Source organism: Eschrichtius robustus, chromosome 12 (assembly GCF_028021215.1).
Source record: "Eschrichtius robustus isolate mEscRob2 chromosome 12, mEscRob2.pri, whole genome shotgun sequence".
NCBI classification, from domain to species: Eukaryota; Metazoa; Chordata; class Mammalia; order Artiodactyla; family Eschrichtiidae; genus Eschrichtius; species Eschrichtius robustus.
Genome location: NC_090835.1, coordinates 19,000,838 through 19,145,016, shown reverse-complemented (window position 1 = coordinate 19,145,016; position 144,179 = coordinate 19,000,838). Strand labels below are relative to the sequence as shown.

Genomic DNA, 144,179 nt, shown 5'->3' with positions numbered 1-144,179 from the left:
GACTTTGGGGACCAAGCATGTATCAACTTGCTACTTCATTTTAGCCTTGAGTGGACCAGGAGGGATACAGAAGTCCACTGTGATGTAACGTTGGCTGCCTTCCCTACGCTCACATCCTCCCTTCGCACCTCCTTCACCATGTTTCAACGACACCCACAGATTGGAGGTTCTCCCAACACATCACATGTTGTTCTGCTCTGTGCCTTTGCTCACTCTGTGCCTTCTACCTAGATCGCCCTCCTCCTACTTTTTCGCTCAGCTCATTACAACTCACCTTACAACTTTCAGCGAAGGCATCACCTCTCTGCCTCGCATTCCGTCCAACCTCTACACCTGGGCTGTGTTGACGGCGCCTCGTGTTGATTTAGATCATAACAATCTGCTCAAGGTTCTGTTTTCCTTAAGAAACCACGGGCTCCTTGAGGGCAAGGACTGAACTGTATTCATCGCCATCTTCCCAGCACTTGACACAATTCAAGGCACATAGTCTGGGGGCTCTCAATCTGAATTACCTACTAGAATCACTGGGTAGTTTCTTAAAAATAAGTCTCCCAGGGCCATACCTCCTCGGGAGATGGTTTGGGGTACAGCCCCATAATCTGTATTTTTTTAGCAGCACCTCAAGTGGTGCTCACATCCAGCCAAGGTTGAGAACCATAAAAGTCATCACTCAACAAGAGTTTGTGAAATTGTGCTCCTCCAAGCTGGGAAAGAAAAGAGATTTCTGGATTTTCTACAATAGGTTTTTATCGGTCATTCCTGACTCTGAGAAATCTAGACATATGAATATATGAGGAGTAATTTAGTTTCCCATGTTGCTTAATTATTCTCTAAAAATAAAAGGGAAGAAATAGAAATGACAACAAAATGGCAGAAGGTTTGTTAAACCTAAACATCCACTGACAGAGGACGGATTAAAGATTTCGGTGTATCCACACACTGTAATCTTACACAGCCACCAAAAGGGCAATGCTCTAGCTACAGACATGGACCAATACCCAAGACATATTAAGTGAAAAAAGTAAGACACAAAGCAAAGTTTGGTGGCTGTTGTGGGTTGAACTGTGTTCCCCCCAAAGATATACTGAAGTCTTTATCTCTGGTACCTTGGAATGTGACCTTATTCGCAGAAGATGAGGTCCTGGGAGATTTTGATTGACATATATACACTAATATGTATAAAATAGATAACTAATAAGAACCTGCTGTATAAAAAATACATAAAATAAAATTCAAAAATAAAAAAAAGATGAGGTCCTACTGGATTAGGGTGGGCTCAAATCCAATGACTGGTGTCCTTATAAGAAGAGAGAAATTTGGGTACAGACACAGAAGGCCACACAAAGATGGAAGCAAAGATTGGAGTGATGCAGCCACGGAAGCTAGAAGAGAGGCATGGAATAGATTCTCCCTCCAACCTCCAGAAAGAACATATCCTACCAACAACTGGATTTTGGATTTCCAGTCTCTAGACTATGAGAGAATAAATTCTGTTGTTTCAAGCCAGCCAGTTTGCAGTGATTTGTTATGGCAGCCGTAGAAAACTAATACAGTAGCCTATCATTTTGTGGAAATTATCTATCTGTCTGTCTATCTGTCTTTTAATACAGACACTCTATCTGAAGGAATACCCAAGAAACTGAGAACAAACGTGGCCTCTGGGAAAGAGAAGGGATGGCTACAAGCAAGGTGAGGAAAAAAGATTTATTTTTCATTGCATGCTCTTTTGTGCTTTTTGACTTTTGTACTACATTCACGTACTATTTATTTGAAAATCAATGATTTTACATTTATTGTGATTTTTTTTTTTTTAACAGCTTGGTTCAGCTGCAGAAATGACCCAAGAAAGCTGCTGAACCTCTCGGAGCCTCAGACTTCGCATCCAGAAAATGGGGATAACAATAATAACTACAGTTGACCCTTGAACAATGCGGGGGAATAGAGGTGCCAGCCCACCCAGCAGTTGAAGGTCCATGTATAACTTTACAGTTGACCCTCTGTATCTGCAGTTCCCCATCTCGGGATTCAGCCAACTTGGATCGTGTAGTGCTGTAGTACATCTTTACTGAAAAAGATCTGCATACAAGTGGACCCATGCAGCTCAAACCCCTGTTGTTCAAGGGTCAACTGTACCTTACCCTCAGTGCACGATGTGCCTGGAACAGCACTTGGCAGAGAAAAGGTCTCAAGGCGTGATTGCCTTGGCTATTGTTTATTTGGCTAGTATGTGATTAAAGTGCTTCAACAATAGTTAAAATCAAAATAAGGAATCATGAGTGGGACCCTGGGGGGACTAGACTAGACTGTGGAGGCAGAACATAAAGCCTGCACCTAATCAAGTCCAGCATGTGCTACACAGACGAGACACTCCTCAGCAGGCTTCCTCAATGGCAGTCATGCTGCGTTCAGGGCTGGATAACTCTGTGTGTTGGGGCTATGCTGCACACAGTAGGATCTTTAACAGCACTGTTGGTCCCCACCTACTAGGTGCCAGTAGTATGCCTCCCTCAGTTGTGGTCATCAAAAAAGCCTCCAACCCAGAAAAAAACCATAACTCAAAAAGATACATGCACCTCAATGTTCATTGCAGCACTATTTGCAATAGCCAGGGCATGGAAGCAACCTAAATGTCCACTGACAGAGGAATGGAAAAAGAAAATGCGGTACATATATACGATGGAGTATTACTCAGCCATGAAGAAGAACGAAACGATGCCATTTGCAGCAACATGGATGGACCTAGAGATTGTCATACAGAGTGAAGTAAGTCAGACACAGAAAGACAAATATCATATATCACTTATATGTGGAATCTAAAAAAAGGGTACAAATGAATTTATTTACAAAACAGAAGTAAAGTCACGGATGTAGAAAACAAACTTACAGTTACCAGGGGATAAGGGGGGGGAGGGATAATTTGGGAGATTGGGATGGACATATCCACATTACTATATATAAAATAGATAACTAATAAGGACCTGCTGTAGAGCACAGGGAACTCTACTCAATACTCTGTAATGGCTTATATGAGAAAAGAAACTGAAAAAAGAAAAAACAGTGGATATATGTATCTGTATAACTGGTTCAGTTTGCTCTACACCTGAAACTAACACAACATTGTAAATCAACTGTACTCCAATAAAATTTTTTTTAAAAAAAGCCTCCAGGGCTTCCCTGGTGGCGCAGTGGTTGGGAGTCTGCCTCCCAATGCAGGGGACACGGGTTCGAGCCCTGGTCTGGGAAGATCCCACATGCCACGGAGCGGCTAGCCCTGTGAGCCACAATTACTGAGCCTGCGCGTCTGGAGCCTGTGCTCCGCAACGGGACAGGCCGCGATAGTGAGAGGCCCACGCACCACGATGAAGAGTGGCCCCCGCTTGCCGCAACTAGAGAAAAGCCCTCGCACAGAAACGAAGACCCAACACAGCCATAAATAAAAATAAATAAATAAATAGAATTTAAAAAAAAAAAAAAAAAAGCCTCCAGACATTGCCTAATGTCCTCTGGTGTATAAAACTGACTCAAGTTGAGGACCACCGGCCTGCAGATCAGTGGTTCCTAGTGTGTCCCCCCCAGACCAGCAGCATCAACATCACCCCGGAGCCTGTTAGAAACGCAGAATCTGGGCCCCATCTCAGACTTACCGGAGCCTCTTAAAAACGCAGAATCTGGCCCCATCTCAGACTTACCGGAGCCTCTTAAAAACGCAGAATCTGGCCCCATCTCAGACTTACCGCATCTGAACCTGTATTTTAACAAGATCCCCATGTCATTCTTATGCACGTTAATATCTGATCAGTGTCTATCTACACCAGTGGCTCTCCCCTCCTAAACATAGGAATCCTTGCGCCTTTGGTTAAAAACACACATTATTGGCTCCTACCAGAACTGCTGCATCGACTCTCCAGGAGAAAGGGCTAGGAATGGATAGTAAAGTGATTCTTAGGATCAAGAAGATTGGGGAAACTACAGCGCTTCTACGGAGAAACAAAATTTAGCAGTTACCTTCTAGAACTGTCTGGGGAGAAAGTGTCTTGGCTCAAGAACTTGTTCTCTGGATATTCAACAAATCCTCACTGAGCACTGGCCAAGGGACAAGGCATTAGAAGAGACACATCTCCTTACCAGCAGAGAGCTGACGGCCCAACCGTGCACTAAATGGCAGAGAAGCAGAGTCTAGATGACCTTGTTTGAACCCCTGGATCCAACCGTGTCAGAACCCTTTCACTTCCTCATCCCATGAACAAATAAGATCCGCCTCTGCCTAAGCCAACTGAAGTCTGATTTCTAATCATTTGTCTCTAAGATGGTCTCAACGCACTATCCTCTAAAGTCACAAGACTAATTTTCCTTCCTATGACCATGCTTCATGAAGCAACCTTCTAATCCTAACATGGCTTTCCATGAAGCTCTGCCCCCGGGGAGACAATACAGAGCTCAGTGAGCATAAGAATGTGATGCTTTCTGTAGCTACAGAGAGTATTAAAAATGAATTGTATTCTGGTTTTATACATCAGTCTATCGTGAGTTTGGTTCCCGTGAGTCAGTGTCCAGGTTTTAACACATCTGGGTATACTTAGCAAAATGAATATTCCAACCAGTCCCTGGAATGAAGTCATGCCACACCTACACCGCACTGTTTTAAGGCAGGACTTCTTTAAATAGCAAAAAGTGGTTAAACCCAGCTGGTCTGTAGATCTCCTTCCAATGTGTGCGATAGAAAGGTGGATCTTTCCTTCCCTTATTTGCAACTTCATTTTTTTCTCCATCTTCTCCTATACAATATCTACAGTTAGTGTTCCTTTTTCATGTTCCCTTCCATAAGCCCATATTTCTTTTTAAGATTTTGCTTTGGGTTTCTCCCACTGGTCCCAAGTGCTCACACAAAATGGTACTTGGAGCTCCTTTATCTGCTGCTCTATGCATTTCTCTCTACACACAACTTTCTAAACTGATACCATTTCTTTTTAAAGTTCTCTGTTTTGCCAAATTAATTGCTGCCATAACACCAAAGGTCTGAACAACACACTTACCTAGCTGTTTATTGCTGAATCCATACGTTCAATGACCTACCTACTTCCCTCCATCACTGCATTACATGTAACAGCAACAGGAGTGGCCCTCACACTCCTTGTTGGTTGGAATTTAAGCAGGTTCAAACTTTTGGGAGGGCAAACACAAAGTATATAAAGAGACTTCACCCAGTGGTCACCCATCCAGGGACTCATCCAGGGATGGATCCTAAAAGAGCAGTAAGATAAGTCGGCAAAGTTGTCCATTCAGAGATGTTTGCAGTGTTGATAACATTGGCAAATTGTAAATAAACTCAAGGTCTAACGATAGAGGATCAATTTTTTAAAGAAGTGTATAGTCCAGGAAGTATCTAATGCAACTGGCAAATAAGCTCTGGTCCACGACCCGGCTGTCAGAGGTGAGCAGAAGTTCTTCCCTTGTGTATAGGGTGGGGTGGGGGGAAGGGAGGTCAGGGGGCAGAATGTCAAACAATCCTGTTTGGGGAAGGAGGGAGATGGGTGGTGGGTCCCCACATCATCAGAGCTCTCCTGGCCTAATCTTCCCAGACGGGCTAACGAAATGGATGCCAGCTAGTTGGAAGCTTTTTGGAATTGCCATCACTGAAGTCCTGGCAAGACAAAGGACCCAAATTCGCCCCCATTGATGCGTGGGCTGTAGTGGTCAATCTCCATCGAGAGGTACCAAACAGGAAGTGGGGCTGGCAAGGAGTGGGGTCTCCCTCACGGACTCCCAGAAGTCCTGTCCCACGCTCTGGTGTGAACTTGGCTAATAAATCCTTTCATCTCGTTGTACCCCTACTTCCTCACCTGTAAAGTGGTAACAGTACTCACCTCACAGGGTTAATACATAACATACAATTGGCCCTTGGGTAGCATCTCTAAACATTTGCTATTATTATTATTGGTACTAAAAGTTATCTACCAGCTTTTTTCCCGTCTTCTTACTATGCAAAGTTGGGATTCCGAAGTGAACAGCTGCACGGTGTTATCATCTTTCTACACATTCACACATAGCAATCTTAATGATACATCACGATGAATAATTTGGTGTTGTTTAACTCTCTGTACTCTAAGCCATGGACTGCATCAAACCCAGCTCAGACAGCGATCTTGCTCTTCAAATTTCGGTGGTGAAGTCATTCATAAATAAAAAAACGGCTTCTTGTTTTGTATGAATCAATTCACAAGATAAATATTTAAATAAAATGTGGCTTCAATTGTGCTCTCTGATGGTAATTGCTGGCTCACACTCTGTTTCTATATCAATGTGTTTTCTTTTATTTCCACCCCCCCCCCCAAGCTGACTAATGAACAGAGCTGTCAGAAGCCCATTGCTCATGATCTAGCAAGCAACACATTAGCAGTTTCACATAAATATAAAAGCCCGCAAGGGAAATATACACGTAACACACGAAAACTCCAAATACTCAATTGCTATGAACAGATAAAGAATCCTGGGCCATAAATGTAATTAACCAAGTAGTTGACACGCTCTTAACATAGGAATCAGCCCTGAATCATCTCAACTGTCAATAAAAAATATATAATGCTAAGAACAAAACCCTTTCTGCATAGAACGTATTCTATTTGGAACAGCCCACAAAATTCCGTACCTGAGGTTGCAGGGGGTAAGAAAAAGCTTATTTATATGTAATTTGGGGATATTTACAATCCCTACATTGTACAATATCACATACTCTTGAATTTAAATCCCATTCAAAGCGGGAAGAATCCAGGATTTTTTTACCTTTTAAGACTCAAGATTCTTTTAAATGTCATTTCATTCATATCCTTCGTATCTCCACGGACTGTTCTGTTCCAATTTTACAGTTTATTCACTCCATGAAAACGTATCAAGTCATTACCATGTGCCTGGCACTGCTGGGGAAGATGGATTCCAGGAAGAAAACTTCCAGGCTCTGACACGCATCAAAAGAACCAGAAAGGAGAGGTCACTGTCTCCCAAACCGCTGCGCTCGCTAGGAGCACTGTAAACTCGCAAACCGCAATTCTCCAAGATAAATATTTAAATAAAATGTGTTTTCAATTGTACTCTTTGATGATAATTACTGGCTCACCCCCTGTAATTGCATCAATGTGTCTTTATCTCCTTTCCTCATGCCGATTAATAAACTTAAGATTCAGAAGATGCAGAATTGTGAATGTTAGTGATAAAAGACGAGATACAACTGTTCTAAATAAGTTATTGATTCTCCCTATTTCTCCTGATTCCTTCTCTGTCCACTCTTCAGCCATGTGGAGGGTGAGATTGTAGGCAGAAGTTGCAAGGCCTCTCAAATTACACCCCTGACGCTGGCATAAAAAGACTGGGGTTCAAAGCTAACGTCCCCTGTGAGGTGGGTCTTCCCCTAATTGTCTGAAATCCCTATCTGGATTCTTCTGAGCAGCCAAGCCTTGTAACCAGTTCTGTCTAATCCACTCACACCAGTGACCACAACCAAATCAACAGCACCCTTGCTGGGGCTTGGAAAATTCAAGAGTGAAAGAAAAATCATGCTGCATAGCCCAGGAAAGAAGTTAGATGTGGGCTCCCTTGATTTCTTTTTTTCTCTGACCCCTCTTATGTGGTAGATCAGAGTATCGTTCAGGCATACTCACTTCCTATCCCCATCAGTTCCATGGACAGAGTAGGGACATCTTGATTTTGGGTTTGGCTCCATGACTTGCTTTGGCCAACAGGATATTAACAGGTATGACACGACCAAAGGCTCAAAAAGCACTTGTGAGACTGGACATGTTCTCCTGTGCTTCTGGCACTGCCCAGCCTAGTCGCCCAAGGACCCCAGGAGGAGGAGAGGACCCACCCAGCCAGCTCCAGCCTCGGTCACCTAACCCCCAGCCATTCTGCAGACACGGGAGCTAAACAGATGCCCTTCCTTAAATGCCACCAACATTTTGTTATTACCTGTTGTTTGGCAATAGCTAACAACATAGCTGATCTGTGACGGTACCCATCCTGCATTCCCTGGCTGCTGCCCAATAGGAAGACACATCCCTTCTACTCTTCAAGGCCTGTAACTTTTGAAATGCAACAGAAAATATTTGTTTATTGGCTGAAGAGAAACCTCAGAATGCAAGTTCTTGATTTCAAGGATGGACTTGAGGGACTTGAATCCATCATTTCCCTCCTTTGCTTGTAGCTCCCACATCTGCTTCCTTCACTCTCACCTACATCTTGAATCGCTTCTGCTCAGCCTCTGGGGCAGCTTCTTCCCCCTACCCCTCCTCATCCCTCTTTCCATCCACTCCATAAATATCTGTCAGATGCCAGAAAGGCAGGAGGGAAAGAAGAGCGCAGCAAGGTCGTAAAGGACACACGAAAAGATCACTTCAAGACAAACGAAATGATCAACGACGGCAAATATTGTCACGTGGCTCAGTAAAGGGTCACCTCATCCAACCCCATGGCTTGAGCACGCCCTCACCAGCCAACAACCGGCAAACACTATGTAGCCACAACCTCTCCCTGAGCTTCTGCACCCATGTTTGCAGGTGCCCATTGGCTATCACCTGGATATCCTGTAGGTGATGCCTGCTCAAATTCCCCAAGCCTGACTTATTATCTGCCATCCAGATGTTCCCCTTCTGTGGGCTGGGTCTCGCTGATCAACACGTGCAGGTGGTGTCCAGCTCTTATTTCCTTGTGTCTTATCTGGCGTGGCGCAGCCTACAGGCTTCCCGCGGCCCACGGGCTGGCTGTGGGAGCTGAAGCCCGCCCTACCCCATGGGCCAGAAGTGCCAGAGAATTAACTCCCCACAAGGTACAGCCCTCACCCAAAGGCGGCACCCTCTCCAGGCATCACACAGAGGCACGTGTTGGGCTCTGACTTCTACAGTCCCCCAGCAGAAGCTCCAGTTACCGCAATGGCAACGCCCTTGATAACTGGCTGACAGCCCTAGCCTTACTCACTTTTCCACTACCTCGCCAGTGTTTCTTAGTATCACCTCCCAAGGAAACGACTTGTACAGGAATCCTCGCATTAGGGTCTGTTTATGGGAGTAGCCAGACTGAGGCAAAATGCCTCCCGATCCTAAGCTAGATCTTACGCCCTCTCTTTTACACGTTTAAATGACCCTCCCCGCCCGCGCCCACCCAATACAACCTTATTCATTCATTCAAAAGTATCACCAGGAACCTCATACACCAGGTGCCAGGGATACAGCTGTGAACAAGATAGTCAGGGCCCAGCCTTCAAGAGCTTAAGCTTAAGCTCTAACGGGGAAGAGAGACAAAAAGCGAGACAAATACATCAACATTATCACCTGCAGAGAGGAGTTTTATGAAAGAAAGAAATCGGGATGACGAGATAGAGAAATTGAGGAAAGCCATATTCGTTAAAGTGGGCAGGGAAGGAAGCGACACGGGAGCTGGAACCCAGAGAATAAGCCAAATACGTGAAGATTTGTGGGTGGAGGAAGGTACTGCAGGCAGAGGGGACAGCATAGGCAGTGGCCTGGAGGGAGGGGGGAGCTTGCCCGTCCAAGCACAGGGAAGCAGGTCAGAGGAGGTGAAGGACAAGGGGCAATGAAGAGTATATACAATCAAGGGGGAGAGGTGGGCCAGGGCCAGACCACGGAAGGCCTTTTGTGTGATAATTAGGACTTTGGATTTTATTCTAAGAACCACTGAAAGGATTTCAGTGAGGGTGTTACAAAAAATTCCCTCTGACTGCTGTGTGAGGATTATTTTGGAAGCGTGGAAGCCCAGAGGTTCTTGTAATCTGACCCGTCTTCCACGCAGGGTTCATTCTGAGTCCCATCATGGCTTGTCCATAATATTTTCAGGGTCTCCGACTCTCCCCTTAAAGGTGTGCAAGCTGCAGGCAAGCACAACAAATATGATCTACGCCCTTGCAGAGCTCATAAGCTAATCCAGAGACGGAAAAGTAAGCAGTAATGATAGCACAGGGCCTTGATGGTGGAGGGTACCATTGGTGCAGCGGAGAGATTGGGAACTCAGACCTAGACAGGGTCAGGAAAAAATGCATAGGCTGAGGCCTGAGTGGGGGAGTAGGAATTAACCAGATACAGAAGGCTAAGGAGGAAAGAGCATGGTGTGCTTGGGGAACTGAAAAACTCAGTCTGGTCAAGGCATAGAGTATGAGAACGGACGTGGTGAGAGATGAGGCTTAAGTGGTCAATCAATGCTTAGGGAATGAATGAGTGAATGAATGAATGGGTGATGAGAGACACAAGCCAAAATGAAAAAAATTCTAATCTAACGTTTCTAGCCCTTCAATATTGCCATTCAAGGACTTCCACTATACCGCAGATGACAACTTGACAAATGAGTTAAACTGAACTCAGGAAACATTTATTGAGTATTTACTACAGGCCAAACATGTGTTAATTAAGCGTTCGCAATAGCTCTACAGAGCTGGCTCTCGGCCTGGAGAAAATCACAAAGGCAAGTGACGTTTGTATGACCATCTAAGACTGTGCTTTGACACTTAAATGACTATTATCAAAAGTGAGGCATAAATGAAGTGGATTTGTAATGTGGGTTAGGCACAGAGATCTGTTTTCTAAACATAGTCTTAGTGTCTCTTAAAAAAAATATATATATATATTTTTTTTTAATTTATTTATTTATTTATTTATTTATTTTTGGCTGTGTTGGGTCTTCGTTTCTGTGCGAGGGCTTTCTCTAGTTGCGGCGAGCAGGGGCCACTCTTCATCGTGGTGCGCGGGTCTCTCACTATCGCGGCCTCTCCCGTTGCGGAGCACAGGCTCCAGACGCGCAGGCTCAGTAGTTGTGGCTCACGGGCCCAGTCGCTCCGCGGCATGTGGGACCTTCCCAGACCAGGGCTCGAACCCGTGTCCCCTGCATTGGCAGGCAGATTCTCAACCACTGCGCCACCAGGGAAGCCCTATATTTTAAAGTTCTGGAGTATGGGCCTTATCTTTAGCTTTGGTCAACAGAAAGAGGGAGATCCTATAAACAACAAGGTCCCACTGTACAGCACACGGAACTATATTTAATATCCTGTGATAAACCACAATGGAAAAAGAATATGAAAAAGAATGTATATGTATATATATGTATAACTGAGTCATTTTGCTGTACAGTAGAAATTAGCACACAACATTGTAAAACAGCTATACTTCAATAAACTTTTTTTAAAAAGAGGGAGCTCCCACACCCTACAATGGACTTCCACTTTACACTGCAGATTCTTTTTATTCTCTAGAGCCTTGCTGTCCAATATTTTTATACTCTATACTTTCACCGTCCAATATGGTAGCCACGAGCCACATGTGGTTATGGACCCCTTGAAATGTGACTAGTCTGAATTGAGATGTGCTTGTAAGTGTAAAAGGCAAACACAGTTTCCAAGATTTAGTGTAAAAAAGAATACAATGTATCTCATTACTTTTTTTATATTGATTGCACACTGAAATAACACTATGCTGAGTATACCGGGTTAAATAAAATATCTTATTAAAATTAATTTCAGGGCTTCCCTGGTGGCACAGTGGTTGAGAATCTGCCTGCCAATGCAGGGGACACGGGTTCGAGCCCTGGTCTGGGAGGGTCCCACGTGCCGCGCAGCAACGGGGCCCGTGAGCCACAATTACTGAGCCTGCGCGTCTGGAGCCTGTGCTCCGCAACAAGAGAGGCCGCGATAGTGAGAGGCCCGCGCGCCGCGATGAAGAGTGGTCCCCACCTGCCGCAACTAGAGAAAGCCCTCGCACAGAAACGAAGACCCAACACAGCAAAAATAAATAAATAAACTTGAAAAAAGGCCACAAGCAAAATTATAAAAAAAAAAAAAAAAAATTAACTTCACCTGTTACTTTTTACTTTTTAAAATGTAGCTAAAAGGGAATTTTAAATCATATATGGCTGATATTTGTGTCTCCTATTATACAGTCGGTTCTAGTAGTTATATTGTTATATATACAGTACCTATATTTACATACAATATAAGTATATATTATATGTGTATCGTTCTTTTGTATATAACTTACACAAAGTAAGTTACACTTACTTTGAAAATGTGAATTTGTTCCAACGCGATTGATATGTTGAGAAGTGATTTTTAGCATAACACAAATAAGGTGTCTACTTATGTCTGCAAGGAACACGAGGTGAATCCAGAAAACTGCACCCAGCTGTGGCTTGGGAACACGCAAAACGCTCACACGTGCACAGACCTCAAACATCTACCAGCTACTTCAGTTCACCACATGGATTACGCATCACACGCACCCACATCTGGTGCTACAACTTTCCATTCAATTTCAGATAACCCTCCTTCCACCACTTACCATAACTCACAGGCAGCTACCCACTGCTTGCGGACGCTACTTTCCCGAGCAAATGCCAGGTCTTTTCCAAGGTAAAATGCAATATGTAGTTTAGTACTCATGCAATCTTAATCAGTGAACATATGCAAAACTGGGCTGCTTTTACTACGTTCCTTTTTTTTTTATCTGTCACTGACAAACTTTTTAGTGTTATGCCCCTCACCCCACTTTCCCCACTTTCTAAGTCCTGCAGTTTTTATTGCAAGATTTTACATCTCATGGTATTTTTCAGTAACGTCTATGGCTGTATCTCTATTGGACGGGGCTGTGCTGCAGAACCTCGGTTCCCAAAGCAAACACTAGCCTCTCAGTCCTACCCTTAAGACACCTGCTTAACAGGGTGCCAGATCTTCCTTTAAAGCAATCTTTAAAAAACAACAACGCAATATGATTCTAAGGTACTGTAGGGGCAAATGTCATAGAACCTACACGAACATGGCTAATGATTACTTTCATAACATGATTGCTAACTTTGCTGTAAATGTGAAAACAACCGTTGTGCTTTTCTGAACAGTGCCAGGGGAGTGAAATAAATAAGAAGTCTTGCTGCCTCGGGGAAAACGTTTTTTTTTGTTTTGTCCAGGATAAGATGGGACAGTGTGACTACGTAACAGGGAACTTCCTTAAAATCCCAGGGGCCACGATTACATGACGTCACTGGAAAAGTGCCGTTGACTGGGATTCCTGCTTCTGAGAGATGACGCTTTACTTTTTTCTAAAGCCTGGCTTTATCCCGGCGCTGTCAGGATGGACCCTGGGGGCTTGACTGGAAAACCAGCATAGAATCTGGACTCACTTAAACACAGACACTTCCTTAAAAGCTTTGGTTCGATGTGAATATGAGTCATTTTGATTACTCAATTTCTATATTTATTAGGAATGATAAACCAAAGTACTTGAAAATAATTTCAGTGGTGACGAACTGCGGCAGTCGATCGATGGGGGACACGGCAGTCAATTACCCTCTCACTTTATTTTGGTCCTCGGCAATCAGTTGGGATCAATACTCTCAATCTCCATTGACAGCCAAGAGCAAATCACAAATAATTTTTTTAAGTGGGCTGTCACAGTGTGTGCAAGCAAGTCCAACCGGTCCTGGGCACCTCCACGTGGGCGACTAGGATCCGGTATGCGCTGTGGCGTTCCCAGCCCCGCCAGCTCAGCAGGAGCAGCTACGAAAGGCCAGTTCAGCCCGAGAGGACCCTCAGCCTCACAACTGCGTCTCATTACAGCCCACTCTGGCCTCTTCAAAATGGAGCTGCCTGAAGTAAGCTCGAATCTCAAACTTGGTGAAATCAATGAACTGAGCAAAAAGAATTACCGGGAAGGTAAATCACGCAGCACTCAACAAGGACAAAGAAAGGAAGAACTATAATTCAGCAAGGATACCCATGCCCTCTAAATGTGCTTTTCTTAAAAGGAGGTGGTGGGAAGGAAGCTTTTCCTGAAGATACAGACTCTGGAGAAAGGTTGACTTAACTCAGTCCCTACGTGTGTCATTTGGGGAGGCAGAAAGACCCCTGAACTCGAAGTGAGATTCTCCCAGTTTGGCCATTCAGAAGCTGGCTGACCCTGGGTAAAACACAGCACCACTTGACCACCAGAGAGGTGAGTCCCAATTCATAAAATGAATAGGTTGGCTTAGGTTGATGGTTCCCAAACTGCTCCCTGGGGGAACTTTGCACCCCAGGGAAATGGGGAAAAGGTCTGAGGAGAGGAGGAAGGAAAGGGTTGAGGGGAAGGCCAAGAAGCTCCTCTCCACTCTGCTTGTTCATTTGTCTTGTGCATTTGGCTCTCCGTCAGAGTTTGTTTGAAGGAACAGCCTAATTAGCGTGTGAGAGTCTGAACCCTGGAGCCAGCCGGCCTGGGTGTGTTTCCCAGCTTCCACTTTCTTGCTGGTTGACCTAACCTCTCTGGGCTTCAGTTTCCACAAATGAGATCTGAACAGTACCTACTCTCGTGGACTGGTTATGAAGCCTAAATACATTAATATTTGTAGTGCACGCAGAACAGTGTCTGGCATGTGGCAAACTACAGATGGGTTTAAGTAAAGAAAGTTTTATGCTGCCTTTAAAATTTTTTTTCAACTATAGCCCTAAACTAGGGGTCTCCAGACTTTCTAACCAAACATCCTTATCAGAAAAAAAAAAATTCTGAACATGCAATCCCCATGTTTATATACTTGTATACACACATGTACTATGGTTCTAATGTATTTCGTTTTAAGGTGTGCAAACAATTCTGGGATGAACATAAAGCTGGGATATAAATAGGGAGTGAAGTTAGACCTGTTGCCTTGATTCCCCTCCACTGTCCTGAGCTCAGAATGCTCAGCACCCAATGCTTGTCTCAGACCTCCAGTGAAAGCAGCTGGGCGAGCCCGGTTGAGCGTAAGTAGACGGCTTTGCAAACGCACAGCAAAGGGACCCTTGTCAGTATCCATTTTCATTCAAGATGCGACGCTCTGAGTGTTCTCAAGCATGCAGTGAGCACCTACTGGGTGCCCTAGGGCCAGGAAAAAGAATACAAGATGAGGTCTACGGTCCTAAACACAACTCAGGCCGTGAGAAGCTAAGACTAAAAACCTGGCCGCAAGCCTGCCACTCAAGGATCCGTGACAGAGGGGTAGTGCTGGAGTGCAAATGGTGTCAGGGAAAGAGAGATTCTCAAGAAGACGGGCGTGGTCTTCTTCTACGTTAGCACTCTAAGACTCACAGTAAAAGCTTGCCCTTCTCCCCTGCCCTGCTACCCACTGCGGAAATTCCAGGCCAGGAATCCAGGTCTTCGTGGCTCATGTCCAAGGGCATTTCCTACAAGATCATGGTCAATCATAGTTACAGAGCTACCCGTGTTCACTGACCAACCCCATGACCAGCTTGGGGAGCGTGAACTGTCCAGACTTCATCTGAGATCAGAAAAGCCCTCTGAGAAGGCTGCCACAGCTCCAGAGGAGAGAAGAGACAATCAAGCAATTGTTTAGAACTATCACATAGACATGGAACATTTCATTTATATCAGGATAAATTTCTAAGTCACTCTCCTCTACAGCTATTCTTAAGAGCTCATGTTTCAGGAAGTCGCCTCCAGAGCTGAGCATTTTTACGCTATTCTCGTAGAAATATTCTGGGCTGTGTGCTCAGCTCACAGCAACCGTCCTACCTGCCTTCCTCCTACACAGAGTGACCGTGCGCAGCCACCGTACATTAGATGCCAAAGCTTCTCAAAGCTCAGGGTGCACACCAATGATCTGGGGATCCTGCACACGTGGAGATTTGACAGGTCTGAGGTGGTCCAAGAGTCCACATCACTAACGCGGTGTTGTAATGATACCAAGGTTGCTGATGTAGGGACCACACTTTGAGTGACAGGTTGTATATGACTCCACCCACTGACCATAGCTCATTGGACGTGGAGTAAACACCTCACCAAACTGAGCCAATCAGCTTCCATTCCAGACATTTCGCTTTTGAGATAGAGATTCTCTTCCTTCTGGGATGATCGCTCAAATGTGGACAGATCTGAAAACTCAAAAGCTGTGGGATAGCCGTTTTCTGCTAGGTGGATGGAGAAAAATGAAAGACCAGGAGGCAGAGAAAAATTGAGCAAGTATGCAAGATGAGGGACACAGACAGGACACAGACTGCCTGGGTCCTGCAGCTTTTAATTCCTGGGTCCAGGTCCTATTGATACCTCTAGGAGTTCCCTGATTTGGGTTCCACAAGACACCCCTTCATCATTACAATAATTCTCTCTTTTTCCCTTAAGCTTGTTGTAAGTTGCTTTCTGTTACTTGCAACCCAAGTATTATAGACTGTCAACAGTTACCAAGGGCAAGCACTGGTCATTTTAATCTAAGACTTTACCAAGAGCACATAGGAGGTGCTTGGAAGACAGCTGATGATTGAATGAATGAACACAATGCCCCAGGCATGGTGTTCTCTACAACTTCCCTGTGCCCAGATTTGGAGAAACCCTTTTACTTCCTGTCTCACTGTCAATCCTAGAAATCCAATTGTGAATGCAGCACACTGACTGTCAATTTCTCTATTTATGCCATCTATTCCCTCTGCACTCTGATTTCATTCTTCGTATCTGGCAAGGGAAAAAGGGACTCGGGGAAGGTGTATTTCCCCTTTAAATACCATGAAAGTTATGAATATATCTTTCCCAAACTGCCAAAATAATTGTTTCATTTACAGAACTGAAATTCTCTAGGGAGCGTCCCAGTGATGTTCTAAATTGCTAACATCAGATACGCAGAAAACAAATATGGAGCGATCCATATGCTCCCGATCCTGAATTTAGCATCTCAGCTCAACAAAAACTTGCATTTCAATCACTTTCCGTCGGTTTTGGGTTATGAGTATGTGCAGGGTTAGGGCTGGAAAGAAGCCACCGGCCTGGAACCTTCTGCAGAGAAGGGCTCTGTCTGCACAGCCCGAGGCGCCTGCACAAGTTACCATTTAGAGAGTTCACTTTAAATCAACACTTACAGGCTGCAGATCCCCCAGTCAAAGGGGAAACCGGAGAAGGCAGTGGCTATGTGACTGTGGAAGGAGAATCTGACAAATTTCTCCCTCTTCTTTTTTATGACTACTCAAAAAGTCCTACTGCTTGGGGGGGGGTTGGGGCACGGCCAGGCATTTCGCACTTCTCCAGGCTGCATTATGAAAACGGCATGTAACGAGGGATAGGCAATCAAGAGCTCGGGGTGATCACGACGACGATGGGGTTAACATTTATAGACCACATTTTATGGTCTAGGTGCTACTCTCAGAACCTTACCTATGTTAACCCATTTAATCTTTAAAATAACCCTGTGAGGTGGGTATCATTATTCTACCCATTTTACAGATGAGGAAACAAAGGCTCTGAAAACTGGAGTAATTATACTAATGAGGTGTAGTGGACCCGCTCTTGCTTTTTCCTGCCAACAGCCATTCTGCCTCTTCTGCTCCTAGTTCTCAGTTTCCCTTTGGAGAACCACTATTCCCTTCTGCACATTGTTTTGGTGGGACAAAGGAGACTACCTTAAACTCTAGGACCAAAAGATCCTATCTATTCAGTCATTGTTGGACCATGAACTACACAAGCGCAGGCACTGGTTTTATCCATCTCAAATCCTAGCCCAGGGCACAGGTTAGATGCTCAACAAATAGTTGAAGGACAAACAAAGGAACAAAGCATATGATGTGTAATATATTAATGTGATGTTTTCTACAACAGCTGTGTGGTTAGGAAGTGTCCTGATTAGTCAAGCCTGGCTGTGTGTTTCCTCTAGACCGATCATGCTCTCCCGGGAATATGAATGGAATTATGCAGGAATAGAAGCTTTTGGAGCTGATTCATCCTGACCATGGTGCCTTAGAAGGGCTGCTCTACCTCTATCCTGGACCTGACCCTGTGCTTTTCAGGTTCAGCTTTCCCTTCAGTTCTCTGAGATTACCCCTAACCCACAAATAAATTCCATTTTTGCTTAACTGCACCAGAGTTGGTTTGTATTGCCCACCAAATCACCCTGCATTCTAACTGGCATGTTTGTACCATTCATGACATGGTTAGACCCAGAAGATTTACTTACAGGGACACAGATCAGTGCTGAAAGCTTAGGACCTAAGGTTAGGCAAAGCCACTGACGGAGCATTCATTTATTCCACAAACATCATTCACCGAGTGCCTTTATGAGCTTGGAGCTATAATAAGTCTTTCGCCAGATTTTTCTTTTCAAGATTCACAATACACAACAATTATCAAAGTATCATACCCACTTTGCAGATGAGAAAATTAAGGCTCAAGGAGATTAAGCAACTTGCCCAAGAACATCAATAGAGGGAGTGGCATAGTTAGGACTGAAAATCACGTCTTCCTGAGGTCAAAGCAATTGCTCCCACCATTGTAGCCCACAGTCTCCAATGGACTGGGGGCTTGGCTCACTGGCAGGGCTGAGAAATCCAGTTGCTAGAGCTTGGGCAAAAGGAAATAGAAAAAGTGAATGGAAGCTGAGTGTCATGTGGGTTAAACTAGTTCAAGGGATGGGGACAACCACCAAATACGTTATTATACACTCTGCATTATTCAATAACTTTTTCAGTTAAATAGAAATTTCCTCATTTAAGGAGAAATATTGTTTGAGTCAATACAGGTTCAAAGAATTGGCTGAACTGTCCCAATTCCCCTAGCTTCCGTGCTCAAGTCCCTCATAGGGTGACAGACACATGCGACCACTCCTGTCCTAAGGACAGCCCTCTCATGTTTTACACTCCGTATGAATCCATTCACAATCAACTTAAAACCCACTACCACTTGTGAAGACAAACCGAAAATATTTAAATCAAAGAGCAGTGTATGGGCTTCCCTGGTGGCGCAGTGGTTAAGAATCCGCCTGCCAATGCAGGCAACACGGGTTCGAGCCCTGGTCTGGGAAGATCCCACAGGCCGCGGAGCAACTAAGCCCGTGCGCCACAACTACTGAGCCTGCGCTCTAGAGCCTGCGAGCCACAACTACTGAAGCCTGTGCACCTAGAGCCCGTGCTCCGCAGTAACAGAAGCCACCGCGATGAGAAGCCCGCACACCACAATGAAGAGTAGCCCCCGCTCGCCACAACTAGAGAAAGCCTGCGTGTAGCAACGAAGACCCAATGCAGCCAAAAATAAATAAATTTTAAAATAAATTTTAAAAAAATTGTTAAGAAAGAAAAAGAGCAGTGTATGACATCACAGAGCCAAGTGCAATCTTTTTTCTTCTCTTGATCTAGTGAACAGTGGATGTTTTTGCCCTTATGCACCCATTTCACCTTCTTTTGCTGCCCCTTTGAATAAGCCCTTCCTGGTGCTTGGTCTATGTGGCTGAGTGGGGCTGACCTTAATTCCGCCTCTCTTCTTAGGTGCAAAATGGGCCTGTGATTCAGGTCTGCCAAACGAACGCCTTCCATCTCCCTGGATACAATACGGGTTCAAGGTTGGCCACTGAATGGTCTCATCTGACTGAGTCCTGGGGCTTCTGCTGGACTCACGATATGAAGAAGCCCTCTTTCCCTTGGGAGTACCAGCCACAAGGAAGAAAGAATCCTAGCACTGCCTGAGAATAAAGCCAACGCCAGAGGAGGCAGAGCTGCTGAGAAACAGAAGAACGAAAAGTTCTTTCCAGCACCTGCATGCAGCCGTAGCTGAGGTCTGTGCCTTGGACTTTGAAGTGACAAAGTAAGACAGAAGCTCCCTTTTGTTGAAACATCTCTGAATCTCCTAATCCAAAGAACCGAGAGGAATACCATCGACTCAACCATGTGTTTTGGAATTACATTTATTTGCCCTGAGCTGCTCTTATGTTCTCCCAAATCTTAATCAAATTGCCTAAAATTTACTATTTTTTTTTAATGTTACATTTTAGAAACTTCACGCCCTAAAATTCCTTTGTCCGGAAGTTAAAGGTTTTAACATAGAAAGAGTGAAACAGTAATTCATTCCCAAGCAGGAATTTATTTGATAACTCAATTCTCTGTAATAGCCCAACTAATGTACTAAGAATGACAGGAGAAAATAGTTATGTGCCCTGCAGATTATATAATATTTAGTGAAAAACCACAAGTCCCAGGCTACTGGGAATAAGGCAGTAAACAAAAGGCATCTGTTTGGCAGACCTGAATCACAGGCCCATTTTGCACCTAGGAAGAGAGGAGGAATTAAGGTCAGAAAAAAAATTCCTGCCCTCATGGAACTTATATCCTGGTGGAAGAGGAAAAGGAAATCAACAGAACACATGGATAAACAAAGCAGGGCAAAGTGAGAGAAAATGGTGTAGGAGGTGATGCTATTCTAGACGATGGCCCGGAAGCTCGCCGAGGAGGTGACATTTGAGCTGATACTGGTGCTAGCTGGAGAAGAGTACCGTAGGCAGAGGGAACATCTAGTTAGGGACCCTGAGGCAGGGATGTGCTTGACGTGTTCCAGGAACACCAAGGAGGCCAGTGTGGCTGGAACAAAGTGAGGGCAACAGTGACAGGAGATGAGTTCAGCAAGGTAGCCAGAGTCTAGACCATTTGGGTCCTTCTGGGGCCAAAGACTCTGAGTTTGACTGTGCTATGATGGGAAAGCAATGGTGCGAGTGGGCAGAAGAACAGCATGACTGAACATATATGTGAAAAGAATCACTCTAGTTATGTGTGGAGAATGAACTAAAGAAGGGCAAGAGTGAAAGAGACTAGGTAAGAGGCCACTGAGGTCCAGGCAAAAGATGATGTGGATCAAGCAGTTGAGGTGGGGGTCATGAGAAGTGGATTCTAGATGTATTTTGAAGGTAGAGCCGCCTACCTGGTTTTAAGAATGGAGCCAATGCAGGATTCTAGGTGATTAACATATGGACCACTCCTGAACGAGACTAATTGTGTCTTTTAAATTAACTGTCTTAATCAGTTTATTAGATAATCTCTTAATTTTAAAATAAAACATGCTGCTTATGCAAGAATAAGGCCTTTGATAAACCGCTGAGTGTTTAAAATATCTTTGCATCATAGAACAGAAATATATAAAAATGATATATGTTGACTGTTAACAGGTGTTTTCACAGGTTTGACTTGTTTCTTTTCTTTTTTATTTATTTATTTTTGGCTGTGTTGGGTCTTTGTTGCTGCGCGTGGGCTTTCTCTAGTTGTGGTGAGCAGGGGCTATCCTTCGTTGCGGTGCATGGGCTTCTCACTGTCGTGGCTTTCTCTTGTTGCGGAGCACGGGCTCTAGGGGCGCAGGCTCTTGTTTCTCTTGTTGTGGTGCACGGGCTCAGTAGTTGTGGCTCGCGGGCTCTAGAGGTCAGGCTCAGTAGTTGTGGCGCACGGGCTTAGCCGCTCCGTGGCATGTGGGATCTTCCCGGACCAGGACTTGAACCTGTGTCCCTTGCATTGGTAGGCAGATTCTTAACCACTGTGCCACCAGGGAAGCCCTGACTTGTTTCTTGATAAAGTTATTAAGACATTAGAAAAGGTATACTTAATACAAATGAATGGAATAAACAACTAAATGAGACTTAATAATTGGCATTTGGTTTTAAATATTTAATTTGTTCCTATATACCTTGTCAATAAAAATAATAAATCAACAGCAACAACAAAAGAATGGAGCCAATGTTGGATGTGAGAAAAAGAAAATCAATGGTGATGATACCAAGTTTTTACACCAGCCTAAAAATGAGTAGAGGTGTCATTTTCTGAGATAAAGATGACGGCAGGAAGAACAGGTTTGGGAGTGGAAATTGAGGTTAGTGGTGGATGTGTACTGTTCTTACTGCAGCAAAATACACAAACATAACGTTTACCACTGCACTCATTTTCAAGTGTTCAATTTACTAGTATGAAGTACATTCACAGTGCTGTGGCCATCACCACTGTGCAGTTCCCAAACTTTCCCATCATTCCAAACACAAACTCTGTACCCACTCAACACTAAACCCCCATTTCTCCTCCCCCCAAGGCCCTGGTCATCTCTGTTCTACCTTCTGTCTCTAGTGGACACGTAAGTGCAAGACGCCTACTGGACATCCCCCTGGAGATATTGGAAGGTAGTCAGACACACTGATTCTGGGGTGGAAGGGAGAAATGAGAGCTAGAGTCATAAATTGGGGCGCCATCATCATGTGGAGCCGTCAGCGCACAATTCCCATGTATTGAGCTGAATGTCTGACTTAGTTTCTCTCACTCCTGTGCAGCTCAGCAAATGAATATGGTGCCAGACAGAGTGCCTGGCACAAAGTAACCATTCAGTAAATATTTGCTCACCTGAGCCACTAAACTCTTTGCCCACCAGTTAGTGGGCACAGCGATTCTTTGAACAAGAAATTTTAAAAGTACAAGCCTTTAAAATCAATACTTCTATTTCTTGGGGAAAAAAGAGTCTGAACAAATTTAAAAATACACTGGCACTGCTATTGCAGTTTTCAGAAATAACAGTTGATTTTCTGATCTCTTTGGCTGATGACTGTACCAGAATCCAGTACCACTTGACACCATGCTATGTTACATAAACAGACCGGGAGAGACACAACCAGATGTGGTGTGTCACAGCGAGGATCAATGAGCTTGAAAAGCAGGAGAAGAGGTCCTGTCTAAAACCAGGCATTTGAAGTGTGTTTCAAAATCTCCAACCTCTATCACATTACCCTGGTGATGTTTGAAGAAAAATGTGATCGTGGAAAAAGGTAACATTTTGGCTACCAAGATGGGATTCGGACAGCAATTTATCTTCAGCCAACAAATATTTTCTACAGAGAATAATCTTCAAGTGCCAGATCTTGATGATCTCAGGCACATGCAGGCATTTAAGAGCTGCTGATCCTAAGGGTGCAGCAACCCTTGGGCATGTCAAGGTGTGTCATACATCCTTGGGGTGTGGGAGGTCCTGGGATTTATCTTTATATAATAATGTTGGAATCATCTTCTCCAGCCACACAGTCGTAAGTGCAGAAATTTGAGGATATAAACTTGGTACGGGAAGATTTCAAAAGCCTCAGCTGTTGATTACATTTTCTTGACACTTGCTTCCATCACCTGTATAATTAACCATAGCTTGGTCATCCACTAGTGCCATGGCTACAGCCCTGAAGTTAAATTGAAATGTTAGCATAATCCAGGCTGTGAAACTCAACATAGAGCAGTACGAGCCAGGCAAGCGTTCATAGACCCCAGTGTCAGTGTTTCATTGGGAAGTGAAAACACATTGGTGTTTTCTCTCAGTCTTCATACCTTCTCAATTTACAGTGGTTGTTTTGGTGGATGCTAGAGTATCTGAATACGGCATTAGTAATATTTTAAGAAACCAATTAGCTTCTGGAGGGCATGTGAGAATTTCCAATTCCTTGAGTTGGAATCTGAACTTTGAAAGCTAGGATACGTTTGCCCACTTTGAAAAAAAAGAGAACCTATTCAGTTTAGAAGGCTGGTTGTCCAACTCCAGCTGTATGAGGAAAGATGAATTTACCTCCTCCGCCCAATTTTATCATTGGGTTTGGACCTTCCTGATGAGCTCAGAGGAGAAAGGAAGAAGTATTTCTCCACATCCTCTCTTTGGAGTAGAACAAGATACTCAGGATGGATTCCACAAAAGGCTTTCTTAACCTGGTGCTATGTGGTGTCATTACGCTCCGCCAGACATAAACTTCCTTGGGGTACATGAGCCTTCATCTGTCCTCAGGGATGATAGAAACAAAGCATTTTCATTGCTATTGTATCATGAAGAGATTTAAGAGCCAAATAAATGATTAAATTCCCGTGCCTGAGTGTTGACAAAATAAAGGGACTTGCACTTCTAGTGAGAGCCAATGAAAAAAACTAGCATGTCTCTCGTAATGCACCAAGAGCATTTTCTAACAAATTCCACTGCAAAACCTAGAGCCAGAAATCTTTTCCAAAAGAAATAAGTTCACTCGCCTTGGGGTTTTTGAATGAACCGTATATTTAATGTAAAACCTTATTTCAATAATGTGTCCTATTTTAAACTATTTTTAAGTTATCGTGGCCCTATTAGACGCTGATGATGACCATTATTAGCAGGAAATTTAACCTTGACTTTTCCTGCTGCCATGGCTCAGTGTATGTCATACTCTATTACTAATCTGTTGACTCTCAGCCATACAGGTTATTTTTATTTGGCCAAGTTGCACAGCCATTTAGCACTTGCTCAGGGAATAATCAGTGCAATAAAAAGGGCTTTAAATATATTCAGAGGCCATGAACTCCTCTTCTTCCATTTTACCATTGGGAGTACATATAAGCCATAACATGTTGAAGGAAGTCTCAACGAAGATGGTAAAAAAGTTTACGTTATGTGGCACTATGCATGAATTGGTCAAACTATAGCAACTGCACCTTAGCCTCTGGGCAGCAAGCAAGCCTTCAATTTAGATAAGGAAGAGCACATTTCCTTCCAGAGGAATGAGACAGTTTCAAAAAGTAGTCCAGTTTATCAAATTTATACTGTGTACAAATGGGACTCATGGTCAATCAGACTGAAAATCAGGTAGATTAGGGTTATTGATAGTCTTAACAGCATAGAAATGAGAATCGACTTAATGTGGAGGAGCCATTGGACAATCAGGTGAACAACATGGTGGTTGTTGGGATTTAGGAACCATACTCTCCAATTTCACAGGACGGGCTGGTGGGTTAAGACCCCGAGAGCGGGGACAGTAGTAATAAGAGTAAGAAAGGCTCTGACAGTGAGGATGGAAAAAGAACCACGAGGGAGATGGACCCTACTGGTTTCAGTGACTGTTGGGATGGGAAGTGTGTTAGGTCACAGATGACGGATTTTAATTCAGGAACAGGAGAATGGAGATGAGGAAGAGGATCTGGATTAGAGAGGAATGTGCGAGGTTCCATTTTGGAGAGGTTGAGTGTGAGTAGCCTGTGGAATATCCAACTGGAAGCTGGGGTCCTGTCTCTGAAGAGAGAAGCCACATCTAAAAGTCTAGATTGTGTAATGGCCGAGATGGAGGTCATGTCCAGGTTTTGGCAAAGAATAAAGTGGCTGTGAGTACAGGGAGGAAGGAAGCTGAAGCCAGAACCTGGTAGGACAAAGCTGGAGTATGGTGAGTGAAAAGATGGGGAAAAAAGGAGGAAACCCAAGGCATGTAATGACATAGACAACAGGAAGAGGGACTTTCAAAAGGTGTAAACGATTCAAGTTAGTTCAAGAAAACACAGAAAGAGGTAAGCGGAGGGGGGGAGGGATAAATTGGGAGATTGGGATTGACATACACACACTACTATATATAAAATAGGTAACTAATAAGGACCTACTGTAGAGCACAGGGAACTCTACTCAATACTCTGTAATGGCCTATATAGGAAAAGAATCTAAAAAAGAGTGGGTATATGTAAATGCATAATTGATTCACTTTGCTGTACACCTGAAACTAACACAACATTGTATATCAACTACACATTTTTAAACTGTATCATACAGTTTTTTTTAAACTCAAAAAACAAACAAAGAAAACACAGAAAAAGCCCATAGGATTTGTTAATTAGGGAACTGGTTTATATCTGTTGGGTCAGATTGAAAGTGAATGAGGATTCTGCACAGCAAAGGAAACCACCAACAAAATGAAAAGACAACCTACTGAATGGAGACAATATATGCAAATCATTTACCTGTTAAGGGGCTAATATCCAACACATATAAAGAACTAATACAACTCAATAGCAAAAAAACCAACTCGATTAAAAAAATGGGAAGAAGATATAAGTAGACATTTTCCCAAAGAGGACGTACAGATGGCCAACAGCTTCATGAAACGATCTCAACATCACTAATCATCAGGGAAAAACAAATTAAAACTGCAAGGAGATACCATCTCACACCTGTTAGAATGCCTACTCTCAAAAAGACAAGAGATAACAAGCATTGTCAAGGATGTGGAGAAAAGGGCACCCTTGTGCAGTATTGGTGGAAATGTAAATCGGTGCAGCCACTATGGAAAATAGTAGGGAGTTTCCTCCAAAAATTAAAAATAGAACTACCAAGGGATCCAGCAACTCCACTTCTAGATTCTCATCTGAAGAGAATAAAAACTTTAATTTGAAAAGATTCATGCACCTCAGTGTTTACTGCAGCGTTATTTATGATAGCCAAGAGATGGAAACAGCGTAAGTCTCCATCGACAGATGAATAAAGAAGATGTGGGGGCTTCCCTGGTGGCGCAGTGCTTAAGAATCTGCCTGCCAAAGCAGGGGACACGGGTTCGAGCCCTGGTCTGGGAAGATCCCACACACCACGGAGCAACTAAGCCCGTGAGCCACAACTACTGAGCCTGCGCGTCTGGAGCCTGTGCTCCGCAACGGCAGAGGCCGCGACAGTGAGAGGCCCGCGCACCGCGATGAAGAGTGGCCCCCACTCGCTGCAACTGCAGAAAGCCCTCACACAGAAACGAAGACCCAACACAGCCAAAAATAAATAAATAAATTAATTAATTAATTAAAAAAAAAAAGAAGATGTGGTACATATATACAATGAAATGTTACTCAGCCATAAAAAAGAAAGAAATCTTACCATTTGCAGCAACATGGATGGACTTTGAGGGCATTATGCTAAGTGACATAAGTGAGACAGAGAAAGACAAATACCATATGATCTTACTTATATCTCGAATTAGAAAAAGGAAAAAAAAAAACAAGCTTATAGATACAGAGAACCGATTGGTGGTTGCCAGTAGCAGGGGACCAGGACTGGGCGAGACGGGGAAAGGGCGTCAAAAGGTATAAATTTCCAGTTATAAAATAAATAAATCATGGGGGTGTAATGTACAGCATAGTGACTATAGTTAATAATACCGTATTGCATATTTGAAATGTTAAGAGAGTGTATCTTAAAAGTGATCATAAGAAAAAAATATTTTATAACTATGTATGGTGACAGATGGTAACTAGACTTACTGTAGTGATCATTTTGCAATATGCACAAACATCGAATCGTGTTGTACGCCTAAAACTAATATAATATTACATGTCAATTATACTTCAATTTAAAAAATGTGAATGAGGAGACGGGACAATATGCAGAGGCATAATCTGTGTGGCTCTTTGGAGAGACAGGCAAGTGTAGGAAAGGAGAAAACAGGGGTGCATAAGGGTATCCTAGGACTGAGGCCCTCAACATCTCATTAGTGGGATAACAGGAATAATGCAAGGTCTAGGCTAAAGGGGGTCATTCTATTCTATCCAACGCACAGTTTAAATACATGGCCATGGGTGTCAAGGTTGAGCAGGGAGGCCATCAAAGCCAGAGTGCAAATGACAGCGACCATGAGAAAGCAGGGAGAAACTGCTTGGGGGAAGGTGAGGATGATAAGGTGGGGTGTGTGTGTGTGTGTGTGTCTGTGTGTGTGTGTGTGTGTGTGTCTGTGTGTGTGTGTCTGTGTGTCTGTGTGTGTGTGTATGGGGGTTTTTGGTGTTTTTTTCTTTTTTTGGTATATAAATGGTTTTGAGTGCTAACGAAAACATCACAGGTGATATGTTTTGCATGGAATGTTTAAAAAATTGAATTATTTACTAAGATTTAAAAGTTGAGAGTATTTCAAATAATTTTTTTTTCTGATTTATCTTGATGAGGGCATGACCTGGGATATTCTTCCACGTGGCAGCAGACATCAGGAGCTGCCTGGTTGTGGGCGCCTCCTCTGGACACTGCGGGGCTCTCCTTTGCCCTGGTCCTCACCATTCCCTGTTGTCTACCACCCAGTTCACAGTATCTTTCTGGTCTCCTTAAACACACGAGTTTGCAACCTCGTGGCTGGAGGTTCTAATTAGTCAGTAAGAAATTAAAAAGTAGAAAGTGATGGATATGTAAGAAATTATGATTAGAGGCAACTTCAGAGCCAGACCTCAAAGTCTACCTTTTTACATAATCCACAGATTTTGAATGTAACTTCAACACCGTATTTCGTCTAAAACATAAACACACTTATACAATATAAAAACAGATCCACATTCCCTTATTCATAATTCAGAAATTCAAAGTTTTGTTTATTTTTCTAATTAACTCAGTGTTGGCAAGACCTGACCTGATACTGGATCTTTATAGACGTAACTTAGACCATTAACCCAAACATTCACACATTTCACTGCAGAAATATTAAAGTACCAGTTACAGGGTACATGATGTATGGTCCATGCACCATCATACCTTTATAAAATCCCTCCGATTCTATATTCTGGCACCAAGAGTTTCAGGAAAGGGATTGGGATCCTTAAGTATCAACTTTCACAAACCTATGAATAAAGATACAACTTTGTCCATCTGAGAAAAAAATGTCTCGAGGGGTGTCTAAAACAGTATTTTCAAAATAACATTTATGAAGACAATTAGCAAGAGTTGGGAGGGGTAATTCAGTATTCTTAAGTAAGCAGGTAATCAGAGGAACAAAGCAGGTATGAGATTTCACAACAGATTTTTGCCAACAGAAACAGAGGACACCGGCGTATTAAGAAGCAAGTCTTTTCCCTTTGCTCCATCCCCAGACAAACCTCCACTTAATGTTCTCTGAGAAACAGACATCTTAATACCACAGTGATTTTACAAGGGGAGCTGAGAGGTTGCAATGGTCAAGTCTACTCACTAGAGTGAGATTGGTCATGACTCCATGTGTGTGCCATAGACTCTCTGGCATGGGGCTTACTTGCCAGAGACCAGCCAAGACTGTCTTCCCCCAAATGGAGGCTTAACCCACCAGAGAGAAAACCCATCGGTTTTTGCATCAGCTAGAAGTTGGGCTCTGTGGGCTTCCAAGACCACGTTACCAGGCGTGGGCTTTCTAGACTACAACATCCCCCGTGATGCATCTCTGATTGGTCTTTGACCAGTATTGTCAGTTGCCTGATATTCCCCCTATTTTCTCTACTGGAGTGATGGGGGTTAAAAATCATTAAGAAAAGGAGCTTGATGTTCTACATAAAGCCAGGCTCCCCAATGACCTTCTCTTAGCCAAGCGGAGTCCGCTGTTTGCAGGGATGCTAAGTGCTTCCAAAAGCCATCTCATGGCTCCCGCAGCATTCGGTACCTCTCCAGAGTGTACGGTATTGAACAGGGCCTGGATACCTGCTTGCTAAGCAGAGAAGAGCACGTACCTGCTTTTATGCCAAGCCAAAGAGAGTACCCACTTGGTATCACAATAGCTTAAGATCTCCAAGAAATTGATTTTTTTTTTTTAAGAGCTTTTCTATGAAGCCAGAGAACACACTGGTGAGATTGCTGTTTTCCACTGCACCTGAAGCTATGGAGACCCTACAAAGAAATTTGGACGACGTTTCTGCCCCTTTCCTCTATAATCTCTAAGGGATTGCCACTAAACCAGGGCCACTTTGGCAGAGGCAGCACTGACTGAGCCCCTCTCGAACAGAGCATGGCAAAAACAAACAAAAAAAAAACAACCAACGATGCCTACTGCATCAATATCCCAAAATACTTTTTATTCCCCAATACCTATCTGTAAAGGCAATGCTTGCTTTGTTAAAAAAACAAAACAAAAAAACCCCAAAACAACAACAAAACCGAGGGGATAAATGTGCTGGCACTGACATTCAGACACCACAGCCAGGACCTGTGGGGTTGGCCATTTTTCTAAGATTGCCTCTCTCCCCCCCTCCAGGGATGACAGAGAAGTCAGAAGAATGGGAAAATGGTTCAACAATCTTTTCGTTCTGACCTGTTATTATATTCCTGAGACAGAACCCAGAGTGGAAAACACCTTCCCATTTTTTTGTACCCACAATTGCAGCCTGATTTCTCTTAGTATTTTTGAAATCTTTTCTTTCAGGGTGTATTGGAATTCATTTTCTCTGAAAATGTAAAAGGGCTTGTCTGCATTGAATTCCTGGACAGTGTCTCCCTGATTAAAATCCAGTGTGAGTATAACATGCTTTTAGCACGTTTCCTAGTTGACGCAGCTCTTTGGGAATAATTCCCGTCTGCTCACCTGCAAATCTGGCGCTCGACTTTTCATTCTTTCAGTCCTTACACCATATAGCTGACTCTTCCCATAATTTATGTTACAGTGCCATCTTATGGTAGTTTATGACCACCATTTATGGATGGAAAAACTCTGGACTGCCTCTTCAGCATTTTAAAGAAAGATATGGGGTTAAAAATCATCTTTAACTAATCACACTAGGTAAATGTGTCATCAACGGAGGTCTGTAAATAAAAAGCTGTTTCATTGCGGTCTGCTAATGGCTGAACACTGCAGAGAATAAGTGAGCAGCCATACAAACCTTAGAGCCAACTAATGAATTTTTTTAAAGGCATTTATGTTCTCATTCAGCGACTATTACTGCATAATCTGACATTAGGAAGCAGTATTCTCCGTGAAGGCCATGATGTATTTGGGAAGCATGTCAGAGGAAGAGGCTGGTCTAAGTTAGTGATTTGCTGCCCAGAATTTTCAGCTCTGCGTTCTCATGGTGCCTTATTACTTCGTTCTCGTCTTCAAAAAAAAAAAAAAAAAAACAACCCACAAAAGTCTCTGGGCCCCTATCAGCGAGACACAAGGAAACCCAATCCCACTTTTAAGCCTGATCATTTGCAAATGTGTTTCAGACCCAGGTTTAATTCGAGGAGAAGATTCCTTGGAGGAGCCTCCTTCTGGAAGTCTGCCTGCCAGTTTCTGGAGGCTTTAAGCCGTGTTTCCTCTCTCTTCTCCAGGTTTCTTTCCACCCACAAAGTGAATGTACATCGTGAATGGACCTGAACTGAACGCCTTCATCAAAACTTGGCAGTTCTGTGGCTTCCACTGGCAGTCACCCTCAGGAGGGCACAAGGGAAAAGACGGTTTCAATTCCAGGTTGGTTTGGTGGGAGGAGAGGGGGCTCTCCCATTCCAGGTGGGTTCACGGAATGGGATGGGGATGGGGGAGATCTGGGGTGGTAGTGAGGGTTTTACTAAAGTAATGTCCTATCCTCTTTGATGACAAAAAGTCTAAGACCTAACAGTGACCCACCTCCAACTCTCACATTCCACAATTCTTTGCTCACATCCCATCTCCCTCCCAGACCGCCTCACTTATTTTCTCATCATTCCTATAGGATCCAGAGGAAAAGTCTGAGTTGCTGGTGCCAGGCAGTTTTCCATCTCTGGATGCTTCTTTTCTCTCCATAAAGAAGATACAGAGCACACAGGGATTCATGAGGAAGGAGGCAAAATTAATACGCATTTCACCAGATCTAAAAGGAGAACTTTGTCAAAAAGGCAATTTTTTTTTTCTTTTTTCTTTTTAAAGGCATTCAGATGTCCAATGTGTCTCGGGTTCTTCCTGCCCTGCCACAGTGGAACTGCTTTCCTTTTTAACTGCTCCATCTTCAGTGATTGTAGGGATCACAATTTCAAATCAAACGTCTCCAATATATCATGGTGGGTTTCGTGTGCGGGGTTTCTGCTCCCCTGATTCTCTAACCCCATCCCCCCTTGCACCCCCTCCCCTCCCCAACTCTCTTTGGCTCATAAACTTACCTTTGCTGACCCTTCTGCCCTCTCCTGGTCGGGGGGTGGGGGGCTATTCTTGCTTCACTCCCTGCACTTGAAATGTATGTTCTTCTCTCTTCAACTGTCATCCCCAAATCAGCAGGGACACGCCTGGTGCTCACATTTTCCCCATCTTTTGTTGAGCGTGTGTTTGTGTGTCTGTTATTGTTTCCCCTTCCCGCCCCCCCGCCACCCCTCAATCAGAAGAACATGATCAGAGACTCCAACACGCTGAGCTCAGAGTCTAAACTGCCTGTACCCATTAGGAATTCGTAAAGTGCAGATCACTCTACAAAATGACTCTTTACTGATGCAAAAGCAACATCGTGGGTTGCCTCACCCCAACCCCACCCCACAACATGTATGGTTTTTTCATTGCTGTTCCAATTCAAATGTCTCAGTTTACCAGTCAAAAGAGATGCATTTTCTTATGTCCATCCTGCAAACTCCATCTGGGATCCCCCAAACAAGCTGTGTTCTTCTGCCTCTCTCACATGCAGGAATTAGAAAAAGTCTGCACAGGAGAAGGCACCAGGTCAGGCCTTCTGATCCTGAACCAGGAGTCTCGATGACTGCAAGCACGCAGGACAAGTGAACAGGGAAGATGAAATAAATGCCTTCCTCCGAGTGATTTTTTTCCCCCCATCCAGTCTGCTGATCTTGTGCTAATTACCTTGGGAAAGCCCAAGTTCCAGTCCTCAAAAAATCAGAAGCGAGGAGCATCTACTATCATTGCAATTATCCTACGACGTCCAGGCATTGTGAGATATTATTACCCTTCCAAGTTGTTGGCCTAGTGTCTCATGTGAACAGAGAACCAGATGGGAGTTTGGGGGGCTAAAATGGATACACCAATTATTTATAGATTCGGACTAAAAATCATGTGAACTGCCTTCTGTGGAGTTCCATCTTCTGAGAAAAGACTTGAAATAGACATAGTTGTGGAAAGTCTCAGAATCCTTCAGAATAATCCTAAACATGATATTGCAAGTAGGCAGTGGTGGAGAGAAGCCTAAAGACTTTTAGAAGCCCCTTAATGAAGAAGAACATAGTTTTAGAGCTATCTTTTGGAAAACTCTAGAATGAGACCCAGTGGTTCAACTTTATATCCAGTTGGTTTTAGTAGCATTGCCCCTAGTCACTTTTACCTCCTGGAAAAACCTTTAAAATTTGACTTGACTGCTTGCGTAGCTGGGTTTCACCAGCTTCTGAGTAGAAGGAAATTGTTCCTAGCACCTACACATGACAGGCACTCAATCAACATTTACTAAAGGGATAAAAGAATAAAAACAGACTCTCTTTTATTAATACTAAGTATATGACTATGTCTTATTTGGGGAAGTTTCCTTAAATTCTCAATTTTATTTTTTAACTTTGACATATATTTAAGCAATTGTTTTTTCCTTTTGGGGGAGGGAAGTGGAAGGGCAATATTTCTTGAAGGATTCCTTTGTGTTAGGTACCATACTAAATACTTTAGCTACATTGCTTTATTTCAACCTTATAATGACCAACAATCTTCCGGATCTTACGGTGGAATTAAAACCTGGCTGAGGTTAACCAGCCTGTCTAGGTCACCCAGCCAACCTACTCTGGAGCCCAAGTCCTGACTGCTCCCAAACACAGCCTGCTCTGCTCTGATTCAGAATTGAGAAATGCATCTGAAAATCACGATGGAGGACATTTTTGGAGAATTGCTGAGGACATGAAGATTTTTTAGGGATGCTTCCATTTTCATAGCCAAAAAACCATTTAAGGGAATCAGCAAAAGCTTTTGCTTTTGTTTATTTTTTTAAATGTCTTTAATAAATAGTCTCCTGAAAGACAGGAACAGGCAGCCTAGGCTCAGCTCTCAACTCTCTCCAGGCTCTCCTCTCCATTAGAAGACTCTTTTGGTCCACAAACTAGTGAAAAAGCTTCAAGTAGAGAAATTTAGAAATGAACTTCTCTCTGATGCTATCAATACTTAAGAGTCATGGTGTGCATCTAAATCACCTGTCTGTACTGATTTACCTTTTATTGATAGCCATTGAAACATACAGAGCATCACTAAACACGGGGGAAATAACTTTGATTACCATTTCCTCTTGACTTGGGAAAAAGTCCTCCTGCATCCGAAATGGAAGATTCTGCCACTCTATCAAACTCGCCTGGAACCAAAACAAACTTTTCTATTTTCCAGTCAACTGTCATTCTCAGGGAAAAAAGCAGTCAGTTTCTCCCCTGAAAAGGGAACAACAGTACGCCAGGTCACCTCCCTGACCCCCAGCGCCTAAGTGTTAACTGGTCCATGAATGAGGATCTTGAGCGATGATCTAATTCTGGGCCCTCTTCTCCATGTGGCTTGAATAATGTCAGTTGGAAGAAATATACTTCATAAAAATTACAAGAAAGCAAAAAACAACATCACAAGAAAGCTTTCAATGAGTTCTCAAAACTCACTTTGCGTGGGGGACATTTCCAAGTCAATCACCTAAAATTAAAGAAACCCCTTTAATTTTATTTTAATGATGCTCGGAAAGTTGCAAACGTGGAAACCGACCTTTCCACTTGGTTTTAAATCCCTTCGCTCCACAATTAATTTTCCAACTGTCACAGCATGGAATGTCGTGGGACTGTGTGTGTGTGTGTGCGTTCCCTGTGTATTCTTCGTACTTCCACCAAACGCTACCTTAGATCATCCTCGACAAGAGAGTAAAGGTTATCATTAGCATGTTGAATAATGGATGCGTCCATTGTATGTTCTTGTTTAGGACAATAAATCATCCTGAAAACTTTTATTATGTTCTCTATAAAATGGAAGCACATCAGCACTTGTTATGTTTGCCTCTCCTGAGTTGGTTTGGCAGGGCGCCTTAGGCTGGAAAGAACAGCCAGGGGTTGCCAAGCAAGGGCTGGCTTGATTCTGTGCCCATTCCTCCAGGGGATGTAAACATCCTGCCCTGGAATACTTCACCAACCTGTAGCGAGAAAACTCCCGTGCACAGTGGTGCACCCGGGAGAGCTGGAAACCGTGAGTCACAGCACCGACCAGGCCCTGCTGGGTAACGAAGAGGTCAAAGGTGGAAGCCCCATCTACCGACCCCAGCCAGCCCCAAACAGGAGGACGGCACTGGATTCCATGGAGAACCAGGCTGGAATCAAGTGCAGACAAAGGGCAAGGGACACTAAGATTTACTGAGTACCCACCAACCACATGCCGGAGACTGTAGCAGACACTTTCACGTGCCTTATTTCATGTCCTGTCGAGGAGGGCTGCTCAGTGGGTAAGGCCATGGGAGCCAGAGTGACACTCCCCTGGGCCACCACTCACTGGCTGTGTTGTCTTGGGCAATTTGCCTCATCTAATCCTCAGGATTCTCATTGGCAAAGTGGGGACGGACCAGTTAGATACTAACATCCTTTCATACCAGACCATCCAGAGCAGCGCCTTCAATCCCCAGAGCCCAAACCCTCCCACTGTCCTGGCTGCACCAGCCCCCCACAGGGAACCTCCCCATCCACTGTGGGCCACCCTGCAATCCAGGAACTGAAGAGACATGCGGGCACAGCAGAGCCACTAGGGCCTCTCCAGTGATACAGGCTGGTTTGCTCTCATTGGTGGGTATCCGTGCCCATCAGTCATTAGATAGCTTTCCAGGGCTGTCCTAGGGACAGGGGTGGAGTCTAGAGAACCTATCACATGACAAGCCACCCATCATCGATAACAATAGCTGTGCCTATTATACAGATGCGGAGAGCTAGGCTAAACAAGGTTCAGTAACATGGGGAAAACCAAGGAACCAGGATACGAATCTAGGTGGCTTGAACTCTCAGCTCCACATCTGTTGACCACGAATTATCAACTGAAGAATCCTAAGAGCCCCTTTAAAGATGGTATAAAAGAGCTCCCCTCCTAGAGAAAGCCATTGCTTCAGCTAGATTTCAAATGTCCACGCTAAGTTTGAATGTCATCCTCGAGGATTTGATAAAAGGGAAGCCTGAATCCAGTTGTAATGACAATGTTTTAATTATATTATCAGACTTCTTCCATGGAAATTGCTTTTCTCCAGCCGGAATGGAACAGACTGATCTCAGCTGGGGAACGGAGTGTAACAAGCACACAGCTGGCCTTTTCAACCACAAGTGACGTGATGCTACCCTTGTGTTTGCGTACTCTGAGTGACTGCTGAGTTGTTCTTCTGTGCTTCTCTGCGTTTTTGAGGATGGAGGGAGAAAATGCATTTAAAAGATTAAAATACCTAATTTTATACTGTCAATGAAGTGATTTTTAAAAAAATTCTTATTGAGATAGAATACTGTCAGGATACATTAAAAACAGCAACGGCTCACCAACTGCACATGTGATTCGCATAGAGTCATCACAGCGTAAATCTATACCCTGCTCTCGAAGATACAGGCTTCTGATTCTACATCCTGCTTATCTATCAGCTGTTATCGCTTGAGTATGAAAGAGTCACTTGGGGACCAGAGGCTGCTTCTACAGGAATAGAACTTAAGGCAGTGAAGTTTTATTAAGAGAAAGGAGGAGAGATAGGAACATTACTGGGGGGTGGGGGGAGGCCAGAGTGGAGATTATTCCAGAAGTAATGGAAGACTCTGCTGCTCAACGTGTGACTCATGGACCAACAGCGTGGACATCACCTGGGAGCCCGTCAGAATCTGAGGCCCACCCCCGGTTCACGGATCAGAATCACTATCCTGATCAGATGCCCAGACACTTCGAGAAGCCCTGCTCTAGGGGGTCCAGTCTCTGCTCACACTGGGTGGAGAGGAGTGGGTGCAGGGGCGGCGTGGAGCAGGAAATGGAGTTGTAAGAGATGGGAAAGTACCCAAGTGTTTGCCTACGAGGTTATCTTGTCTGCATCAACTGGAGGGGAGAAACCTCTGCTGTGGGACGCGGAGCAGGCCGTCGCTGCGGCTGCACACAGCATGGTGGCCATCTGTGTATCAAGGGAAGAGGAACACTGTGCAGGAGCGTGGACCTGCACGCAGCCTAAGCACGACCAGGTGTTTGAGTGGGAAAGCCAGTCTCCAAGATCAAAGCCACGTCGACTGTAAAGAGAACATCTTGCCCACCAAACCCAGGCCCTCCGAATGGAGAGAGGGCGACATCTGAACAGACCAGATGTTAGCAGCCAAGGGCTCCGGAGAGCCCAGAATAAACTCGCCACGACAGCTCGGTGGCATCAAAACCTCATTATCTGCCAGGCTTTACCGCTAAAGACAAACACAGGTTCTACCAGCAGGTGGGGAGAAGTCCCAGCGATCCGTGTGGTAAACGGGCAGGAATTAATTAGAGGACAGACGCTGAAGCCCCCAAAAGTAAGTTCTCTTTTGCGGATGACAAGGGAATGTAGTTTTTGAAAAAAGCTGGGTGGGCACTTGGCACTAACCAGTCTGGGGTCACGCAAAGCGCCGTCCCTGCGGGCCTTTGAGATGGGCAGGCAAGTTATTTTTGTACAGAAGCCTGGTGGTTCTGGCTCAGAAGCTTCCACCCCTTGGTGCTGGGACTTTAGATCCAGTGCCACGACCCTGTCACTCCACCAGCGACCCAGCGGCCTCTCAGGGACACAGGCATTTCACCAACTTGTGAATTTTCCACAAGTATAAGCCGGTCTCCTCTTCACTGCCCCCACAGAGATTTCCCTAAATACATTTAAATAGAATAATTATTATTGTTATTTTACTTTCTTCTTCTGGATGGCAACTTTCCTACATGCCGCTCAAAGAACTTCTGAAACGATCCAGTTAATCTTTGCAAAATTCCTGGGAAGAAGGTGGGTGGTAGTTTCTCTACATTTCTGGAGGAGAGGGGAGACATGGAGGGAGGTTGAAGGGGCGGGGGTAAGGGGGACGGGGCAGAAATGGAAACCAGGCTCCCGAACCCCATTCTCCCGGACAGTGCTCTCAAGTTCAACGTTGTCAAAGTCACCACTGCCTAGACCAGGGCCCTCAGCACACAGCTTGTACTCAGATCCCAGTGCCAGCCCTCAGTGAGACACGTGGAAGCGTCTTTGTGCAAGTGAATGAGCCTCCTTGGGCCTCAGCATCCCTCTGTCTGATGCCTCGATGACACACCGTCTGCTTGGGGCAGGGCTCTAAGCTGGGACCCTCTTGCTGTACTGGGTAGCCTCTGGCGTCTACCCCCGCAGTGGGCTCTTCTGATGTTTTACGCGTTGCAGTGTCAATGGTATTTTTTTTTTTTTTTTTTTTTTGGCATGGAATGGAGCAGAGGCTCTGAGATCGGGCTTTGGAGATTAACAGCCTGGCTCAGCTCTTGACTCCAATTCTTCCTAAGTCTCAGGACTTGGGAGGGTCACTTAATCGCCCTGAACCTCTGTTTCGTCATCTATAAAATGGGGGTGGTGATGCCTCAATGAGATAGTGCAAAGGGCCTGGCATTAGTAGGTGCTCAGTACGGGTTATACAGAGACAGGGGTTAAGAGGAAGAGCCTGCTGGGGGACCGCCTGCATTTGAATCCTGGCTCACCACCTCGAGCCAACTGACCTCAGGCAGGCAGGTCACCTGACCTCACCGTATACAGAAGGTTCCTGTGAGGCTCAACCAACTTCACAGATGTAATTTACAACAGATTTGGGCACAGAGCTCGACAAATGTTATTAGTCATACTGTGATTATTGTTTAATTTCTTTAATTTTATCTGGGGAGCCATGAAGACTGGCCTCCACCCCCAAAGAAAGAGATGACTCCACAATTTGAGGGCGATGTGGAGGGGAAAACAGCTCAGGGTCAGGCCACTTTCCCCCAGTAATCGGAGTAAGAGTCTCTCAGCAGGACAGCGCTCCCTCTGGAATCAGAGGGACCGCGGGCTGCCACTCACTGGCAAAGTGATGCTAGGCAAGTCTGTCCATCTTCCTCTCAGTCAACTCATCACCAGAATAATGCTAATACGCTAACCACCTTGATTTGCTACAAAGGTGACCTGAGCTAATGTACACAAATGCCCTTTGTCAACTCTTCTTACATGCTACATACATTTCAACGGTTATGCGTTCAAAACACGTACTTTCAAAGCACACGCGGGTCTGAACTGTCATTTGAACAAGGGGAAACTAAACACTTTTCTATGCGTGCTTTTATTTTTCATTACTTTGAATAAAAAAAAAAAAACAAGTTTTCTTTAAAGCTCCTGTCTCAGGTAGGAGAAGAATGAAGACACTTTAATTTCCGGTGGTGCCAGCGCCCTGGATTTGGGCTTCACCCCCAGCTGCTCTCAAACCAAACCAAAACCAAACAAACAGTATGTCCACCCACCCGGGAGACTCAACGTAACTCTGGGTCTCTCTTTGCCGAGTTTCCTGTGGGTACTTCAAAGCCTGGAGACTTTGCAGATGTCTTGGTGGTGATTTCCCTTTAGCAAACACATGGGAAATACTCCAGTAAGAGAGAGAGACCAACTCCACGAGAGGAAATTTGGCGGCAGAAAGAGAGGGAAGCAGGCGTGCAAGCCGAGCTGACGAGCACAGTTGCCCAGATTCATTTCTAAGACATACGGCATGCATTTGCAGCTGGGGTCTAATCCTTTAGCTCACCTCCAGCATTTACAGCAAGGAAGGATTTCTAGCCTGTGAATAGTCAAAACACAACCTGACTAGGAAGAATTATATTCCCTACTTCACCTTTGGCAAGACCCTCCCTGACAAGTGCCAGCCGCATGGGACGATGACAGTAGGCTCTTGTACTTGACAAGGGGGAGGGGGCAGCCGGCAGAGGGCGGGTCCCACCAACCATCGTGTTATTTCCAAATTTCTGTTTCTTTGACATTTTTGATTCTCCTAGCAAAGCCAAATTCCCTTAACATAGAGTCAGAGACAATTTTTACTTTGAGCAGCTCTAACGCTTTAACACAGAAAGTAAATCCTGACTTTCAGGGAAGTTCTTTTGTGGATTAAAATCTGCTTTTTGCATCAGGCAGCAGCTCCTCCTTTGAAAACGAGAATTTATTACAAAATAACCTGTGGCCTATAGACCTAGACATGGACTGTTAAGAGTCTGTGCAGGCAGGGCCCCGGGGTTTGTTCCAACGGTGGGATGGTACGGGGGTGAGGGCACTCACTCCATGCCCAGCTCACTCTCCTTGGGCATCTGTAGGAGCCCGTGCCAGGCAAGCGGCCTAGATCTGGGGTGATGACCGCAGCTACAGGTCAGCACGAAGCCCCCTCACCCACCGGGCAGCAAACCCTCAGGACCAACCAGGCCTTCACCTGGGAGATGCCCGATCGGCTGGCCTAGTGTTCACCCCTGATTGTTTTACATTCCAAAGATCCTTTGAACACCTGCTAGGAGCCAGTGGCCTCCTGAGTGACAGTCATGGTCTCCATCCTCACCAAGTCTAGTGGGCGGGACAGACAAGGAGGCCATCTCCATTGGGTAGCTATGAGCTCTGTGGGGACAGGTGTGCTGCTCTAAAGAGAAGACGAGGAGGGGAGAGTCACCCACCTCCAGGGAGGGGCAGTGGAGGTGGGGAGAGATAAGAGGAGTGGCTCCAGGAAGGGCTGGAGACTTAGCTCCCCCGTGGGCTGATCAAGGAGTCAGGGCTTTATCCCCATGGCAACTGGGAGCCACTGCATCGCCCAGCCCCAGCCCCCTGGCTTCTCAGCTTATGCTAATTGCTAAAATTTACTGAGCCTGACGCAGCTTAGACTACTACTACACAAAATAAGGGCAGTGCTGTTATCAACCCCATTCTGCAGCTGAAGAAAGGGAGGCTGTGCCGTTAGGAAACACGCCTTAGGTCATGCAGCTACTGGGACTGGAGGCTGTGGCGGAGCTTTCGGGGTTCTGTCACCCAGTATCAATACCCCCTTGTCTGGGGACCACCGCCATGACCTCACTCCTGCATTAGGGATGGGTATGTGACGTAAGCCTGCCCTGTCACCGCATGGCTGTGCCCCGTCCACAGTAACTGGCTCAGGAATAAGAATGAGAACCAGTTAGAGTCAATGGTACACAACCTTGGGATTTACTAGGACTCCGGAGAGAGAAGGAGAGAAAAAGTCTGTATTTTTGCACTTAAAACTGGGAGGATATAGGTTTAGACCTGGAAAATGAAGACAACAGAAAAATAAGAACCAAGACAACAGGTCTCCGGATCAGACTCTGCCTAAAGCCATTCCTCCACAACTTTTCAGTTATGTCATTCATAATTTTTTTTTTTTTCTCTAAGACAGTCTCAGTTGGTTTTTCTGTCACTTGGAATGCAGTAGCCCTAATGCAATGGTGCTTATGGTGACCCTCTCTCATTGTACTCCTAATGTTTTAAACTACTGAAGTTAATTTGGTGTTTTGCTTAATTCTTACTTTTAAAACATGTTTTTTTCCTCAGTGAAAACTTCAGGCTTGGAATAGACAGAATTCAGAAAATAAAGGCAGAATAGAGGACAGGGATGTGTGATTTAAACAACTACAAAATTACAGTAGCCTAGAGAAAAGGAAACTGGATGTGGAATATGGGGAGTGAGGTACAGATCCTGCTGTGAGGCTCACTAGCTCTGTGACCTTGGACAAGGGACCTTTCCGCTCTAAGTTTCAGCACCCTCAGCTGAAATAAGGGAGTGTCACTAGATGGGACCCTGATTCAGGTCAGTGACTGCTCTTGAATCATCAGAGGATGACCAGCATGGATTTAGGAAGCCCATTCATATCCAAAGGTAAATGGCAGTTTATCTTCCTTCCAACAAGGTCCACACCTGTGTCTGGCAGGTGCAGCTGAGAAAGGTTCATCATTGCGCTAGCGCTCACAGAGGTGGGATTATGTAACTGACAACCCCGGAGGACCTAACTTGTATTGGATCTAGGAAATCTGCAATGGCAATGCTGGGAGAGGGTCTCCAACCTGCCTGAGACCTACTGGGCTCAGGAGACCACACCTTACCACCTAACGAACGGAGAGAGAGGACTTTCCTGGGCTCGCCTTCCACCACCGTGGAATCTCTCTAGAACGAACCCTCACCATGAGTTTCCAAGGCACAGCTGGTCTTGGTTGTCTCTTGATGACTCCATCTAGTTAACTGGGAGGAGGCCCGCAAGGGTCTCAAGAAAACCACACTGGGTAGTTTATCAAGGTTGACGCTGGCGGCTTACACATGGGTAGTGAATTTGAAACCATCTGATGAGCTGAGTGCTTTGTTTACCTATTCTGCTAAAAATTAACCTTAGAATTTCTACAGCTTTTAAAAATAGATACTTTTGATCTATTCTGAACTTCATTCAATGAAGAAAGTATCTCTAAGAACTGGAGATAAAGAAGCCAGTCACTGTAACAGACTCTGAATGCAAATTGCTTTCAAAACCTGTGTTCTGTCCCAGGTAAACACATTTTGTCCTCCAACAGCTCAATCTAGGAACTCACTAGGTGTTTCTGTCTGCAAGACAAGATTTAAAATTTTGTAAAAAATGAAATATACAAAATGAAATGGATACGTGAAATGGCAACTGAGCTTTGTTAGAACAAGGGTATGTTATAACCAGGAGTCACTGATGCCTTTCCACAGGCAGAAAGCATCTCCTCAGCTCCCATGGCACAAAGATAAACACACACACGCAGTCCTGGCAAAGTTCTCACACCACTGCAGCCTCTGCCATCTCATTTGAATGACATTCCAGGGCTGCTCTGTCTGGGGGCTTCACGTGGGCAAAGAGACGTAACAACCCGCTGAGGAAAACCAAACAAGGAGAAGACCAAAGTAACTCCCATTTTCATCCTCTTAGAATCCGACACATTCTCCAACTCTAGCCAACCGTCCAGCAGAAACCATTTACGGCACACAACTCATGTCATGGGGACTAGAATTCAGCAACATAAACACAAGAGGCGTAAGCCATTCTTAAAGACGAGATACAACATTGACAAGAAAAAGAATGAAAGGCCACAAACCTCCACTGAAGTTTCTGCAGGGCCAAAAATTTCTGCCTCTTGGTGGCAAGATGATGCGTATTTGTCGATCAGCGTGAGTGACGACTTAATTTCTAATTTGGGGGGCGTTCTAAACCCTTGAAAGTGCAAGGGGGCTCTCGCAGGTTCTCTCTGCCGTCAAACCTCCCCTCCGGAAGCAGAGTTAAGAGGTGGAGCTATGCTTCCTTTAAAGACGTTCTTAAACACGGGGAAGAGACAGGTGTTATTAATAAATTACTTTCTTGTACCACCTGAGGTAAGGCGGCGCCTCTTCGCCAGGCTCACCGCATTCCTTTGGTCCCTCCTTTTTCCTACTCAGTATCCCTCACTTTCTTTACATCTCTGCATTCTCCCCTCGCCCCAACCCTGGCCTGAAGCAGCCCAATTTTCTTGCATATCTTCAGATACTCATAAACACTGTTACTTCCTACTAATGATTTAGGAATAAAAAAGGTGATGGGGAGGCGGCCAGCTACTATTATTACTGTTTGTTTAAATGAGCAGGTACTACTTCTATCCTAAAAAAACAAATTTTCATAAAAATAAAGGGTTTCTGGACTCTACTTTAGAATGTGATTTTAAAACAATTAGCCAAATACCTAAAAACCAAAACAAAATAAAACAAAAAACCCAGGCCTACCTTGACCAAAACACCGCAGTCCCATGAGGCATTAACATCGAAACCTACACAAGAACAACGCTTAACAGTTGGTAATGGGCCTTCACGCGTAATTTTCTCATTTGCTCTTCCCACCCAGTGATGGAGGCGTTCATCCTTCCTGTTACCCAGACGAGCAAATGGAGGCTCAGAAGTCAGGCAGCTCACTCGAAATTGCAAAACGAGCAGGTGGGGGTGTAGGGTGCTCAAAAGGCAGTGCTCTTTCCAGCCACAAAAGCAGTCCCCCAGGAATGGCGCATGGGTTTCTTAAGACAGCATCTCTGACGGGCTGGTGGCAAGGTGGCTTCTCGGCTCAGCCAACTGTAGAGCCCCCGCGTGAAGCGCTCTGGGTGACGTGGAGTGTGACAAGGCCTGGGGACGCCTGACAAATGAACACGCACACCAGGACGAGCCAAGGGCCACGGGGGGCGGGCGGTGGTGGGGTGTGCAGAGTAGAAGAGACTCAAATGTCTCCTAGATCCCGAGAGAGGAGGGCTCCTCCGCTCAAGCTGGAAAGCTCAGAACAGGCTCGATGGGGGAGGGGGCCTGGGCTCGGCCGCAGAGCCCCGGAAAGGGAGGGATGGGGGCGGAGGGTTTGGCAGCTTGGAGCCTGCATGTCAGAGAGCAGGGGTGAGGGCGGCTCCAGCTCACGGGGGCGGGGGGGGGGGGGCGGCAGAACCCTCAGTATAGTTTGCCCGTTGCTGGAATCTAAACGACAGCTTTAAATTATTAAGGGTCCTGGAATGCCACAGACATTCTGAAACCTACCTGTCAGGATCAGAAAGATACTTGGAGGAGGGATCTTCAAACCGAGTGTCAGCCGTGAGAGGTGGACCCCTGTGACCCCACTTCCCTCCACCCACGTTTATCAGCCATCAGTCGTCGGGCGGCGGGAGGGGCTCTGGGCAAGCGGACCCTACAAACTCACAGAAGGGGACCCCGCCGTGTGTAGTTGTGTGTGTTTTGCCTACATTATTAAAGGGGAAGAAAAAAACCTTCCGGGACTTCTTTCCAAAATTGTGATCTCAAGGTATGAACCGTTCCCTTTTGTGAAGGCGTTTTGGGAGAAGCGTAAAGCTCGCCCAGGACAGTTAGGGGACCATATTCTGTGCAACAGCAATTCTTCTAAATTTAGAAGGCAGAGCAATCACAAGAAGGATGCAAACTGTCCTTGGATGCCCCACAGAAGCGGCAGATGACAAAGCTGCTAAGAGGGTTTCGCGTTGCAATCCTGTGCTCCCCGATTTAGCAGAAGGCTTCTCTCACTCTTTCCTTCGAGTGCGCGTCGGCGCAGACCCACAGCAATTGCATTTTGAAGCCCATTCCTTCACCTTGTCCTAGGCCTGCCTTCACAGGTACATAAAGCCCCTGCACTCGGGGAATTCCCTTTTTAGCCAGGTAGAAGTCAATTTCCTTATCCAAACTCAGGGCTATCTCTAACGCTTGCCAGATATCACAGAGCCATTTCTTTCTTTCTTTTTTTCTAACCTCATCTTCACAGCAGAAACATAAAAGGAGAGATCTATAAACATTTCAGATTCATAATATACTACTTCCTCTCAGTCCTTCTAAGCGGAAAGTTTGCTCTTGAGTAAAGGTGAGCATCTACTAAGAAGTCATTTTCTCTGTCAGGAGGGCTCGCCATGCACTCAGTCGCAGCTGAAATGTGTTTTAATAAGGCCTTTCTCCTTTACAAGCCCGGCTTGCTTTCAGCTCCGTCCCACAGCCTCGAGCAGGAGGAAGATGCCTTTCAGATATCCTTTTGTTACTCTAATCAGAGCCAGAAGGGCTATATTGACTTTCGGGCCTTGGGGAGTTGTAGTTCTTTTGTATCCATCTCGTAGGAGAAATCAAGTTTGATTAACTTGTCATCAAGGAAAATGTGTGATCCGCTCAGATCCAGGCCTTTGAAGTGAAAGGATGAACTTGGGCTTGCGAAAGCCCGGGTCAGCGGGCAAAACAGCAGTGGTGCCCAATCGAACACGTTCTTCTCCGCAGAGCTGCCTGTTCTCATTTAAAACACTTAAAACACACACACACACACACACACACACTGCCTTTTCCACGTAAACGTTCAGGGTTGGATTGCTCCCTGGCCAGGGTCTCCTTTTGTTTACTTTAATTTTGAAAATTGAGTTATCAGGGCTACAAAGCAAGACCCAGAGAACATTTAGCCATGCCACAAAGCGTGGGGCTGGAAGGATTTGACCTCCTGCCAATCTTAAAAGACCACTAAGAGTGGGAGAGCCGAGAGGGCTGAACTCGGTGTCAGCACGTGCTTCTGGAATGAATAATCGGAGGGGTCTCCAGCTGGGTCATGGGACAGATGCTCATTTATGATGCTCTGGTCTTGTTAACCTGCACTTAGTGGAGTTCCCAAACTGCTGAAAATGCATAAGGTAGCAGCCCCAAGATATTATTTAATCCTAGACTTAGTGTCATATTTCTTGTTCAGATGCTATATATGCTTTATAAGGAATTACAGGGCTTTTAAAAATGACAGAGTAAGCAATCTTTAGACATTCCACAGTGTAAGAATGCCCATATTTAACATGTTGGTGCACAGGCCGTTTTATGATGGTTACCCCTCAGGTAGAGACAGAAAGACACAGTGAATTACTGAGCAAAAGTCAGGGGCTCGCTTGGCTTTGAAAGATGTCTGAAAAGCACCAACAAATTATAAACAGCCTTTGTGGTTACTGAATTCATTGTGAAAACTATTACCAGAGAATTTTAAAACAATACTGAGATTAGTGAAAACACTCAGCTTTAGAAATCTATGGATATTTTGATTAAAAAAAAAAAAACACCACCTCTGCTTAGGGTAACATGCAAACATTCCTTCATTCAAACCTGCAGTGAGTCTGCAGTATGTGTAGGCATTTGGAATGCAGAGATGTTTAAGATCTACTTCCTGTCTTTCTTACGATGGAGTAGTTCAGAAGTTCCATGATATTTACCAATCCCCTGAATTGTAAGCTACACGAGGAAGGGATGATGTCTTGTTTATATTTGTATCCCCAGTGCCCAGTACATCTTAACTAGGATACAATACTTACTTTAACTAAGATTCAATACATACTTGCTGAATGAGTCAGTATCCCATATAATCCTTATCTCAGCTATATTAATGCCTATCAACGTTCCTTTAAGGTATCCAGGATTCAAAGACTATGCCTGTAACTCAGGGAATTCTTGGGAGCCTGCTACAATCTTCGTCCAGTGTCACGTTTACGTGCCTGCAATCCACGATGGACAACACGGGACTCATGCTTCAATACTAATTTGCTCGGCCTGGAAATATTTTCATCAACCAAACTTCCTTCTTAATACGTATTCCTGAGTAATGATGGCAGTCATGACCTTAAAAAATAATTAACTGGAAGGTTCATTCAGGTTTTAAACTGGTTCATGGCAAATGGACTCAGAAGCCAGGTACACAGAGCACAAGTGAAGCAGGTAGATTTGTTTTGTTTTCCCCAATATGGTGTGATGAGGTGGAAAGACCAGTAAACAAGCAGTTAGGAGACTAGCGGGTTTGGCCAGTGTTGCCAGCAACAACTTGCAGGACTTCAAACAGCTGAAGCTGGGCCAGTCCCTCAAGAGGAAAGTGCCCAAGTTTCACTGGCTCGGCTCATTCTGTTTACCGGACCTACTTCATGGATACAGTCAACCAGCGGAAGTACCATTTACAAACGCTTTGCATGAGCAAAGTACTGAGCTGGCTGCCTAAGTATGCCGTTTGCCTTGAAGAAGCTCCACCTTCTTCCCTTCTAAAGATGAGGAAACCGGGGCTCAGAGAAGATGAGTGATTTGCTCAAGGCACAAGCTAACGGGATTTCAACCCAGTAACACAGATTTCAAACTAAGCTCTGTGCATTATGCCCAGTTTGCCTCTCTTCTGAAGGTTTACACCCAAGGCTACGTCGGGCATCCCAGAGAGGATCCCACAGTCTGCCACCAAAACCTCCAAACCTTTTACCAGGATGCCTAACCTTCTGCTCAAGGAATCAAATTCCATCTTCTCTGCTCTTCTCCTTTGCAATCCTGGTAGAGGCATTTGCAAACACAAATAGTTAAAGGTCACCAGTAAGAAGCAGAAGAGGGATTCTGCACAATCCATCTGTGCTGGGATAATCCAGAATTGGCCGTGAACATGCTGAAGGGCCTACACTATACCAGTAATTCTTTTTCACCTGCCATCCACAACAGTCAAATGTGTTATTCTTGTACATTCTTTGGAGAAGAGAGTGAGGCACGTGCATCCACAGATCGGGCACTCAGTAAGTGCGGCGGGGAAGCAAACTTCAGACACAAATTTTTTAATTCCCAGTTAAAACCTTGAGAAAGTAAGCAAGTGGGTGGTGCGGCCTAGTTATAAACTGGTTTCAAGTCAACTCCGCTCTGTGGAAATGATGCAAAAAAAGCAGATTAGAAAATGTCTTTTTTCCACATAAGGTATGGAATGAAGGAAAGATCATTGATTTTAACAGCTGGAAGGTTTGGGGATCTGTCTGTAATTTTGCCACCAACTGTCTGTGTGACTTTAGACAAATTCTTTATATTCTCTGGGTCATTTTTTCATCTGTAAAAGGAAAAAAGGTGATCTAGGACAGCAATTTTTCCATCTTTTTCTTAAAGCTGTAGATCCTTTCCCTTAGAGGTAAACTCTTATATGGAATCTCAAAATTCTTGTGCGTCGGAATCTTCAACTTCCATCAAGGCAGCACAGCATTGGGAGAACAGGCCGGAGCCATTACCTTGGATATAACTTGGCTCTGAGACAGACTGACTGTGTGACCTCGGACACGTTATTTCACCTCTCTGAACCTCAGTTTCCACACACAGAAAATGGGGACAACAATGAGAGGATCTCCCTCCTAGAGTTTTGGAGAGAAGTACATTGATTATTCCATGTGCTTAGAGGGCGTGGAACTCCATACACATTAGCCATTACTGTTAATAATACAGCTATGACCAGAGCAGCAAACCTCAGCAGAAGCACGTCAGAGTCTGTCCAATTGTTGATTTGCGGGGACAGCAATTGTTTATAGAGGGTCATTCTGTACGTATCATTGAAAGGGCTTATAAATAATTTTTCTGACCTCAACTTTCATTAGTAGAGGAGCTTCTACATAAAAAGATAAAAGTGAGGTCTATCACTCGAGTGATAAAACCAGAAGGAAATGCAAGGAAGTGCTTACTGTTAAGTTAGGATAAAGGTTATTTTAATGGGGAAGGTGGGGCTGTGACCAGGAGGGTACTCATGAACGGAGCTCCTGGGGTAGTGGGCACAGCTCCTGGGGTAGCGGGCACCAGTCCTCGACCTGGGTGCTGAGCTAAGAATCTTCCCCTTATAACAATTCACTAAGCTACACGTTTGTTTTGGGTGGTTTTTCTATATCTTTGTTTTACTTTATAATAAAAAGGTCTTAAAAGTGATGTTTCATAAAACAAAATCAATGAGCACATAAATTATGCTTACTGGCTTCCAAAATGTTAACGTTTTGCCACGCAATGCAGGTCAGTATGGATGTGCTATTGTTTTACTAGACTTTTAAAAATATATTTTACAATAGGAGCTTTGTTTGCAGTATCTACAAGTATTTCTGTAGAACCAGCCACCTGGGGAACACTCTTTGAAAGCCAAGGGACTTCTGTTAAAATTTTATTTCTGAGTCCGTGATTTTTTTTTTTAAAGATACCCTCTGAAAATCAAAGTCTTGTCTTTCAGAACTTGACTATCTTCACGAAACACCAATTACGTTTGCCTTAAAAGGGGGCATTATTGCTTTAGGGTTGAACCTTCATTTCCTTCATTCTTCAGTAAGTCACAAAACCCAAAACTTTCCTAGGACCTGAAACCTCCTCTAGGTCTGTCCTTTCTAGAATTCTATGTGCACAAAAAACAAATGATTTAAGTTCCCCCAGTGAAAGAGGAAATTGGGGAGTAAAAACTTGTCCACATCTCTGAGGCTGGGAGGAGCACACACATTTAACCATACCATCTGTACAAACGGTACCAGAGTTCAGCGTGCTTATGACTGGAAAGGCTTATGATTTATGCTTGCTAGTTAAATATGCTTATGATTTAAACTTATTTTCTCTGGCAAGAAATACACTAGTCCGCACCATGGCTGAGCCAGATGATGGGAAATAGATACATATTTCAATGATACACATTTTAAGGCTTGCTGAGCCTTGTAAATGCTACTGTTTTCTTTTTATAACAAAAGACCTAACTTCCTGTAGAATTCCAGAGAGTTTTAAAAAATACATTCATTAGTGAAAGCAGTTAAAAATTCTGTAACAGCGGTTACTACACTAAAAGAGTCACTAGTTGGCCTCGAAAAAACTGAATTTTAGGTGGGAAGGCAGAGCCTCTGCTTATAAAGCAACCAAGAACACATTCCAAAAGTGCATGGATAACCTCTAGGTGATAAAGTACGCACTGAATACATGGCTGCAGTAATCAGACTCAAATGGGTGGAGGAGATATTAGGAAATCTTAAAGCCTTCACAGTGTTATGCCCTGCTCCTCATTTAATTAATTAATTTCATTTAATTCACTGTGTTAAAATTAATTGAGCATCATACACACAATCTTGAACTGCTTGCTTTTACAGGGAGAGTTAGGAAGAGTCTGCAGATGAATGGGAGAAATAAGAGTGCTGGTGTTTTGCTTGTTTTTAAAGGGATATGTCAGCTAGAAAGCAAGAGTAAATCGACTTTACGTGGCTAAATAAGGGGCAACTGAATCTTACGGGCAAATTGGGGGACAAAAGAGAAACAAGCATGATTGGATTATTCTAAAATGAAACCATTCTTAGTAAAGGGTAAAGAAAAGGAATTAAAATAAATAAAATGTGTTTTCTAAGACACCAACATGAGCCCTATCACCAAATACACTCAAGGAGGGAGGAGAAGAAAACAGGAATAGCTGCTTCCTGCCAGAGGACGCATGGCAACCTACTAGGTGTCAGACAGCATGCTAGGAGCTTCACACGCATCCAAACAGGTGGATAGAAAGTTTCAGTAGGTGCCGGAATAAACAGGGTTTGACAATCACCACACGTATACCTGGAACCTTATCAAGATGAAGCAGTGTGGTTTATAACGTTGCATGAAATTCTAAACCTGAGGGAGTAGAACGACATTTCTATACTATAGAACCCAATTACAGCGTGAGAATCCACAGCAACAGATTAGGAAAGATCTCAACATAAAGCTCTGCAGATTAATGAACACTTAAACAAACCCCACGAAGTTCTAACTTCAAAAAAGGAAAGAGCACCAATTCACAGCAATATAGTCCCAAATTAGAAAACGGCAAGAACTTTTGCATGAAAAGTCCAAGCATGTGCACGAAACACATAAATCACTATGTTTTTTCAAGTAAGAAAAGTACAGTCTAGTCTTACCTGATGGCTGCCAAAGGCTGGAATAAAAATTACTGACTTAGAGAAGCAACTCTCACATGTATCTGAACATCAAACACAACACACAATATAAAATCAAAAATAACTGGAACAGAAAACTTTTCAGTCTGACCTTAAAAATACTGAGCAAATCACTAGATGAAGCCAGATCAAAAGGAAGGGCATTACACCAGCTTGTAGCCATATGTGAAAGGGCCCCAAATGCACAGGGCACAGATGGTATACCACGGGGAGGAGGGGGCACAGGCAGATCCAAAACATCAGGCAAATAAACCTGCTTCAAGTTACACAGGTAACACAGTTCAAAAGAATGAATAATTTTGAATGCAACTGATAAGATTTTAAATTTGGGACAAAGGGTACTGGAGGTGCCAAGGTAAAGTGTGCCCACTAGTTTAAGCTCAGAAATCCTTTTGTGTAACAATCTCAATGAAACTGAAATCTCGGTGAGGGGACATGCAAAGGGATGGTGACTTGTTATTACTCAATTACTGAGAAGATAGTTAAAACTTTTTGAAAAACCATACAGTGGCTGTCAGCCATCTTACCTGATTAAGGGCTCAGAAATTTTTTTTGGGGGGGTGGGATTTAATGTATACTCACAAAGCTAATCGCTCTATTCGAAAATAGAAACCCTGTAACTTAATTTAAGTGCTCGAAGTCCTTTAATATTCCCCATTCATCATTTATGTAAACTGCTAAAATTAAAATTTTCACCTCCTAAACCTTCATTAAAAGTCGCTTCTTTGTATGTAAAAAAAAAAAAAAAAAAAGTTCTATAGAGAACTCAGAAATGCTGATATTTACTTCGTTTGTTTCTCTCATGCAAAGTTGCCAGGTTAATAAATCTCAAACACTTGTTCCAAAACAGAAGTTTCAGAAAAAGTCTCTGACTTCAACATGAGAAGTTGAAACTGTCACAAAGAGATCGTGTATTTCGTTAAATGAGTTGATCACTATTCTCAGGCAGCAACCAAAACAAAAACATTTAAGACAGATTTCTTCAACCTTGTGATTTCTGAAGGACACAAGAGCATAGAATATCCAAAAGGCTGTTGTGTTGGATATTCTAGTAAGGTACATTCAACACACACATATACAATGGGACTCTCAATTTCAGTAGCAACGATGAACAAAATAATACTGACTTCACAATGACTTTTGTTTATCATTCACATGGTTTAGGGAATACTTTGATTTTTTTGGATACTTCCATGTATCAAAGTATCCTTCCAATTTAGTAACAGCTTTGCTAAGCCACATCTAGGAGTGACAATTAATTTGAGTGGAAATTCACTCCCAGACTACTTTGATAGTCATTTGAACAGTTTTGCGTTATTTTACATGCAATTTTATAGCTCTATAACGTTCATTTAATCTCGTTCAATGATGCTGAACCCCAGATGCCGTAAGACATTATGGAAAAGGAGTTACTGCACATACGGGGTACCTACGTTTTCTGAACATTAATTTCTTTTCTCTTAACAGGCTGAAATGGTATCTAGAAAAGAGAAAAACCACCACTGTGTATTAAAGGTTTTATATTATGGACTTCCAGAGGTGGGCTACCTATTACTGCTTGGGGTCCTAGCCATAAAGTTCTTATTTATGAACATCATTTTCTCAAGTCTAAGTAATAATGGCTTTCTCCAGCCTTCAGAAGGTTGTTGGTATCATACACCCAAATCAGGTCACCTGAGAGAGCTTGCGGTGGTGGGGGGGGGGGCAGAGGGGCGGTGGCGGTGAGGCTCTCCCCATTTGAAACATCAGGGGGTTGGATATAATCAGGGGTTTGCAAAGTGGGGGGGTCTGAGGACCATCCACATTAGAACCCCTGGGGCGCTTGCTAAAAAGGCAGGCATCTGAATCAGAAACTCTAGGTTCCGGGTCGAGAAAGGAAGCACCTCAGTAAATTCTTCTGCGTGCTAAGGGATAAGAAGCCCTGGTAGATGATCTCAAAGGTCCCTTCCACTCTAAAATTCTAAGAGTCTGTGAGTTTTAGGAGTAGAGTCGCATCAGCCAGATCTATAAGATAGTGACTCTGAGCCTGAATGGGTTAACCTAAATGAGAAGTGCTGTTAGATTTCGATGCAAATGTAAAAGCAGAAAACAAAAACAGAACTGTATCATCAGATGTGTGAGGCATCTATTTGGGCTTTTTTCCTCACGGGAGATGGAGGAGAAGAGCCCACTCTAACTGCTGCATAGGAGAAGAGACCCCAAGGGGGCTTTCACTGCACTTCCATTCCTATCCTTTTCCTCCTCACCTTCTGACCCCTCTCTGCTGTTGCAGCAGTTAGCTCTCCAGGCATTGACCATCCTGAGTCACCAAACTCTTAAGTAACTTGTCATCGGTCCGAATATCCTCTTTGAAGAAATAACCTGTCTACAGGCAGTCCTCTACTTTCATTGGTAACGAGCGAAACGTGACAGAAACATCAATCTAGGAAAGGTGAACAGCAGACTTACATTTTTAAAGGGGAGTTTCATATTTAGAAAGAATAAAGAAAAGAAAAAAGAATCAAACTCTACTTTTCTCCCTTTGGGCACAAGATTTGCCCACTTTGATGAAATATTTCTGGTATTTCCTATATGTTAGTTTATTTCATTCCTTCTCTTCCTAACTGCTTATAGGCTCAATGAGAGCCTAAGATTTGAGATTTTTTTTTTTTAAAGCACATCCGGAGTGCTCTATCTTTGACACATTTTTATTAGGTGTAGGAGAGCTAAACTTCTACTGGTAGTACCTCATCAAATTTTTATAAAACCACAAGAGCAACAGGCAGTGGAATCTTAAAATGATTATACAAACAGACAGAGCTGGACACATTATGCTGCTGAGGCAGAACCGCTGGCGGGAAAGCAGCGCCACCATGTGATCGCTCCAAACGTTGTCAGCTTTGTGTAAATACAAAAGTTGGGATCCTCTCAGAGTTGGGCATTGTGTAGCACAATGCCCACCTCCTGGAATAATAAGGTTCTTTTCTAACACCACAGTGTGACACTGCTTCGGTCACTGAGTGTGACAGGCAGAGAATGAGAGCTGCTTATAACAAGGGCATCTGATTATGTATCGGTGTATCAATGGCCAGATTGGATCAGATATTTAGTGCGTGATCGGGGTGACATGTTTTGGAGTTAGGGGGACAGACTTTGAGCGTTCCCTGTTTAAGGAAGCCAGGACTGCGGTGTAGCCTGCAGACTTCAATGCCCAGTTCTATCACGCTGGCTAGTCCCCGTCCTTTCACAAAGGACAATCCCTCTGTTGGTAGATTATACACTATGTCTAGTGGGCCCAATTATGTTCAAAATTTCTTTCAAGTACAAAGTCTTGTGACTATATGTATGATGTAGACATCGGCTAAATTCAAGAAAGTGGAGAAGGTCAGAGTCAAGTCAAGTTCAAAGTTTACCAGAATTGTGTTTTCCTTTCCATGTTTTTTCTCCATCAACTGTATCCCTGAATTTAATAGGCACGTTATATTAAATGGACGTGTCCTCTGTAAACTACACCCTCACTTCAGAAATGCAGAAACATTGTGGGTGGGAGGAACATTAAAACGGAGTGAGTCGGCATTCAGAAAGTGCTTACAAAAGAGAACCGAAATACAGACAAGTTACTTTCAATGAGTACCATCTGTCCTTATTTAATAGGAATGACAAAGACCAGAGAGCAAGCTCTCTGGCTTCTGGATGGCTCTATGCAGAGTCCAGGCTACACCTGCAAAGGCTTGGCTGAAAGACACTCGGATTCTACTGCAAGTGCCCCCTTTCCCCAGCAATGGCCGAGGGGGGGACGCCACCCTAACACTAAAGTCACGTGCCCCACAAAACATTTCCTTGTATCTACAGAGAGCATTAGCGTCTTTAATCCAAAAAGGTAATGAGAGGTTTTTAAACTGATTACATCAGCTTAGTTCATACACTGTCTCTTAAGAACTAAATATTCAATTAAAACAATTTCCAAAGCAAAATCTGACAAAATCCTCTCTTAGGGTAATTTAGATGGTAGGTTTTTAACTTGGGCAAATTAAACCCTTCTCACAGTTGGTATTTTCCACAGGGTCAGAAAGAATGGCACAAGTTCTCTGGGACAAAAAAACCTACTTCGTGTGTTAAGCCATGTTTCGTGATCATAAACAATAGAAACTAGAAAACATTAATGGGAGCCTAACATTCCTATTCCTTTTATTTTTTTACTTCAAAAGCTACATACATGCAAAACTTGAACACGTCATCACAATGCTTTAAATAAAGTTCAAAAATAAAAATACTTCAACATCCATTTGCTTCTGGAAATATATATGACAATTATAATGAAGATAAGTCAATTATATCCTTTTTTCTACTCTATCAGAAAAATACTTATATTATAAAAAAGAATTTAAATTCATGCCCAGAATATTTTTTTAAATCCTTGATCAATAATTTAAAAACAAGTTGGATGTTAGTACAATGTTTAAAAAAATAAAAGTTCCAGGCTTGTGAAAAATGGGTCTGATATCCTTATACCTCATTTTGAAATCACTGGAGAAACTCAAGTTTAGAAACAAAGCATTAAAAAAAAAAAAGAAAAGCCATGATCATTGTTATTATGGTTGATGTAGTTACTGATGCAAGTGAAGGGCAGGACTTTTGTAAAAAGATATTGTTTCAAATCCTTTAAAATGTTTGCACGGAGGATTTTATTTACAAACACAGGTTGCGGGCTGGAAGCGGCCCCACCTCTCTCTGCTGGTCAATACTGCAAGAGGAATTAAAACTCCTGGGTGCAATGAAGTTTGGATGCACCGCCCTTCTGTGAAATGTATAAGCATGCCCTAGCTCCCCTGAGTCCAGAAAAAAGCCAGCAGGAGGACGCGTCTCCAAATGGCCCTGCCTTTTTCAGGTAGACGCAGCAGGAGGCTTGGCAGAGTCGAGGGAGGGAAATCAGAACATTCTGAGTGTTCCAGAGGGTGGTCATTTCCTTCTACTAAAACCGGTATTTATTTGGTAACATAATACGATGTATCTCAACAATTCTAAAAATTAATGTGAACAGAATGCATTCAGAGTTCAACTTTGTGAATGTTCACATTCATCCTGGAAATGAGATTTAACTTCTGCTCCTAAATGAAAAAGGCAGGGGAAAGCTGCCCAGACCGGAGAATGATTGATTATTGGAAACGACACACAATACGAACAGTAAAAGGGGATCATTTAACAAAATGTGTCTGAATTGATTTGGAAAGCCCTAAGTGGGTACACACACCCAAAATTTAGAAGCAGCTTAATTCAAACAATTAAAATATCACCTTCTCTTTAGATCAGAAATTATAAGGTTTCCTATTGAGACAAACCCCTTGCTACCACTCTAAGCGCCTCCCTCTGAAAAGGCCAAATTGAAATTCTGGTTGGAAAATATTTCCACAGAGGGTCCAAAGATCTACAGTTTGATTTATATCCTGATACTCAACTGCGATTATAGTTTTCATGTTTGGCAACCCAACTATTATTTTCCTTTCATCTCGGAAAAAAAAAAAATTCTTAAAAAGGAAAAATACAAGATGTGTGTGCTCTCAGCGAAAAATCAGATTAAGTAAGGTTTTTCTTTTCCCTGGGACAGCAAAAACAATGCCCAGTGCACAGTATGTAGGAATGTGTCACAACAAATAATCAAAAGACAGGTTTCACCGAGCTAGTATTCCTCCGAGGACAGTGTGGTTTTCAAAAGCAGTATTGTCACGATTATGCATATTCTCATTAACTAGGTACAGCAGAGCTACTTAAAGGGAAACCAATTTCTTGTGCCTCAATGAAAGGGGAGTATAGAAAACAATAATTAGACTGAATGAGGAGTTTAAAAGGGCAAAAAAAAAAAAAAAAAAAATTGGAGTGAAAAGAACACAGAATTCAGAAAGCAAAAAAAAAAGCAAAAAAAAAAGCAAGTAATGTGACGGTAAAAACCCACACAATCTCCCTCCACCCCACCTGCCACTTTGAATCCTAATTGCTCAATCTGCAAGGGCAGAAACCCACTCTAAATGGACCAGCATCGGGCTTCGGCAAGTCTTCTCTTCACTCTCCCTCCTGTTAAGACCGTTTCCAAAACCAATCAGCAAAGGACAAAGAATTCTTTACAGAGTGCAATTAGTGTTTTCCACGTCCACCTTCAAAAGCATGATGCTCTTCATGGGCTAAAGGACAGAAAAAAAACAAAAAAGAAAAAAAGGAAAGAAAACTTTAAGCAAAGGATGGGGCAACCCTCCTCTAAGGCATCTCATTCAGTTTCCCCAAATGTTGGCAAGAACTCAAATACCTCTGTGTGCCAGTAACTGTTAGCTAAGGCGTGCATTTCCTGAGAAACGTAATAATGAAAATTAAAACAAGGAATAAACAAGCAATGGGCATGCTGCCTGTTCCTTCTTGCTGTGCCGGAGAGGATGAGTAATCCCAACAAGCTGATGAAGAGGATACGCTGGGCTGCCAGCAAATTCTGTAGGGAAACGGGCCCCGCGGAACGCAGTGCTGGGGAGGGGCCTCACAGAACCAAGACAGGGCCATTCACAAGCTTATCTTTAAAAATAAAACAAAACAAAAGTAAAACCAAGCTGAGAACAACACAAGGAGGGTAGCCATTCTCTTAGGTCCTCCCCTACCTTTAAATACCCTCTGTGGGCAATGAAGTTTCATTAAATGGATGGGTCTTTTATTTTTCCCAATCACGTCTTTTTTTTTTTTTCTTTCTTTCTTCTTTTTTTCCAGCCCTACTGTCTGGCTTTCAAAATGACTAATTAAAATTAGGAACTTCAGAATAAAAAATGATGCTATGAAAAATATTTTCCAAAGACTTAAATTTTTATAAAGTGGAGGTGGGAATTGGGAGACCTGTGAAATATAAAATATTTCCTCCAAGGCAATAGGCCAAGTTTGAAAATCCACTTCCTGGACTTGGTTAAATCCATCATCATGAAGCAAGGGCAGATCCTCTTCTCTCAAATGGAAAAGTTACTGACTTGGGGCTGAAAAAGCCAAAGGCCACTCAGGATCCCCCATGCTTTGTCCCCCCCCCGCCCCACCCTAGGAAGGATGTCCTAGGAAGGCAGACATGGGCTGGCCCATCTCACCTCCTAAGCCCCTCCTAAGTCTGTATTTTTAAGATGGACTAAATTCTTCAGACTAGTGTGTGGTAGGGGTGAGGCGGGGAACAGGACCATGTGCCCTTTAGGATCATCACGGTTATTCACCCAAACCTGATCTTTACGTGGATAAAACACTGAGACAAGCACACTTTACAGCTCCCGGGGTTACCTCAGGTTGGCCCAATTCCCAAGGGTGGCCAGGAATCCAAGCTGACTTAATTGAACATTTCTCACATGTAGAACTTTATAAATATTTCACTTTTTATGTTCTTTTTTTTTCTTTTTAAGAAAGATTTTTAGGACAGACATCGAACAAAATGTGGCCTGCTCTTCTATGAAGTATATCATTGCTACTGGGTCAAGTGGGGGGGGGGGCCCACAGACCTCTTAGCGATGCTGGACCCCAAATGATAAAGCAAGAGATAGGAACTGTCCACAGATTTTTATTACTTCTCAGTGTGAGGGACAGTTTGGGGCAGTCATAGTTAAGACAGTGCAATCCTGATGGGTCACGGAGATGGGAACAGAACATTCATAATCGGGAGAGTTCTGGGGAACAGGGAAAAGTTCTGTGGGCCTTAGGTTAGCCTTGGTTGAAAGGGAATATAGAAAAGGTCAAAGCCAGGAGTCAGCAAACTTTTTTCTGGAAAGGGGCAGAGCATAAACAGCTTAGGCTCTGTAGGTCACAGGGTCTCTGTCTCAACTATTAACTCTACCCTTGTAACATTAAAGCAGCCACAGATGATATATACCCAAACAGGCATTGCTAGGTACCAATACGCTTTATATATAAATACTGAAATTTGGATTTCATACAATGTTCATATGTTACAAAACATAGTTCTTCTTTTGATTTTTTCTAACCATTGAAAAATGTGAAAGGGATTCTTAGCTGCAGCCCATACAAAAACAGGTGGGAAGGGGGCAGATTTGGCTTGACAGTGTAGTTTGCCAAACTCTGCTCTAAACAATTCTCACATCAGAAGACATCTGTCATTCAGCTGCTCCGAAGAACCTAACAGAATTTGGCGGGGGGGAGGGGGTCTCCATTCATTTACGTTTCCCAGTCAAGTAACCGAACTGTATCTAACACACAGATAACTTATCAACAGCCTGACCCTCAGCCACCCGACTGGAGGCCCTGCCCAAATTCATTAGGGCTCTTTCTACGCGGGAAAAAATCTCCCCTGTCACGTGGCTCCTGTAACAAGACTGAGGAAAAGCGTGGAGTTGGCCATTTCTGACCTAGTTCACCCTACCACCCTACCTGTTCTTTACCTACCTACCTAACACCCTATCTGTTCTTTATCAAGCTGTGAATAACAATTCTGCCCAAAACCTCATTTTTCCAAATCAATTCTGCAGCGTGTGGTGTATAACCTTACTGAGTAAAGGACTGCCTGCTTTATATAAAATAAAGACAATTGCTTGTTTTTTCCAATTCCAATTTTTGTTTGAATAATCGTTGAATTTTTAAATGTCAATTTATGCCCTTAAAATAGGCGTTTCTACTAAGACCCGCAGCCAGTTCTTGCCTAACTCATGAACGTCACTATGGCCTCTACATAAATGTAGACGCCCTAAAGGGCTCCTGATCTGGGGAGCTGCAGCGTCCCCTCCTTTGTCTGGCTTTTTTCTCCCCCCGCCCTCCCCCAACCCCAGCCATCACAACAATGAAGTGATGACTCGTCCTTGCTTAGTCTTACCTCATTATTGCCACGGCCCTAAAAACTAGCCTCTGTGGCCTAAACACTCCTATCATGTGTTGAGCCTGCTGCTGCCCTGCGTGTTAGAATTCTGAAGCAGAAGGGACCTTGGAGATCATTTAAGACCAACCTTCTCAATAGTTAAGGTGGGAAAGTGAAAGGAGGAGAAACCGTGACTTGCTCGAGGTCACAGTGTTGAAGTGGGACAAAAATCCACAGTGCCTGACTTTACCGCTCCAAATTGCTTTTCTCCCCTTTGGAGTCAAACGTGGAGAAGGTTCTAAGGAGGTAAAGAACGTGTTCGCCCCGTTCATAAATGGCGGCGAAACATACTTCCTTTTGGAGAGTTTCTGCTGGAGTTAGTCTCGTGGAGTACAAAAAACAGACCCTCGGTGAACTTTCATTTAATGCCTGGGCTGAAAATACAATTAATGTTCCCTATGGAGTCAAAACTGCATCTACAAATGTGCGACTTCCACATGGCACAATCAATAAGCGACTTCTGCAGTGCCATCCTCTGTCTCTTTTATTTAAAGTTTCATCTAAAATTCAGATGCTAAGCATCTCCTGAATATCTGCAGCAGCAGGTCTGTCCCACTGCTTAAAATCTAAATCACTGGGCCTGTGATTATATGATTGCTTGGAGGGAGGCCTTACTCTTCATATCATAGTAAGACAATCACAAAGCAAAATTTGACTTTTTTCTTCTCCTTTTTGACAAGGGGTTGGGAAAAGTGAAACGCTAATAGAGTATGTTTCACTAATACTAAGATGCACTCCCCACCCTGCCTCCCCACTGCACATATGAAGACCCCCGGAATCAAGAATGTGCCATAGTTTAATTAGGAGCCTTGTATTTTTCTTTCTTAGTAATACTAAAATAATACTTATCATCAAGGGCATCTTAGATTCAATGAAATACCGTGGTTTAAAAAAATTGGGTTACTGACTCTTGGAATAGTTTGGGGAATAGGAAATTCATCATATACGTGTAGGGCTGTCAATCCTTCTCTCTAACTCACTGTTAAAACTGTAACCCGCAGTTTGATCTACCAAACATTGGTTTAATAGCACTAAGCTGTTTTCCTTATGAAAAAGATGACTTTTTCAAAAGAGCACACAAAAGCAATGAACATGAATCATGATGGAAACAATGGGTCCACACACCTATTCATACTGTTAACATTTCACCACTATGCGTGCATTCTCTTCTGTGTCACAGTCATCCGTAATGAGGACGTATTAGCGTTTCAGTAGAACATTCAATCATGCCTGTGCGCAGAACGAGTTCCTCCACAAATACAGATGTTATACATTATAAATCCCTGTTTATGAAGGGATGATTGAAAATCTACCTGCCAGCTCATATAACAACTTTTTTTGTTATTGTTGCTTCAAATTGAAGGTAATTTTTTCTGAGAGTGACAAGTTTGAGATCAGGTTTGAATTTTTGAAATAACAAAAACAGTAAGTATCTCCTTTTCTGATCCGTGTGTTTAGGCGACAACTGAAATCTCACTTTAATTTCTGAGGCTAAAGTTTTTTTTTAAAACGCCCTTAAAATGTATTTTATTGAATTATTTATTGGATTATAGAATTTCAAGCGATTCTCCCTGCACCTCATTGGCAACACGGTTTCTGGCTTTAAAAGTATGGTAGAATAAGCTAGAAAGTAGTAACTGGAAATGAAGCACTTACGTTTATAAAATACGGCTTTAAAAGATATGTGGGGCAGGAGTTCATAGATCTTTTCTAAAACGGTGGCTTCCCCCACTACAGCGGCATTTACATTCCAGACTTGGACGACGTCTTCGCGGTCCCGGACACTGACACTAACTCCTATTACTTCGTCATCTGAGTGGAAGGAAGGGGGAAGAAAGAAATGAGTGATAATTTCAAGTCCGCTGGAGTCGGTTGTTTAGCACTTATCATTTTATCTGTAAGGTGCAGAGAAGATGATCAAGACAAGGTGGCACGAGAGAACCCGTGATAAATACTGTTTCTAAGGGGAGTCGTTGGACAAAAGCAAGTTAGTGGGCAAAAGCTGTAGCAGTCACATCACATTTATCCGGCGACTTAGATAAACAGAGTGTCCCGGCCAAACAAATTTTCCAGACAAGTAACTTACCCTTCTTAACATGTTACCGAAGCTTTGGACTATTTCTTACTCTGTTTTGATGAGACTTTTTCAAGTTGCATAATGATCGGCCCTCTGAAAGCCAACTGAACTCACATGAACTTTTCCTCGATGCTTGGCTGTCTTTGTTAAGAACAGCAAGTATTTCTCCCGACTTCCTGCCAACCATTCAGAGATCTCGGGTGGTTAGTGCTCTAGGCCCGGACACTAACTGGACCCAGACTGTGTGTTCCGAGTTGCTCATTCTGCTTTCTGTGGTTTTGCTTGACTGCTCCTTTCCTATTAATCATCCCTGCTCTTGCCTGATTCTCCCTAGCCATTCCCCTTCTGGTTTGGGCATTTTAACTGTGGGCTAGAGAATCAATGACCATCTGTTGGCCCTGTGTATAAAGTAAGTATCTTCTAAGTGTGGCCGTGTCATTAGAGCACTTCGGCAAATGGGCAGGAAAGCATTTATCTACTTTGATTAATGTAGGTTGTTTTTTTGTTTTTTTTTTTTTAACTAAATTCTGGATTTGGGGCTGCCCTGTAGGTATTCGAGAATGGTGGCTGCATAAGTAGGATTGTGTACTGTCCTATGGAGCCACTTTGTGTATAGTAATTTGCAGCAAAATGACAGGAGTAAAGACTTGACTCCTGGTATGCATGTTTGCGGCATCTTACTGAACTAGGGTCACCCCTCTGCCCTTGCACACTCAGCATCAACAAGTGAAATGTGAAAGATGAGCATTACCAAAGTTAGGAAATTTTGCTTTAGTTAATATGTTTTGCCTAATTTTCCTTATTTACTATAAATCTGTACATCTCAGTATTTCTGCTATCAGTTTTTCCGTGTGTCTTCTGGAAGTTAAAATGTTCCAGCATTTAGATATAATTTAAATGAGGACCTGTCCAATTACTAAAGGAGTTCATCTTCGGTAAAATAATTCCTCTCTTTCCTCCGTCCTTCCCTTCTCTCCTTCATTCCCTTTTTCCCTCTCTCCCTTCTTTCCTTTGTAAATAAATTTGACTCTGGCTAAATGTGTATGACGTGACACTGAATAATTCCATATATAGAAGTGTTTGAAAGCAGACAAAATCAGTCAAAGGTGTCAGAAGTTGGGCTTGTGGCCACCTTTGGGGGAAGGGAGGGTGTGGAGAGAGATTCTGGAGGCAAGTAACATTCTGTTCCTTGATCTGGGTGCCACTTACAGGGATCTGTTTACTTTGAGAATATGTATCAAGGTATACACATAATAGTTTGTGTCCTTCTCTGTATACATGTCACATTTAAACAAAAATTTCCAAAAGAGTAAACAGTACCTGATCATGGCTATCCACAGACACTGATTATCCCATCAAGAAATGTGTCTTATGTACATGTTTCTTGTTTTCTCGTTTATCTTCAAAGTATATTTGCTACAGCTCAATGTTAAATTCTATGTGAACAAAAAAATCATCAAGTGAAGAGGGAAGCTTTGGCATTTACCACTTTCAAGAATAGTCATGAAGACACTAGCTCAGCCTTTCAGGACAAGAGCAGCCTTTTCCAGTCTTTTTGTTTTGCCCATTTCTACACTATTGGTCAGAGGGTACTGTAGCTTTACGGGTGCTGAAAACGCTGAACTGTCAATATTTCAGTCTGGCCTGGCTTTTGGTACCTACGTGTAACCCCCTAGCACAGCACTTTCAGAAAGGGCATGGTAAAAAGGCTGCAGCCCGTATGCAAAAGGAGATCCACCGGCAAACGTGTAATATTCATAAGCAGAATCAACCAGCAAAAACCCTGATTATTTTAGGGTACTGGCAGCACAAGACGTCAGAGCCAGGAGGAGCCACTGTTTGAAGATGGGGGACGTGAGGACCAGAGAGATGAGCTGACCTGCTGCAGTGGCGGAGCTGGGTTAACTAAGAGCAAACAGTTAATACTTAATGGTGCTCTCGTTCCAAAGTCAACCGCAGAACAATAGGTCTTCTTTGCTCAATCCTGCCTATTCATTATTACTTAGACTATTTTCCCTGGTTCTGGAAACAGGAATAATTCATACAGAAAACTTCCTCTCCCAGGGATTTATTTGTTTATAATTACATCAAAGATGCATTTTTGACTACATATTGTAAAGTTGCTACCTATCCCCTATTTAAACAGAAGGAATCTGTACTTTTAAGACAATTTCATCTTAACCCAGGTTCTGTCTTCAGTGAATAAAAAGAGGTGTAAGAATTAAGGAAAACAAAAGTAGAATGATTGAAACTGTTAGCGAGGTAAATCTGAAACCTGCTTGGCACTGGCTAGGCCTATAAGGGTTCCCAAAGACAGAACCAGTTAAGAAGCCTGAGGGCAACTCAATCAATACCAAATAGTTAAAAAAAAAATTGTAGCTGAAAGCTGAACAGGAAAAATGTCATTCTAAATGTTACCTCAGAAGCATTCAGAAGGAACTACCCAAGAAGAAAACAAAACTTTAAACTAGCAATTCAATTTTCCTCTTTCAGTGGTTTCACGACAAAAACAAAGCAACATAAAAATGGGGTAAGGGATTAACAGGTACAAACTATTAGGTATAAAATAAGCTACGGGGATGTGTTGTGCAGCTTGGGGAATAGAGTCAACATTTTGTAATGACTACAGATGGAGTATAATCTTTGAAAATTGTGACTCTTTATGTTGTGCACCTGTAACTTACGGGTTTTGTACATCAGCTATACTTCAATTAAACAAACAAACAAAAAAAGCAAAATAAAAATGTATTCACAGGGCTCTCAGAAACTCACTCAGTATTTGAGAACAGAGTGAGTCTTCAAGTAAAGTCTTCAAAGTAAAGTCCTGAAGACTTAACATTTTAGCCCCTATTGTCGGATCACAGGCACTAATAGTGATTCATCCCCACCTCCCCTTTATCTCTCACTTTGAGGAGAAGGGACCAAGAGAGGGACAGGACGAAGGGGCGAGGAATTGAGAGGGGCAGAAAGGACTGTGCCGACCTAACTACAAACTTCAGGTGACAACAAAGGCACTGGGCTCTTCTGGAAGAATTGGAACTGATGAAGGAAACCCACCACCAGTGGTGTTAGGAGCCCAATGTCAAATTTCATTTTCTTCTGGAACAAATATAAGGCTGTATGTCAATTATACTTCAATTAAAAAAAAAAAAGTTTTCCTTCTTTTCTGCCTATTTATTTTAGACAGATGGTCATGGATACTATGAAGATGAGCTATAAGTGCAAAAAAACATATAGGCATATACACATATGTATATCCACGTAATATACACTTATGTAAATATACATATGCACATACACATGTAACATGAAAACGCCACGATCACATGGGAAAAAGCTAAGTAACCTCACAGTTACAAAATAAGCAACTCCAAAATATGTAAAAAAGGCAAACACACAGAAACAAAGCTCAGCAAGGAACAAGCACAAGCCAAGCACGCGCGAGCGGGGACGGCCAGAGCTGAGGGTCTCATTACCTGCGACGGCACAGTCTGTGAACTGTTCCCCGATAGTTGCTAACAACAACTCTTTCCAAACTGTGGACTGGTGCGGGAAAAGAATAAAAAGCAAAACAAAAGAAAACCAAAGAAAAGGAACACATACACATTTTTAAACAATTATCTTCAGGAGCTACCCAAGTCACATTTTCTTTAACCTCTCACGCCCTTTCCACGCCCGTATCTGGAGCCCGCAGACATCGCTGAATCACAGGCGTAAACGCCCACGTGGTGGCATATGTTTGTATTGTTTTACACATCGCTTTGCACAGAGAGATACAAGGGATCCCAAGTCACAAACTCTGTGTCCACAAAACTGTGGGGTCCGAAGCCACAAAGCTAATCTCTAGTGCCACCTCTGATGAAGTTGAGAACAACGTGGGAAAAATGCATTCAAATGACCTACACTTTTCCAATTTCTTTGCCTCTCACTGATTCAAAATGTATCAGCTGGTTATAAGTGAATGCTATTAGGACCATCCTTCTCTTCAAAACCCTTTCCTGCTTTTCCTGCAGTTTATAAGGTACTTCCAAGGTTACACAAGTGAAGAACACTTAAAGAAATTTCTGGTTTACTGACTACCAGAGATTTGCAGATTTCCATTCACTTGAAGGTATTTTGTTTCTGCTAAGTGACTGAACTGTGGTGTGTGTGTGTGTGTGTGTGTGTGTGTGCGCGCGCGCGCGCACGTGTGCATTTCCCTGGAAGAATCAGTGCACGCACTACTCCACCTCTTCCCTATGAGAAAACCTTGAGCCTCTTCTACCCAAGATCCCCTAATGCCATCCAATCAACAGCCAGCATCCACGCACAGGTAACTGGAGGCCTCCAAGTTCTTTCTAGTTACTCCTCCTCGAAAAGTTCTTGGTTCCGTATCTCTTCCTTGTCATGGTTCACAGGCCCTGAACTCCACCAGAACCGGGTTTGAATCCTGACAGCCGGCTTAGAGCTGTACCCTGGGCAGGCTATTAGCCTCTCTGAGCATCAGTTTCCTTCAGCGAACAGGGAATAATAATAGGACCGACCTCCCAGGGCTGTTGTGACCATCAAATTAGTCAACAAATGTTGCGTTCGACGGGCTCAGTACTGTGATTGCAACAACAGCACTGGAGATGTAAGATCCATTCCATAAACAGCTGCGTGTTTGCTCTGGACCAGGCGCCCACTATATATTAACTATAATAAGAGTATGTATTATCAAGTTCTAATGAGCTCAAAGCAGCCTCGTTGAATTTTTAACCAAGACCACAGCAGTTAACCAGCATGACTTTTCACTCTCAAGGAGGGTTTTTTCTCTTTCCTAGACCCTCCGTTCTGGTCTACCTGTCTCCCACCTAGAAACCATCCCTTCTGTTTTTTATCTGTCTCGTCTGCAGTCTCTTACGCTATTAGGAACAAAGATGAGTGTTGAGAGGAAGTTAGGGGAAGGGGACGTTCCCTCTCCTGCTGTGAATTCAGAGGAGGTTGACCCACCGGATTCCCACTGGCCAGCAACAAAGAGAGGGCTGAGCCGCTTGGGATGAGGACACTTGTGCAGATGTGAAAGCGTTATTATTTGCGACTGAATGTGGTCAAGTGAGCTGACAAGGAGGGAGGACAAACTTGTCTTTCAGCTACCTTTCAGCCAACGCTGACATCATGATTGTTTCTACCAGAAGTCAATGTCTACTGCAAGTAAATAAAGAACATGGCAAGGGAAACGTGTTCTTATGGAAATTCAAACCAACTTTCTCTCCTTTTAGGGGGGCAGGAAGAGAGAGCTTCACAGGCCTTGCTTGGTTTTCTGTTTGCTCCCCTGACGTTTTAAAAATTATATATGCCAAATACTAGCCAAATCTCGTAGCTACGCATCTTAACGATAGTTTGCACCTTTAACAAACAAACTGGGTCATGTCTTTAGGTTTGTGCTTATCGGGAAATGATGCAAGGTCAAGCCTATGGGTCCCTGGAGATGTTTCAGTCCTTTGAGCTCATCCACATGCAAGAAACCATGAAAAGGTGAGACTGGGCAGCACGTGTCCTTTCATCCATCTTCAAAGGCGGCTTAAGAATAGATCTGAATGCTCTTTTCAGTCAGTACAATGAACTACAGCCCACTCCTGGGAAACCCAGGTTTCTGAGGCTTGACCACTGCCAACCAGCGCCCGAGCAGGCCGTGCCATCAACCAGGGTTTCATCAACCCCAGAGGGAGACTGGACACAGCCTCGCGTGAAACCCCAAAGAGCGGTGAGATGCAAGGCCTCGCACGCATCCCCACTCTCTGTGCCAGGGTCGTTCTCAGAAGTGCTTGTCGCCCCGGTGGGGAAGCCTTTGCTGGGAAGGATCCTGCTTCTCACAACGTAAACCCACTTCCACATGTCGGTTACGGCTGTGGAGGACGTGACAGCCCTAATCAGCTTTTCTGTCAAGTTTATAGGCATGTCGCTGTTCAGAACTATAAGATACAGTCACACTATTACAGCATTTCTACAGAGACTCACAATATATTTTCAAGGTGACAGTGTAAGGCAGAAAACCACCAAGGTCAGAATAGAATTTCTCACCCCCAGTCCCGTTCTGAGTCTACCAGGCGGACTGCCTAAAACGCACAAGAGGTTCATCATAAGCAGTCAACAACCCCGAACTTAGCTTCTAGAAAAGGATGAGAACAAACCTACCGTGCTGTCCTTGGGAACTTTCATCTTCCATACGCCACCCTTTGCATTACTCTCCTCTTCCCTGGATCAAAGACCAATGTTCACAGTTACAATCACGGATTAAGTAGCTCTACATACATCTAGTTTAACAATGGATGACATTAAAAACAAAAAACAATGGAGCATTCTGCAATAAACTCTCCCCGGTTCGTTTTACTGGAAACAGAAGCAGATGAAAGAAAAAGGAAGGGGATGGAGATGGGGAGGGAAGAAAGTGAGATTCAGGGGTCAAAAGGGTAGGGAAGGTGATGGGACACCAGGTTCTCATCCGCAAGGAGGTGGTGATGAGAGGTTCCCTAGACCACCCGGGGGGGACAAACTAATACAAGTGCTTCACATGTGTGAAGGCCTTTACATTTCAATGTCATGCTCCTGACATCGCGTCATCTGATTCACATTTCAATCTTGTGTCATAAGCCTAATGGGGGACTCAGCCCCGGTAGAGGACATCTGCTGTTTCCCTGTGTAGTAACTGCTCCCTCTTCTGGCAAGAGCACCCCAACTTCCCTTTAAGGAGCTACTTGTCCCCTACTCTTATGCCAGACCCTTTCTGATATGGCTGATTCCATATCCTAGCTTTAAAGGTGGGCTTATGACCCAGGTTTGCTTCCTAGTCTTTATGATTGGCCAGGGATGGAAAGGCAACCCACACTGGGCCGATGAGAGCCTGCCCTGGCATTTTATTGGAGCTGGTGAATGCTGACATTGACAAACTTGTAGGGCTTAAGACTGGAGCTTATAAAAGCCATTTTGTCACCACAAACGGGAGAACCTGCCTGAAAATTAAAACAAGGCAGAGAAAAGCAAAGCAAGTCTGACGGAGAGTGTCAGATTCCTAATAAGAATTGAGCACCCAGATCTGCCCAAAATCAGCCCTCCCGGAAGACTGTTTAGTTACAGAGGCCAAAAGATCCCTTTTTTTTTCTTTTTGGCTCAGTTTACGTTTCTGCCATTTGCTACCAAAGAGCTAAGATATATTCCCATTTTATTAATCAGTAAATGGCTTAGATCAGTTGAGGGACATGATGCAAGGATTTACTACTAATTGGGACTCCAGCCTAGGCAAACTGGCTTACTGTCCTCCACCCTCAACACTACTCCAGCTATTAAAGAAGAAAAGACACCTTCCCCTCGACCCTGGGCCATGATCGGTATCATACACTTTCTATGTGGTCCACGTGAGGTATGTCTGAGTTTATATGATCTTTGTTCATAAAATAGATGTGGGTACCACATCTGTTCCCTCATCTCCCCTCCAGCCTATAAGCTTTTTCACTCCACTGTCCAGGTCATTATTGAACAAGTGAAAGAAGAAACCCAAATGATGCCACACCCCCATACAAAGACCTGCGTGGCACCTTCAGCGAGCTAATGAGGACCTATGTATTGTGAGACTGCAATGGGGTCCTCCATGTGCGGAGGCTGAGACACCTGGTCATCACTCTGGAGCACACGGGGAAAGGGGTAGAGGGAAGGGGTCTACTTCAAAATTAAATCATGGCTAAAATGACTCTGCAACACCACCAGGAGAAAATTACTTTGGCGTTCCAATTTGGCATGAAGTTATTTTATTACGTTCACAACCATTTCCCTCCCACCTTAACCTCAAACTATACAGAAGACACTTACCAAAGTGGTCGCCTCTCTCCTCTCATTAAATGATAACTACATCTCAAAGGCAGGCTAGTCACAGGAGGAATATTATTGTACACACTCCAGAATATCTTTAAAAGAAAAACACTTTGTTTAATACACCCAGTATTGACTTACTGTGCCTCTAGCTTATAAAATTAATAATGCATTAAAGAAAAATCAGATTCTCATTAAGTCCTATCCATTCAAACTAGATTTTTCTCAGTATTCCTTGTAATTTTCTGCTAGAAAATGTAACATAACACTAAAGAATGTTCTTTTCTGAAGGCAGGCTAAGTTGTACGCTTCAGGAAGCTATGGTTTAGCAAACATCCCTATGCAATGTGTCTCCACATGAAACAGGGTAAGGATCTTGCTAATGATTTTTCTGACAGGTATATGGCATCTAATAAAGCCTGTAGTGCTGAATATATGTACTGAACCATATTTCCTTATGACACAGACTCTGTCTTCTTTCTAAGCCTAGAAAGAGTGTGTTACACTTTGGACTGGGGGATGGGGTACAGAGGAGGCAAGGAGGGATCACCTCATGTGCTCTGTCCCCTTCCTTTCCTCTCCCAGAAGGAAAAGGGAATACCTCAGCTGCCAAAGCCACAAGTTGCCCAAGATACACGGTGTTAGGAATTCCATGATTGTGTGTTCTCCAAACTCACAGAGTGAAACCCAAGCCCCCAGTACGATGGAATTAGGAGGTGGGGTCTTTGGGCATAATTAGGCCATAAGGATGGAACCGGCCCCCCACCCCCCATAATGGGATTAGTGTCCCAACAAGAAAAGGAAGAGAGTTAGCCCTCTCTCTCCACCATGTGCAGATATAATGAAAAGATGCCCATCTGTCTATAAGCCCAGGAAGACTGCCTTCACCAGGACTTGACCATTCTGGCACCCTGACCTTGAACTTCCAGCCTGCAGAACTGTGAGACATCAATGTTTGTTGTTGAAGGCACCCAGTCTATGGTATTCTGCTATAACAGCTGGAACTAAGACACAGGGTGGCTGGTAGTCAGAAACAAATTACATAAAAATAATAGAGTAAGAGCAACAATGAGAGTAACAGAAGCAACAGTAATAGGGCCAGGATTTGGTCTATGACTTTTACGTGTTTCTGTAATTTATCTTAACGACAACCTAATTAGGAGGTACAATTATTATTCTTGTTTTATAGATAAGGAAACTGAGGCACACAGACTCATCCTCCCAAGCACCACTGTGTGGTTATGACCATCAGGATTAGGACAAGAAGTGAGTTTACGAAGAAGAAAACCCTTCCCAGTTTGTTTGGAATGGCACCAAGAATCTCTACGCTACGAACTCTACGCATAGAATTACTATACAAATGAAAAACATCACTCTGCGTGGTGAAGTCAGTCAGGGGTGGTTGTCTGGGTCTCCTAGTGGATCTGAGGAGACCAGAACAAGCAACAGAACAATTAGAAACATGAATCCAAGGGCATCATGAATGCAGCAGCATAGGTGGAAGGAAATTTTATCGATGTTGAATGATAATCCTTATGGGTTGTTTGAGCCCACGTTGTAAAAAAACTGAAGCCAAATTAACTGCAAGGCCAGCACCAGGGAATGATCAGATAAAACTGAAGGCAAAAAAAAAAAAGACAAACCACCTGACAATAGATTTATTAAGAATACCTTATAAGAACCTGCCATAGAGCACAGGGAACTCTACTCAATACTCTGTAATGGCCTATACGGGAAAAGAATCTTAAAAAAAAAAAAAGTGGACACATGTATAACTGATTCACTTTGCTGTACACCTGAAACTAACACATTGTAAATCAACTATACTCCAATAAAAGTTATTTTAAAAAAGAATATGACAAGAAAAAAAATTTTTTTAATGTCAGGAAAAAAACAAAAAATAAACAAACAAAAAGAATACCTTGGGTCCCTTATACTAAAACGGTGCTAATGTAGGAAGTAACTGAAAATAGCTCTGTAGTAACAGTAGACCTCAGACATCTGTCTTTGTGGAGATACCCACCTTATAAATGGTTTGCTATCAGTGCAAATAATAAGATTACTCCAATATTTCAGTAATAGCCTGTGGTGTGGGTGTGAATAGGCAGAGCTGGAATTTGAGGCCAGGCGGTTGGATTCCAAAACCTGCAGCCTTAACCACTAAGCTATTTCCTCTGCAGATATTACTACATATTTTAGGCACATCTTTCTCCAGTCCTAGAAGCCATGGACCAGGTAACGAGGTCATGGACGAGGTCACAGAGTGAAGGGCACCTGTTGAAGATGTTTTCCCACCAGCACGTGCCCTTAATCACACTGACTATGCCACTGCCTTAGCTCTAGCCTAGGACTTCTGCAGTGACGTGGCAATGACCTGTGCAGAATTTATGGACACACTTATGCTAGAATATACATCCCTGCTTCCACCAAGAGGACTTTGGTGCCAGCAAACTTCAAGTCTCCTAAAAGGCATACCAGGCCAAAGCACCTGCCCTCACACCCTTGCCAAAGTTCTCAAATCCTAACTTTTCACCCAGTGTTTGAAGCACCTTGGAAAACACAACAAAATGCTTCTCCCGTTCCAAAGGTGAGAAAATCACACTAAGGATCATGCTACAGTGTGTAGCTTTAGAAGCTTCTCTTGAAAACACAGACAGACAACTGATTTTGTTAGTCTTGGCAAATCTGAGAGGAGGAGATTACAGCCCAAGAAGATACAGTGAGAGACTTCACCCTGACCTTAACGTACTTATTCAAGTGCATATTTGCATGTTTCTGCATGAACACAAAATGAGAGTGAAATATGCGGTGACCTCACTGAAAAGAGCCCCATGAAAGTCCGTGGCACTAAGTCAGTCTGTTTCCATATTGCAAACCTCACGCAGTGTGTGGAATACTCGTCAAGCATGTAGGATGGCAAAAGAGCTGAAGGAAGGAACCCGGCATCACACAGCTCCTTAGACCTCCTTCCTCCCCTGCGGAAGCGAAAGCGCTGTTTCACTGGAAACGTGACTAATTCCTGGTCATATTCTCCGTAACATCCTTTTATGTTTGTTAAAGCATCTAAAGTTTACTACAGATAGAACCTTGCAAACAGATTTCAAAAGCCCTTAGACTTACAATTAATTCTAAGTGGCCTGCAAACAGTAGATTTCAGTAAAACTAAGCACAATGTTTATTACTAATAATGAAGTGTTTTTTTCAAAAGCCTTAATGACAACCCGAGGAGAGGGAGGGAAGTCAGGCATCACTTATTCAGTCAACATGTGTTGGACACCAAGGAAGAGCTTAGTGGATGTTTTTTAATTCACAGCAGACACAACAGGCTGAAAGCCAAGTGTTTCTGACCTGGGAGAGCCAGGTAGTGGAGAGAGAAATGGGTTTTGCTTTGCATTCCAAAGGGCTTGACTTCAAGTGAGAACCAAAGTTTGGAGGACTGATGGGGGAGTGGGCAATTTCTCACCACGCAGTTAAGTCAATGAATGAAAAACAAAGTCCGAGTTAGGGAGCTAAGTGGGGTTCACACATTGAGAGAACAGGAGAAAAGTTGGGGGAAACAGCAGAGCAGTGTGTATTCGGCTTCCTGGGTAAGGCCCATAGGTACATGTTTATTGATGTTAATATTTTTCAGTGCACAGGGCTTTCACTTTGGTGAAAACCCAAAGACGTGATTGGACTCAGAAGCTTATACACCATTTTAACAAAGGATGATAAATTGTGGAGAGTGACCAGACAAAGGAAAGGGGGTCTGGGGTCCCTAGAGGTGGTATATGGTGTGACTGTGCTGAGGAAATACAGGGTACACACATTTGCTTAGTAGGTTTGTTATGCAGACTCAAGTGGTAAGAAAAAGGGATACCTTTACAAATGTAAATTTATGTCACCTTTAAAAGGGTAATTTATGCCCTGATTTCAGGCAGATAGAGGAGGTCAGAGAGCTCCTCCTGGGTCTGCTGTTTTTCAGCTGCCTTCAGTTCAAAGTAATTCTTAAGTTAAAGTGACATTTTTGGGGTGGCATATTCTGATCCCCCTTGAGAGACCAAGTTTTACATCTGAAGTGACTGAATCACTTTCACTTTGCAAGATTTAACCTCCCACCCCACCCCACCCCACCTGTACAACGGCTGCCACTGCCAACATGCCAGCAGACAGAGGATCCAGGTACTTTGACTTCAGTTCTGTTTCTGCACAACTGGGTTGTGACTATAATGTTGATCCCATCGCGTACCCCATGAATAAATTAAATGACAGCTACATAATCCTGTTATTCTCGATACTAAGCTTCACTAAACAGAACTATGAAGTAGACCTGCCTGCAGGGCTTTCCCTCTCTTTTTTCAGGAGGGAGTTTCTCTCTTTCTTCCCTCGACCCTATCCCTTCACCCAAATGGTTCACTGCAGGTCATTCTATTGCAGGATGCCACCCACCGTGGGCTGCCCTGCTGTGTTCCAGGGCAGCAAGGACTTTGAATCAATCTATCATTCTCCATTATCGGTCCTGACCTATAAAACCTCTCCTCCCAAAAGGGACAGCCCCCCTTTCCCAATGATTTGCAAAGCAATCTGCTGTCCTACCTTAATGACCTGCGAGAGCACAGCAGCTCCACAACCTTCTGATAAGGGATGATGCCTTGATATCACCAGCCATACACAGGTGTATAAGGAAGAGTCTCTTCATTTTAAGAGACTGTATCTATATCTCTCTGAAGACCTTCTGTTTATGATAAATGATGCTGGATATCCATTTACAGAAGAAATATGAAGCTTCTGTTTTCCGTAAATTTAAGTAAAAAGTCGGTCAATTTATGGGACCACTGCGTAGGACACAGAACAACAGGACGCAGTGTGGCAAAACCTTGAAGGTGATACCTGAGGTGGGTGAGAATGCTACACAGGAATGAGTTTTCAGGGCTGGAATTTTGGTCTTGTGGTAGCAAGGGGGCACTCCCCTGCAAATCGTATCTGGCCGGTAACTGCCTTCTCCCACAGGTAAAATCAGGCTTGTTCAGAAGCTGTGTTCTATTCCGCGCTGCATGCATTTAGGACTTAAAAACACAGAAGAAATGTGGAAAATTTGGAAATGTTTACAAAAGGGTAAAAGGAATCATTAAGTGCCTGGAAAACACATCTAGATGAAACATGGGATTTTCCAAGAAAGGCAGGTAAGGAGGGAATAAATTTAACTCCAAGCAGAGGACATTACTGGCAGCTGTGATGAGAGCCCTCAGCAGGGGTCAGTGGGACAGCTGGAGACACAGGCCTCCCTCACTCCTCAGTCAGGGTGGACCAAAAGCAAGAGGACGGACCTAGAAAAGGAGGGAGTTCCAGTCCCAGAGCACAGCATGATTGGCTGTTTCTACCACGTTTCGGGCCACTTGCCTCCCAGCCTCAGCCCCTCCAGCTAACAAACGGGGATAACAATTCCTCTGCCACCCCCATCAGCATCTCTGATTTGCTGAGGGCCTCAAAGTACAAAAAGACATATTATTCAATATGTCCTGATGGAAAGCAATCATTAATACCACATGATAATTACACTGCATCTAAACATAGATGAGGGAAAAACAGACATGATTAGGGATGTAATTTTTTAGTGCTGACAGAGCAAGAGTTCAGGAATCAACATCTAACCACAAAATAAAAAGACAGTGGGGCAAAAGCATATCCTCAAATGACTTTAAAATCAGCACCCAGGCTAGTTCTCAAATACTAAGGACTATTCACAGATATTAAGGACACAGGCTGAAATCCCCAAACTCATCGACAAGTTAAATACATTCTCATAAGTAGAGGTATTTGCAGTGGTATAATCTGGGGAATGACTGCTTGAAATAAATCATCTAGAAGTAGTGGTACAGAGTTTTGTGATTTAAAACATGATTGAGGAATGTACAACAAGATGTTCCAATAGAAGCAGGCCAATAACGGCAGACGAATTCATTATTATCATCCAGCACTTACTAGGTGATTTTTACGTCCTTGTGCCATTTCATTCTCACAACCTCATGATGCAGTTGGTATCACAATTATTCCCATCTTAAAGATGAGCAAACAGATACAGAGAAATTAAGCAACTTGCTTGAGCTACTAAGTTGCAGGTGTGAGATACCAACCCAGGCAGTGTGACCACCCTACACCCAGGCCCACAACCTCCCCGGTCAACCGATGAAGCTGAAGTGTAGAATCCAACCTTCCGTAAAAGCTGCCAACGGCTGAGGGCTTACTAAGTACCAAGCGCTACTAAGAACTACGCAATCTCATTTAACCCTCGCTCAACCCTAGGGGGAGGAACTGCTACCACCTGTTTTACAGATGGAGAAACGGAGGAGGACAGACACATCAGACACACGACAGAACTTCCTGACCCCTTGGGGCAGTGTTTCATTATCATCCCCCTATGTTGAAGGAGCCCTTTTCCTAATCATTTTCTTGTGAAACTTTAATACCACCACTATATATCTCTTTATGTACTGTATGCCTATCTGTGCTTTCTACATAAAAACAGCATGATTTTTTTGGCCACACCAAGCATCAATTTTTGTCGCCATTGAGAATGTGTGGTTACAGCTTAACAGATCGTTATGTGAGCAGTCTGCTGTGACAGGAGAGTGGTTCATTTATTAATTTCTCATTCATTCATTGGATCCTTCAGTATGTATGGAGTGAAAGGAACCAGGAACAATATAGTACTCCATTTATATGAGGTTCAATACAAGACAAAACCAATGCATGGTGACAGAAATGTGAATAGTGGTTGCTTCCGGAAAAGAAGGACTGGTAAGAAGAGGGCATGATGAAGGACTTCCCGACAGCATGGAATTTTTTAATCTTGATCCGGGTGACAGTTACATGTTTGCGTATCTTTGTCAAAATTTACCAAACTTCTACACTTAAGAAACCTGCATTTACTGAATAAATTATATCCCAATGAAGTTTTTAAGAAGGTATTTCCTAGTATGTGCCGGCCTGGGTACTTTAAATTGGTCCCTGAAGACCCTATGTCGCTTGCTGCCAGATACCAAGGCTCAACCAATGCTCTGTTGTCATCACACAGGGTCAGGGAAACAAACTAATCCCTCGGTGTAACTTTACCAATGTCTTCCTGGAATCCCAGGCACAGTTCTGATGATCCAATGTCACAATAGCGTGGGAAAAGTCTAATGAGGACCTCAAAAAAAAAAAAAAATCAGTGGGCTCTAAGAACTTCTACATGAGGAGAGGCTTTAGAATCAAGTGCTCTGAGGTTTACACAGCGGTGCTGGGAAGAGGTAACAAGGTCCATAATGTCACCACGGGGAGAAGTGAAGGGGACCCCTTCCGGGACTCTGAGAGCATCTGTCCCTCTGGACGGTGGCCCACGTGCTGTCTTGTGACACCGCTTGTACTTGGCACTGAACGCTTATTTACAACAGCACTGTTATTCTGCTCTCCACATGCTTAGGTCATTTTCTCAAATAGTTCAGAGACAGCCTGTGGTAGGGACTGCGTCTTTACACCCGGCTTAGGGCCCTCTGTGGCCACACGAGGCACCTTACAATCAGATTCCTGGGGCTGCATAACCGTGAGTACTAAATTTCCTGAACCAGATACTGGGAGAAGTGTCTGAAAAAAGATCTCTGCACAACTCCTGTGCAAGTGAGAGGCTGCCGAAGAGACACCGATCTATTGGAATTTCTAAGACATTAAAAGATTTAAGGGCAGAACACACGATTTAAAACTGGCCCTTCTAGAAAATTCAGGACACACAGTCAATGCAAGTATGAAGCAGCCTTAAAAGCCTTATCTTGTGTACAACAATGTATTAAACTAGAGGAGGGAGAGAAACTTGATAGAATTTGCTTTGAAAACACTAATGTGATCAACTAAATAAACCAGGTGGTTTTTTTGTTTTTTGGTTTTTTTTTTAACGTTCATCCTAAGAGTTGGGTAGAGAAAGAACTAAGAGATCTAAGAGCTTACATTTGCTGACAACCTACCATGTATCAGGTCTCCTGCTAAGCCTGATAAAGACATCATCTCGTTCGGTCCTCATACCCACCCATGGAGGCAGGTGCTACCATCACACCAGTCTTACACAAATTAAAGGGCTGATCCCTGCCCAGTTTAGGATGATGGAATTTGAACGTGGAGTAGGACACGGGTCCGACACCTTCCACTTTCAGGCTCAACACTATCCTGCCCTGTGACCTTCAGTAAGCTTGCAGGTGGGTGCCAGGGCCTCTCACCGATGGCAAACAGAGCCCAGAGAGGGAGCGGCTGAGCTGGTGCTTAAATGAGGACACAGAGCGGTATCGTCAAAACCACACCAGAGGCACGAGGGTCTGGGAGACGATAAGGTTCCACACGTCACCAAGAGAACAGCAGGCCACTCGGGCACGTGCTCAGCTGGCCTTTGGGGTAGACGTGGCTGAGGGCTGCTCTGCCAGAGTGGACATGAGAGCTGAGGTCAGGGCACAGCCCCGGGTGGGCGCTGCCAGCACACCACAGGTCTCAGGTTGGATGATTAACTGTCCCACGTACAGCAGGTTTCTTGATCTTACCTGTACCGTTTGTACTGTGTAGATTTTCTTCAGATTTGATGCGCATTCAGCTGCTGTGGCACCAGGGAGGGATCTAAGCAAACAGAAGCAAAAGAGCAAAGAAACAAGGAAAATGTTTCAGTGTTCATGAAACATTCCACAGTGTAATGTAAGTCTGCAGGTCTTCACACAAATCAGGTCTGAAACCACAGACGCGGACACTTCTGGGATGCTGGTTAGAATTTAAAATGTGAAACTCCTACTTCGTCAAGTCAGGTGTTCGCGTCTCCTAAAAATAAGCATATTTATCCTGTGGAGGTTTAACAGGAAAACTGGAAATGTAAGAAACACATTGGAAACCTTAAAATCACATTTTAAAAAATACAAAAATAACCATGTTGCAACCAAGCCTTTTTGGCCTAGGACTCTGGATAGGAAACTGGGCCTGTTGTATAGGTGACAATGACAATGACCGTGCAGGGTCCTGACCTGGTTATACGTTTGAAAAATCTGTTAGTTCCTTGGTGGTAAATATTCATGAACTCTTGGGTGACCTTTTGCCAACTTTAAGAAAACATGATTACTAAAAGTCACCCTTCGCCTCACTTGAATTTGCACGTGTTTCCAAAACACCTGCCTTTAGAAAATACTTTCAGTTATTTTCTCTGGCGGATTTAATTAGCTCTGCTGAACTCTGCGGTCAGAATACGTTCATCTTTAGTTTGCCGTATGTTCCACTAGATGGCAACATACTACCAGCTTATTCACCAGAAGAGCCATCCGCTGTGACGACGGGCTTTACCCAGCACCGTGCCCTGGGTTTGGGGGTAACAGGACGTGGTCTCATCAATCTGCAGAAGTGAAGCTTCTCCACCCTTGCTACCTCTCCTTTCTCCCTACACTGCATTAGCAGGTCTCGCTCAGGAATGTTGGGGTCCAGCGACATCAGGCCTAAGGTTGAAAAACTCAAGTAATGCTCGACAGCCCCATGTCTGGCTGTAAGAACTAAGAGGCTGGCGGTGTGGAGCAAGCACCAGCTCACAGCTGACCCACCAGGATCTGGAATCTATAAAAGGAATGCTCCTTACCAGCCACTGACCCTCCGAGACGCAGTCCCCAGGGGACCTCAAGATGGTGAACTTCCTGGCAAGACATGTGCACAAAACTGAGCCCGCTCAGAGGTGGAGGGGATGGCAGAGCAGAGGGCGAGGCCCAGGTGTGCGGCAAGCATCAGGCACCAGGGGCACAGCTCTGCAGACTACAGTCCTGGAATTATGGACCAGTCGTATGGACCTGGGTGTTGAACCTGATATAAAAGACGCACTTCTGAACACAGCTCCCTAGCCTGGAGGTCACAAGGAAGCATAATTACGGGCTAGTGTGGAGGCAAACAAGGGACCCTGTTGAGCGGGCGGAGTGTGATAAATAAATCTTCCCCAAAGCACCAGGTTTACAACTCTTTTCTAGTTATTATGAGTGTGCTGGACGTTGTTTGTTTGACAAACGCAAATCCACAACCACCACCATGACTGCATTCTGCCGCCAGACCCGAAGCCTCAAATAGCTACGTTGCAGGACGTGATGAAGAGCAAGGCACTGGATCAGCACCTGCGACGGTGGCGTCTGACCCACGATGCATCCGTCGCTCTATCTGGACTGCCCGGGGTACGACAGTATTGACTTAGGTAAATACTAATTTGCTATTTGATACAGGTTTTATGCTGTTTGGGATTTAAATTACAAAAGGATTGGGGAAAAAAACTAAAAAAAAAAAACCCCCAAACCTTAACCTTTTCTGAGTAGGTTTTCACATGAACAATCTATTGCCTTTCTATGAAAATCTACTGGCATTTATTCTAATACTGACTTTTCTTCCTTTGAAGAGTTTAGCTGACTTCTCCACCAAATATGCCCGGAAGATATACCCCTGGCTGCCCAAAGCATATAGCAGAATATAGACAGGGTTCTTTCCCTAGTGGGATTGGGGGAGGGGGTGGTATAAGGATCCAAAGGTAGGAAATGTCCTTTGCATTTTTTCATTTTTAAAACTGTGTATTTTGAATTTTTACTAATTTTTAAAGCTACCATTCAATTTATGATGGTTTAGCATGAGTATAATTTGAGTGTTCACCTCATACAACATGTCAACTTAAGCAAATACAACATGAGAATACCACCATTTCACCCAGAAAAAAAAAATCACTGATAAACCTTTGCTTTATATGCCTCTTTTTAAATGCCTCCGTCTCCACGTTCTGGTCTTTTACTCATATTCTAGCAGGAGACAATTATACAAAGTCATTTAGGTCTGTTCAGTTTCACTGCACTAGGTTTCTGAAGAAACCTCTATAGTCTCCAGAGTCCAAGAAGGGCTCTAGCATGAAACAAGGAGGCAGCGCTTCATACGACAACAATGCCAGGGGCTGACGTGCATGGACTGAATTCTTGCTTGTGTGCTCAGCAAGTCACCTTCATCACAGCACTGAATCCTCGCAAGCCTGCGTATTCAGATGTCATTATTATTTCTTACCATTTTACAGCTGAGCAGCCCGGTGCCTACAGAGGTTTGATAAGGTGCCTCAGGCCACAGAAACCTGATTTGCATACAGGTGACCTGAGACTTCCTGCTCTTTACCCCTCACTGCTAAACCGTCCAGTCAAGCCATATACACACTTACTTTTTTTAAAAAATAAATTTATTTATTTATTCATTTATTTTTGGCTGCGTTGGGTCTTCGTTGCCGCGTGCGGGCTTTCTCTAGTTGCGGCGAGTGGGGGGTCTACTCTTTGTTGCAGTGTGTGGGCTTCTCATTGCGGTGGCTTCTCTTGTTGCAGAGCACAGGCTCTAGGCACGCGGGCTTCAGTAGTCGTGGCTCGCGGGCTCTAGAGTGCAGGCTCAGTAACTGTGACGCACAGGCTTAGTCGCTCCACGGCATGTGGGATCTTCCCGGACCAGGACTCGAACCCGTGTCCCCTGTGTTGGCAGGTGGATTCTTAAGCACTGCGCCACCAGGGAAGCCCCTACACACTTACATTTTTTAACGGAGTTTTATAATTGACTCTTGGTGTGTTCTCATCAAGGCTGCCGTTTTGCTGAATCCTACTTTTAATACAAGATTGTGTCCACGTTATGTTCTTCGAATAGTCTTTCCATCAGATCAAGGTAGAGAAGGTCCTCGCTAAAACCAACAGGATCACGCTCAACAACAGCTCTATTCTGCTTAACATCTTAGGATGCTGATGTATTGGTGTTTGAAAGGAAACGTGCCAGCTTCTATGGAAAATGACTTGCCTAGTGTCTTTTTTTTTTTTTAACATCTTTATTGGAGTATAATTGCTTTATAGTGTTGTGTTAGTTTCTGCTGTATAACAAAATGAATCAGCTATATACATATACATATATCCCCGTATCTCCTCCCTCTTGCGTCTCCCTCCCACCCTCCTTATCCCATCCCTCTAGGTGGTCGCAAAGCACCGAGCTGATCTCCCTGTGCCATGAGTTGCCTAATTTCTTAATGAAGGAGGTTGGATTCTCTAATTTTCAAGGTTCCTTCCAGATGCTGGACAGTTTTATGAATATCCAGGTGTCAAAATAAGAAAAATGCTGTCGGACCTTCTGGCAGTAGTGAATGGTTGGCTGGCTTGGCCAGCGCAAGGAAAGCCATTCTCCTGCAAGCCAAATCTGATCCAGACAGTCACTAGAAAACACTAAAAAGCCTATACCTCGTGCCTGAACCTCAGCCATCTTTAGCAAACAGAACTGGGCCATATCCACAAAATCAATTTTAAAATGGAAAACAAGCCGAGATTGGTAAGTGATCTGCCTTGTAAACAGGTCAGTCTGTACTGGACTTGCTGATTCAAAGTTGAACTGGAAGCCGTACCATCTACAGTTACTGTTTCTTAAAGTAGCAGTGCGGGCAGCTGCTGGCAAAGCTGCAGCCCCGGCAGCAGGCAGCCGGCAACCCTCTCTTCCCTTTTCCTCTAACAGAAAGTTGCGGCAACTGGAAGGGAAGTGTGTGTAGTGGATTTCAATGAAAGAAACTTTTTTTTTTTTTTTTTTACTGGTATCATACATACAGTACATTCTCACATCTTTAAAAAAATCTTTTGACTTCCTTCATGTTACAAACCCAAACCTCTCAACAGAACCCTAACCAAACCCTCTCTCTGCAGACCAAGGGCGCTCATCTAGGTAGAGGTGATGGGGCCTCTGAGGAGAAGACATCTGGCAATATCCAGAGACATTTCCGGTTATCACCACTGGAGGGGTGCCGCTGGCATCGAGTGGGCAAAGCCAGGGCTGGACAGGACAGCACCCGCAACAAAGGGTGATCAGGTCCAAAATGGCAAGAGTCCACGCTGAGAAACCCTGCCGTGTACGTGCAACAAACAGCCTAAGAAGACCCATAATTTATTTAACCACCAAAGATTCATTGCACACCTCTTTTAGCTGACGAGGACACAGCAGTGCTCATTCGAGATGAAGCCCTTGTCCTCATGAAGTGTATGCTCTAGAACTGGCACCCCTGCCTCTCTGAATTTCCCAGATTGCTAAAGGCAAAGAAACAATGTTTAGGTTCCTCTTTGTTGGCCTGGGAGGCAGGAAGTGTGAGAAAAAGTTGAGGGAGGAATATACCAGTAATATAACGTTGAATGTGGACAATCGCAGAACCAAGGAATCAGGACCTACTTTCACATTCTTTGAATACTATGTCACCCTCTCACAGTATACAGCTGGAGCTGAGAACACAGCAATGGAACAAGAAATGCCTCCTGGATGGATCAGGTTAAGGAGTTTGAATTGTTCCACTAGGAGTTTCCCCTTTAATTTAATGACAGTAATATAATAATGGCTTCCTTTTACTGAGCACGTACTATATGAGAGGGGTTTGCATATAGATCTCCAATCCTTACAGCAAGCTTGCCAGGTTGGTATCATTATCTCCATTTACAGACTAGGAAACAAACTCAGTGAGCCCGTTTTTGAGGAGCAGATCCGGGTTCTTTTCCTGGTCTCTCTGGCTCTGAGGCCCACGATCTTCCTCTTGGAGGAGGACGCTTCTCAGTAAAACACCAAGCAGTCACTGTCAGCATGGGTGGTCACAGACAGCGCATCTTCCGCCAAATCCCCCTCTCAGCCCTTCTTACGTTATCTCCTCCATCCTTGGGCCCACCCACTGCCCTTGCCACTCACTCCCTCCTCCACCACTACCCATTTAGCCACACTGCTGGGGGGCAGGGGCTGGGGGGGGGGGAAGGAGAGACGCGGGACAGGGTTAGACGCCACCAGAACCCTTGGCAATAACGATACCCCAAAACGTGATACAAGGAACACAATTCGGGAAGAACGCATTTACAGGTCATCATTTTCGGAGGCTGGACGTGAGAGGAAGATAATTTACCAAACAAAAGCCAAGCTGGGCTGTGGCAGGAAGGCAGGAAAGCAGAGGGCTTAGGAGGATGGTCTTTGAAATCGACAGAACTGAGTTCCAGCTCTGCCAGCCACCCGCTGTGTGACAAGCCTGACTCTCCTGACCCTCGCTTCCCCTTTCTGAGAATGGTCTCTACCCCTACTTAGACTGCTACTTAGACTGCAAGAGCTAAGGCGCATGAAGTATTTACACAGCAACTGGCATCTAACAAGCAACGGTTGCTGTCGTCACCAGCAGCAGCAGCAAGAGCGGAAGAGGAACAGAGGGGGAACCCATCACAACTAAGAGACACCGAGCACATTTTCTAATCTGTGGGACCGAGGGCAAAAATCCCAAGAAGTCTGTGAGAGTGACACAGAGCTGAGAAACTCCTGGGTCCATCCTCAGGAAAGAAAGCCCATCCGGTGCCAGTCTCTCTGGGCTTAAGGCCACAGCTTCGAGGAGCTGCTTCCACTTGGACCTGGCGAATCCAGAAGCTGTTATGGTTAAGGCAGGAGTGGGAAGGGATCCTCCTAGGTCTGCCAAGTAGACGATTAGTGTAAGATGTCAGGGGAACTCTTAATGTTACAAAATCCCCAAGAGTCCAGCTTTATATTGCCCTTGTGTGTCTTCAACTTAATCACGGAATTAGAGCAAATGCATCTTAAGATTCTCTATGTAAAACTGGTTAAAATCACTTTTCATTTGGGGAATTAGGAGAAGGCAGGAAGTTCAATAAGGTGGACCAACTATTCAACTTAAATGGTTTCCAGGCACATAACCACCATTTACATGCAATAATTCAATGTGTTATTTACAAATCATCTTTATCAATTCATTAAAGCAGGTTCCTGAGAATCTTCACAAGACAGAACTCATTTAGCTCAATTTGAGTCTGAGATGCTTCAAAGCATTTTTATACTCCCTCTTATTCAAGAGATGTTTACTGTGCTCCCGGTAGGTGAAAAGATCACACATTGTGTGCTACATGCATGCATTATTAATTAAACACCATGAGGTAAATAACGGTTGCAACCCCACTCTGCAGATAAGCAAACTAAGTCTGAGGGTGGCGACTTGCCCAAAGGCTCACAGTTGGCTAATAGGAGAGTTGGTACTTGAACCAAGGGTCCCTGGCAACCTGGCTCTTTGTCAGGAGCCTAAACTAATCACTTCCAGCATGACCCCCTACTCTGCTTGGTGCTGCAAACACAACGCTGCACCAAATACATCCTCAACTCTCCTGCACCTTGCAACCCTCAACCCTGACTTTCCAGCAGTCCAAATGTGCCTTCTCCATTAAACCCCACCTGGTTGCTGCAGGCTAAGCTCAGGAATAAAATTCATGGGGACAGATGCCTTTGTCAGTACCTCAGAAATTATCTTAACCATTCCTTGGCTAGCTCTCAGCAGACCACAGTACCACTTACCAGGGACCTGGATTTCTGGAGATGCTTCCTACAAAGGAAAGAAGCTGAAAACGTTTCCTCAAACCCTGCCCACATCCCTGCCACTTATATAGTCCATCAACCAGCAGCATTACCTGGGAGCTTGTTAGAGCTGCAGAGTCTCCAGGCCGCACCTGACACCTGCTGAATCCCAGGTGATCTGTCTATACATTAAAGTTTGAGGTTTGTTGACTTATATCATGTAAAGCAAATCACCATAAATGGGAAATAAAAGCTAATGGAATACAGACAGCATCATCGGAAAAATGTAAAAAAAAATCATCTTTTTTCACAGATGCATTTTCTTCATCACCCAAAGAGATGATTAAGACGGGGTTATCATTAAATGTGAAGGACAATCCTATAAAGGCACTTAAATATGGGTTTTAGGTGGGGCTCTCTTCTTTTTCTCTGCCAATTTTAAAGCAGGGAGTCCTTGGCTTAATTATCTCCTGTGACACTGGCCCCTAGTTTCCTTATTTGAGAAATACAGTGGCAGGTCCAGATGACCTCTCGAGTCCTGCCCAGCTCCCATATCTGAGGATATGAAATACGGGAGAACTGTGTCCCATTCACTGTTCACACGCACAGGGAAGCAGTGCTCGGTGGGGTTAGGGATGCCAGTGCTTGGGGTCACACAGTCCTTACCCCAAATCCCACTTCTGTTCTACGTTAGCTGTGTGACCTCAGGCAAGTTACTTGTCCGCGCCTCAGCTGTCTCATGTGTAAAATGTTGCTGGTACAGCCTACTTCAGTATTGTGAGGATTCTGTGGATAATTATGTACAGCTCCAGTCTAGTGCCCAGTGCACTGAAGTAAACAGCTGTGAACATTAATAGGTTAAAGTGAAAAAAAAAATGTTTAAAACTTTACATATGTTACAGCATAGCCAAGTTATGGACAGACATGCCCAGGGCACATGCACACAATAAACGTTTGGTGAAAAAACGAATGATGACTTCACCTTATATGAGAGATCAGTTCATTTCAGCCAAGAGAATAACCTAAACGGGGAAAATTTCAAAGCCAGGGATATGTCTCCTAAAAGCCCGTCGTCTTGTTGAATTTACTAACATCAGGCTCAGCTGCCAGAGAGAAAATCTGCACAAGCCCAGATACTTGATGAAGGGGATCCCTTGTATATCATTCACTCCATTAAAGATGATTTCATTTTAATCACTTTTAAATAGATCTGTGGCTTGTGGCTACACCAGCTTTCTCTTTGAGAAAGAGTCACCCGCAAAAATGGGCCAGGGCCTATTAATAACATTTAATAGTGCATCTATTGAAACTATCTATATAATCTAAATGCTTTATTTTTGCAGGTTTATTTGATTTTGATTTTTTCCCCTTCTCTTGTCTATTGTCACTCCTGGCCTATGAGCTCCTTGCTGGTAGCAACTGGGACTCTTTTCATCTCCATATCTAATTAATCCTTTAGTACACGGAGGCTGGGTGAAAGAGAAGTGTAACAGTGTTACAGAGCTGACAACGGAACTAAGAAGGGCCAGGTCACTGAAGTCCTGCCAGCTGTCTTAGGTTTGGAAATAAGGAAATGGCATCTGTAATCCTGAAAACAGGAAAATATATTTTCGAGAAGCTAGTACCAGGTAAGGACTAGTAAGCTTTCTGAGTGAGGACGTTCAGGGCCTTCAGGCCTGTCTGTAGGAAGCAGCTACTGACCCACAGTTGGACAGGCTGGGATCCCCTAGGTCAGGGCCTTTCCCTGCCTGAAGTACCCAGGACCCCTTTGCCTCTTACAGAAAATAAAATCCTGGTCATTAAGAGAGCTTGTGGGTTCAGAAAGGCAAGAATGGGGAAAAAGGACAGGAAAAGTCGACACTCCAGCCACTTTCTCCCTGTCACCTATGGCCTTCCATGCAGCCCCCTGCCCTCACCTACACCCAGTAGGCCGCTCTGGGATGAACAAGGATGATTTGCGGATCCTCTTTGTCAAGCCTGGTCCCACCCCGCCTCCATGAGACGTGTTCTTATGCAGACACCATTGGAACACACTTGAACGTACTCTACCCTGGAAGGCGGGTCCCTCTAGAGTTCAGTACCTGGCTGAACTGATGCCACTGAAGCAGATGGTGTGTAACCTCCTGGGAGGCCCAGGCCCATGTTGTCATCTTCGCATTCTCAGCACCTACAACAGTGACTGGCGACTAATATGTTCGTTAATCTCACCAACAAACAGAGCAGTAACTGTGAAGTTTTGGCACCTGAGGCATTTGTTACAAATGCACATTCTACCCCAGAGGTCTGATGGAGCAGGTCTGGGGCAGGGTTGGGAGCCTGTATCTTTTAACACTGTGGGTGGAGCTAAATCCTGATGGGGTGGGGTTGGTGGGCGATGTAGTGAGGGCCCACCTTTGCGATTCAAACCACAAGAACACAAACACTGACTAGGTACCTACTATGCACACTCTAAGGCACACTTCCGGGAGCAGACACGAGGCAGTTGTGTGTCTCATGGTCAAGAGGGAGGGACGGAGGAGGAAGTAATGATCCTTAATACAAATACAGGCTATAAACATGCGGTAGGACCACAAAGGAGGTGGGCTTAATCATGCCTGGGCCAAGTCCTTTTAAGGACAATTATAGAGGTGGCAACTCAGGAAGGCCTCGAAGGATGTGTGGTAGACAAAGGGGAGGAGGGCAACCCAAGCAGAAGGAACTTCACAAGACAAATCTCAGAGGCTGGCAAGTCCATGGTTTATCCAGCAGAAGGGCCAGGCGTTTGCTGTTGTTACCAGAGAGAATGGGCAGACTGAGCGGTATAATGGAGCTGGGGAGACACAGGTGATGAAGCTGAAAAGGAGGTGGGTTTCACATTAAAAACAGCAATACAGAAGTTTGTACCACAAAAGTCAATCAGACCTGCTGGTAAAGGTAGGGGTGCAGACCCACAATTGCACCTGGCTGGAGCACACAACCCCACAACAGAGGCACCCTAAGGTGGTGAGAGACACAGAGTCAAAATCCACTGCCGTGCCAGAGGAGAGGGGCAGGGGAGTTTTGGAACGACGAGACCAGGCGTAGTTTAGAAGGCTAACCTGTGAGCCCAGGTCGGGGAGGCTTGGGGAGGGACAAGCTTGGGAGCAGGAGGCTATAGAGTGTGACTGGGGCTGGAGGGGCCCAGGATGTGCAGCGGGAGGGACACAGAGAAGACGGGACGGCTTAGCCTTGGAGCAACGTCAAGTACAGAACTGGACGGGGAAGGGTATGTGAGAGAAGGGGATTCCAGGTAGGACGGTGGTGGTGTTGACCATAACAGGGTAGGTCGTGTGTGTCCAGAACACAGGAGAGAGGTCAGGGCTAGGATGCAGATTTGCAACTGATAATTAGAGTAAAATCAGCCGCCACAGGAGAAGGGAAAGTCACTGTGGGTAGAATTCAACAGCCCCCTAGATATTCAGTGTGGGCTGAGCTGTCCTAGGCTCTGATCTAGGAGCTGAGGACAGAGTGGTGGGGAAAAGAACCCTGGGAAGTGTCCATTCTGGTGAAGAGCAGACACACAAACAGTGTTAACCCTACAGAGACAATAAAGTAGGAGCAGGGCCTCGGGGAGCGTGTCAGGAGATGCGGGTCATTTTGTACCAGTGGTCAGGGAAGGCCTTGCTGAGAAGATGACATTCGAGCAGAGACTGGAAGTAAGGGAAGCGCAGACCTAGCAGATGATCGAGGGAAGAGCATCCCAGGAGGAAGGACCCCCCAGTGGCAAAGGCCCATGCTTAGGATGATGGAGAAACAGCAAGGGGTCCAGCAAGCTAGAAGGGCACGTGCAGTAGGGAGAGTGACAGAGAGACAGCAGGAGAAAGGTGTACCAGGCGGGACCAGGAAATGCTGCAGAGTCTCAAGGGCCATGATAAGCACTCTGGCTTTTGCTCGGAGAGGACCCGGGAGCAGAGAAGTGACACGTTTTAACTGTGGTATTTAAAGGGACCGCTTTGGCTGCTGTGATGGGAATGAACTGTATGGGGCAAGAGCAGAAGCAGGGAGAGCAGTTAGGATGCTCTTGCCTTCATCCAGGTCACAGATGTGGTGTGGTCCAGGGTCTGGGATGCGGGTGGTGAGAATACATTGGATTCTAGATGCATTTGAGGGTAGAATCAATAGCATTTGTTGTTAACGGATGTAGCAGGAGGAAGAAGGGTGGGGAAGGGGATGGAAAAGGGGGGGAGGTAAGGAGGAAGAGCAGGAGAATCACAGATGACTCCAAGATTTGGAGGGGGGCGACGAACAACTGGAAGGACGGAGTTGCTGTTAACTGCTCTGGTCTGAGATGACACAGACGAAGGAGACAAGATGGGGAGGGCAGCCGAGGAAGCGGTTTGGCACGTGTTGAGTAAGGATGTGTATTAGACATCCACATGGAGACGGAGAGGAGGAGTTGGATGCATGAGTGTAAGGTTTTGGGAATCACCAGTGCACAGATGGAGCTGAAAGCCTTGAGACTGGATGAGATCACTGGTGTGGGTGGGAACAAGAGAAGAGGCCTGAGCACTGAGCCCATGTATAAAACTTAGAGGAGAGGGGGGTCACCATGCGATGAAAACAAAGCAGTCAGAGGCACACAACCAAGAGTGGCCTCCAAGAATCAAGACAGGTCCGAGTTTTACATACCCAGAAAAGCGGAGGAAAACTCTTCACCCTATACCCCCAGCCAAAATTATCCCCCAAATGTTTGAATCCTTAGCCATAAAGTCTAATTAAAAAACAAAAAAACAGGGGCTTCCCTGGTGGCGCAGTGGTTGAGAATCTGCCTGCCAATGCAGGGGACACGGGTTCGAGCCCTGGTCCGGGAAGATCCCACATGCCGCAGAGCAACTAGGCCCGTGAGCCACAACTACTGAGCCTGCGCGTCTGGAGCCTGTGCTCCGCAACAAGAGAGGCCGCGACAGTGAGAGGCCCGCGCACCGCGATGAAGAGTGGCCCCAGCTCGCCGCAACTAGAGAAAGCCCTCGCACAGAAACGAAGACCCAACACAGCCAAAAATAAATAAATAAATAAATAAATGTATTTAAAAAAACAAAAGAAAACAAATAAAGACCTACTGGAGTTTACTACTGAAACTGCAAATAACTCTACTGGAGGGACTCTCAAATTCATGCATGATGGGAATAAATTAGGATGCTGGCTTCCTAACACTAAATTCAGACAAGTTGCTCTGGGGAACCACTGATGGGCAAATGGGTGGTAATTAGGGAGCACTGAATAATAATTTTAGTCGTTAGCATTTACTGTACACGTATTCTATGCTAGGACACTCGCTGGTGTTTTACATTCATAGCACTCATGTAGCCCTCAGAATATCCTATGATTATTTATCCCCATTTCACAAACCATGCAAGTGAGGCCTAGTGAGGCTAGATCATTTGTTCATCATCACAGAGAGTAGGCTGGAAGGCAGGACAGGCCAAGAGGTAGGTGCCAAAGACTTTCAAGTAGCAGGAGACCTTTGGATGGTGTGGTTCTCGAGACTGATGTCATCGGCGGCAGACATCAGCTACCTGAGGTGAAGGCTGCCCTTGGAGGGCTCTCCTGAGAGCCTTACCACCCTCTCTACAATCCTGTTTGTCTGGGGGAAAAGAAGATACAAGGGAACCTCTAGAACACAATGTGTTCACAACCCTGAGGGGAAGAGGGGCATCCTGCATCTCCAGGGAAGTGGAGCAATTTCAATAGTAGCGATGAGATGACTGATCAGGCAAAATGAATTCGTATGTGCAATGCTGGAACTAAATATCATTTCTAAATTAATACAGCCACTTCTGTTGAAGATTTGGACGTGGTGGCAGTAACATGTTTCATTTGATTACTGGCTTTCAGAGAACAAAAATGTGCAAACACACAGTAGAAAAGCTACAGTCTGTCTTCGTTGGGGTTACCATGGTCTTAACTTAAAAGATATTAGATAGTCTTTAAAAGTTGTGTTAAGCTACAAAGATATATTTACAACACAGGGAATAGAGTCAATATTTTAGAGTAACTATAAATGGAGTATAACCTTTAAAAATTATGAATCACTATATTGTACACTGTGTAACTTACATAATATTGTATACCAACTATGCTTCCAAAAAGAAAAAAGATACCAGATATTCTTTAAAAGTTGTGTTGCTATATAGTATTAGTATCTTAGGCCATTCTTAAAAATGTTGTGCCTGTAAGGAGACTAATCTTTGACCTGTTTATAAACACACTCCCTTGATACTGTTTCCAGCAGCCCACCGGTAGCCAATGGTCCAGAGGTCCAGATTTAACGCCTTGAAAACAGATACCAGGTAACAGCAATTACAACACACCTTTGAAAACAAAGACACACATGATTTCATTCTGCTACAATGTGCCAAAACCATTCTTGTTTTGACAGTAAAACGCTCTCTCAGCATCTCATAACGAAAGTGAAAATATTAGAAAAACAAAAACAAAAACGAGACTCACTGTATCTTCCCCACCCCCCAACTTCTCTGTGTCCCCGGAAAAGACAATGACTCCAAGTGTCAATTCTTGTAGATGGGTGCTAATTCCAACAGGAAGAAAGGAATGAGCTTGTCTCCCTAAGAAAAGATGAATATCACTTTTTAAAAATCTTGCAGGTATTTTACGCAAGGCTTTTAAAAACCAGACTGGCGTCTACTGAGTACATTTCACAGAAAACTGACACATCCATGCCTCCCTAACACTTAACCATACAGATACAGTGTCATCAAAACTTCCATAAGCTCTTGGGACAACCTTGAAGTGTCATCCTTGGGCACCGGCTGGGTGACAGATACTACGAAGGGACTTTGCAATTCATCCATTTATTCATTTGTCAAAAATTTCTTGCGCTCCTACTAGGTGCCAGGCACAAAGTTCCTGCTCACTGGCCCGTGACGACAGAGAGGGTAATGTTGAGGGGTTGAGACAGAAGGAAAAATAAACAGTTTTCTACACAACACAACTCGGTAGCATTATAAACTTTATGAAGAAAAACAGGGAGGACATGAGTGATGGGAGGGAGGAGGGGTGCTAATTTAGACGCGGCAGTCATGTAGGCATTTCTGAGAAGGTACCTGAGCTGTTCCCTGAGAAAGCTATAATTGTGCCCACTTGACCAACAAGGTGAGGCAAGGCTCACCACTGAATCCCCAGCGCCTAGCAGGCGTGTGGGTCCACAGTAAGTGCTCAAGAAATAGCTGCCCAGTGGATGAGAAAGAATTCAAAGGCAGCATCGGTGGGCGGGGGTAGGCGCCCGCTGTGCCATAGTAATACCACCTCCGCACACTTCCCAGGGGACTGGTCGACTTTCCCGAGCGCTGTCACAGCGAGGGTCGTGTCCCGAGTTCCCCCAGAGCCCCGTGAGGGGGGTGACCAGGACAGCATCACTCGCCCCACTTTACAGCGAGGACCGATCACCCCCGCCAGGCCCGGCATCTCCCACTGCCCAGCCAGGATACCCGCCCGCCGGCGTTTCTTCTTCGGAAGGAAAGAAAGAGGAAAAGTGCTGCCGAAACTTTGGGGACTGCGTGTTTTCTCTCCCGGCCGTGAGGCGAGGCCGCCCGACAGCCGCTCGCGCCGGCCCAAAACCCTCGGCTTCCGAGCCGGCTCTGCGCGAGCTCGCGCGGCGGGGCCGGCGCCCGGGGCCCGGGGCTGGGGGCCGGGCCGCCCGAGCGCACCCGGCCCGGGGCGGGGGAGGCGGGCCCCGAGACAAAGCGGCGGCGCAGGCCCGGCGGGCGCACGGCGGCGGTGGCGGCGGCGGCGGCGAGCCCCGCGCTCCCCTCACCTGTCGAGCCAGAAGGTCCAGGGCGAGTGCAGCGGAACCCCGCCCGGCTCGGGCCGCAGCTCCGAGAGCTGCTGCAGGCCCAGCGGCGGCGCGGTGGCGGCGGCGGCGGCGGCGGCGGCGGCGGCGGCGGCGGCGGCGCGGGGCCCCGGCGGTGCCCGGGCCCCGGCGGGGGGCGCGGCGGCCGGGGGCAACGCCATTTTCTCCGCCCCGCCTGCGAGGCCAGCGGACGCGCGGACCGCGGAGCGAGCGGCGGCTGAGTCACCCAGGCCCCCGCCCGCCCCGCCGCGGCCGCCCCGCCCCGCGCGCGCCCCGCCCCGGCCCGGCCCTTCGCCCGCCCGGCCTGGGAGCCGCGCCGCCGGGCCGCCCGGGCCCGGCCCGCCTGGGGCAGCCGAACAAAAGCACGGCCCACGCGAGTGGGGGACCGATTCGGCGCAGGCACCGACCCAGCGTGCGGGGACTGACGGACTCGCGGGTCTGGGGGAGGGCAGAGCAGCGGCGGGGACGGATTCCAGGCTACAGGGGTGGGGGGAACAGAGGAAGGGTCAAGCGGTGGGTTCTGCTGCCAGACAGGAGGTGAGCAAGATGTATGGGTGGCTACAGAACGATGGAGGGATGGATGGATGGATGGTCCAGTGGATGGAGTCTCAGACCCACATGGTGGGAGGGGAGGAGGGGTGGACAGACATACCAGCAGTCTGATGGATGGGTGGGAAAGCTGGCAGATGGTTGGAGGAGGGGTGGAGGGATGGAAGGGCAGATGGAAGCACAGTTGGATGTGAGAGACAGATGCCCAGGGAACCGCTGGCCAAATGAATAGAGACTGCAGTGCCCAAGAGTGCAGAAAGAAAGGGTCAGACAGACAACCAGGACCACTGACCGGGGGATGAAGTTGTTACAGGTCAGTTTTGCATGTTTCCTAACTCAGCTGATTTGAAGGAGCCACCAGGTGCCCAGAGTATGACCAACTTTAAATGAGGGTGCCCAAAATCAGCCCAAGGTCTCCACACTTGCCCCAAAGCACCCACAAGGAAGGAGGAGGAAACTGGGCATCAGGACCCCAGCCCTCCGCTTTCTGCACCTTTGAATACAGAGGAAGCCCCTAGGGCCATTAAGATTCCTGAGCCTCCTAGCACCACCCCTTGGCAAGTGTCTATCATTCTCTCTTTCAAAAGAAAAGGAGACGCATGAGGGCATGTGAACACACATGTCATAACTGGCATGGACATGGACACCCTCCTTAAACTTGAATTTCTGGATAGTGCCTCTCTGGCCTTTACCAGCTGTGGATGTAGAGTTCTGTCTCCTCAAAGATTTTCTCCGTGGCCTAGCATACATTCCGCTCTTAGCCTGAGCATCTCTGCGATGGACTAGAAGAGGAGCTACAAAACTAGATGGGTTCGGGGGTTTCACAGGCATGGTAAACACCTGTTATGAATCCCAGGGTAGGTGCCTTCCCTAAAAGGTATTCAAGTTCAGATAAAATGACCACAATGAAAACACAACCGCTGCTTTGCTATCCCTGCTTCGAACATAATTTTTATACAACGTATGATGCTGGAAGCAGTGACATATTTAAAGGCCCTTCCACCTCTGAGGTACAAGGGGCGCTTTCGGTTAGATGCATTTTGGGGGTTGGTTAATTTCTCCTTTTATTTTTTCCAGAAAATGCATATATGGCAGAGTTCAAGCTATTCTGAGCACTTTATCCTTATTAACTCATTTAATCCTCACAAAATCCAATGAGGAAGATACTATTGTTAGCACATTTAATAGATGAGAAGTGGAGAAGTTAAATTAACCCCAAGGTCACCCAGTTAGTGAGAGAGCCAGGATCTGAACATACGTATTCAGGCTCCAGAGTCTAGGCTTCTAACTGCCAGTCTCTACTGCCTCTCTAACTGGAAAACTAACAGGTCCACGTAGTAAAAATAAGAAAATGAATAGTAAGTCTCCTTCCCTCCCAAGGCTATCAATCTTCTTGCCCAGAGGAAACCACTGTTAACAGTCTCCTTCCAGAAAAGTGCAAGTATGCCTGTAAAGGCATATATCTACATATATAAACTGTATACCTACCTATATCTTTTACAAGGAAATAGAAGCATTTTATACCATTGCTGCACCTCCTTATCTTAATTGACATTATATATTTGAAGACTTTCATATCAAAACATATAAATCTACTTCATTTTAAGGACTGCAAAGTAATCCATTCTAAAGAAGTAATGTAATTTAATTCAATAGCCCTCAAGATTTATTTGGTTTGCAGTCATTTTCTTTGATAAATAATGCTACCATAAGCATTTTTATATTTAATGTCTTTCCTCATCTGCACAAGTTTATTTCAGAATAAGTTTGGAGAAGAAGAATTTTTGCCTGTGTCTAAAATTGCTAAATTACATTGCTAAATTACCATGCAAATGGTTACATACATTTATATATAATTGATTTATAAATAATGGCTGATTCTGAAATTTTATATTTACTTAGTGACATCTTTAATCTTTATATAAAATTCTAAGGCATTGGTAGAAAGGGAGTTTTTGCTTTCTGTTGATTAGAACTAGTCAAACTGTCAAGTTTAGCTTCTTCCTTATGTTCTGTGACAATACTCTCAGCAAGAAAGGGATATTTTAAAAGTTTTATCTGCAGTTTCTAAAAGAGAGTATGCACCACATGATAAATTACTTTCAGCATGTAGAACTAGGAACAGTCTGGCAATTTGTCTTTATTGAACATCAATTATGTACCTCCCTCTCTTTTTGCTTTGGCTTCCAGGATGCTCGAAATTACATCTGCTGTTCAATCACAACATCAATATTAACCAATGAAGAAGCATCACTATTTTTATGTTAATATATTCCTATTTTTATGTTAATGATCCAATTGCACGTGTGCATCTTATACCGTGAACCCCTCAAATCTATTTTGGAAGCAGGTAATATACAAAAAATATAAAATTTAAATCACCTTAAGATTAATAAAAGAAATCAGGCAACATGACTAAGGTGAGAAGCAAGGAGGGAACAATGGGCATTACTTTCGTTCCCTTCCCGTTTGAAACGTGTAAGAGACTTAACTCTTGTTATCACTCTTCAGAATCATCCTTAGAAGATAATAAATGAGGCAAATTCCCCTCATCTTTCCCACTTTGCAACTGGGCAGCAGGAATTCCAATAATTTCAGGGTAGAAAGGGAACTTGGAGATTACCTACGCACACCCATCGTATTACAAATGGAGAAACTGAGGCCCAGAGAGGTGAGGTGACTTACCCGAGGCCACAGCTCTAGGAAATAACACAGGCAGGACTAGAACGTGGGTAGCTTGAGATCCAGGCCAATGTGCTCTCCCACTGCATAACACGCAACTCAGACAGCTTGGGGCGGCAGGAGGGAGGAAGAGAAGGTGACCCCACAGCCCCTAGCAATGAAAGCAACAAAAAAAAAACTTGAGGCACTCATAAATAATTAAGCAATTAGCTGCAGCAGCTACTCCCCTCCCTTCCAGCATCCAGTCACCAAGGCAACTTGGGCAGGGTGCCTGCTGGTTGCCTAGTAACAGTGTGGTCTGCTCCCCTGACATGCTCCCTAGGCATCAAAAAGGATTTGAGAGCCGGGAAGAGCCTTAGACAGGGACCACTACTCCAACACCTTCATTTTCCCAATGGGTAAATGGAGGCCCAGAGAAGCCGAGTAACCTGCCCAAGGTCACACAGCTACTCAGAGGCACAGCCAGTCTCCATTCCTAAGTTGCTTTCCATTGCACTACGGCTGCCTCAGGGACACTGCAGATGGAGGAGAGGAGATCTCTCCACAGTTCCTAGAAGAACAAGAAAGTAAGATGGAGAGAGCAAGCAAGAAAGAGACAGAGACCTTCAGCTTTCATATGCAATTAACAGGAGCTGGTAATCCCATCGGCCCGACTTTCATCATCACCATGGCAACATGAGTGAGGTGGGTACTGGTTGCCTAGTAACAAGTGGTCCTCTGTCTTCCACTCACATCCGGCTCCCTGGGAGTCACGGGAACAGCAGAATGTTGGAGCTGGAAGGGAAGGCAGGGATCCGAACTCAGTCTCCTCCTTTGACTGAGGTTCGGGGCCACTGTACAAGGTGACACAGCCACAGAGCTAGCTAGTGACAGGGACTCGTTGGTCAGCCAGTCTTTCCTGAATTCACTCCATTTATTGCTGTCACAGCACTGTGGAAAGGGAAGCTTCACTCAGTAAAGACAAAACGTGGCAGGGGAATGGCACGTGGTCCCCAGGAGGTATTTCTACCGCTTGTCTAAACGGTGGCAATTCTGCACACGAGGCCTGGCACACAAGGGGCACTCCGCACAGTATGAAACACAGGGTCTCTAAAGTCAGAACACCTGAGTCAAAAGCCACTTCTCCCCAAACCTGGAAAGCTTCTTATCCCTCTGCACCTCTGTCTCCACATCTAAGAAATGGGCATCCTGATAGTCCCTCCCTCTCGAGATGTCATTAGGATTAAATGAGAAAACGTACACATCAAGTGCCTGGTATACAGTAAAGATGTAGTAAATGCTAAGTAGTCATTTATTCCACTTTCAGTAAATATTTGTTGCATGTCTGCTATGTAAATGCCACTGTTCTAGGCTCTTGAGATTCATTAGCGAGCAATACAGACAAAAGAAATCCCTATTTCAGGAAGCACACTCTCCAGTGGAATGAATATTTGATACACACACACACACACACACACACACACACACACACACACACACACACACACACAATACATATATCTATTTAAGTGTTTGTTGAATGGGTGGAGAAACTCATTGGCAATATGCTATGTTTATGTTCCTGGGCTCCTTCTCTAAGACTGAGAAGTTTCCTGTTTACAGGGTGTGATGCTATAAATATGCAGGCCTGTCTTGTATGTGGAAACTCCCGTCGTTTTCCTTTCTTTTAAAAGCTCGGAGGAAAAAGGAAGGCAGTGGCCACTAGATGGCAGACCTGTCTCCCCAGATACTGGGCCTGGAGGCACGGGCCAGGGGCACAGACCCTGACAGACATTTCCAGCAAAGGCAAGGGCTGCAGTTGGTCCGTCCCAGGGCAAGGCTAGGAGGGGTGGGGGAGACTAGAAATGCCTCTGGGACACTGGGGGTGTAAGGGGAGACTGCAGTGTGGTGTAAGAGTGATTGCTTTAGTGAGACTGAATCCTGCCTTAACCAAGACCTTGCCCCAGGTAAGCTGTGTGACCCGGGGAAGTTTTATTCACCTTGCTGAGCTCCAGATTTCTCCTGTGGAACAAAAATAACAAGAGCTCCCTCTTGTTGCTGCTTTGAGGCATGCATGAGAAAACATGTCTAAGGCACCTTGCAAGCTGCACATCGAAAAAGCTCAAGCAATGTTACAGAATCTAAAAGACCCCTGAAGGTCTGGTTCAGGGTTGCAAGTGGAAGAGAGAGGGGTAAGGGAAAGAGCACTTATTAAAGCCCTTGCGATGAGGAGATGGCGGTCCTCCCAGTCACTGGGCTTGGAAATTGTGGCATTGAGGTTCGGTTGTCCCACCTTCCACCTTCCTGTCCACCCATCAGCCCCAGAGTCCTTGCCCTGTTCTTCCTGCCCTTGCACTGGTCTTCCTCTTTACTCCCAGGGGTAGCACCCACTCCCGGGCCTCACCTGCTGAGGTCCAGCCAAGCACACTAGTCTCCCTGCTTCCGGCACCAGCCCCCCTCCAACCCGCTGTGGGACAGCAGCCTGAGCAATTGTCCCCAAACACCCATTTGACCATGTCTAAAGGGCTCCGCTGGCTTCTTACAGCTCTTGGGAGAAAGCTCAGACTCTTTCCGGTGGCCACCAGGGCTCAGCATCTTCTGGATCCTTCCTGCCTTTCCAAGTCCGTGGCAGCGTTGAGGCATCGGCCCCTGTTGGTTCCTCTCCTGAAAATCCAGCCCCTCTGTTCTGCACAGCTGCCCCTTCTCCCATGCAGGCCTCCTGGGCAGCCTCCTGCTCTACAGCAAGTCGCCTCCACCCCTGATCACTTCCTTCCCAGCACGTGTCCCAGCCGCACTGACCTAGCGCATCCCACACCAGAACATCCGGTCCCAGAGGGCCAGGCCCCTGTTCTGCTCTGCTGTGCCCACGGCCGGCCATGTGTATGACACATCACCAGGATCTGTTCAGTAAATGAACTGGGTATGCAACAGCTACTGATTGAAGGGAACAGTCTGTGCATTCATCTCCCAGTTTCTAGACTTTCCCCCGGGTCAGTGTATCCTTTGTGGGGATGGCACATTAGTCTTCCTAAAAAGCAACTCCTACTGTTGGGCATTTAAATTGTTACCAAGGTTTGTCTCCACTATGTGCCCTCCCCTCCCTGCAATAAATATACTCTGCAAACCACTGACTCCTTATCAAAGAGTAGTTACTAATGCTCCCCCAGGCCAATCAATCAACCAGAGAGCTGAGGATGACTCAGATAAGAAACTGGACCTGAAGAGGAAGGCCAGCAGGCTTCCACATGGTCTTTGGAAGTTTTTAAAGGAGAGGAAAAGATGGACAGTAGAGAGGCAAGGTGAGCTGCCCACACTTAACAGCTGGGTGATTTTGGAAAACTGAGTCAAGCCCTTTGCATCTCCTTTTTTCTCATTAGAACAGTGAGTGCCCCGCTAGTCCCTGCCTCACAGAGCTGTCTGGAGGCGAGGCTCTGCGAGAGCCCTTAAAATGCCCCCCGAGTGCTGGGCGCTGTTCCCTGATGACCGCTCCTGGCGGGGAGAGCCGCACACCTCCTGTGCTGGCTTGAACACGGGTGTGCTCCTTTGCACTCTGGAGAGTTAAGAGAAGAATGTGTAGAGCAACTGACTGTCCTGGTTTGCCTGAGACGGTCAGGACTGGGGCACGGAAAGTCCTGGAAAACCCCTCCTCGGTCCTCGGCAAACCGGGGCGGTTGCTCGTGCTAGGAGCACGTCCCCGGAGCACGGGCTGTTGCACGTGGCTTGCCACGTCCATCATGGAGGCCTCCAGTCCCCACAGCGGCTGAAAACTGCTGGTATAGTGGGAGTGTATTGCTGGTAGAGTGACCAGCAACCAGCCGGTCACTTCTTCACGGCTAAGAAGCTCACTGCTTTACGGATACGATTTCGTTTTGCGCTGTCAGTTAGGGCTCAGATATCACTAAGGGGAGCATTCTGCAAGCCAGTATTCTGAGGAAGGGCATCGTGCTTTCCCCAGCTTTATGTTTAGGCTTAAATAATCACATCATTCTATGGCTTAAGAAATCCTGATATAGAGCGTATCAACTTCCTCGGCAAACTATTAGGAGTTGACGAGCCATGTTACGAAATGACCACCTGTACCTTATTTTCCATATTAGCCTAAGTCCCTTGAGGGTGGGAAGCCTACTTTTGTGGTCTCCACAGAACAGATGGCTCGTGTAGCGGATACTCAATAAATATTGGGATGACGAATCCCTGTGTGATTAAAACATTCATGAAATGTTTTATCAGTCATTTACTTCTTAAGAGCTGAGTAGTCTAAAATTTGAGGAGCTATTATCAACTGATGGGCGATTAGAAAAGGAAAGTAAGCAATTTTTGAAATGAAACCACATTACTTGTTTTCTAAAAAAAAAAAAACCTGTAATTGTATAAAATTCTTAGAATAACTACCGTGTGCAAAGTGCTAAATTAGGAATCACGAAGATGCTTTCAAACAGCATTTTAGGCCAATGAAACCTTGCAGTCACTTAATCTCTTACCATCAGCAGGAACTGCATGCTCCCAATAAAGAAAGATATTGTCAGTTTTTTACTTCTTTCCTGTTGATTTTCATTTGTTACATATTCTGTAGATAATGTTAATTTGCACGTTATGGTATTTCTTTAAAAGTTTCTTGGTTTTTATGGTAAGATGGTGCCTTTTTCTGGGAAGCGAAGGATATGCACATATTATTTACACAAAGTGTGTTACAAAATGTGGTCCCTAGTGGGAGTTATGAGCAACATGGTAGCCCACAGATCACCTTGCACGTGTGTCTTATGTCATAAATATTTACTACGTTGACAATGATCTTGGAGATAATTAAGAATCATTTTTGTCCTTTCAAAACCTTCTAGATCCCTCAGAACTAAACTCTGAATTATCCTAACTTTGAGTTGATTCTCTCTCATTCCTAAAATACCCAAGGGTCATCTTTTATATTGTATGAAACATAATCTTGTCAATAAAATACAGTATCATTTCTTTCATATGTTGCAAAAGCATAGTCAATGATGCAAATAATCTCCTATCTTTCATTCTGAGGGAAAACCATTAATAAGACCATACTCTTTGCAAGAATCGAAATTTAGCAGTAAGAAGGCACAAACCATCCATAAAGGCAAGACATACATTAGCAGTAAGGAAACAAGCCTAATGATTATAATGTCCAGATGGAAATGAATAACTGAATCATTCTCTGTCAAATCAAATAGCATCTTAATAAGTTGTTGCATCATCTCTGTTGATTTAATTTAACTGGAAGAGAGGAGAAAATGATTATGACCTGCAAAAATATCTTCATTTCCCATGCTCATTAACATTTGCCCTGTGAATCCCCTTCCTTTTATTCTGAAGGTGAAGTTACCTCCAAAATGGTCTTTAGGTTTCTTTCCCTCAGAAGCAGCCCATATCAAAAAAAAAAAAATAGCCCCAAACTGGAATGAAATTATTGGAATTTAAAAAAATGGAACCCCAGTGTTTGGTCAAATCTTTTATCAAAGAAAGAATTCAAACACTTCTTTTGCAGGCAAGCTGGTAAGTACATGTTGTCATGGAAACAGGATGTATTCAAATTATACTAGGAATGACGTTCTTCATCTAACTAGGTGTTCATCTCCTCTAAATGGGGAGAAATTGTTGTAGCTGAAATCCATTATATTTCTTTCAAATCTGCATTAAAAACAATCATTCCCTTTATTTTATATAGAACTACAAAGACACAGAGCCTCACTCTCATAAAAGGGAGAATTAAAATTACTTTCAAAAGAACTGGGGCATAAATAAAAGGCATAAAATGAAAATGAATCCCATGATATAAATCTATTGACGCACAGTGAAGGGGTGAAGGATGGAAATCGGACAATATAATACCACCTTCATTAACAATAGGACATATTTTTCTTCTATAGCATTAGTGACTATTTTTTACAGAATGATCTAGGCCAGTTCTCTGGAAGTTGGGGTGATTTGTTAACAGGTTGTACTGTCACTGCTGCTGATTACAGCACAGGCCCTTGTTGACACGCATGTAAGAAAGACACAGAAGAAAGGCAAGGCTGCGATGAGCAGTCATTTCCCACTACTTAGTAAGGCAATCATCAAAAACACATGGTACAAGGTAATTTTGTGGGGAAAGATTCACAGCATGGAAGGCCCATGAAGTCACAGTACATCCAAGAGGTAGCTGGAAATTCTTTTTGGATCAAGATGTTCCTTTGGGAACATCTTGTAATTTTTTTCAGGTGAAGATAATTTCTCTACCTCCTTCCAAAAGATGAAAAAAAAGATTTTTCATGTTTTGCAGCCTAGAATGCTGAGGTCTCAACAAAGCCTTTGTCCAAGCACTTAAGACGATGATCATTCAAATTAAAATGCCAACAGTTCCAAAATATACAAAGAACTCTTAAAACTCAACAATAAGAGAATGAACAACCTGATTTAAAAATGGGCAAAGACCTGAACAGACAACTCACCAAAGAAAATATACAGATGGCAAATAAGCGTATGAAAATATGCTCAACATCACGTGTCATGAGGGAATTACGAATCAAAACAACAACAAGATACGAGTACACACTGATTAGAATGGCCAAAATCCAAAACACTGACAACACCAAATGCTGATGAAGATGTGGAGCAACAGGAACTCTCATTCATTGCTGGTGGGAATGCAAATGGTACAGCCATTTTGGAAGACAGTGGCGATTTCTTACAAAACTAAACGTACTCTTACCATACGATCCAGCAATCATATTATATGATATTTAGCCAAAGTATTGTAGTTGAAAATACGTTCACACAAAAATCTGCAGATAAACGTTTATAGCAACTTGATTCATAATTGCCAAAACCTGGAAGCACCCAAGATGTCCTTCAGCAGGTGAATGGATAAATAAACTGTGGTACATCCATTAACTGGAATATTATTCAAGGATAAAAAGAAATGAACTATCAAGCCATGAAAAGACATGAGGAAGCTTAAGTGCATATTACTAAGTGACAGAAGTCAATCTGAAAAGGCTACGTCCTATGTGATTCCGACTATATGACACTCTGGAAAAGGGAAAAACGTGGAGACGGTAAAAGGATCAGTATTTGCCAGGAGTCAGCGGGGAGGGAGGGAGGAATAGACAAAGAAAAGAGGAATTTTAGGGCAGTGAAACTACTCTGTACGGTACTCTAATGGTAGGTACATGTCATTACACATTTGTCCAAACCCAATGAATGTACAGCACCAAGACTGAATCCTAATGTAAACTACAGACTTTGGATGACAATGATGTGTCAATGTAGGTTCATGGATTGTAACAAATGGACCTCTCTGGGTGGGATTCTGACAGTGGGGGAGGAAGTGCATATGTCGGGGTAATAAGAGTAATGGAAGTCTCTGTACTTTCTTCTCAATTTTACTGTCAACCTAAAGCTGCACTAAAAAATACAGACTACTTAAAAAAAAATACCAACAGCAATAATAGCTACAATTTCATGACTGCTTAACTATGTTCCACATTTACTTATCTCAGCTATTCCACATATCAACCCTATGAGGTAGATACAATTATCATCCCCGTTTTACACACTGGAGGCTCAAAATGGTTAAAGAACATTCCCACAATTACACAGCAAGACATACAGAGTTGAAACCCAAGTCAGTCTGGTTCCAAGCCTGTGCTCCTAACATGTACAAACTCTTCACTTGAGGACAAGTTTCACCTCCCTGAAGACGTCTCTCTGTCATATGAAAAATGAGCTCGGCCTTTGACTTAGGGAAGGATTCGAATTATGCTCCCAAATGCTAAAAACAGAACACTGTGGAAAAAGTGTACAAAGACTATATATGCTTATTAAATAAACAATATGGGACTAGTAAACATCAGAGTTCAACTACAAATTAACAGCTGTTTTAGCATTTGCTGTAAGTCTGGTTGAACCATCTGCTTCTAGAGAGGGACTGTTTACGAGCTATAAACCAACAGATCCAAGAATCTCAATGAACTCCAAACACCAAAAACATGAAGAAAATCACACCAAAGCAGAGCATAATCAAATTGTTCAATACCAGGAAAAAGATACGCTATGAACAGAGAAAAAAAAATAAGGATTAGAGAAGATTTTTCACGGGAAATAATACAAGCAAGAGGATAGCGGAGCAATCTCTTCAAAGTGCTGAAATTAAAAAATGCCATCTTAGAATTCTATGTCCAGTAACACATCTTTTCAGAGACAATGGAGAAGAAATATGCTTCCAGCAAAATGGAGTAGAAATGCTTTTCTCAGTCTTTCTCACGGAGTACAGTGAAAAATCCTAAACATTACATATGAAACAAACAGAAGGTTTAAAGAAGGTGGCACACCAGCTAGGGACCTTGGGACCCAAGGAATGACATGATGGCGAGTTCCCTGGGATTTTTTTTTTTCTTCTTCTTCTTTTTTTTTTTTTTGGCCACGTACATCCCAGATTTGGAGCTGGAAAAGCTGACAACCTGGAAATGACAATGGGTACAGACAAGAAAAGCCCCAACAAAAGCCTTTCTCCCTAACCAAAGGACACGGAAAGGAGTAGCCAAGCAAGATAAAAACTTTTAGACAAGAACTACTCTACACCAACCAAACACCATGGGAAAGACTGTGACCCTACCTCTACCCAAGCCAGCAAGGCCAAGAGGGGAGCTTAGGCTTCTACCTTTACCAGGCAGAGTGGATCAAATAAACAAACAATGACACGAGCAAAAACCCCGTGATCCTACAATATCCTATATACAAAAAACTCACTTCAAATACAACATGGTTAAATTGAAAGGAAAAGGATGGAAAAAGATATACCATGTAAATATTAATCTAAAAAAAAAAGTAAGAGCGGCTCTCCTAATATGAGATAAAATAGATTTCAGAGCAAAGTTTACTAGAGACAAACGACATTACCTAAGGATGAAAGGATCAACCCACCAGGTAGACGTAATGACTCCAAATATGTGTGCACCAAACAAAAGAGCCTTAAAAGACACAAAGCAGACCCTGAAAGAGCAGAAAGGAGAAAGGCAATCCACAATTATAGTTGAAGACTTCAACACTCCACTCTCAGCAATTGACAGAACTATGAGACAGAACATCAGCAAGGGTAAAGAAGAAATGAACAACAAAATCAGTCAACAATATCTAACTGAGATATATACCGCACTTTAGCAGAATACACATTTTTTTCAAATGCTCTATAATGTTCACTAATATAGATTACATCCTGGACATAAAACAGACCTTAACAACAACAACAACAAAAAAGAGCAGAAAGGCAACAGGACAGAAGCAGGTTAAAAGTAAAAAGGATAGAAAGTCTATTTTTCTTTCTGCAGGTAATACACAAAAACTTTCAATTTAACAAATATTTACTGAGCACCTCCCATGAACCAAGACTATATGAGAAAAACTGTTAAGAAAACAAAAGAACTTCAAGAATTCATTCGAAACCACACACCCATGTACACACGCAAACACAAACATACAAGCAGACATCCTGAAATCCCAGGCATAGACTGTAAGCAAAATTAGACATTACATTGATCCTTAGCTTGATTTTATGAGCATATCCTACCATGAAATAATTTTTTAAATAAAAAAATAAGAGTAGATAAAAGATATACTGTGCCACTTCTAATCAAAAGAAAACTGGAGTGGCTATATTATTATCACACTAATTAAATTTCAGAGCAAAGAATATTACCAGGAATGACAAAGGTCAATGAATAATATAAAGGAGTTACTTCATAAAGAGGACACAGCAATTCTAAACATGTTGCTCCTGACAATAACAGAACTCCAAAATACACGAAGAAAAAACCGTTAGAAGTGCTAAGAGAAATATGAAAATCCATAATTAGAGTCTGAGATTTCAACACCCCTCTCTCAATAACTGATAGAACAAGTAGACGGAAAATCACTAAGAGTATAAAATATTTCAACAACGTTATCGACTGACTTGGCCGGACATTTATAGAACATTCTATTTAACAACCACACAATACACATTCTTTTCAAGTACACATGGAGCATTTAAGTAATAAGACAGACCATATTCTGGGCCATAAAACAACTCGCAATAAATTTAATAGAATTCAAGTCACACGAGTATGTTCTCTGATACAATGGAATTAAATTAAAAATTAATAACAGCAATATCCCTGAGAATCTCTAAATATATATCAGCTAAATAACACACTTCTATATAACCCATGGTTCAAAAAAGCAATCAAAAGGGAAATTAGAAAGTATTTTCAAATGAATAAATATGAAAACACACACATCAAATTTGTGGGAGGCTGCTAAAATAGTACTGAGGGAAAATTTTATAATAAGAATGCTTAGAATAGTGGTCTCAAATCAATGAACTCAGCTTCATGTTAAGAAACTGGGAAGAGAAAACTGGACTCAAATGAAGTAAAAGAAAGGAAATAATAAAGATCAGAGTAGAAACCAATAAAGTGGAAAACAGAAAAACAACAGAGAAAATTAATGAAACAAAAATATAGTTCTTTGAGATTTTAAAAAACTGACAAACCTCTAGCCAGACTGTTCAGGAAAAAATTGAGAAGCAACAAACTACCAAAATCAGGAATGAGATAGATGGTATCAAGCAGACTCTACAGATAGCAAGCGAATTCTAAAGAAAACAAAGGGCTGATTAATAAGTCTCTGAAAATGAATTAACACTAATGAGATGGAAAAATTCCTTGAAAGACAAACTACCAAAGTTTACTCAAGAAATAGATACTAACCTGAAGAGCCATATATCTATAAAAGAAATGTAATATGTAGTTAAATACCTTCCCACAAAGGAAATTCAAGGCTCAAATGGCTTCACTCGTGAATTCTACCAAACATTTAAGGAAAAAATAATACCAACTACATAAATTCTTCTTCTACACAAACTACACAAAAAAAAACTGGAAAGGAGAGAATACTTTCCAACTCATTCTATTCGGCAAGCCCCACTCTGAAACAAAAAACAGAAAAACCAGTACAAGAGGAGAAAATTAGGGACCAGTAACCTTCATGAATATAGATGCAAAAATCTCAAACAAAATTTTAGCAAGTAGAATATAAGAAAACATAAAAAGGATAATACATCATGACTAACTAGAGGTTGTCACAGGAATGCAGATTGGTTTAACATTTGGGAGTCAATTAATGTAATTCATCATTTAACAAACTGAACTAGTAAATCATCTCAAAAGATGCAGAAAAAGCATTTGCCAATCCAACATTCATTCCTGATTTAAAAAAAAAAAAAAAACCTCTCAGGGAAGTACGGATAGAAGGGAACTTCCTCATCTACAGGCATCTACAAAAACCTACAGCTAATACCATGCTTAATGGTGAAAAACTGAATGCTTTTCCTTTAATATGGGGGAAGAGACTAATGATGACCATTCGCATCACTTCTATTTAACATTGTACTGAGGTTCTAGCCAGTGCAATAAGGCAAGAAAAAGAAATAAAAAGCATTGGAAAAGAAAAAGTAAAACTGTCCTTATTCACAGACAACACAATCATCTATGTACAAAACCTGATGGAATTTACCCCAAAAAGCTACTAGAATTAACAAGTGAGTTTAGCAAAATCTCAGGATACAAGATCAATACAAAACTCAATAATACATTTATATACTAGGACTGAAGAATGAGAAATGGAAGTTTTTTAAAATGCCATTCATAATAGTATCAAAAATATGAAATACTGATGGATAAATGTGATGAAAGATGTGTAAAAACTGTACACTGATAACTACAAAATATTGCTGAAAGAAATTAAAGACCTAAATAAATGGAGAAATATACCTTGATCATGTATAGGAAGATGGAGTATTGTTAAGATTTCAATTCTCCCCAAATTGATCTATACACAATCCCAATTAAAATCCCAACAGGCTTTTTTGTGGAATTTGACAAACTGATTCTAAGATCTATATATAAATGCTAATAACTCAGAATAGCCAAAACATTCTGAAAAAGAAGAACAAATTTGGAGAAATAACACTCCCTGATTTTAAAAGCTTATTGAAAAGCCACATTAATCAATACAGTGTAGTACTGCCCTCAAGATAGACGTAGATAAACTGAACAGAATAGCGAGTCCAGAAATAGACACACATATATATGAACAATTGATTTTTGACAAAAATGCAAAGGCAATTGAGTGAACAATAGTAGTTTTTCAACAGACAGGAATGGAACAATTGGCTATCCATACGCAAAAAAAAAAAAGAACTTCAATCCATACCTCCCGTACCTCATACCATTTATAAGACTTAGCTTAATATGAAACATAAAACTAAACATAAAATTTTAAGAAAATAAAACCTCTAGAAGAAAACGCAGAAGAAAATCTTTGTGACCCTGATTTAGGCAAGGATTTCTTAGATATGACAGCAAAATCAGATTCATAAAATAATTCAAAATGATAAACTGGACTTGGTGAAAATCAAAATCTTGTGCTTGTCAACAGACACTACTAAAAGAATAAAAAGAGAAGCCACAGACCAAGAGAAAATATCTGTGAATCATATATCTGAAAAAGAACTTGGCTCCAGAATATATTCTTAAAACTTTCAAAAATCAATAATAAAAATATATACAAATGGTATCATGAAAAAAAGGGCAAAAAATTGAACAGATTTATCGGCAAAGAAGATACAGAGATGGCAGATAAGCACATGAGAAGATGCTCAACATCATTAGCCATTATTTCCAACCTAGGAGAATTCTATTCCCAGCCAAACTATCAATCAAGCATGAAGGTGAAAGAAGTGCATTTTCAGATACGTAAAATCTTACTGAGATATATACACCACATAAAAAGAAATGAAAAGAGAAAGAAAGAGAAGGAAAGAAGAAGAAAAAGATGTGGGCTACAGGAAACAGGAGCTCTGACATAGGAAAGTAGGGAAGAGACAAACACGATGTTGAAGGGAAGTGCCAGGGCAACAGTCGTGCAGACGGCTGTTCAGATCAGATTGAAGAGAATGAAGGTTCCAGGAGAGATGTCTCCAAGGACAAAAATACAACCACCTGATTGGATGATGAGTTTGGCTGTAGTGAGTGAAACTGTATGGTTCTGTCAAAAAGTTTGAGTGGGTTACAGGCACACATCACTTTACGGGGAGGAAAACCCACAATCATTAGCTCTAAGGAAAACAAAAAAGGTGTACAATTCACAAAATGTAGTTATCATGTCTGATTCAGCTGTGAACTATACTACACAGTATGGAATTCTACAATTCCACAGCTCACTGATGCCAAGCTGACTCTAACTAACTTGTATTCATTCGAGTTCTATGCCTGTTAGGAGAGTGGCAGAAGGGTGGCAGCAGGGGAGTGGGGTGGTTCTGAGAAATGTAGCTGTTTACTCATAATGTCTGTGACACTGAAATCAGACCTTCTTAAAATCACATGGAAGTCTAAGGAGAAATGTGCCAAAGTCATACCTTTTATGTGGCTTGTTTCACCATCAAAATCGGTCTGCCTTGCCTCTGAGGTAAGCCCACCTTTTATTTTTGCAGATACTCTCCCTAACAGTGGTAAGAATTCTGGCCAGTGAAAGATTCTATACTTCATCTAAATCAAAACCCAGTGCAAAGCTTGGGGCGGGCGGAGGAAGAATTTATGTGTGTGGATGCGAACGTGTATAGAGGGTGGGTATTTTAAAGAGTTAAACTTTCATTTTTCATTACAAGAAAGTTATTGGATGACTGGTAAAACAGAAAATCAAGAAAGAGTAGGTACATCCCTAAAGGTGTGTCTTATGGGCCTCAGTACCATGGCTTAGACCATTATATAAGGATGTGCTCCAAACATCTGTATCTTAAAAATTATAGTCTCTATAATTCTCTAGAATAGAAAATAACAACAATCAATGCACTATTTGATTTTTGAGTAAATAAGAGAGGAGGGGGAGGAGAGGATTATAGAGGTAGTAGCTCTGATATATACTAATTATATCATGATTCCATACACAGGAAGAGGACATTTAAGCAACAAGGTTGATCCTATCATCTTTGGCACCCACAGTAGCACCCTTGTCCTGATACTTGGCATTCCATCTTTCGAAAGCAAAATTTAGGATCACAACATGATTTAACCCTAGAGGGAGTTGAAGCGGCTATTAAATATTATATAATAGAAAAGAGAGGGGCCACATAAAAGAAGGCTTTTTTTCTCACTTGGAGCCATGGCTATAACTCTTTGAAAAAAATATACTACCAAAATATCAAAAATGAGATTTTAAGTGGTGACAAGTGTATATTTTTGTTTCTTCTAAATGTTAGAAGTGTTCATTTTCAAATGATTAAAATACCGCCTATAGCATAATGGTTTTTCTCAATTCTGTACCAAGTAATACAACCTTCAGTTTAGTATTTATTTATAAGATATTGATAGGTTTTTTCCCCTCAATTATGTATTAGTCAACACAGCCCTGTATGTGTACTTATTAAGAATTCAGGCTTTCAGGCCAGGCAGACCAGACTTTAACCTTGCTTTACCACTATAGACTATGTAATTAACTGCTGTAATTAACATAAGACTCAAGGTTCCCCATCTGTAAAATGGGGGTACAGCGTTTTGTAGAAGTAAATTAGACAGTGTATGCAAAACACCTTGGTGTACTAATGGATCTAAAAAAAAAAAAACAACATCTTTCCCAATGGGTAGACACTGTACTGTAAAGCTACTGACTGAATAAGAATTTCTTAATCCCTCCTCCCAAATTCATTTTGGCATCAAAGCATGTAAATACTGAAGCAAACCAAAGACACAACCCTTGTACACATAACCATATGGCAAGACATACTGATTTTTGTGACCAAACCCAGGGAAGGGCCCGAGAGTTCACACCTTAAAGGCTTACATTCACTCAGGAAGCAATGAGGAGTCCATGTCACTTTCTAGGCCGGCAGCACTCTTTTGATAAGGATACTTCCTAAGGTTACAGAGGTGACCTGACTTTAATGTGAAATATGGGGGTTTTTTCCACAATGATGTTATTTGCTTAGGACATTCAGAGTTGTGCAACTATCATCACTACCTAATTTTAGAACAACTTCATCACCCCCAAAACAAATGCTCCAATACCCATTTGCAGTCGCTCTTCAATCCCCTCTACCCCCAAGTCCCTGGCAACTACTAATCTGCTTTCTGTCTCCATAGATTTGCCAACTCTGGTCATTTTATAGAAATGGAAGCGTACAATACATGGCCTTTTGCATTTGACTTCTTCCACTTAGCATAATGTTTTCAAGGTTCGTCCATGTCACAGCACATGTCAATACTTCGTCCCCTTTTATGAGTATGTAATATTCCACTATGTGGAGAATTCACATTTTGTTTATCCACTCATCCACTGACAGACAATTGGATTGTTCCCCCCTTGGCTAGTATGAGAAATGCTGCTATATACATCTGTGTACAAATTTTGTGTGGACACGTTTTTATTTCTCTTGGTATATACCTAGGAGTGGTATATAGTGCTGGTATATAGTGCTGGGTCATAGGTAACTGTATGTTTAACTTATGAGAAATTTCCTAACTATTTTCCAAAACAGCTGCATCGTTTTATATTTATACACCAGCATTGTATGAGGTTCTAATTTCTCCACATCATCGTCAACACTTGCTATTGTCTATTTTTTGGATAACAGCCATCCCACTAGGTGTGAAGTGGTATCTCACTATGGTTTTGATTTGCATCTTTCTAATGATTAACGATGGTAAGCATCTTTCCATGTATTTATTGGCCATTTGTATATCTTTTTGAAGAAATGCCTATCCAAATCCTTTGCCCAATTTTAAATTGGACTGTTTGGCTTTTTACTGTTGATTCATAGGCATTCTTTATATATTCTGGATACAATTCCCTCATCAGATATATAACTTGAAAATACCTTCTCGCATTCTGTAGGTTGTCTTTTCACTTTCTTGAAGGTGGTCTTTGAAGTGCAAACTTTAAAAATTTAATGAAATCCAATCTATCTATCTTTTCCATTTTTTGCTCATCCTTTTGGTGTCATATCTAAGAAACGATTGCCTAATCTAAAGTTATGAAAATTCACTATGTTTTCTTCTAAGTTTTACAGTTTTAGCCCTTACATTTATGTCTATGATCCATTTTGAGTTAATTTTTGTACATTATATTTGTGAGGTAAGGGTCCAACTTCATTTTTTTGCACATGGAGAAAACTGTTAAAAGAGTTTTCATTAAACCATATTTTGCTTATTAGAAGTGTGACAGTATGCCATGCATGTACACATAAATGACATATTCAGTCATTCATTCAATAAATATATACAGCAAGGACAATATTTTGAGACATGACCTGATAATTTTTCTCCCTGTTTTTCCCTTTCCTTCCCCACACTGAAGCAGATGGCAGGGTCCAGGCTTCCTCGCCAAGCAGAGGTCTACAGAAGGTAGCTTCCTGACTTTTGTTCTCCCAAACACCTAGATTCTGGGACCACCGATTCCCAGGAGAACTGACCAATTACACTATCCAGAAGAACAAGAAAGAACGGTATTCCCCAATGCCGGAGTAGACAGGCAGTCCCCACAGATGAAGGCAGAAGGGAGGAGCGAGAGGGTACTGAGAGAGAGGGGATCTGCACCGGGCTTCCCAGACATAGTGCTGAGAAGCATGTAATACGATACACATCCTCAGCCCCGATTCTCACACCCCAAGTCTGGCATGAGGCAGCTAAGAATCACCAAACCACAATGGCTTATAAGGACAGAAACAACATGGCAACAACTGACCAAACATCACTGACCTCCCATACACATGCACACACTACCCTGAATGACTGTGTGCTGGGCAATCTGGGCACTGGCCTGGAATTACGGCACATCCCAAAGAAGCAAAGGTCCATGATGAAACCCCAGAAGCACCAAGGTTACATGTTTTTCTTCACCATCCATGCAAAATGGCAACTCAGTCAGATATTAAGTTTCTACGAAGCAGTTATATTTCTGGCACCCTTGATTTTATAGACTGACATTCATACCTGCCACACAAATATTGAGACATATAAATATATACACATATGTGTGTGTGTGTGTGTGTGTGTGTGTGTGTATGGCATCCTCCTAGGCTAGGTTGAGAATATAAAAGTCAATCAAGCCATGGTTAGCCAAGGTATTTATAGCCTAGTAAGAGCAAAAAATGTATTTACCATTTATTACACACCACCTGGGTGCACACCTTGTGTTACACTCTTTTTTGTAAATGGATTGAATTTAATGGAATCTTCCTCGCAAAAGGCCTTTGAGGTTCAGAGGTTCAGAGGAGGTAAAGGACTTGGCTAAGGATACATGTTAGTAATTGATGGGACTTGGATATGAACTAAGGTATATTTAACTCCAAGTCCATTTGCAGTCCTGAAGTTATGACTCCCTCCCATGGAGAGGCCAATCTGAGTAATATCCTTGGCTAACTCAGCATCCATTGGACATAGATTTTGGCTCATGTTTTCTAAGAGTTGGGATGAGACTAAGTCAAACCAACCTTCTCTTACTTGATGCTCAACATACCCATTGGCAGATGACTAGCCAGAAGCCTGAGGCTGGACAGGAGACATCAGCCAAACTGGCTCCCGTGATTATGGGGACCGTGCCCTTGACTGAATCCGTCAGTCAAGGTCAAGGTCTGTAAACCGGTCTTCCAAACAGCAGACTTCCATTACTGTTCACATCACCTACATGTGCAGCAAAGAAGTAACAGAACTAATTTGGGGTGGAAACCCCAACTTTTCTATCTATGTGCAAAAGGAAGCAATTTTTCTTAGAGGGAAGACTCCCACGGAGCTGTTATGCTTTGAGACGCTAGCACTCAAATTGGTGCCTCAGAAACTATTTCAAATTCTTCAGTGAAGCTTCCTAGAAACAATAAAGGGAAAATAAGTTGATTCTGGCAATGAAATGTTAATAGTTTTTCCTTAAGTATTAATCTTCTGAACAAATGGTGACAATTAAAGAAGCAGGCATATAACTGCTGTGAGAGCCATGATTTACATATTTTCTATTGCTGCTTCTGCTATTTGATCCTGAGAAGATGACTAAACCAAATCCCAAATCCCAAAGAGAAGCATACTGAGCGATGGAGAGAAGTAGAAAACATAGAGAAACCTAAATCATAAGGAACTAACGTCTCTCCTTTTGGGTCCTTTTATGCAGAATAAATCTCTCCCCATTCGGGACTGTATAACCATTTACCTTTCATTTTCTCACATACAAACTGAACGTCAGAGGTGAGGACCCTCTGAAATCATTTGGTCCAATTTCTCCTTTTGTAAATGGGAACATTTGAGATTCCAAGAGGTTAAGCGAAATGTCAAGTGGTCATCAGAACAAATAATATGAAGATTTCATCTAAGTGGGAAGGGTACTGACCTAGGAGTGAGAAGACCTGGATTCTACTGCCCACTCAGCCATGTATGAGTTCACAAAATGAAAGCACTGGATGAGATGGCTTTGAAAATCTCTCCCCTCTTTGAAGCAGCTTTAATTCTGTGAACATCAGTAGTGTTTGGTCGTTTGTTTTTAGAAAGGTAGCACCTTTTTTTGCAGTTATGGTGAAGGGGCAATACGTATGGTGGTTATGAGCGGGGGCTCTAGAGTCAGACTTTCCGCCTTGCAATCCCAGCTCTCACACTTACTTGTGGTGAAAGCCTGAACAAATTAACCTCTCTGCCTCATCTGCAAAATGGAAATTGTAACAATACCCACCCCATTAAGGCCCTTAGAATGATGAAATGAGATAACACATGTCAAGTATTCAGCACACCGCCTGGCACATAGCAAGTGCTGAGCGAACACAGGCTGCCCTTAACAGTGTCGTAAAGGAACCAGAGTTGGTGTCTCTGTGTGCGTTAAAAGAAGGCATCCCTTCCTCTGGGCAGAAGCAGCCCAAGTGCTAAGGTCCACATCAAGGCTGGAACGCACTGTCTGTGGCTATGTGCCTGACTCTAAAATATCAAAGTTAAGAAATCCCTCCCCAATATCCTTTGCTGATAGTGGTACCCAATGAATATGTGTCTGTTATCATGTAGGCCTTCTAGAAAACTCCTCAGAGGAGGCCCACTTAGATGGCAAGGACACTTTTGCTCTTCTTTTCTTTTCCTTCTTTCTGCCTGGAATGCTGAGGGAATGGCTGGGGTGTCAGCAGCCTACTACTGATCATGAGGAAAGGGCTAAAAGATTTTCAGAGACTCAGACTTTCAGCCAATAACTCAATGTCATTAACCTCCAGACTTCTTGTTTTATGAAGAAAATAAACTCATGTACATTTTTGAGCTACTATTATCAAAATGCAATTCCTGACCAAAATACTCTCCAAAATCTACTTCTCTTATCTGTCAACAAATATCTGTAGACTTGCCTGGTCAGCCACTTGTCCCTGGCCACTTAGGGGCCCTAAGTCAGGCCCTCATTGGCCATCACTTAGAGTTTTACAAAATGTCCAAATGCCCTCAAGGTCCTTGCTATTCCAAGTGTGGTCTGTAGACCAGAGGCATTAGTGTCACCTAGGAAATTATTAGAAAGCCAGCATCTCCGGCCACATCCAGACCTACTGAATCAGGATCCCCAGTGATTTCTGTGCACATTAAAGGCTAAGGCTCTGGACTAGACTTCCAGACTCTGCTCTGTCATTCCTCTTAAGCACTACTGTCAAAATAATCTTCCTGACGCACATCAGTAGTTTTCTAATCACAGCACTTTCCTCAGAAACCTCCAAGGGCTCCTGACTGCCTACAGACTAAAGTTTAGACTCCTCAGCCTGACAAGTCTTTCCATGATCTTGTGTCATCCTAAAAATGCCCATCAAAGGGCCTGCCATGCCAATAAATAATATTCTGCATAAAACAAAGCAAAAAATGAGTGTACCTGAGAAAGAACATATTTCTCAAGTCTGGCTTCTCCATCCTAGGCATTGGGGATACGGTGTTAGGAAAAACCAGACACAGTCCCTTGCCTTCCTGGAGCTTAGAGATCAGTTGAAAGGACAGGATCTCCAAAAGCAATAAAAATACATAATAGTAAATATTAAGTGCTAAGAAGGAAATGAATGGGCAATGGTACAGAGTCAGCTAGACTGGTCAGAAGAGTGGCCCAGAGGCTGCGGAGCCTGCTGAAGGGCTGGTCCAGGCAGAGGGAACAGCCCGCGCAAAGCCTAGAGAGAACTTGGTGCGTCTGAAGTTCAGAACAGGGGCTGCCCTTTCGGGCTTACCCAGAAGATTGACAGCCTGGGAGGAAGGTGACATGGGATTCACCTTCGAAATCAAGGGAAAATGCTGAATTTCTTCTCCCTGACAGATGCCTTCACTGGGACCACGAATGGGGCAGAGAGCAGGGTATGCTTCAGGGTCGCTGTGAGTCCAGCCGTGGAAATCAGACCGAGTGAAATTTGAATCTCAGCTCTACCACTTACCGGCTCTCAACTCCCCTGACCTCCAAGCCTCCGCTTCCTCAGATATAAAGCGGGTTTAAGCATAGAACCAACTTTGTCATTACTGTGAACGCTGAGGGCGTAAAGCTCCCCAGAACACTGCCACCCACATCAGTGCTGACCTGAATACTAGAGGTTACGAGGCTGTGATCACGACGATGACTGTGAATTACTATGAGCTTGCGGGCAGAGGGCTCATCCCAGATCCTCCGGTCCCACACCCCGCCCCCACGCCCCTAGGCCTCCCGACCCTGCCATCCCAGGCAACCTCCCCCCGCGCACGGCCACCTCAGTGACCCCAGGGCGGGCGCCGGGCACCGCCGCCGGACCCCCGTTACCTGGGGCCAAACGCGACCTGCCGCCACCTCGCGTCCTGGGCCCTGCCTCCCTCCCGGCCGCCTCCCGGCCCCGCAGATGCGGCGGCGGCGCCCCCAGCCCAGCCCGGCCCGGGCGGCGCGGGATGCCTCGGCGGGGCTGGCGGCGGCGGCCACGCGGCGCGCTCCGGCGGAGGGGAGGGGGCTCCTCGGCGGCGGCGGCGGCGGCGGCGGCGGCGGCGGCGGCGGCGGCGGCGGCGGCGGCAGCGTCTGGCCCGGCGTGGGGCAGAGCCCAGAGGCGCGGCGGCGGCGGAGGAAGAGGAGGATGAGGAGGATGCAGGGGCTGCGGGCGGCGGCGCGGCCCGGTCCGCAGTGAAGCCCGCGGCGCCCGAGGCGCAGGGAGTGGCCGTCGCCTCCTGCGCGCACCATTCCTGAGATGGCGGCGACGCGGCGGCAGCTCGGGGAGCCGAGGAGGGGTCAGCCGGGCGCGGGCTGAGCCCCGCCGGCCCGGGAGCTCGCCGGGGACCCGCGCGCCTGGTGGGGTTCCAGCCGGCCGGCAGGCCTGCGGAGCGGCGAGGCCGGGGGCGGCCCCGGAGCGGAGCGCGGCGCCCGGCCCGGGGAGGCCGCGATGGCGAACGCGAGCGAGCCGGGCGGCGGCGGCGGCGGCGGCGAGGCGGCCGCCCTGGGCCTCAAGCTGGCCACGCTCAGCCTGCTGCTGTGCGTGAGCCTCGCGGGCAACGTGCTGTTCGCGCTGCTGATCGTGCGGGAGCGCAGCCTGCACCGCGCCCCGTACTACCTGCTGCTCGACCTGTGCCTGGCCGACGGGCTGCGCGCGCTCGCCTGCCTCCCGGCCGTCATGCTGGCGGCGCGGCGGGCAGCGGCCGCCGCGGGGGCGCCGCCGGGCGCGCTGGGCTGCAAGCTGCTCGCCTTCCTGGCCGCGCTCTTCTGCTTCCACGCCGCCTTCCTGCTGCTCGGCGTGGGCGTCACCCGCTACCTGGCCATAGCGCACCACCGCTTCTACGCCGAGCGCCTGGCCGGCTGGCCGTGCGCCGCCATGCTGGTGTGCGCCGCCTGGGCGCTGGCGCTGGCCGCGGCCTTCCCGCCCGTGCTGGACGGCGGCGGCGGCGGCGGCGACGACGAGGACGCGCCGTGCGCCCTGGAGCAGCGGCCCGACGGCGCCCCCGGCGCGCTGGGCTTCCTGCTGCTGCTGGCCGTGGTGGTGGGCGCCACGCACCTCGTCTACCTCCGCCTGCTCTTCTTCATCCACGATCGCCGCAAGATGCGGCCCGCGCGCCTCGTGCCCGCCGTCAGCCACGACTGGACCTTCCACGGCCCCGGCGCCACCGGCCAGGCGGCCGCCAACTGGACGGCGGGCTTCGGCCGCGGGCCCACGCCGCCCGCGCTCGTGGGCATCCGGCCGGCCGGGCCCGGCCGCGGCGCGCGCCGCCTCCTCGTGCTCGAGGAGTTCAAGACAGAGAAGAGGCTGTGCAAGATGTTCTATGCCATCACGCTGCTCTTCCTGCTCCTCTGGGGGCCCTACGTCGTGGCCAGTTACCTGCGGGTCCTGGTGCGGCCCGGCGCTGTCCCCCAGGCCTACCTGACGGCCTCCGTGTGGCTGACCTTCGCGCAGGCCGGCATCAACCCCGTCGTGTGCTTCCTCTTCAACAGAGAGCTCAGGGACTGCTTCCGGGCCCAGTTCCCCTGCTGCCAGAGCCCCCAGGCCACCCAGGCCACCCTCCCCTGCGACTTGAAAGGCATCGGTTTGTAAGTGGCTCTCCCGCCACCTGCACCCCAACCCGGCCTCTCCCTTTGGCTTGGACAGTGACGTCTTTTCTGCCCCCTGTTTAATTTTCTGAGCTGCCTTCAAAACGGCTCTCGAAGTGCATCATCACTAGGATTGTACAGACCCCTTTTGGGGAGGGTTTTGAAGTCCCAGCCCCACCCCCGCTCCTTGCGATTGTCCTCCTAAATATATTTTCATCCTGACAGTAGGCCCTGGAGTCTTGGTACTGGCACTGATGTCTTTTATTCCATGAGTTACTTTTTTTTTTTTTTTTTTTCCAATAAAGGCTAAACTAATTTTCTTCATGCAACCTTTCCTAAAGACCATGGCCAGTTTTCTACAGAAGCTATTTTTGACAACCTCAAGTGGCATTACATTTTGCAGTGAGGTAGAGGAACCCAGGGGGACTTCACAAGTTCGATTTCTTGAGGGTCTTCTGTTGGCAGCAGGAGAAAGAGGGAAAGTTGTCTCAAGTTCCCTCTGAATTGCCGTCGGTGGGGTCAGTTGGACTGCTCTGGTTCTTTGAAGGAGCTGAGAATTTTGTTCAGTATTGATGTTGAATTTAAAGAGCAGAAATGGGAACGAGTAGCAAGGCAGTCATTTTTAGTCAGTAACAAGTAACACAAGATTTGTTTCCTACCTTGCTTCATACTACTAGGAAATGCCCGTCAGCAACAACTGCTCTTTGTATCATACCGATCTTGAGTGGAAACATTTCTGTAAAACTGTACCTTTCAAAAGAGTAAAAAGTGTTTTGGTTAGTAATGGTGTGGAGAAGATACAGTATTGCATGTTTTCGTATTGTGGTGGTTCACGGATTGGGAGGGCTCGGAGACAAGCAGAGTACTAAATCAAAACTGTTTAGGTATTTTTTGCCAATAAAAATTAAAATAATTTTAGGGGAACAGTTTGTGCTTTGAAGAGCCCAGTTTTATTCTGTCTTATGAAACTAATTGCCACTTTGAAAATTGTTTTTCTTTTGTTCATGGTATAAATGGATGGAATATAATGATACTCTACTTCTATGAGACAAAGCATTTCCTTAAAATGTTTGCTAGGTTAAGCTGTGCTGTTCTCCTGATGGTTATTTTAAATTAATAATGAGAACTATAATTTTAAATACTATTTCTTTGTTAGACGCATTGTAACCTTAAGTTGAAAGACTAAATTCTGCAAGTACTGTATTTTTTCGCTTATAATGCTACATTTTTATTAACGTATCTTCCGTTTTGAGGATTTATATCTGTATTTCTCTTTGCATTATATAAATATACCAGTATTTTCATTCTGGAGTGGGTTTTTGTTCCTGTTGTTTGAGGCTGTGACAGGTGGTAATATGCGTCTAAGTAAGGTACTCATGTTTTTATTATCCTTTTAGTGCATGCTGTTTAGCTGACCATAATTTCTAAGACATTTGGAGGCTTGTTAACTTAAAATGCAAGATAAAAAATCTGCAGATCTTCTCTTCAAGGGAAGAAGCAGTATATATATATATATATATATATATATATATATATATATATATATATATACTGCTTCAAAACTTTTTTATGAACACATAAAACATGAATGTAAGCAAAGTAACCATTTTGATAAAATAATAATTAAAGTGGGTACAGTAAATATAGTGAAGTTTGAGTTGCGCATAATATAAACTATTAAATATTCAGTCCAAGATGGATAAGTCATAATAAGAGGGTGTGGCCAATTTATCACAGGTGAATGGTCAGCATTATTTTTTTTTGTCCGTAAATGTCAATCTGTCTATGCAGACAGTCTCCTATTTGGAAAATACGAGTAACTATCAGCCTGTTTCTTCCCAGATCATAGGACCGGGTAGATGTTAATTATCCAAGGGCCACCCATCAGAAATCTTATCTTATCTAAAGACAGGCCCAGGAAGTAAATCTCTCCTCATCCAACATCCCCCCACCGGCCACAAGTGATCGAAGTTCAAAAAATAGAAGTCACTAAGCCTATGTGATCAGCAGAATTTTTAGCACCTGCCATGGCATAGGAACTAGGCTGTCAGGGCTAACTCCTGTTTTTTTGTTTTGCTTTGTTCTGACTGGATGGGAGATTTCTAATGAGAATTCAAGCGACAAGTAATGAGAAATGACGGCCAACTGTAAAGGAAAAAGAAGAACCAAGAGATGCAGAGGAACTAGCTGTCCAGAGGAATACTGTGCAGGAGCAAAACTCCCCTTGCACCTCAACAGCTACTTTCATCACTGAATTTATTAGCCTGTACTTTGATTGTTAATTATATTAATAAAGAATCATCAAGAGAAGGTTGCTTGTATTTCGGAATACTCTACTCCTTGTACCAGGACAGGAACAATGTATTTGGGGAAGACTTCCATTAAAATAGCTCATTTTCTGTCATTGAAAAGTTAATTTAGCACAACTCCCCCGCCGCTCCTCCCCAGGTGAAATAAATGGGTTATGTCTATACTTGAAGCAAAAGAAAATAGATTGCTTGTCTATAAATCTCTGCATGTCCTGGCATGGAATTATTGGGTGAAAAATGAGCATTTTTAGGTCTTTTGACACCATATGTTAAATCGCTTTGCAGAAAGACATAGCTACTTTTAGATTTCCACCTGACCATGTTCATTTCTTACAAATTGAAATATCTCAAAGTGGCGAAGCGAATAACAAATCAATAACCATAATGATGAAGAATAACCTCCATATGCACCATTCAGCCTTGCCAGATCTTGTCAGTCTTGCCATATTGGTTTCTACCTTTCCTCTTTTCTTTCCTTTTCCTTTCTTCCCTTTTTCCTCTTCTTTCTTCCCTTCCTCCCTCTCTTATTCCTTCTCTCCCTCCTTCCCTCCTTCTCTTTATTTTCTTCCTTCCCTTTCTCTTTCTTCCTTTCTTTCTTCCTATTTTTGAAAGAAAGAAAATACAACACAATCATTTCTGCCAAGGCTTTGGGCTCACCATCAGCCATCTACATTTTCAAATGCCCTGCCCCTAAGAGGTTAACAGGGTCCCAGGTCCTGGGGCTGAGTCAGGATGGATCATTGGGTTGGCAGGATTGGTTCTACCCTTCACGGTCTTTCCATGACCCATACAAGTGCAAATTTCTGGTTTGCCACAGAAGGCCTTTTATGGTCCGGCCCCTCCACCACCCTGGCCTCATCTTCCCCTTGTATTTCCATCTCTCCCTTCTCTGGTTACCTTTGTATAAGCTCTCCCTGGAAAGCCCGTCCCCCTCCTCTGCCTGGGGAATCCCTCACCAGCTCCTCTAGAGCAGAGGCAATATTCACAATATGTAATAACTGGGATGGCACGGGCATAACTAACCTGTACAGCCATACCCCTGGGTCTTGGCTGAACATCAGGTTTGTGCTGGACTCAGATCCAAGACTTCTGGAAGGCCTTCTTGGCCCAGTCACCCCTCTGCTGGGCTCTCATGGTGCACACCTGGGCTCCTGGCTCCCCCGCTGGTCTCACATCCTCCCTCTCCCTACTCAGGCTCTGTGTTCCAGCCACTCCAAGTCACTGGCAGTGCCCTGAACAGACCATACTGGGTCACACCAACACGCCTTTGCTGCGTTGTTTCTTGTGTCCAAAGTCCTTACTTCCTCTTTTCCCAACTCAACTGCTGTTAAGCTTTCAAACATACAGGCTGAACTCTTAGACATAAAGGGTGAACTAACCTCTACAGAGAAGGGGAGACTGTCCCCGTGCAGGTCCTGAAAATTTTCCAAGTCTCCAAACACAGTCATTAGATCTGAGTGCCACGGTGGGCTGAGTAGCCGGCTTACTGGCATTTCAAGTTGTCCGTGAATTGAGATGGCTGAGGTTGTAGAATGCAGTGGACTCAAAACACTGTTCTCCATTCACCTGGTAGACGTGCCACTCTGTGTGACCCTCCAAGACCACTGGACTTCAAGACCCCCTCTGTGAGGGGCAAAGGAGGTAATGGGAAACTGTCTCCACCCATCCATATTCTAGACCCATATCGTTATCTTTTGCACTGTTTATTAGCTGTTTCTGGAGTAAACAAAATTAAAAGCAAACTTGATCTGAGTCCACGGGGTTCTTTATGCTTTTTCTCCAACTTGGACAAGACTTTTGGGATCTACCTCAGCCTAAGAACAGAGCCCTCTTGCCCTCCCTTTTCCTTCCTTTTGGGATATTTTTGATGAGGTTGTAATGCTTGGAGCCACAGCAGCCATCTTGCAACCATGAGAAGAGATACTGTCAACATGGTGAAAATAGCAGACCGGAAAGATGAAAAGAGCAGACATCTGTTTTAACATTGTTGATCTACTTACCCAAATATGCAACCTCATATCTCTAGATTTTAGATTTCTGGTCTTGAAATAAAAACTGCTATTGCTTCAGCCACTAATATTTTCAGAAAGCCTGTTATTTGAAGCAACAATTAACTGCAACAATACTTAAAACAAGTCCATCCTCTCCACTCCCTTGACAGCTATGCCTGATATCCTGGAACTGTAGTCACAAATTTTTAAAAATTAGGCTTATTTAATTCAATTCACATTTCCAGTTATCAGATCATTCAGCCTGCTGTTAACTGTTAGATTAAACTGGCTCTGGAAAAAAATAATAAAATAAATTTGACTTGATTTCTTAGATTGAAATAAATCTAGAAGATTTTAAAAAATAACTATTACAAGGCTGGTTCTATTTAATTGCACTTTATAAAAACTGTTATCATGATCAGTGTATTTTCAAGCTTTTAGTATGATAAATTTAGTTATAGGAATCTGGAAAACCACTTGAATGAATCCATCTAATCCACAGGTATTTAAGTGAATAAGAAGCCAGTTTCTATGCTGGGAAGTGCAGGGGAACACAGAGGATAAGAAAGGTCCAGTTCTCCTGCTGATGAGTTAGCAAGGTAATTGGAGAAACCTGGCAAATGTGCCCCAAACCATGAATCAAGGCAGAACATGAGATACGCCAGAAGAGAGATCGAGAAAAAGAGCTCGGGATAATGAGGAGAACAGACCTCACAGCCGATTGCCCAGAAAGGGCCCTTAGGCAGACTATCTCTGGTTGCCCTACTGAGGGAAGCAGGAAAAACCGGAAGACGGAACAAAAAATTGTCCAGTTTCCATCTTCCCCATCTTTCTGATTCCCACATTCTCCTCACTCTGGGGTCCATTTTCAAAATAAGTGTTTCTAAGGGAAATAAAACCACATAATTCTCTCTTCAAAGTTCTCTGTTCCAACTCTATGCGAATGCTCAAGTGCCAGTAAGGGATATGGTCGTTTTAATGGAGAAAGTTTGTTACCTAAAATCTTTTTGCAGGGAGAGCCAGCAAATCAGATTAGAAATGTGAGAACCGAACAGAAATCAAACAGGTAGCTCTCCAGGAGACCACTCTCCTCGCTTTTCAAAGAAAGGAGGAGTAGCAGGCTTAACGCTACAGAAAAAGGTATTTTGTGCTTTTGTTCAAGGGAAAAGGAGAAGAAAAGTCTTAGTAAGTATTCGATTCACCCTATATACTGGTTGCAGGCATTTAAGATAAATAAATAGCTTGAAATTTATATCTGAAAGCCTGAAGACTCAAAGTCACTTCAAATTACACAGAGAAAACATGCACAAATGTTTTAAGCTGCAATGTCAAGGCATAAATGCAACTGTCTTATTTCTCAGTAACATTAAGGAGACAGGTAAATTAAAGCTATTTTACCACTTGGCTTCTAGGAGGAATAATTTAGTCATTTACAAATGAAGTTTTAACTGGCCAGCCTATTCTACGGTAGAGAAGATGTAAACTGGTAGGAAAGTGTATATTTGAAAACATCACTCGAGATATTTTTATTACCTGAGTTATGCCAGTCTGCATAGCTTTCTGGGATGGAAATCTTGCTTTCTGCCAGGATGTGATATCTGAGAAGCACACACTGTTTTTCGGTTAGAATCTGTGTTGGAACCTGGAGGGTGCAATAAATGGTTTCAACTTTCTTGAAGATACGTAGATGTGCTGTAATTTTGAAAGGCTTTGAAAACTCATTAAAGTTGCAACGCTGACTTAATACATGCCTTATTAAAATATTCTCTAGAGATCATAAAATTTAAAATGCATGAGGGGATGAAACTTGTCCTCGCCTTTTTCATTTAACGTATTTATTTTTTTCCTTTTACCCCCCCCCCCCACCCCGTTATATTTTCCCCCTATAGTCCCTGAGTCCTGACCAATTTGCATTGCAATGTGCTTAGTAGAAGAAAAAAGGCAGAACAGATAGGAAAGAACCCCTGTCACAGGTATTCATTCTGGAGAGTGACATACTAAAGAGTTTAACTGTATAGTGTGTAATTCTTTTAACCCACAGGCACGATCCAGTTCATTTGCATATCTATCTTGAGGAATTATGGGATACCAAAGCTATTTCTAGAATTTGATTTGCATAATTGTTCTAATCCTTTATGAGTAGGGTGACATGTGGTCTGACAAAAGATTTTTTCTTTAATTTGTAAGTTACTGTATAAGTTTTATAAAGATATTAGAATTAAACACCTTTAGATATATATTTAATACCTGCCTCTACTAAAAGGAACACAATTATACAAAGGCGTGATTAGTCTTCTGCTAACGGCATGTTACTTTACTTTTTGCTAGTTGGAAAAACACCTTCGTTCACTGAAAGTCTGTCTTTTGAAGTTTATTCTTTTTTTTCTAGCACCTCTTGATGAGATTAAAATTCATTCAAACGTCATAAGAAAACGTGCGGTTGTAATGAGCCTCAGTGACTCTCCCTGTCTCCCAAATTTCTTAATTCGTGGGTAGATGACATATTTGAGTTTGAAACAGTAGAAGCAAGAAATACATTTAGCGACTTCCCTCGTGGTGCAATGGTTGGGAATCCGCCTGCCAAGGCAAGGGACACGGGTTTGATCCCTGGTCCGGGAAGACCCCGCATGCCGCGGAGCAATTAAGCCCGTACGCCACAACTACTGAGCCTGCGCTCTTGAGCCCGTGCGCCACAACTACCGAAGCCCACGTGCCTGGAGCCCGTGCTCCGCAACAAGAGAAGCCACTGCACCGCGCACCGCAACGAAGAGTAGCCCCCGCTCGCCACAACTAGAGAGGAAGCCCGCGCTCCGCAACAAGGACCCAACGCAGCCAAAATAAGTAAATTAAAAAAACATTTACACGTTTTCCTAGCGTATGGAACAGGAATGCTCTTGTAACCAAAGAATGTGAATTTACCCATTTCTGATTTGAAGATGCTTCTTCCACTTGGTTATCAGTTTCTCATTAGGGTATTTTTTCGGGACTGCAATAAAGATGAAAACTCCATTCTGGATGTTTGAGCACTGACCACGCTCCAGCCTCACACTCTCTTCTCTGTTCCTCCCCACAGCCCCAGCAGGTAGGAATTCTCACCCAGCCCTGCCTCCTGACCATACTGAAAACTAAAACCAACCAAACTGCCTCGCTGTTGCCACTTGGGGCTGACGCGCACCTGCTCTGTCCTCACCAGGAAGTCCCACGACGTGAGTCATCCATGTTGTCGCGTCTTCCCAGTGTGTGTGGCAGCATCTGTCCCAACATCCAAACCAATTTGGGGGACTGGGGGTTGAGTCCACCTTCTGCAGGGCAACCACTGTGCAAGAACACCAAGACAAGGGTTTTAAGATCACAGAAAGAAGTATTAACCAAAATGATGCACTTTTGGAAAGAATGACTCCATTCGTATTGATTAGGGGAGAAGCCGAAGTGTTTTAACAGAGCCCTCATATCAGAGTGGCTGAACTGCTTCTCTGGGCTGCTGGGTGACTGCTTCAGGAAGTCGTTCAGTGACCCACTGGTGGATTAGCCCTACCTTCGCTCTCTGGGTCCAAAGGAGCCAGATTCATTGCTGCATCTCCCTGCTGGAGAGGAAGGGGAGGGCAATTTACTTTGAAGGCAGTGAGGCGTATCACTTCTGCCCACGCTCCACTGCTAAGTCACATCTGGCTAAGGGTTGCTGGTGAATGCAGTCTCTAGATGTCCGGATGAGTGACCGGGTACCCAGGTAAAACCCTTTGGGGGAGGGGCAAGGGGAGGGAGCGAAAGAAGGGAGAAAAGAGGGAGGAGGGGGGAGGGAGGAAAGAGAGAAAAGAGAGAGGGGCGGGGAGAGAATTTGAGAATGAATGAATGAATTGTGGAAGACAATTGGAGTCTACCAGCCATACCTTCCATTCAGGGATTTTCCCCCTCCTTAACCGAATCCAGCAGAATTAACAGAGAATATTTAACATCAGTTGTCCAACGGACTAACGATAGCAGACTACATTTAACTCCCAGAACCCAATCACAATACATAGTTAGCAATATTATTGTGAAAATTTCTTACTTTGAGCAGCAAATATTTTCTTTTAAAATTTTATACAAGAGTAAATATTCATTCATATACGCACATCCTGGGTCTGAAAATATTTCGCTCCTCCATTTTGAACTCCAACTTGGGATTTCAAAAATATGTCTTAAGAGGAGATGTTTAGGACAGACTGATCAGTGAAAGGGCCTTGGCAACATCTAAGCAGAGAGCCATCATAAAAGAAGAAGGATTGATGTGACTACCAACACACAAGGCTGTGCCTGTCCATCTCACAGTGGACCCTATGGAGAAGGGACCAAACTGATTTGATTCGAGACCGGACAGGAGAGCTGAAGGTTTGAGGATGGGGTGGGAGGTGGGTAGAGGAGGAACAAGACTGGCATTGAGATGATCATTATTGATAAGATGCTGCATGATGGAGACAGAGGCTTCCTCATACAATTTTGTTTAGTTTTGTGGATGTTTAAAAATGTCCATAAGAAGAAGTTACTGTTTTGCTTGTTTGCTTTGGAGAATGAACCACACACACTCATGCCAGCCTCAGTACTGTCTCTAGGGGACAGGCCTGTTCCCAGTCACGTGAGAAAACGCCACTTGTGAAAACCATTAAAATGGTCCCTGACTTTATAATCTTCTGAAAAATGAAGTGAGAGAAGAGTGGGGTGAGATTTCTGATGAGAGAACCAATGATGAGTAAAAGTCTGTCTATGTGTTTCATCTATCACTGGTCTGGTTTGGTAAAGCTCCAACAAAAGACTACAGGGATACGCTGGGACGGATGAAGGTCTTCAGTTAGATAACCGGGTTTGTAAGGGCACAGTTTTGGCACACACTTTTCTACAGTTAAAAAAAAATGCTGCTCTTAAAAAAAGGCTCAAGTCAGACATGACAGTTTTCATGAAAATCAATGTTTGCCAAGAAATCCAAAGGTCCATTTGAGTTTGGTCAGTAGCTTCTGGCATAAGGTCTATTTCTACCTTAGAAAGGATGGAATCCATACACAATATTTATATCAGACTAGATAGTTGACTTAAGTTTTCTTGCATAAATTCTCACTTTACCTTACTTTTAGAAATTCCAGCCTATGAAGTTCCAGCTTCAGTGAGAGATGGTCCTAGAGACTGGAAGAAACGGCACCACCATCTTTATGGCCCAAGACTTTGTGTGCTTTGCACAGAATTATTTTAAAGACTTGCCATGAAGCATGATCACAAGGGTTTTGAAACAATCGTTTGATAGGTGCTAACTCTGGTAACAAGTTAAAAAATAATAACCAAATAGAAGGGTACACTCCTCAATAAAAATAATAACGAAGGAGAGAGGTGACAAATGACAAAGTTCTGTTTTTCTTTGGATCGTAGTGAGTCAGTAGGTACAGTTCTAAGTTTTCTACACAAGCTCCACATTTGTTCTCTTGGCTGTGTACATGTAGTCTAAGTTTTTAGGTAGTGATTTAAAATATTAAGTTGGTATATGTAAAAGCAAAATTTTATAAAAGTTGTATGTCTTTTAACCTGGGGGGAAACGGATGATGGACCCAATCAAGCGTTCACCACTTATGAAAAAGGACATGTTGAACATTATAGAAAAAGAGCATTGAGCAAAATTACCCATAATTCCACTTGAAGTCTATTTTTCTTTTCCAACAAACTGACCAAGGAATGTTTCTTGAACCCAAACTAAACTGAACCAAAAATAATCCTTCTATGACCAAGTATGGTACTTAGTACAGCAAAATCCCATACACTTATGGGACACGTTACTCCAGAGGTAAAGTTACACATAATGTGCATTTGTAAGCCCTGGCTGAATAAATAACTACAAAATGGACAATTTTTTTTTGCAGCTCTTAGTGGGTTAGCACGGCCACTTTAGTCAGTTAAACACATTCCAGAAGTTGTTTATTTGCAACGTTGAATCCATTTACAACACTTGGTGGGTTTTTCAAGGCCAGGCTACATTGGCATCGCTGTACGGCCAGCACCTAGCACCCTGCCTAACCACCCGTGATCAACACCCTGTTACTATTTGCTGAATCAAGACTGTGAAATCCCGTGAGTCCATTCCTGATAACAGTCAGTTTTGCATGTCATAATTTTCCTTCATGCTCCAAAACCTCAATGATTTAACACACTATTTTCATACTACCTTAAAACTCATGCAAACAGAACTTTTCTGTCCATAAAATGAAAACTTACACACTGTTAGTGCTATATTACCAACTTTGGAGTCTTTACCCATTTTAGAACGTGGGCTATATAGAAATCCGCTTGTAATAAAAACTGACAGCTGTGACAAAAATAAGGATACGATATTAAAAATAAATCAAATGATATATACTACCGTCATTATTCTGATACAGAATTTTTACACAGCAATATTGATACAGGTACAAATGACGGGATGTCAGGCAATCCATTACAACAGACCTTTGGGTTACAAATAAAGTTTAAATGACAACTTAATACCGATTTAAAAATGATAACTAGTGTTATGCCAGATTAAAATCAATACTTCCTCTTCAAGTGACATTTTCTAGAACATCTCTAACTAGGAGACTTTCGTTAAAAAAAAACAAACAACTTTATAAAAAGGAAAAGAAATAAATGTAATATTGTACTGGAAAAGTCTTTTAAAAAAATCCCAAATCTAGAAACCTGGACTAAATTAATTTGACTTCCCATTCTTTCTGTCCTCATACTAGTCAAACCACAGACCTGAAACCCACTTGCATAAGCAGGTTCAGTTAAAGTTCAGAAGCACCCCTGCCTCCACTCCATATAAGAGAAGTTTGGGGTCTAGTTCAACTACGCATTCTTTTCACTGTTTAAGTATCAGGCAAAAAGCTTGATTCTCATCAGTGATTCTGCCAGCAAGCTCAAGGATGTGGATCCCCACTTTAAAATGCTAGAGGGTCAGAGGGAAATGCCAAACAATAAAATGAGAGTCTTAAAACTCACTGAGGAGTGAGGGAAAGAGACCAAGGTGTGTGGATGTGGGGGTGTGTGTGTGTGTGTGTGTGTGTGTGCACGTGCGTGCGTGCACACGCAGCGGGGCAGGGGGTGTTTTAAGAAAAAAAAAGTTTCTGTAACAAAATATCAAATTCCTATTCTCCGCACTTTTGTGAAAATGGACAAGTTACTGGCATTAAAAAAAAGCCAAACCAAAACACAAACAGGGAAGTGAAACTGGTTCCATAATGCCTTGCACTTTACATTTCTATTCAAAACATAAGTCCGCTTTCGATTAAAAAAAAAAGAAAAGTAACACATCACTTAAAAATCAAAGAGGAGGGCTTCCCTGGTGGCGCAGTGGTTAAGAATCTGCCTGCCAATGCAGGGGACACGGGTTCGAGCCCTGGTCCGGGAGGATCCCACATGCTGCAGAGCAGCTGGGCCCGTGAGCCACAATTACTGAGCCTGCGCCTCTGGAGCCTGTGCTCCGCAACAAGAGAGGCCGCGATCGTGAGAGGTCCGTGCACTGCGATGAAGAGTGGTGCCCACTTGCCACAACTGGAGAAAGCCCTCACACAGAAACGAAGACCCAACACAGCCATAAATTAAAAAACAAAAACAAAAACAAAAAACTGTGTGAAATAAATTTCCGTTGTTTATAAACCAAAAAAAAAAAAAAAAAATCAAAGAGGAAAATGTTACTTGGAAAGTTGAGGAAGCAATAGCATTTCTTTCTGGCATATTATTTGTCTGGTACAATCACAGGTAAACAGACTTTACGGACATCGTGTGGCTGTTCACATTTAAAGTTTCTCCTCTAAAGTGGTTACTTTCGGGCTAAACAAGTATATCGGTTAAACGAAGTCCGTGAACAGGCTAAGCCGGGCATGCATGGACACGTGTGATGCATTCTCCGTCCAAAAAATGGAACCTAAAATAAAAAAGAAAACTGAGTCAGAGCAGGAAATGTTAAAAAAACAAAAACAAAAAAAACTTGGTTGAGAAATCTCTTTGAATAATAATAGCTAGTGTTTATTGAGTATTAACTATTCATCAAACGACAGGCTCAGCACTTTTTTTATGTATTATCCTTTTCCATCCTTACGACCACTCTGTGAAGATGGCAAATACTTTAATTTACCCATTTTACAGACGAGAGACTGAGGCACAGAGAGATTAGGAGCTTGCCCAAGGTCACATATCCAGAACTTGAAGCCTGGCTGGCAGGTGGACCTGAGGGACCAAGCTTTTAACCAGCAAGCTACACTGCCTTCTACTTGTTCTCATTTTAATTCTTTTTAGAGCGTCCTGTGAGTGAAGCTCCTTGAGGAGAACATACGTTATGGGCACGACCACATGTATACAGTGAACAAATAAAAATTCACTGATAATGAGAAATATATAAATTCATACATTTGTGCAAATATGTGAGGGAGTTCCCTGGTGGTCTAGTGCTTAGGATTTGGTGCTTTCACTGCTGTGGCCTGGGTTCAATCCCTGCTCAGGGAACTGAGATTCTGCAAGCCGCGCAGCGCGGCCAAAAAAAAAAAAAAAAAAATCTGTAAAAAAACCCCCAGAAACCATTCCTCCCCCCTCCAAAAAAAAAGATGTGAGATTAAGTCAAAATTCTGGGTGGGGCAAGGGGAGTACTAAGAGGAAAATTAGGGAAGGAGGCAAGCTCGATTTGCAGAAATGCAATAAAGCAAACCTGGGCTTAGGGAGAACCAGCAGTGAAAGGTCAGCTTCATTCCAAGAGCCGTTCAATGGCTATTTCTAAGAGTCCTGCTCATGTCTTGGGTGAAGCTGGGTTGAGGAGGGTCAACCAGCAACTGGTGTGGTGGTTCTCTGTGCCGCGGCAAGTGGAGGACCCTCAAAACACGTACGCTTTCTAGAGGCAAAGAGCAAAAACCATTCTTCCCCCTGTAGGAGTGGTGCCCTCTTGAGAACCTGCATGCTTTGCAAGTGACAGGGAGAAAGTTTAACCCCAGGCCTGGAGGCAATCGATATTCAATGAAATGGGATGGCAAATTACCCGATCCAGGGTAATATGAGAGAGGCCAGCTCTTACAGACTCATGCCTCCGGGATCCTTCTACAGTTTCCGCAAGGCATGGAAATGCATCCTTCCTGCCTCCCAACTCAAATGCTTCCTTCGGTATCATTCTAGCCATATTTCCTATTCTTTCCACCAAAAGAGGCCGCCCCACACCAGTGATCTGTCCTTAGGAGAAAATCTGAGATGCATCTTCCAGATGCCTTCTAAATCGTTTCTTTATACATCAAACAAAAGGCTGTCTGCAGACAGTGGCAGAACCATTCTAACCTTATTTTTAGGTTGAACTGATTGGATGGACCCAATTCTATGGGTGTCCAACAACGGTCAAGGCTAACTACTCTGGGCATTATCTTTGGGTGCTCCCATGCTCGTGTTCTTCTTACCTCCTTTTTCCTTTTTCTTCTCTTCCTCTTTCTTCTTTCCTGCCTTCCATTTCCAAAATGGTTCTGGAAGGGCCAGGGAGATGGTTGAGATCAATAAATACAAAGGGAAGAAAGGGAAGCAGTAGGACGGCAGGGGAGGTATGTGGTGAACAGGCAGAGCCATTCCAGTTCCTTTGTCTTTCTGCAAGAGCATTATTTTCAAGGCTCTAATGACAGTGTCTACTCGGGGGCACCTTGGCCATCGGCTCCATGCAGACGTATGCTAGAATGGTTCTGTCACTGTGTGTGTCAAAAGGCCCACAGAGGGCTTCCCTGGTGGCGCAGTGGTTAAGAATCTTCCTGCCAATGCAGGGGACACAGGTTCGAGCCCTGGTCTGGGAAGATCCCACATGCCGCGGAGCAACTAAGCCCGTGAGCCACAACTACTGAGCCTGCACGTCTGGAGTCTGTGCTCCGCAACAAGAGAGGCCGCGACAGTGAGAGGCCCATGCACCGCGATGAAGAGTGGCCCCCACTCACCACAACTGGAGAAAGCCCTCGCACAGAAACGAAGACCCAACACAGACACAAATAAATAAATAAATAAATAAATATATTTATAAAAAAAAAAAAGGCCCACGGATAGCTGGTTCATTTGTTGCCACCGAGACTATGTCACAGGAGGTGGAGGCAGCAGGAATGGCATGGACAATTACAAGTGGATGGTATGAGACGTTATAACTCATGACCTTTATGATCCTTTCTTGACCCTGAGATCTAAGAGATTCCTTTCACCGAGCCCCAGACTACTACACGAACCAATGGTTCTCAATTTGGGGTGATTCTGCCCCCAGCCCCCCAGGGGACATCTGGTAAGGTCCAGAGACATTTTTGTGTGTCACAAATGAGGGGAGGAGGCAGCACTACCGGCAGCCAGTGGGTACAGGCCAAGGGTGTTGCTAAACATCCCACAACTCAGGGGACAGTATCCACAGCAAAGAATTATCTGGTCTAAAAACATGTCAGAAGAATGTCAGTGGTGCTGAGGTTGAGAAAAATGAACACAGACAGCGATATCCAAGGAGCCTGGAACAAGTGAGCTCCAACTGTAATAAGGGTGTCAAACTGTATACATGGAGAACACCGAGCATGTGTCTGTTATTCATTCATTCAACAGGCATTTACCGAGTGTCACCAGCATATCAGACCCTATTTTAGGTGCTGCAGATACAGTGACGAACCAAACAGGAAAGGCCTCTGCCCTTCATGGAACTTAAATTTTAATGACAGATACCCAGTAAGATAGTTTCAGGTACTAAGAAGTGCCCTCATGGTTTCAGTGCGGTGCTCTGTGCATCTCGACACCATGGTCACTCTTTGGCCTGTCACGTGGGTCGTCCTCAGCAAAAGCAGCAGAAAAAAGAAATAACGCTGGCGGCACGCCACGGGCCACATCAAGGCATCATGTATGAATGTCACACCAAAGCGGGAGCCAGATTTCTGCCTCGTTTTGACACAAGCCAAGTGGCCTCCTCTTGAGGTGAAGTAACGCACCTGACTGAGGTCACCCAGCTAGAAAAGGAACGTGTCACAGTCAAACCCAGCTCCATCTTCTTCCAAATACCACCAGGCCCAGACTCCAGGCTCTGGGAAGAAAGGGACTCTTGTTTATGAGGACACAGCACTCTGCCTGGCACATAGGCATTTAACAAATATTTTCTCGAGTGTGTCCTATCTCCCGCGCCCACCATAGGCTGTGACCTCCCTGCAGGTAAAGGGGTGACCTTCTCAGGTCCTGGAGCTCCCCCTTTGCCCCGAGCCCCCCTGCCTGGCACTGATCAATGCCACCAAACTCGGAAGCCAAAGGCTCTCGCTTACATAGGGTCCCTCCAGGGTCTAGGAGGGGCCCTGGCAACGTGCTCACTAGGTCGTGTTTCTTTGTGAAACCTTCAAAAATATCTTTGTGTTATTCTGTTTCTTACTGGGAGCACCAAGATTGTGGAAGCGTCAACCTAGATCTCCTCCAACTGAACTTATTAACATAATGATTAGACTGTCCTGCAGGTCCCTTTATACCTGAATGCCCTTTTCCTATTTTTATGCTTTTTCAAGATCCAGTCTGTGTTTCTCCCTCCTTCCTCTGAACCTTTCTTCACTGGACCAGCCTGTAGCAGTTTTCTCCTCCATCTATGAGCTCTTAACCACACAGACCACGATTTCTGACACGATACACCCCATAGATAACTTGCCCGTTTCTTGACTGGTCTACTCACTGCTAGTTCTACATTCACTGTATGACAAACCTAATAGGTGCCTGTCACACATGCATGAGCAAGTGTTCACGGAAGATGCATCTTCAGATGTACAAATAGAGCCAAGGAGCTCATCACTCAGTACCAACGTGATGGTTTACTTTAGAATTAACTACACACTCAAGCCAATGTTTCTAATAGTCTAGGTTTCCAACCAGCAAACTCTAGAAGCTACCGAGGCAGAACCTTCAGCACTCTTGAGAAGGTATGATTCCCAATACATTCTCAGCACTTTTAAAGAGAAAACAGTCCTGATACGAAACAGAAGTATTACTCGTGCTGTCTCTCAAAACAGAGTCAATTGTGTTAAAGAAGGAAACATAATGGGATACGTGCAGAAAAGCCTAGTCACGCGACATAAAAAGCACTGGCTCTCTTATAATTTTAATCTTAATAAAACCAGGCTTGTTACAACTTTTTCAATAGAAGTACATAGCTCCAAAAAATTCAAATGGTATAACAGTGCATAAAATTAAAATGACAAGTCCCACAGCTTCTGGTTTTAATAGCTATGAAGAGTGCCACTGTATCTTAATTTGGTAAAGTTCTAAATTGTTTCTTCTAATTTTTTTGGAGTAGGTATATACTCACATAACCCGGAATCATGCAGTACTTTATCTGCTCCCATCCTGTGAGGAGAGGGGTAACCTGGGGCCTGGGTTGATGGAGGTCGACCTGACACGGACCTGGGCCTCCCACTGCAGTGTGTCCCCAGAGGAAGTAAAGAAAAGCAGGGAATGGTGGGTCAGCCTCATTGGTTGGGTGAAACTGCACTTGAGTTGGGGGAGCCTTGAGCCTCTGGGACTAGGGGGCTTATAAAAGATTTGCAGGAAATGAGTGGTAGTTTCTATGAGTCAAGGGGACCCCCCGACACACACACACACACACACATACACACACACACACCCTGGCAATCACGTATGGCAGCCACAGCACCTGTGTGGACGAGTGGGCAAAAGAAGCTGTGTGCTCGGGGAGCTGATGAGTTCCCAAGGAGGCGAAGATGCTGTACCTCCTACGCTGTGTCCTGTAAGGCGCAGTAAATGAAGTATCAGACAGGGGTGCTCAACCGGGGTGATTCCAGCCCCCTCCCACACCCCCATCCTCCCCGCCCAGGGAACACGTGGCAACGTCTGGCGGCACTTTTGGTGGGCACAACTGGGACGGGGTGCTACTGTCATCTAGGGGGTAGAGGTCAGAGATGCTGCTAATAAACATCCTATAATGCAGAGGGCGGCTCCTACAACAAAGAGTCATCCAGCCTAAAATGTCAAAAGAGCCCAGGTTGAGAAACCCCGTATTAAACTAAAGCATACTCATGTCTTGTGAGTCTCTCTGCCAATCTGAACCTGTAATCATGGCCATGAAGCTGTCCTGAGAGAGCAAATGCAGACAGTGGCTCTTGACATCTGTGACAGCAAATGAGCATACTTTGAATTCTTCCACCCATCTTTTGCTAAATTTTGCACTTATATTAGTTATATTTCAGTCAGTATTTTAAAAAATTTTATACTCTATTTGGAAATTAGGTCTATAATGTTTCACCATAAGTTGGTTCTGAAATAGAAACAGCTAATAACTTTTTAATTCTTCCTTTTTTTTTTTTTTTTTTTTACATGAACAAGACCCAGGTTTTAATCAGAAATTTTTTGCTTCAGGAAAGGAAAATGTATTAGTCAAGTTTTAAAGTGCAGCTCAAAAATAAAAATAGAAAACCAAAATGAGGGCTAAAAATGTTAACATAAAAAATGGAATGAAATTTAAAAACAAGATTAATTTTTTGAAGGAAACATAGTTGTTTAAGTTTAAAATTTTTTGATAAAATAATAAGCAATAAGAATAAAAGTACTAGTCACATAATTCTAAACTTCCAAAGCCAATGGGTAATCAGAATGGGATGGACATGGCTAATCTTTATAAACTCTAAAAGTGTGGGTATTAATAGAAATGAATGTTTCTTAAACAGCAAAGTACTCCCAGTAGACATATGATTTAGTAATGCATTCTTAATTGTTAAAAAACTAATTGTTAAAAATCAATACATGTTAAAACTATTATTTGCCTAAAAATGTGTTTAGAAAACATGCATCCTATTCTTTTTTTTTTTTTAACATCTTTATTGGAGTATAATTGCTTTACAATGGTGTGTTACTTTCTGCTTTATAACAAAGTGAATCAGTTATACATATACATATGTTCCCATATCTCTTCCCTCTTGCGTCTCCCTCCCTCCCATCCTCCCTATCCCACCCCTCTAGGTGGTCACAAAGCACAGAGCTGATCTCCCTGTGCTATGCGGCTGCTTCCCACTAGCTAGTTTACATTTGGTAGTGTACATATGTCCATGCCACTCTCTCACTTTGTCCCAGCTTACCCTTCCCGCCCCCTCCCCCACCCCCGTCTTCAAGTCCATTCTCTACATCTTCGTCTTTATTCCTGTCCTGCCCCTAGGTTCTTCAGAAACTTTTTTTTTTCTTCAGGTTCCATATATATGTGTTAGCACACGGTATTTATTTTTCTCTTTCTGATTTACTTCACTCTGTATGACAGTCTCTAGGTCCATCCACCTCACTACAAATAACTCAATTTCATTTCGTTTTATGGCTGAGTAATATTCCATTGTATATATGTGCCACATCTTCTTTATCCATTCATCTGATGTGCATCTTATTCTTTTTAAGTAGACATATTTTATTCTATTTTTGAATTATCAAATGTGAAGTTAAAAACTTTACAATTACAAAATCGTAGCCTAGCAGTGACTGTAAACTCTACAAGTTAATTGATACATCTGAAACAAAACAGTAAAATAAACTCAGGGGCCACCAGTTTCTACTTACAGGTCTCAGTTTTATTCATCAAATACTGTTCACTTTATCAAAATAAACAAACATCTGTGGCTAATGTCAAGACCAAACCAGAATGGAAAGTTTAAAATTTGAGCAGGTATAGTCCTCACCTATTCGTAGCCTGTGTTTTTAAAGCACCAATACCTGGGACCACAGTCAGAGTTAATCCACTTTTTCTTTTTTAACCAAACAAAAAGAAAACAGGGAGGTAAAAGTAATAAACACATCGCATTAAAAAGAATTTTCCGTCTACATTTTTACCATCTACTAATGAGCTGTAAAACTTCAGAGTGGAGTTTCACCAGGATATGTTTATTAAAAAATTTTTTTCTTGAGTTGTTTTGAATAGAATATAATTGAAAGATACTCTGGAAGAACTAGATTTTCATCGGGATAAATTAATTTCGCCCAAGACAAGTAACAACTCTGGGACTAGAACTCAGTCATTGAAATGACCTATGAAAATGTGTTTTCAAGACAGAAAAATAACCAGTATGAAAAGCTGTAACACTGAGGTCTAGAAACACATTTCAAGTGGGCATCTGAATAGGGGGTAAGTTCAGATCTGACATTAAAATCTTATTTTTTCAGTACTTCACTTCTTTTATCACTTAATTCTATTAGGAAAACCCTACTCTGTTATTATAGACTTTGTTATTAAGTGTGATAAAAACACAGCACAGAGATGTACCTGGGTTTACGGCAGGAGAATGGCTTTGTTTCCTTTCAGAACTGACGTTGCACTAAACCTCAACTAGAAACTAGAGGAACCGGGGAGGCAGAATCTGGTTCTCTTGTCAAAATATCTCAGATTTGGAAAACTCATTGGAACTACAGGACGAGACAGGTGCCAACTCTGGACCATCACCCCTCATCTCAGTGAGCATCTTCCCCACACAAACCAGTTTGGGTTAATTGCGCTGAAAAACATGTTCAAATTAAACATGACGACAGCTTTCACGGAAGTAGGAGAATATAGTGGTTAAGACGACACAGACAATGGAGCAACAGACAGAAGTGAAATCCAGAGCCTGCCCTCTGACCTATCACCTTGGGACCTCAGCCACTTACTGAGCCCCTCTGAGGCTGAATGTTGTTGCACGGAAAATAGGACAAAACTAAATCTTACTTCACAGGCTTCTTGGGAGTATTACATGAGACACACATCCACAACACTTAGTATCCAGCGTCTGGTACAAGACTGCATCCAACGAGTGGCAACTAGTACTGCGATTCACACAAAAACAGTCCCCCAGAATGTGTCACTCTTCACTCGCTCTAGCAAACTGGCCCCGAGATTCTAGTACCCGGGGCACGTGAGGTTATACTAATCCTGTACGAAGACAACGTAAGTCTTAAAGGAGGGTGAGTTAAGAGTCAACTTTTCAGCGACAGCGACTCCAATGGACAAAAGATGACTCTCATTGGATAAGGCTGATGATAAAAACTGAGATCAAGGTCAAAGGCGGCCGGGCCGGCTTCACCACCCCTCCCCACCCCCCTGCCGCCCACCCAGGGTGGGGAGGGGTGGAGTCTGGCACGGAGCCAGACAACTAACGGTTTAAAACATTTCCTGTCTCAAAATGGCCAAGAATAAAAGGTGCATATCATGCTTACAAACGACAAGACCGGCTCACGGGGAGGAAAGGTCGAAACACAACAGGAAGTGTTTCTCAAGGAAACCACAGGAGAGCCCAATGCCATCTTCAGGTGGGTCCAATCAACCAGGGTCCCCATTACAGCGCACAGAGCGAAACCCAAGCCAATATACGTCCTTCCTTATTTCATTCCAAGAGAGTCAAAATATTAGCTGTTATCTGTAACTCTGGAGGACGGGAAAGATGTTTGGCACTACTACAGTTTTAAACCCTAAGCCACGTGTGGAAAAAAAAAAAAAAAGCAGAAGGTGGAATCCAGCTTGCTTTGAAAACGTTCAACCTATTTTAAGACGAGAGGATACCACGTGTAGAGAGAACAGTGCAGGGGACTGAACTCGCCGCCAACAAGCCACCAGGCCTGGGACTTGTCCTTCAGCACACATCCCTGCCCCTGCACCCCACGTAACTGCTGGGTAAATGAAGATGTACCACTAGAAGAGCAAGGCACCTGCAAGCTGGCATCCCTGGGGGATCTGGCTGTACTCATACTGTATTTCAAACGTTTTGAATCTGAAGGGCAAGGATTCTCCAGGCTCCACAAACTTCTCTGCTCTCTCCTGCCTGCCACCCACCCCCTTCCAGAAGTCACGTACAGCTGCCCGACCCCTGCAGTCAGGAGAGTCTGCAACCCCTGGGGACACAACCTCTAAAGCGCTGTCTAGCCCTGCCACTGGTCCTGCCACTTCTTGGCAATAACTTTTCAAAAGTGGTGTTCAGGGCATTGTGATATTGAGCTGTTAGATAATAAATTGGCAAGTTAAATATCGTGAACCTCCATGGTTGTGAACAATGCATCCTGTGGAGAGAGTCAAAATATAGGACTTTCAAGTTAAGATACAAGAGTGATTGCATCATGGATGAGTTTCTGCAAAAACCAAAACACAAACTTATTTACTTCTGCCTTTTCGGTAGGTCTGACGTTAAAAGTCTTTTCAAGAGCTTTCATACTCTGATTTCTGCAAAGAAGCATACACAGTACACACACACACACACACACACACACACACACACACACACACATATATATATATCCTAAAATTTTTAAAGCAAATTTAAGTGTTTGAAATTATTTTCATGAAATGTTTCTAATGCCACGAGAAGCATGATATGTAAATGATTAATAGAATAAGGATGGTAAAGGATACAATTCTCTCAAATGGAAAGGGAAAGGAGTGAGGAAGTGGTTTTCCACTTCAACTTCTCTGATTCCCAACTTCTAGCACATTACCCTGGGTTTCATGTCACACAGGCCTTGCTCAGAGTTGAGTTACTGCAATGTAAGAGAACCACCAAGAACACAAACATATATACTAACTTTACGAGTCAGCGGATGGCAGCTGTCTCCCACTTTGCCCATCGGTGTGCAAATCCGTATGCTCTTAACCCAGATACTAACAGCACAGCACATGGCTCCACCACACTGGGGGTCCTTGTCGCAGGCCTGAAATGTAATAAGCACACAGATAAATACAGATAACAGGAATGACTCAGGCTAAGGGGATCTAAAATTAGCAGTAAAAAAAAAAAAAAATGCCCTTTTAATATCCAACCGCTATGATTTTAATAATCTTACATATAAAAAAAGAACTGTTATCTTCATTTGCTTGAACATATTTACAACAAAATCTGATCAGAAGTGATTTTCCCACTTGGGTAAAAAAAAAAAAAAAATCGCCTAAATAATGGCTCACACATGATGAAAATCTTAAACCACAAGATTTTAAAAAAACAAAATCAGCTCTCTTTTTCTTGTGCTTTATGGATGAATCGGCTTTGAATTTGAAGAACGTGTCTATATTAGTCTTTTACCATACATGGCCATTAGGAACTACATAAATTGAATCACAAGATTTTATGACTATTAACTGCACAACACATTGGGCCCAATTTTAAAAAGGATTTAAATGGTCTCTAAATCTGGCATGAAATGCTCCAGACCCATAAAGGCACTGATGTAGATTTTTAAAATACTGCTCATTTTCCTTCAAATATTTGCATTTTGGTTCACGAGATTTGATGTTTCTCACTCCATTGACTTGATTTGCACCATTTCCTTTTGAAAGAAAGAAATCTCACAGGTTGAGAATGGACAGACCAAGACTTTTTGCCTTATATTACTCTTTTCCGGGTGAGTAACCTGCAAAAAGGAAATTATCGGCTTAGGATATACATATGTGTGCATTACAAAGTTACCTGAACTATCCTGTAAGATCCATCAGATTTAGAAATGCAAGCGACAGATGCAATTATCAACAGTGATTACTCAAGACCGTTGTTCCTGATATAAAAAATTGTAAATACATATAATCAAAGAATTAACTATGGAAGAGTTTCCATACTTGACTAAATAGAAGTAAATAATGAAGTCTAAACTTATTTGCATGAAAATAGATCTGAAGAACTAGTCTTCTTTCCTAGAACCAACCATAAATAGGATGCTTGGTTTGAATGGTGTGCAGTAATGTTTCGCTAGTGATAAGGTAAAAGCATCCTGTACTATATACGTAAGAAGCTAAAAAGTGTATAATTTAGACACAAATTTTAAATGTAGATTTAATGGAAACAACTAAAACACTTCTTCAGAGTTCTTGGTTTGGGGGACAGCTATAACTTCTCAAAATGGAAATATATGGGCACACTCTTAATTCACTATTTTTTCATTAAAAGTGATCAACTATCTTGCTTTAGAATTGGTTTTCCTTCCTCCATAAGAATTTTTTCTCGAGCTATTTAAAACAAATATCTGGATTTAAACTACAGTTTTCATCTTGGGGTGTTTGAACATTTATAGGAAAATATATAAACATTCCCACTTTTCCAATTTTTATTTGAATGCCAGAAATCACACATAGGTAGCCATTACATTCCATAAATGAGACGTTCAATACACGATCTTTTCCAATACTGTTTTAACAAATTCATGTGGCCATATAAATCAATTTTAAAAGAACTACATATACTACCCCCAAAAAAGTAAATATTTAAGGTGGAGGTTTCAGGCAATATTTTATTTCAACAGATGTGACTTGTCAAGAGCAGGAATGCTGAAGCCCCACTAGCTCTTTTAATAAGACAATCAAAATTCAGCCAAAATCTCTTAAAATTCAATCAATCACTTGGATGTTTAACATCCTAGAGATGACGTATCTAGATAAGTTATTGAGTTTTTTATTTGACTCCAGATGGTTCCTGTCATGGAAACATAACTACATTTCTTTATTGCCATGCTGTTTTAGAGAAATTTTTTAAATTCTTTTTTTTTTTTTTTTTGTAGCACTGATTTAAAACAACAAGAAAAACAGCACACATAATTATATAATAAGCCCAGTCTAAACCTTAACAGATAAACATTCAATGTGATAAAATTTCATTGTGTAACACAAAAAGCTTCAGTTCTCAGAAATACAAAGAATTGCATAGGTTTATATATTTTTAATTAGACAGCTGTTTCCTAATGCCCTTCATATTTAACCCACCGCTGATCTATTCAAATAGTGTTGTTGTCTTGTGAATGGAACAAAAAGATACTTATATCACAAAGGAATCTGGGACTCAGAGGATTAGGAGAAATTTAAAATGAGCCAGCAGGGGAAGAGGGGGAAAAAAAACTCATCAGGTTTCAATTCTCATGTATTAGAAAGACCTGTGAAAACTTTTTTTCAACCACAGGGACTGACAAAGCTATTCAAATACATCTGTAAAAATCTCTACAAACCATTCTAATAAATATCACAATGCTTATAATTAAGCATCTCTTGGCTGTAACCCAACTCTCTATTGGCTGTAACCAAATACTGTTCTAGTATGAGGACTTTCAATGTGCTATAAGCCTATTAACTAACATGGAGACAACAGAGCTTAATTTTCTCAAGACAATGACATTTCCCTTAAATTTAAATGTTATTTCATTATCTGTATATCATCATTTCAAACAGAGAAGTTTTATTTAAACCCTATTGTGTGCACTTAGATATTTGAAATAATTTAATGGAGGTGTAAAATAATTTCAGACTTAAAAAAGAAGAGTAAAGCATTTAACAATCAGGAAATGGTAGCGATTTTTGCATTGTTGACGTAGACTAGACATTTTTATCTGGTGCTGTAAACTCATCCTTCGGATCCACACAAAGAAAATTGTTGGTGGACGCAGAAGAGAACTGAACTAGTTCCTACTTCTACAAATGATGAAGACATCTCTCTAAACTGCAACATCTACATGGCAACCTATTCCATAATTAAGCCGGAGCACTGGAGGTGCTTTATCAATAACTGGAAGTGGAAAACTTTTACACGGAGAACCTCGGGACGCTGGAAAAACAAAAACAAACAAACCAAAAAACCTGGAACCCAGAAGGCAGCGTCCACATTGCTTTTCAAAGTGCACATATGTCCTCGGACCAAGTTATTTCCAAGCGTTTTTGCGGAGGATGCTTCGGGGAGCAAACTCCTTGACTACAGAATTAAGGCTCCCGGGATTTGGGGGTACTAGGCTTGCCCCTCTGCATTTCAGGACACTAAAATTTTAAGGATAGGGGCTGGAATGTCTGGGGAAAGTGCTGGAGAAAACCGCCAAAGGAAACTTCTTTCAGCTTAAGAGAAAAACAGACCAAACACGAGGAGAGAGGGGGAAGCAAGCGGGAGAAGGTGGTGATGAAGGTGGTGAGGTGAGACTGTGGTCACTTTTTCTTCCAGGGAGCGCCCGATGTCCCGGCCGTCCGCGGCACTTTTCCAAGTGCGCCAAAGGGCGACTGGAGCAGGAGTCCCCGCCCGGGATGACCCTCCCGGTGGCCCCCGCCTCCCCGTGGCGGTCGCCCCCCCCCCCCCCGCCCCCCACCCGGTGCCTCTCGGGCGCGCGCGAGGCGGGCGCGCATCCCGGGCGGACAGGTGCACCGGGGGCCGCTTACCCCGGTGATGACGGCGGCGTCCCCCGCGGGGGGCTTGGGCAGCAGCGGCGGCAGAAGCAGCAGGAGCAGCAGTGGGGCGCAGCGCGGGCTACTCATGGCGCCCTCGGGCCTGGGCGGCGGTTGGGGGGCCGTTGGGGGCGCGCGGGCTGGAGCGCGGAGCAGCGGGCGGGCGGGCGTCTCGCGCGAGCCTGCCGGCGGCTATAAAGACGAGCCCCGCCGTGACTCACGCCGCCGCCCGGGCAGCCGCACGCGCGGGGGCCACGGCGCGGGCGCACCTCCCGCGCCCACCCGGCCCGACCCGGCCCGCGTGCCCCCCCGCGCACGTGCTGCCGCGGGCCCCCGCGCCCCCGCCCCGGGCGCCACGCAGGCAGCGCCCGCCGCTGCCTTCCGCACGCGCCCGCATGGCTTTTGTGGTCGGGGACACCCTCCTCTGCTGTCCTGGTTTCCCCAGTTCCACGTGCTCAGCGCCGCAAACTTGCAGCTCATTTGCTCTCCAGATGTTTAGGGAGCGCCTACTACGTGCTAGGCGCTGTGGACACACGGGGGGAGCAAGGGAGGTGATAAGAGCCGCTCAATTCGTTCATTTTTGTATGTCACCTACTGCCCCTGTGTCCGTCCTTAGGGTCCAGTAACCGAACAGAAAAAGACATCAAACAAACACG

The 144,179-nt window shown here is 43.8% G+C and overlaps 3 protein-coding genes across 9 annotated transcripts; 1 reads left to right on the top strand and 2 right to left on the bottom strand.

The window, feature by feature from the left end:
• Nucleotides 1–54,673: 54,673 nt before the first annotated feature.
• On the bottom strand, nucleotides 54,674–117,206 carry EIF4E3 (eukaryotic translation initiation factor 4E family member 3). Of its 6 annotated transcripts, XM_068558577.1 has the most exons (9): nucleotides 117,123–117,149; nucleotides 96,170–96,340; nucleotides 95,570–95,717; nucleotides 77,685–77,757; nucleotides 69,145–69,239; nucleotides 67,477–67,537; nucleotides 64,797–64,863; nucleotides 60,900–61,055; nucleotides 54,677–56,550 (listed from the first exon to the last, which is right to left on the bottom strand). In XM_068558577.1, exons 5-9 carry the CDS (start codon nucleotides 69,168–69,170, stop codon nucleotides 56,504–56,506), a joined length of 357 nt encoding a protein of 118 aa, XP_068414678.1. In that variant the 5' UTR covers nucleotides 69,171–69,239; nucleotides 77,685–77,757; nucleotides 95,570–95,717; nucleotides 96,170–96,340; nucleotides 117,123–117,149; the 3' UTR covers nucleotides 54,677–56,503. The 6 variants fall into 6 exon arrangements, with proteins under 6 accessions (XP_068414677.1, XP_068414678.1, XP_068414680.1 ...); XM_068558579.1 differs by lacking the exon at nucleotides 96,170–96,340 and having other exon boundaries at nucleotides 117,123–117,206; XM_068558581.1 differs by lacking the exon at nucleotides 96,170–96,340 and having other exon boundaries at nucleotides 117,135–117,201.
• On the top strand, nucleotides 116,955–119,273 carry GPR27 (G protein-coupled receptor 27). Its single transcript, XM_068558575.1, has one exon. The coding sequence runs from the start codon at nucleotides 116,955–116,957 to the stop codon at nucleotides 118,092–118,094; it is 1,140 nt and encodes a 379-aa protein (XP_068414676.1). The 3' UTR covers nucleotides 118,095–119,273.
• A 10,930-nt stretch (nucleotides 119,274–130,203) lies between these two features.
• On the bottom strand, nucleotides 130,204–143,613 carry PROK2 (prokineticin 2). 2 transcript variants are annotated; one of them, XM_068558483.1, is made up of 4 exons: nucleotides 143,518–143,613; nucleotides 139,929–140,054; nucleotides 131,816–131,878; nucleotides 130,204–130,308 (listed from the first exon to the last, which is right to left on the bottom strand). In XM_068558483.1, exons 1-4 carry the CDS (start codon nucleotides 143,611–143,613, stop codon nucleotides 130,204–130,206), a joined length of 390 nt encoding a protein of 129 aa, XP_068414584.1. The 2 variants fall into 2 exon arrangements, with proteins under 2 accessions (XP_068414584.1, XP_068414586.1); XM_068558485.1 differs by lacking the exon at nucleotides 131,816–131,878.
• Between the last annotated feature and the right edge of the window lie 566 nt (nucleotides 143,614–144,179).

What these genes read in the sequence shown, in the direction of transcription:
- PROK2 (XM_068558483.1), bottom strand. Translation starts at nt 143,613, where the DNA reads ATGAGTAGCCCGCGCTGCGCCCCACTGCTGCTCCTGCTGCTTCTGCCG. An exon ending in ACGCCGCCGTCATCACCGGG is followed by an intron (nt 140,055 to 143,517) that starts GTAAGCGGCCCC and finishes ATTACATTTCAG; the next exon opens with GCCTGCGACAAGGACCCCCA. An exon ending in GAAGAAAAAGGAAAAAGGAG is followed by an intron (nt 130,309 to 131,815) that starts GTAAGAAGAACA and finishes TTTTTATTTTAG; the next exon opens with GTTCCATTTTTTGGACGGAG.
- GPR27 (XM_068558575.1), top strand. Translation starts at nt 116,955, where the DNA reads ATGGCGAACGCGAGCGAGCCGGGCGGCGGCGGCGGCGGCGGCGAGGCG.
- EIF4E3 (XM_068558576.1), bottom strand. Translation starts at nt 92,496, where the DNA reads ATGGCGTTGCCCCCGGCCGCCGCGCCCCCCGCCGGGGCCCGGGCACCG. An exon ending in ACACAGTACAAACGGTACAG is followed by an intron (nt 69,240 to 77,684) that starts GTAAGATCAAGA and finishes TTTCTTTTAAAG; the next exon opens with ATATTCTGGAGTGTGTACAA. An exon ending in TAAAGCCGTATTTTATAAAC is followed by an intron (nt 56,551 to 60,899) that starts GTAAGTGCTTCA and finishes TCTGTCCTTTAG; the next exon opens with CCCATGAAGAGCATCATGCT.